The sequence below is a fragment of the Schistocerca cancellata genome, chromosome 1, assembly GCF_023864275.1.
Source record: "Schistocerca cancellata isolate TAMUIC-IGC-003103 chromosome 1, iqSchCanc2.1, whole genome shotgun sequence".
In the NCBI taxonomy this organism is placed as follows: Eukaryota; Metazoa; Arthropoda; class Insecta; order Orthoptera; family Acrididae; genus Schistocerca; species Schistocerca cancellata.
The window spans coordinates 804,715,720-804,859,898 of record NC_064626.1 but is presented as its reverse complement, the minus strand read 5'-3'; positions in this window follow the sequence as shown (position 1 = coordinate 804,859,898).

The following is a 144,179-nucleotide window of genomic DNA, read 5'->3' as shown; positions in this document are numbered from 1 at the left end:
GGCTGGCCAAGAGCAGTGAGCAGTTTCCGCTTTGTGTACGCTTCGCCCGTGAGAAGCTCGATATGAACGAACTTTGTCGGCGTTTATGCAGACCGCCAGACTCCAGGGCAAAAACACTGGCTCCTAAAATTAAAGATATCATTGTAATACACTTGGAGTGCGTTATTGTTTGGGTGGTGCTGCTAATTATCTGCTCAAAAAGTTTTGCACCACTTGAATATCTGCAAATGTGTATGCTCTTAGATTTAAGGGAAACAGGGAATGAAAGAACAAGCCTTATGAAATTTAAAAAAAAGTTACTGTAAAATGAAAATAAAGCAATAAGCAGGATAAAGCAAGTCTGTTCTAAAGTGCAAATGTATGCACATCTGTGAAATCGAAGTCTGTTACTGGGTACAAATCAATACCGTTTCATAAAGAACATCATTCTTGATTTGCTGTAATTACTTTATTTACGAACTCCACGATTGCACCTTGAGCTTTTGGGCCATTTTCAAGCGGAAGGCGTGAAATTATAACAATTCATTAACTCAGTGCCATACAAACGGTAGTTATATGTATTACTAGATGATACATTACTTACATTTCGTGAAGCAGCACACACAAAAATTTTAAAACATATGAGGCAATATATTACAGGTAACGGTAGATGGTACATTTTAAATGACTGTGTACATAATTGAAAGAATGGGTCCAAAATAAACATTTGTGTGGTACTATGTTAGACAGATAGTGCAATTATATGTGTGCACTGTGTTTTCACTGCCCACTTCAAAATGGCCCGAAGCCTCAAGCTGCAATCGTGGAGTTAATATACACGAACTCTTAAAAATCATGATGACTGTAATAGGAACATACGACAAAGATGTACTACGTAAAGTTTTGTACTGTTGTGAATCCCCACCAAAGAATATATATAGTATCTGATAAAAAGTATTTGGGTACCACTATGTGATACTAAGTTGACCAGCAGATATCGCGATACGTAGACCACCAGTATGAACGGAACCGGGGAGAACTATGTATCCTCAGAGCCTTTCGCGATGGCATACATGAATAACACGTTCTTAGTTTTCAAGTCGCGTCATTTCGATTAAAATCGTCGAGCCTTCGATGACCATCTCCGCCATCGTCGTCAGGAGTTCACTGACTTCCAGGGCTGCTTTTTTTTTTTTCTATATTGTATTTCAATTCCCCATCGGGGCGGGCTGGCAGCAGCATATGCGCTGCTCTTCAGCCGAAAGACATAGAACAAACAATAGAAGACATTTAAAAATAACAAAGGAGAGAATATGGTGAACATAGACATAAAAATAGGGGGAACATCATGGAAGGCAATATATAAAAAACGGGGCGACTGTAAAATGGAGATAAAAAACTGTTTAAAAGTAGCACACACAAAAGGTCACACACTGCGACAATTAAAAGAACACAAGGCACAGTATGACTGGAGCATAAAAGGTATCGACGGATGGCGTAGCACAGAACAAACACTGACGGCGAACCTCAAGGCAGTACACAATTAAAATCACACCTCTTGACGCACAGGTGAAACAGCACTAAACACAACACTGATGTGGCACACTGAGGCCGGCCGGTGTGGCCGTGCGGTTAAAGGCGCTTCAGTCTGGAACCACGTCACCGCTACGGTCGCAGGTTCGAATCCTGCCTCGGGCATGGATGTGTGTGATGTCCTTAGGTTAGTTAGGTTTAAGTAGTTCTAAGTTCTAGGGGACTGATGACCACAGATGTTAAGTCCCATAAGGCTCAGAGACATTTGAACCATTTTGGCACACTGATGATGATCAAAACGGAGGATCTGCCAGGTGCTAAGAGATGAGGGAGACCGGAAGGAGGGGGGGAGGGAGGGAGGGAGGGGAAGAGAGGGGGGAGATGAGCGGGGGCTGCGTTGAAGAGGGCCAGGTAGGGAGTGATGTGGGAAGGAAAGAGGCAAGTATGGGGTGCAGAATCTCAGGGGGAGGGGAAGGAGGAAAATCCGTTCTGGGAGAAGGAGGGGAGAGGAAAAAGGGGGCCCTAGGGATGGGGGGGGGGGGAACAAGGCCAGGTTATACACTCCTGGAAATTGAAATAAGAACACCGTGAATTCATTGTCCCAGGAAGGGGAAACTTTATTGACACATTCCTGGGGTCAGATACATCACATGATCACACTCACAGAGCCACAAGCACATAGACACAGGCAACAGAGCATGCACAATGTCGGCACTAGTACAGTGTATATCCACCTTTCGCAGCAATGCAGGCTGCTATTCTCCCATGGAGACGATCGTAGAGATGCTGGATGTAGTCCTGTGGAACGGCTTGCCATGCCATTACCACCTGGCGCCTCAGTTGGACCAGCGTTCGTGCTGGACGTGCAGACCGCGTGAGACGACACTTCATCCAGTCCCAAACACGCTCAATGGGGGACAGATCCGGAGATCTTGCTGGCCAGGGTAGTTGACTTACACCTTCTAGAGCACGTTGGGAGGCACGTGATTCACGCGGACGTGCATTGTCCTGTTGGAACAGCAAGTTCCCTTGCCGGTCTAGGAATGGTAGAACGATGGGTTCGATGACGGTTTGGATGTACCGTGCACTATTCAGTGTCCCCTCGACGATCACCAGTGGTATACGGCCAGTGTAGGAGATCGCTCCCCACACCATGATGCCGGGTGTTGGCCCTGTGTGCCTCGGTCGTATGCAGTCCTGATTGTGGCGCTCACCTGCACGGCGCCAAACACGCATACGACCATCATTGGCACCAAGGCAGAAGCGACTCTCATCGCTGAAGACGACACATCTCCATTCGTCCCTCCATTCACGCCTGTCGCGACACCACTGGAGGCGGGCTGCACGATGTTGGGGCGTGAGCGGAAGACGGCCTAACGGTGTGCGGGACCGTAGCCCAGCTTCATGGAGACGGTTGCGAATGGTCCTCGCCGATACCCCAGGAGCAACAGTGTCCCTAATTTGCTGGGAAGTGGCGGTGCGGTCCCCTACGGCACTGCGTAGGATCCTACGGTCTTGGCGTGCATCCGTGCGTCGCTGCGGTCCGGTCACAGGTCGATGGGCACGTGCACCTTCCGCCGACCACTGGCGACAACATCGATGTACTGTGGAGACCTCACGCCCCACGTGTTGAGCAATTCGGCGGTATGTCCACCCGGCCTCCCGCATGCCCACTGTACGCCCTCGCTCAAAGTCCGTCAACTGCACATACGGTTCACGTCCACACTGTCGCGGCATGCTACCAGTGTTAAAGACTGCGATGGAGCTCCGTATGCCACGGCAAACTGGCTGACACTGACGGCGGCGGTACACAAATGCTGCGCAGCTAGCGCCATTCGACGGCCAACACCGCGGTTCCTGGTGTGTCCGCTGTGCCGTGCGTGTGATCATTGCTTGTACAGCCCTCTCGCAGTGTCCGGAGCAAGTATGGTGGGTCTGACACACCGGTGTCAATGTGTTCTTTTTTCCATTTCCAGGAGTGTAGTTGGAAGGAAGGGTAGATGTCACGGCGAAGTTCGTCATCCAGGAGGGGGAGGCGTTGGAAATTGCCCTGATGAAGGAGATGGAGGGTGTGGAGGTGGAGAGAGGGACGGTTACAGCGATAGAGGCGCGGCAACGGGCGGGGGGTGGAGAGGAAGGAGGAAACCAGAGGGTGGGGGGATCAAGCCTGCGGATAATGTAAAGGATGCGGAGATGTTGGAGGAACAGGAGGAGGTGGGGGAAGGGGATCAGTTCATACAGGAGCCGTGTGGGGGAAGGAAGGCGGATATGGAAGGCAAGGTTTAGTGCATGGCGTTCAAGGATTTGGAGGGCCTTGTAAAAGCGAGTGGGGGCAGGGATCCAGGCAACGCTGGCATAACAGAGGATAGGACAGATGAGGGATTTGTAGGTGTGGAGGATGGTAGAAGGATGCAATCCCCATGTCCGGCCAGACAGGAGTTTCAGAAGGCGGAGGCGGGAATGGGCTTTCTGCTGGAAGGTCTGGAGATGAGGGGTCCAGGTGAGGTGTTGGTTGAGGGTGAGGCCAAAGTATTTCAGGGTGGGGGTGAGCTGGATGGGACGACCATAAAGGGTGAGGTAGAAATCATGGAGGCAAAAGGAGCGAGTGGTGCGGCCTATGATGATTGCCTGCGTTTTGGAGGGGTTGAGACGGAGGAACCACTGGTTACACCAAGTGGTGAACTGGTTAAGGTGGGTTTGGAGGGTACGTTGGGACCATTGAAGGGTAGGATAGAGAGCCAGGAAGGCAGTGTAATCAGCATACTGGAGAAGGTGGATTGGTGGGGGTGGCATGGGCGTATCAGCCGTATACAAGAGATAAAGGAGAGGGGAGAGGACAGAACCCTGGGGGACGCCAGCCGTGGGATAAAAGATACTGGAGTTGGTGTTGTGGAGGGTGACATAGGAAGGATGGTGCAAGAGGAAGGAAGCGACCAGACGGACAAAATTGATAGGCAGGGCGTATGTTTGGAGATGCCATACATGGTCATAAGCATTTTGGAGGTCAAGGGAAACAAAAATGGTGGAGTGACGGGAGTTGAGCTGGAGGGACAGAAGGTGAACAAGGTTGAGGAGTTGGTCTTCAGCAGAGATGGAGGGTCAGAAGCCACACTGGGTAAGGGGGAGGAAGTGTTGTTGAGCAAGGTGCTGATGGATATGGTGGGAGAGGATGGATTCAAAGACCTTACTGAAGATGGAGGTGAGGCAGATGGGACGATAGGAAGAGGCAGCAGAAGGGGGTTTGTTGGATTTGAGGAATAAGAGGACGTGGGAGGTCTTCCACAGGTCAGGGTAGAAGCCAGGAGAGAGGATGACATTATAGAGATGGGTGAGGACAGTCAGGAAGGAATACGGGCTTTCTTGAAGGTGACAGTAGGTGACACAGTCGTGACCAGGGGCCGTGTCGCGTTTGGACCGGAGGATAAGTTTAATGTCTTGTGCTGTGATGGGAGTGTTTATGTCGGAGGGGGCAACTGCCCCAAGTACTGGAGACTAGGAGCAAGTGGAGTGACCGAGGTATCGGCACGTTCCATGATGGTGGGGAAAAGAGAACAATCGAAGTGGGGATCATCGGGGATGGAGAAGACCTCAGAAAGGTGGGAAGTGAAGTGGGTGGCCTTACTGAGGTTGTCAGGAAGGGGGTGATCGTTATGGAGAAGGGGGTAGTGGGGAGCAGAAAGGGAACCAGTAAGGCGATGGAAGGCAGACCAGTACTTGGAGGAGTAGATAGGGAGGGTGGTGTTGTGTCATGTGCAGGTCTGGCGACAGTCTCGGCGTTTCGTTGCTGTAATAAGGTTCCGTACGTGTCGCTGTATTTGCCGGTGGCGTTGGAGTGTATCCCTGTCACGAGTGCGCAGGAAGGAGCGATAGAGGTGGCGGGACTCACGGAGGAGGAGGACAGCCCGCGGAGGGAGAGTGGGACAGTGTGGGTGGATGGTTTTAGTAGGAACATGGGCCTCCATGGCGTCAGTAATTACCTTCTGAAGGAAGGACGAGGCGTGGATAATGTCGTCAGGATGGCGATAGGTAAGAGGGTGGCTTTCGACCTGGGTGGAGATGGGGTCCCAGTAGGCATCCCAGTTGGCACGGTGATAGTCATGGACGACCTTGGGAGGGGGTGCAGGGTGCAGAGCCGGAGGGGGACAGTGAGCAGACATTATGGTGAGAAGGGCAGGGAGGTGATCGCTACGTGTGGGGTCTAGGACGGTGACAGCGATACACCCAAGGAGGTTGGCGGAGGCAATGTCAACATCGGGGGTGGTGTCACTTTTGGGTCAGGTGTGCTGGGGAAGGGGAACAAGGTCACCTTGGATCGTGGAAAGGAACTGATGCCACTGCCGAAGGGCAGCAGGAGTGTGGCTATGGATGTTGAGGTCTGCTTGGTTGTGGGAGTAAGTGGTGAAGGTGTTCAGGTGGAAAACGGAGCGAGCGGCAAGGGAGATTTGTTGGATGGTGTGGGGGCGCTGAGAAGGGTGAATGTTTTGGAGTACAACGGTAAGGAACATAGGTGGAGAAGGTGCGGTCAATGTGCGAGATGAAGTCATATGGAAGAGGAGCAGTGGAGCGGACATAGATGGTGGCACAGGTAATGGTGAGGGAGGGGAAGAAGACGCTAAGGATAAGGTGTTCAGTGGGGTCATTGAGGAGAGGTTGTGGCCAGACGGAGATATGCTTAAAGTGGCCAATCATGACTCCACCCTGCGCATGAGGACCAGGAGCGTCAGTGCAGTGGAGGATATAGGGAGAGGTGCAGAGGGAGTGGTGGGGTTGGAGAAAGGTTTCGTTCAAGAGGAAGGTGTCGACCTGGTGGTGGGAGAGGGTGTGCATGAGGAGGTATTTGTTGGAGCGGAAGGAGCGAATGTTCTGGAAGAGGATGCAATACTCGTGTTGCGCCATGGCGGGAAGGCGGGGGGGGGGGGGGGGAAGAGAGGGAAGGGAAGAGAAACTAGGGTGTCGAGCCGGGTGAAGGTGAAGTGGGTTTGGTTGTAGGAGTAAGTGGCGAAGGTGTTCAGGTGGAAAACGGAGCGAGTGGCAAGGGAGATTTGTTGGAAGGTGTGGGGGCGCTGAGAAGGGTGAATGTTTTGGAGTACAACGGTAAGGAACCAGATGATGTCCTCGGCCGTTGGGGGTGGACGGAGGGAATTGTTGGGATGGACAGGGGGATCGACGGAACGAACTGGGACTGTAAGCTCAGTGGTGGCTGTACGGGGTTTAGCTTTACTCTTGTGGGAGTAGGTGGGATGGGCGCCATTGCAGGTATTACAGGAAGGAGGAGCAGCGAGGTTGGGGCAGTTCTTAAGAAAGTGGGAGGCCTTGCAATGGGGACAGGTGGGGGGTTTTAGCAGTTGGGATTCAGGTGGTCATTGTACATCAGGCACCACTGGCAACAGTAGGATTGGGGAGGGGATTTGGAGGATTCGACAGGGTGGCGACGGTGGTATATCAGGGCACCCTGGGTGAGGAGATGGTCAGTGGATGGGGCAGACTCAGAGAATACCTGCATGAGGTAGGTGGGACCAGAGGCATTGTGGATGCGGCAGGCAGAGCGGATTTCCAAGTCCGGGTGGGAGTTCAGTTCCGCCAACACTTCATCCTCCGTGATCGCCGGGCTGAGCTCGGTGATCACAGTGTTGTAGGTGGGGGGGGGGGGGCGACGCGACGGGGAGGCTGGGGCTGACGAGGAGTGGAAGTGGAAAGGAAGGGTGTCAGAGAGGCGTGGGGGCCAAACATAACTCGTGGGAGTTTTCGCAGAAGGTCTGTGTGAAAGGATGGGGATGGGGACTCGGTAAGGACCGAGTCCCTGCGGGGAATGAGTTGGGAGATGGGAGCACCTGGTAAGTACTTTCGTATCTCCACGGTGAGGGTACGAGTGTCGAGGAACTTTGGATCGAGAGATGACAGGACAAAGGTGTGGAGGGTGGGGGCTGGGGTATGAGTGGCAGGAGGAGGGGTGGTGTCCGTGGAGATGGCAGGAGGAGGGGGAGGTGGTGTTGATTTTTTGTGGGAAGTGGCGGGAGCAGAGTCGGTAATGACGCGCTTTTGGGTTTTTTTGGAGACCGGAGGCTGGGAGGAGGGGAGAGGGACGGGGAGGAGAGGGAGGTGGCGGGTGGCAGATCACTGTGGTGTAGTGGGAGAAGCAGCCGGTTAGTGGTGGCGACGGTGGCTTGGCGCGACGCGATGCGTGCGGGAGATGCAGACAACGAAGCGACGGGGTGGGTGAGAGAGGGGAAGCCGACCACCTGAAGGGCGGCAGCAGAGGCGGCAACAGAGGAGTACGTGAGGGCGGGGGTAGTAGTGGGAGCTGTTGAGGGTGTGGAGGCTGGAGGAAGGGTGTAGAGGTGTGGGTATACAGCAGGGGAGGAGATAGGGGGATGGGTAAGTGGGGGAAGGGCAGGGGAGGTGTAAGGAGGGAGGCCATGGGCGGCACTCCAGGAAGTGACTGTGGGAGAGGGGGAGGGGGAGGTGTAGATGACAGTGGAGGTGGGAGGACTCATGGCGGACGAACGGCGACGGACAGACGGACGGGCAGCAGGCGGCGGCGGCGGCGGCGACGGACGGCGAGCAGGCGGCGGACGGACGAACAGCTACAGCAGCGAGCGGCGGGCGGGCAGACAGATAGACTGACTGACAGACAGACACAATCTTCGCAGACGGAGATTCCACCCTGAGAGTAGCCCAGGGTTTGCAATCTGACGCTTTCGAAGGAGGGGATCCAACCCTCTAGATCGCCAGGGCTGCTACGGTTCCTCGCTTATATAGGCATGATGACATCGTCAGCAGCCAATCAGATAGACCCATTGTGGCGCGCGCGCGTATGTCGAACCGGGCAGCTAGCGGAGCTATTGCCCGTGGCAGCACCGGTGACGTCAGGTGGCGCCATGGGCAGGCGCCACGTTTGAAACTGCCACTCCGCGTCTCGCATCTGCCTTTGCTTTCATTAGATGTCCAACGCCCGCCCCCGTGCCCTGCTGAGTGTGTATCCCTGGTCTCTGTTGAAACTGTTATTGTTTAAACGAATCCCGGCCGCTTCCTTTATAACGGAGTCCCAATATGTAGACGCATGAGTCAACACTTTTGTATTTTCGAACAGTATGTTATGTCCGTTTTCTAGACAATCCTCCGCTATGGCCAACTTGCCAAGCTCCCTTTGTTTTATATGGCGCTTGTGCTCAGTACAACGCTCCGCAACCGTGCGAATTGTTTGTCCGATATACATGCTGCCACATTCACAGGGTACACCATACACACCGGACACTCGAAGAGCAATGTCGTCTTTAACAGGGCGCAACATATCTCGTATCTTGGAGGCGGGCCGAAACACTCATCTTAACCCATGTTTCTGCAGCAGACGTCCTAACTTACTGCTAGTTGTTCCACAGTATGGCAGGAATACAGTCCGTTTAGCGTCTTCTACTGATTCGCCAGGTGTCTTTTTGTCGGCGGCCCTTGAAAGCGTTTGCGATGTCTCTTTTGCTGTATCCATTTTCCCCGAAAACACGTTTTAAGTTCTGCAGTTCAGACTATAGGTGGTCGTCGTCAGAGATAATCTTGGCTCTGTGAACCAACGTGTTCAGGACAGCTTTCTTGTGTACAGGGTGGTGGAAACTATTGTCGTTCAAGTACCGATCAGTGTGTGTTGGTTTCCGGTACACTGAATGACCAAATCACCATGGGCAATGGATCGGCGGTGCACGATTCAACTCGCCGTAGCGGCTGGCCACCCTCCTTCGTCGTGCCGACTCGGCCTCTCCGCGTGCTGCCTACGTACACAGTCCCACGTCACTGCACCTCACACCGCCGATATCCACACAAGAGACCCAGCAGAACGCACGCTCTCCGTTAAATGCCACCCGACAAAGTTATGAAGAAGAGCAATCAACATCGAAGTCGACTCAGAGATGAAAATGAGAATCGATGGCAACTGGCGCCAGAACGCACCAGCTCATCTGGTTTCGGCTCTTGTCGAAGAATGAGCTACCGTTTCTGCACAGACACTGAGACGCCTCACTGAAAGTGTGCCAGCGGAGTTCAGGCCGTTATAATGGCAAAAGGTGAACACTCGCCACACTAATGGACACTAGGTGTCCAGTTACTTTCAATCAGGTAGCTTAACTCAATACTGTGTTGCCAATTTCAGGCATTGCAATATGCTTGGATACTGATTTCGACGCTTCCAAAATGGTGGTCGAAATGTTGCTGCTGAAGCTTGTCACATTCTTTGGCCGTAGCCGGCCTCAGATCAGACCACTGTGTGAGGAGGTTTCCTGTGACGACGCACTGCAAATATCAACTGGTAATAAGCACACTCAGTCGGATTCATGTTTGCAGACACCGCACGCCATTCCATTGGATTAGCTCCTGGAGGAACGTGCTCATGAAGTGGACGCATGGTGATCGTACATTGTCGCCTTGAAAGACGAACACGTCGCTGGAATGTTGACTTTGAGCCTAGTCAAAATGATGGACAGTCTTGCCCGGAAACCGCACGACCGTCAGACTGTCTTCGAAAGCGCTGAGAGGCGGCCGACGTCCATCCATAATGCTGGTCCAGGATATGACGCATTCATGTCTGTTCAGATCCCATGGGACTGCTTAAATGAATTGTGCATTGGCATACTGTCGCTTCCACACTCTTCTACGACGGTCATCGGGAATGAGGCAAATCCAGCACTCTGCAATGAATAAACAACCTGATGTCATTGATCGAAGTTCCTTGTTAAGCATTATTTTGCCAGATTCTTCGAGCTGAGTGGGTAGAGGGCGGGCATTCGCGTTTTCCGTAAGGCACGCATTCAGATCAAATTGGTCTCGTGGTGGCGGTTGTGTACTCTCTGAGTCGACACAGCCCTCTCAGTTGCCTCCAAAAATTCAGCTCGCAGTTGTGGCCGCTACAGGACATGTTTGTGCTGGTGTCCACAGTCGACCACTACAAGGAGACCTTGAGTGTTTTGCCTCAACGAAAGCAGGTGAATGTTCGAAAAACGTTGTTGTGGTGTACACTGACCAAGAGCAACTTTATAAGCTGACAACCTTTTTTTACCGCCCAGTGACAATGTGCACAACGTTTTTTACCTCCCAGTGACAATGTGCACAACGTCTAAAGTTCAAATGACCGTTTGAAAAGAGGTGGCAGACTAAATAGTGCACACGAGCGTCATTGTCTAGCCCACGACTGGAAACAGAAGGTGCTCTACTCAATTTCACCGAGATCGTTGATGTTTTACTACCTCCATTACACAGATGACGTAGCAATTTCCTGTGGTATAAAGAATATTAGGAAAGAGGTTGCATGTGAAATTCAAGTAGCATGAAGGTCATGAGGGCGATATGAAACACGTTTTTAAAATTAAGCACTGCCTGAGAATGTGAAGCACCCAGAAGAAAATTTCGTACTCGTACACACTATCGGCGGTTATGTGAATGACGGCGTGTAGAACGGCCACCATAGTGCGTTTATGTTGTTCGTGTTTATTGTTCTTATCAGCCCTGGTTGATTGCACGAGGGATGTGAATAATGTCCAATGTTGAATGATTATTGTGAAGGACACGGAGATGCCGCGCACTCGTGTGAAACAGCGTTATCAGCACCTGACAGAGTTTGAAAAGGGCCTCATTCTGGGTCTCTATTTGGTCGAATCGTGCAGTATACAGACCTGTGAGGCATTCGGATGTGACAATGGTCCGATGTTGTTCTGAATGGGAACGTGAGGAGAGACATTGTTGTCGTCAAGGATCTGGTCGATCACGTCCGACCACTACGACGGAGCATCACCGTTTTGTGCGCCAAGCACAAGAGAGGATCTCCGTATTGTGTGCTAAGTCCATCGTAACGCCTTCACATCTGCACCTACCATCCCAAAACAAGTAATGGCCTCCCTCAACATTCTGTGTCATCCCACAACTTTTGTTGGAGACTAGGAACAGCAGGACTAGGGAATTAACGTCCAATGCGTACACTGGTGTTAACATCACAACACAGACTGCTGCATTTGGGGTGATACCATGCCTGGGAAGCATGGACTGCTGACAAATGCCGCCGCATTGTGCTCGGTATGAACTGCGGTTCTGCACTACGCCAGGTGATCCCCGTAGGCGAGTATTGGGGCAGCCTGAGGAGAAGTCTCATTCTTCCGGTGTCCTGCAGAGCCACTCTTGGCGTCATGTCGTAGGGAGCTATCGGGTATGACTTCACGTCATGGCTGGTAGTCATTCAGGGATAGCACAACGGTACGTCATGTACATCATGCAGCCTCATATCTTACTCTCTTACCTCTCATGTGACGGTATCGTGGTGCCACTTTTCAACAAGACACCGCTCGTTCATACGTGGCACGTGCCTCCATGAGCTACATGACTGCGGCTAACGGGATTCCCACATCTCACTCTGATAAACCATGTGTTTGGCCAGTTTGGATGTCAGCTCCATCCCAGAGCCAGTAAACAGGATATCATGAACCACTTACATTTGTGAGCCGGATTGGCATACACCCAGTTTAGAGAGGGTGCAACCTCATTCTGATAAGTAGCCTTATTTTGCTAAGTTCTTTTTAAATTTGCTGCATTTTGTAATCAGTGAAGTAATATCACATACCTTCTCAACCCACGAAGTTTCATTTCGTTTCCTCCTTCCTTTCAGGGCGCTTTTTAGCAAACAATGTTTATATATGAGCTCAACAAGGAATGTGAATGGAATTCTTGTTCTAAACCAGTCAAAGAATTGCTATATCCACTGCTGTAACTGTCGTTTCTTTGTTTCGCTAGAGGAAATTACAAGAAACTGCATCCTTTCTGTGAAATCTTAGTAACTGGAATCAGCAATAAGTAAAAACATTAGGCAGATGTTATATTGCTGCCTGGTTTTGACAGGATGTAAACAAAGCCTGGAATCGAATTGCTTTTACAAGTGTGTCTGTAAGAGTAAAATCTTTGAGTCGGTGAGGTATAAATCATGACTGTATCCAGAAGACAGAGACAGAAATACTGAATGCAGCAAGCCACATCAGAAATGTAAACAGGTTGACTTGCTGGAGACGTGATGGGTTCAACATATTTGAGATTATTTTTGATATCGTAGTCACCATTTACGTCTTTGGACCATACGAAGAACTGACCTGATCTCTTCAGACTTCAAATTTTAACACAACCCAGAGAAAACTCTTTATAGACGTTCAAACGACAACTCTTTCGCATTTTTAGACTGAAGAAGCATCTGGCACGCTCTCAGAGAAACCCTGAACTGATCATAAGAAACTGAATCTGAAGGATTCCAATATCACATGCACGCATCAAGAGAAAAACCAGCGAGACTTAACCATAAAAATGGTCTGTTCCTGAAGAATTGCTTCAAAGACCTGAAGGAGATTCTGTCAACAGCACCCCATCTTGAAATGATTCTTGTTACGTCCTTCCAAACAGTCCCTTCTAACAGGGAGAGTTGCTTAGCTTGCACAAAAATCTTTTAACATAGACTGGCTTCACGCACAACTTGCAATATTTCGAACTATTACGGCTAGTGTAAAAGCTATTAGAATGAAAATCTATTGGAACAAAACTTACTGCTGAAATTAGTAGGATTAAAGAACTATTTCAACAAATTATTCGACTTATCGTCCTAATCATTACATTTCCAATATCGTCAGCGTCTTCTGAGAAGTTATTCAGCACCTTGCAATGAGTTAAAACTTACTCCACGTCAACAGTGACACAGTGTAGACTAACTCAAGCTAATCACCGAGTCATTACATTTTTTATGTAAAACAGATTGTTGAACAGGCATTTGATCCGATGAGCAGTGTTTTTGTAAGAGATTAATCTCGAAATTGGCTAGCTGAGAGAGAATCAGAATCATGTTGTGGATGCACTATTTCGTCCTCGTGTGGGAATGCAAGAGAATAAGGTGTTGAGAGATACAGATGATGAGAAATAAGTACAAATTTCGAAACGCGCGGATTACACTAGAGCAGTTAAAGAATTTACAGTGAAAATCAAGGAGAAAGAAAGGAAAGACCTGTGGATTGGGAAGGTGTTATGAAAGATTTCAGAAATATATGAAGATTCTCTTGCGATGGAAAGATCCAAATTACATGACGGAGTATTGTTCAGGATTCTCAAGAGTCTAGAATGCGTAAGTGGAAGCTATGTATTCCAGCCATGTACAGACTGATAATGGCCATTTTGGTGCATGTTAATGTTTTAAACATTTGGAGAAATGTAATTATTTTAAAGAGTAATTTGAAAAATATTCAAAACATTATCCAGACATGTTAGCTATGTAGCAAGGTAAAATGGAATGTTTACAAAACTGTGTATCCCCATTCTTCAACTCTACCAAAAAAGTTGTGGGACTTTGCACCAGTTGATTGGTGTGGATCATTACCACTGGTACAAAGGAAGGAAGATTAGTGCTTAACACCCTGTCGACATGAAGGTCATTAGAGATAGAGTACGAGCCCAGATTGCTGTAAGGATGGGAAAGAAAGCAGCAGGAACAGTCCTGCCATTTTTCTGGAGCAGTTTAGTGACATCACAGAAAACCTAAATTGGGATAGTTGATGCAGATCTGATCAGTCGTCCTCTGGAATGTCAGTCTCGTGTGCTAACTATTGCACCAACTGATCTGGTCACTGGTACAAGGATGATAATGTTTTGGTGGTGCAGTCCACTTCTGTAAATAGTATCAGTTACAACCTTCTTGACTGTTGGACAATGGAATAGAAAGATCTCTGTAAGAAGAATGAGTGGCTGACAGTAGAAAATAAGAAACTGTGAGGGCAAAAACTGTAAGAAATTTGGGACACTGTGGTTAGAAAGAGATAAACAAGGAATGAATATTTCGCCACAGTAGTCAACAATCTCAGTGCCATGTTTTGGAGAAAACAACACAGATCAGGTGAAATTTCTCCAAAAGAAAATTATAAACACAAAGATAGTTCAGCACATGAAGCTGTTTTGAAAATATTATCTGAAGCAAGTGAAAAGCCTGTGGAATCTATCTGTGTTAAAGCACCGAGAAAACAAGTCAGTAACAACTGTTTTCAGAATTGCCTGCAAAATGGCCAAGAGGAAACGAGAGTTAAATGTTTATGAGTCGGAAATTTGTGTTCATAAATTAAATGGAGTGGCAATGGCTCGTATTCTTCATTTCAGTTTGTGTGACAAAATATTAAGTCATACTGCTGCAGGACTGAAAGCCAGAGTCATCAAAAATGTAACTGAATCTAATAGCAAAATTTCCTTGTAACCCGATGAAAGTTCAACAATCAGTCAACTGTCATAATTGATTATTTAGATTCGAACAGTGCTACCTGATATGATTCGAACAGTGCTACCTGATATGACTCAAATAACTAATATTTTCCTAGACTTCATTGAAATAGAATGGATGACAGTTAGAGGAACATTCGCTGCTGTAGTGGATAGTTTAAAGACTTCACGTTTTCACCAAGAGCTTTCGAATGAAAATCTCTATTCCGTCACCACTGGTTGTGCGACAGTTAAGATGGGGGACAGAAGGGTACAGCTGGATTGCTGAAACAAGATTTCCCACAAAGTTTAAGTTGGTACTTTGCCAGCCATAAGCTAGAGCTTTACGTTGGTGACTTTTTCTTCAGAAATCAATGATTTTAAATCTTTCCTGGATAAGCTATAAAATCTCTATCATCAGTCCCCCAAAACGCCAGAGACCTCAGAAGAAATGCAGAACAACTTGAAACCCAGATGCTTAAACTTGGCAGAGTCCTGGGTACTTTGGAAGCGTATCATTACGAGGCACTAGTTCCAGACTGATATGTCCAGAGACAACACTGATAGTAAAATGTATTAAGATCCTCGAAAGAAAAACCAACACTGACTTTGTTTTGGAACTGGGCTTGAGTGCGCTGTGTTACAGGTGTAGTCCATCCTTTGTTTAGATAGGCAGACTTGTGATATCAATCTTCATCAAAAAAAGAGTGTTTGAAATGAGAAAGGTAATTATAGATCCATATTGTAATGAAGTTCTGAAAACAATGAAACACACTTAAAGAGGATTTCTTTTCAGAAAGGAAATGAAAAGCGATTCACTGCTAGGTCAACATCATTTTATGAATGGTTATGCAAGCGAGTGGAAGATAAACTTTAAAGTGATAAAGATAATATTTCTTCCTGCAGTAAGGTAACTGAATTCTTGTTACTGGCCTGACAGTTCTGCAGTAACTTCTGCTAGTAAGAAAAAAAATAAGTTAAAGATTCAAGTTTCCTGAAATAAAAGTAATCAGAGGTTTTCGAGAGTTCCTATAAGAAAAGCAATGTCCATCTTTGCTGTTGCCTCGGATAAACACAATTAACAGGGTACCTATACCGAGCAGGGAATGTGAGAGGAGATTTTCATAGATAACCTTTGGTTTAATCCCACTGAGAGCGTCTCTTCACTTAAAGATTCTTGCCAACTTCATGTTCATGAAACTAGTAGGACCTCCTTTACAACTGTGCAGCCCAGATCCTTTATGTGGAGACGTGGTTCCTAAAATGAAGACACCTGCCTAGAGCCAGCAAAAGTAAGGCGCAGAAGCAGGAGAAATTTGATGGTGACATTCTGATACCGATTTGGAACCCGCTTTGAAAACAAGGTTAACCTGCAAGCTACGACTTTTAATCTTAATTCGAAATATTATATAACAGTCCGAAGTGTTTGCTTACTTTAGCGTAAGGAAAAAAGTACGTTATAATTTCTTACAGCAAAAACTTGTAAGCGTTAGACATTGGCAACAGGTCACTCAGCGTACCACTTAACTCTTTTGTAGAAAATCACCACTCACTGGTTTAACCTTATGTCGTCCGTGTTGAGCTGTGGTAAGAAATTGTGAAAGTGTATGTCAACAAATGATAAATTAAAACATTTATCTGTGTCAGTCACTTTCTGTTTACAGTCACACGATGCGTTTCGAGGACGTACACCCTCATCTTCAGATGGATCAGGCTGAGTTTCATTTCGCTACATGTATGGTATAATCAACATTTGTTAACGTTACATGGCATCATATTTATAGATTCTAAACAATAATAAATCTACTAACAGTAAGTCCCATCAGAAAGAACCCTGAGGTACATCAAAAAAAAAATTTCATCTTTAGATGTCAAGAAAGACGAACGAACAACATGAACACTCCACATGTTGTACATATGTAGAGATACAAATACTTGAAAGTCAAAGAGCATTCATTACTATAGTCCGATTAAGGTTACTTTGTAGTTGACGACTTTCACTTGCCGCTACAGCGTTGCTACAACGGCCGCCGGCTAACGTACACGGTCACGGTGGATCACTTACGAACGGGCCGGCCAGAGTGGCCGAGCGGTTCTAGGCGCTTCAGTCTGGAAGCGCACGACCGCTACGGTCGCAGGTTCGAATCCTGCCTCGGGAATGGATGTGTGTGATGTCCTTAGGTTAGTTAGGTTTAAGTAGTTCTAAGTTCTACTTGACTGATGACCTCAGAAGTTAAGTCCCATAGTGCTCAGAGCCATTTGAACCATTTTTTGAACTTACCACCGCGGAGAAATGGTGGAAGTGGCCGCCGATAGGTATAACGGAAGTGCGAGATTTTCTGTCGACAGTTGATTTTAAGTGACCAGTGACTGAACTGGAGCATACGTCGCGTTTTGTAGCCCTGAATTTAAAGTCATGTCGTAATCTAACCACAACCTCGTGATGTGCAATGCGTCCTAGAAAACGGTAGTAAATAGTCATCAACATAACTAAAATCACGATCGCTTTGCTCACGGCGATTAAAGCTAACCTCTATGAGCAAACTCAAGACAGAAAATTTCAGTTCCGGCACTAGAAAGCAAACTGTAATTCTCGCTATCATTTATTTTCAATGATTCAAAGTTTCCTCACATTGGCTAGACGAAATTCCGCTTTACCTATCGATGAGAAATCCTGGTTGGTACTTGGTTGTAGATTATAGACGATACAGGTAGATTCCAAAGGAAAAAAAACGAATAATAGGAAGAAAAATAAGGGCAAACAAAGAAGTCAATACGATAATTAAAATGACATGGCGAATTGTTAGAAATTTAAAAAAATTAGATTTAAATTAATTACCTCTACAAAAATAACAGCGTACGTCTTTGATTACATTTACAAAATAATCGCTGCGTTTCACGAGTTTCTAACCTCCCATTTCTTGCACGATAGCCTAATGTCCTAACCAGTACACTGAAAGACTACTGTCCGCAAAGCTGTTAACTGTGTGACCCTGATATTCCAGTGGCAACGATGAATTGCAGCCTTCGCTTAATGTCGTGCGAAACTTTTCTAATGCAAGCCGATCTCTGAATATAATAACTGTATATGTGACGCTCAATCGCGTCTGTCTTGTGCGGAAGGATCCAGTTGTGTTTGGTTAGTGGCGTGTACGAAACGCTTCTATACCGTTAGCACTGTTTTTGTGTGTTTCTATGTGTGTGTGTGTTTGCGTGTACCTGTGTGTGTGTGTGTGTGTGTGTGTGTGTGTGTGTGTGTGTGTATGTTGTTTTGTGGTTACATAACAAGACACAAAGCCAGACGAGGAATTGGAAGTGAACTGAATAACTGTGGTGGCAGTTTGCAACTGCGAATGGTTTGGGCGTAACGTTGAGTACTCTGATTAGAGGAAACCAGTTCCAGCCCGTGAAGTGTCAAATATCAAGGAATTTTAATCGGACTACAGCTTTCACAGCGAATCAAATATTCAGACAACAGATATCTAAGTGGGTAATTCTTTATGTCTTTTTTACGTAAGAATGTAATGCAAAAAATATAAAAAATGAAAAAAGTATTAACCTAATTTCAGTATATTTACTATATGATATATCGGTTTCGTGTCATCTGGGAATTGTTTTATGATTTAAGTCACTCGGAAGTATATAGTTCTAAAAGTTACTGTACATTATTCAGTATGCTTGAGAAGCTCCTAAAAAAGTTCGTTGGCACTGTATCAGCTTTGTCGTTGACAGTGTTCTGCTAACGTTTCCTGTAGTGAATAAAAATTCTGAGATCTTCAGAGAGGTTCAGTCTGTGGCCCTTGTTTAGTCTATGAAGTATTGTTAGAGTATTATCTATATTGTCAAAATCATGGCCTGTGTCACTAATGAGAGTAGCTATGGCAGATTTGTTGTTGGTGTTACACCGAAATGAATTTGTATGTTTTTCAAACGTAGTTCGGAAGCATCGTCAGGTTTTACCCACATACTGTACTGGGAATTGTAACCTCCTAGCAGATTAAAACTATGTGTCGGACCGAGCCTCGAATTCGGGACCTATGCCTTTCGCGGGGAAGTGGTCCACCGACTGAGCCCTGACTTCGCTGCAGAGTGAAAAGTTTCTTTCTGCTTGGCATTTATTGCACTTTATTTTGTAAACCCCTTAGCTGGATTCAATAAATAGCTATTTATAAGGACAAGGAAAGGTCCCAAGTCCGAGTCTCTGTCCGGTACAAAGTTTTAATCCGCCAGGAAGTTTCATATCAGCGCACACTCGGCTGCAGTGTGTAAACTACGTTTTGGAATATTGATAGTGTACTGGTGTCCAGTTTGAAAGGCATGTTTCGCTGGAAGACATGCAATAAATTTTAGTGGCACTAGCGTTTTAGCCAAGTCAACGAATACCTATGCATGTCCGTATAGCGAAGCAATAGATATTTCCAAACATATTCATAATTTTAGCAGATAAGAAAAGGGATTTAAATTAAATGAAATTTGGAAGCCAACTTTGAGCCAACAGAGTAACGATCGGTTACTGCGTATTTGATGAGGTTTAACAATATAATGATGAGTAGGAAAAAGGGTCACTCCCACTTTTTTTCACATTCGTTTGTCGGAGATAACTGATCTATATATCTCTATTCATCGTTTGCTATAACAAAGGTTTTCCATCAGCAGATGTGCTCGCTAGCTGGGTTTTGAGTTAGAGAAGTGGCCATGTACGGATAAACAAGCGCACTGTGGACATGTTCCCACATAAAGGAAATTAAACGATGCAAGGAAAATTCTACAACACATTTCTGGCAAACAGAAACCATTTTCGTGACTGTCGGTGGCCAGTGAAGGATGGACAAAATGAAAATGAAGCATACCAGTATTATGTGATCTGTTCTATTTTGAGTGCGATTGTAACCTGGATGCATTATGAACAAACATGTGTGCTCATGACACACTCTTTTATTGGTTCATATGGCTCTGAGCACTATCGGACTTGACTTCTGAGGTCATCAGTCCCCTAGGACTTAGAACTACTTAAACCTAACTAACCTAAGGACATCACACACATCCATGCCCGAGGCAGGATTCGAACCTGCGACCCTAGCGGTCCCGCGGTTCCAGAATGTAGCGCCTAGAACCGCTCGGCAACTCCGGTCGGCCCTGCGGCGTATGCTGTAGAAATTTGCAGTACATATAAGTGGTTCGGCTTTTTAATGTCGGGCTGTCTGTTTTATTTTATTTTATTTATTTGTCATCATACGTAAGGTTTGCTGTCCAGCGTTTATGGAAAAGGGTGCTAACGACTTTTTAAAAATCATTCAGTCTCTGTTGCTACGTAAAGTGCAGCATAATACAGGGCGGTCAAAAACAGTCTGAACAGCTCGTAAAAATGCTGCAGGGAAGGATGTGCTGGGAAATGTTTGTTAAGAAAAAGATTCGATACGTTTCTCCGTTTTCGTGTTATTTAGCACGGAATCAGGTTTTACTGCGCAAATTCAAGCACGTGCACACGCTAAAGTGCAGTAATGCACAGACATCTGTGATTCTGCGAGTTACCACTTGTTGAAATACTCTTTATCAGTAAAAATATGCCTTTTTCGGAAGAAATAAATGTAAGCTAGGTGAGCAAAAGGTACGTTTGTTGGGTTTTAGGAAACCCGACGAAGAGCACCGCCTCTGACAGGTTGCTCGAATTTCTACGCGCAACGGCCTAATTGGCTAATTTCAATGCTAATTAACTCGGTAACCGTGCAACGTATTGATTTTTTTCTTAGTAGTTTTATCTTAGCGTAACTTTCCATTCAACACTATTACATGGTTTTTTTTTTCTTCAGACTGTTCCTGAGCACCCTGTATATTACTGATATATTTTAAGATATGTACTGCAAACTGTTTATTTGAAATTACGTCAAAATTACATCTTGCTTCTGGTTACACTTCTCACCTGTAATGCGTCCTGGCATCAGCAGACTCAAGTGGCTACATCCAGAGCAGACGTTGCTGAATTGCTTCAATTAACCGCGCCGTCCATCATTGTTTCCCTAGATCAAAGACCTTGGATTTGCCTCCACAGTCGCACAGGAGCTTTTCAAAATCGAATGATTATGTTTTTGTTCAGTGTGACTGCTATGGAAAATAATTGTTTATACAATATTCGGTGTTTTAACATATAAAAGTGTACTATTTCTTGTTTTATAAAAACACATGTTCGCAGACTTAATTAGTTGTTTGTTTTAACCTACCTATTTACTACCAGTTACCGTTGTTGCTAGTCATTGATAAATAACTTTCAAAATTGTAGAACAATGAAGAGGTACAAAGTAACGATTAAGGCATTACTTATCTCAGTCTGGCCAGTTTTTCCCTTTCTGGAAAGAGCTTGTTTACGTATGTGCCGATTCCCGCTATGTCTTTTATTATGTAGAGAAACAACTCGTTAATTGATAATTTTGAGATTCGAAGATAACTTGAAAAAATTACCATCGTCATTACTTACACCAATGCGTAATATAAATCTGTATTCAGTCGAGTGGCACATATAAGATATTTTCGCAATATGCCATCCATTTGGTTTTTGATACATCCTTTACTTCTAGCAGATGGCGTGAGACTATAAAAAACTAAAAGCTTTGCTTGCCCATGTCAGGTTGTTTGCGCTCCATGTTCCGAGCTCTTAGAGATTGTGAGTGCGATGTGGGAAATTGGTCCTTATGAGCGGATTAGAATAACTGTTTATCAGATTAGCACTGAAGAAAGTTGTAATTAATCTTAGAGTGTCAGAATGCAGGGCACATATTTCGCAGGGACCAGCCAGATTCTACTCGTGGTATTTGCGCTGGGAGCAGTTTTTTTTCAGTTTTTTTGGATTTCTGGGCGTGACCATTCGGTCATATCAATAGAGGAATGTCAGTTATGACGACACGAACGTAAAGACAACACAACATCCAGTCCCCGAGCGGAGAAAATCTCCAACACGGACGGGTCTGGGAGCAGTTCTGGAGTGCATTTATCATAGAGTGGAGAGAAGTGTTTGATTTAAGAGTCATTTTCTTTTGTCTCAACTAGCTGCAAAGACTTAAAAAATTGTGAACTAAGGCGACAACTGCCATTGTCGAGCGGTAAAGTACCGAACATTGGGTGATTTCCTAAACAAGGTGAATTTGAGCCAGTGAACCGGGACCTCTTTACTTACATGAATATTTTGTATTTAACAAGTCCGAGATGGCATCGCACCTTATTGACAGAAGTGCAAGGATAAGAAATTCCTCACAGGACGGTATTATCTCAGACTAACTGCTCCCCGGTGAAAAGTCAGTGGTTATTCGAAAGTAGCGCTACCAGCTGTCCGTCTGGCAACCAGAGGCTCCACTAGTGACGTCACCAGCTGCCTGCGGCTAACAGCAGGCTCAGGGACCATCCCATCACCGGGGGAGGGACATCGGCAATCGACCCATGATTATTAACGTGCCGTGGATTGAACGGCCCACCCGCGGTCCGCTTTACGCTTTCACGCTGTTTGCACGCAGACAAGGGCGTCCAGCATTGATGGCTGTCAACAGATTGCATGACCCGTTGTTTTTAAACCTCCATCGGGCGGTGCCCGTTACACATTGACATACAAGCAGTCACTATCTGCGCGCGATGCCGAAATGAGTGCATGATCCGTGTAAGACATAGCGAAAGACAGGATATCATTGCTATGTTGAAGCGCCACTGTTTATCTACTAGATTAGGAAACATTATAAATTATCATCCTCTCCAGTCAACTCATTATTCTATGAGGTTGGTGCATAAGTTCGTTGTGTTTTTGTTTTGCATGTTGATATTCCGGTTGCTATGGGTTCATTTATCGATTCTTATTACTTATTTGTAGTCCACTGTTACTGTTTTAGTCTACATATTGCCATTTTGTCATTTGGAGATACCTGTAGCTGGTAGAGTATGGAGTGGCAAGTGGAGAGATCTGAACATTTCCGACATATTCTTCTGTTTGAGTTCAGCAGAGGAGTGACAGCAGCGAAGGTAACCAGAAACACTTGCTCCGTAAGTGTGGATAATGCCATTGGGTAGAGCAGGAAAATTCATGGTTTTCTCTTTTTAAGAAGGATTATTTTGACATTAGTGACTCTCTGCGTTCGGGAAGACTTTGGGGTATGATGAAGTTCTTTTAAACGCACTAACCCACAATGGTCACAATGGTCCTTGTCAGTGTACTCGAGAATTGGCAAACGTGGTGAACTGTGATCATTCCACCATTATGCGACATTTAAATGTCAGGGGGACGGTTCAAAAATCGGATGTAGAGGCACCGCATGCTCTAATCCAACATCACAAAAATCAGCCGTTGGCCATACGTGCATCCCTGCTTACTAGTCATCAATTGGCCAGTGATTCTATACTGTATCCTTACTGGTGTCGAGAAATGGTGTCTATGCTAAATAAAGCAATGGTTGGGCCCAAACAAAGCAGCAACTCCCAGTACAAAGTCCTGCGCACATCCACAAAAGATAATGTTACGCATCTGGTGGAACAGCGAAAGTGTTAGTGAACTACGAATTGCTTCCCCGAGATGTGAGGATCACTGCTGACACTTATCGCCAACAACTGAGTCATCTCTGCAGACACAGTCTAACGACAACGACCAGGAAGACTTCGTGAAGTGATGCTATTCCACGACAACACTCGCCTGCTTTCTGCTAGACTGACGAAAAACATACAGGAGTTGGGTTGGGAAATCATTTGGCACCTACCTTATTCACCTCATCTTGTGCCTTCAGAGTTTCACCTTTTTCGCTCTCTATCGAACAACCTCCAAGGAAATTCCTTTCCGCATGAAAATGTGCTCCGCACATGGCTCGATTATTTCTTCGCCTCAAAACTCCTTGATTTCTATAGTCGCGGAATCGAACATCTGAGTGTAAAAAGTCTGTTGTAAATAGTGAAGGAAAATATATTACTGATGACGAAGGTCTCTGCTATACTTGTCTGTTATGTTTATTAAACTTGTGAAAAAAGAGAGCGCTGCGAACTTATGCACCAACCTGATACAATGAAAACTAAAAATACATCAGCTCCTACCGATTTAACTACGGTATCAGTAAGTTTTTCAAGAGTCTCTGGGATGATGTTTGCTGCGAGTTGAAGGTTCGTTGTAACGTTGTGCCAGCCTTCCCTAACCAGAGGTTGTGCTCCATCCCAAGTGACCTCCCATTTGACAGGACAGTTACATAAGAAAGTCAGGACGAGTGTTTCAGCATGCAGTGTAGTGCGTGCGGTGTGGAAAGTCCCTAACGAACTGAAAATATGTTCCAGAGAGGGACTCTCTCTTACAGATTGAACTATCCAACTCACGCTCACGATTCGCTGTTATAATTTCTGTCAGTACCTTTCTACTATACTACAAAACCGCAAACCTTCCTGGATTCGCTTTCCTGGAAGAACGGATATCTACCTCTCAGCTAATACGAGTATTGCCCGAGAAAGGTGAGGAGCTGAGTTCAGGTACTGGCCCAGCACGCAGTTTCACTCTATCTGGAGTTTTAAAAAGAGCGTACACTCGAAAGCAGAGGGAAACAATGGAATAGGAAACAAAATTTAAACTCTAGTAATCCAGTTCTCGTCTGCACCCTTGGTCGCAAAGCCGCGTCTTTGTCGTAGCAGTCGATTTGGAGGTGGCCGGCTCTTATCCTGGTGATAGTAAGAATTTTTACCGCCCCTTTTTGACAGGCAAGAGGAGGAGAGATAGTGGCGTACCTGATCATGAGACTATGCATCCATGTCCTGGGTTAAATTACAAATCTCTTGGCAGTCTCTCAAGGAATGAGGGCATGTGGTACAGTTGAAGGTGATCCCTACATGGGGTGGTGCGATTGCACAGTACTGTTGAAGCCTATGAGACATCAGGTTTTACCCTCTGCCCTCTCTTATCACTATACAAGCTTGACGTCACACTACACACCCACTTTCGCAGTTACCTACACCCAACAAATACACGCCAAATACAATTCTCAGAAATGGTCTCCAATTTCTCTTCTGAATTACTCGTATTTTCAGGTAATATAGTATCCCATTAGGACCTCTGGGCAGGGACTACTCAGGAGGAGATATACATGCGGCTTCATGTTTTTGTTGTATATACAGGATTATTGTAAATGATGGATCCATTTTCAAAACTTCGTATTTATTCAAGTACAAATCCAAAATGACCAAGCTTTATACCAGTGAAAAGAAGAAGTTTCAAAGTTTGTCTCACAATATTTGATATCAATTTAATAAATTGTAATAATTAGTAATTAATTAGTTTTTAATTAGAAATGAGATAAGTGATATAAATGTTCAGTGTGGCCTCCGCTGGCTGCACGGCAAATATCGACGGGGTAGCCAAACTCGTCCCACACACGCAAAAGCGTATCTGCTGTTGCTGAGTGCACGGCAACAGTGATGTGGTTCCGCAGATCGCTCAGAGTGGTTGGTAGAGGCGGGACGTAAACAACTTCCTTCACACAACCTCGTAAGAAATAGTCGCTATGAGAACAGGAGAGCTCAGTGGCCTGAAGTACAAAGCCACGTCCTCAGGACCCCTGAGACTGATCCAGCGCTGAGGAAGGGAGTCATTCAAAAAGCCTCGTAGATGACGGTGCCAATGGGGCGAAGTTCCATCCTGTTGGAAAATGAATTCCTGGGAATCTTCCATAAATTGAGGGAACAGCCATTGTTCTAACATGTCCAGGTACGTGGTCCCCGTTATAGTTCTTTCTGCAAAGAAAAATGGTCCATAAACCTTTGTACAGGGTAAAGCACAGAACACGTTGATCTTCGGTGAGTCTCTTACGTGTTGCAATGCTGAATGTGGATTTTCCAAACCCCATATACGAACGTTATGTCTGTTTACCTCTCACTTCATCGCTACACGCTGTAGACATGCTTCATCCCCCACCTTTGCTAGCAAATAACAACAAAACGCGAGACGCTTCTCTTTGTTGTTGGGGTTGAGAGCCTGCACAAGTTGTAATCGGTAGGGCTTGTACAGCAAATGCCGTCGTAGAACTTTCCATACAGTTGGTTTGGGTATTCCAAGTACTCGACTGGCTCTATTGGTAGACTTACTGGGACAGCGCACAAAACTTTCTTCAATCCGTCGGACATCATCCTCTGACACACGCGATCGGCCTGTGCTTTTTCCTTTGCACACTCTCCCAGTATGTTTAAATAGCTCAAGCCAACGGCTAATACTTTTGCGAGTTGGTGGTTGAATACCGAATTTGGTACGAAATTCCCGCTGCACTGCACTTTGAGACTCACTTTTCGCGAACTCAAGAACGCAGAAAACCTTGTGCTCCACAGTCACCGTCTCACTCACAACTGACAGTGAAACGGAATGACACTCCTATTGCCACACGAACTTTGCCGGCCGCTTCTGAAACCATCACCGCCCGCCTGTCGCCACCCGCCGAAAAATTTGAAACTTCCTCTTTTCGTTGGTATAAAGTTTGTTAATTTTGGATCTGTACTTCAATACATACGAATTTTTGAAAATTGGTCCATCATTTAGAATATCCCTGCATATGTATATCCTATGAACCATGAACCTTGACACTGGTGGGGTGGCCTAAGTACTCCAGCGATACAGATAACCGAACTGTAGGCTCAACCACAACGGAGGGATATCTGCTGAGAAGCCAGAAAAATGTGTGGTTCCTGAAGAGGGGCAGAATTTGCAAGGACAGCAGTCTGGATGATTCACTGATATGGCCTTGTAACATCAACGAAAACAGCTTTCCTGTGTTGGTACTGCGAACGCCTGAAAGCAAGGGGAAACTACAGCCATAATTTTTCCCGAGGGCATGTAGCTCTACTGGTTAAATGCTGATGGTATGTTCTTGGGTAAAATAGTCCGCAGGTAATATAGTACCCCAATCGGACCTCCGGGCGGGGACTACTCAGGAGAATGTAATCATCAGGACAAGCAGCCCTGGTATTCTACCGATCGGAGCGTGAAAGGATAGATCCTTCAATCGCGCAGGTAGGTTATAAAATTTAAAGTGGTAAATGGATAGGTTGAAGTTAGATATAGAGGGAATTAGTGGAGTTCGATGGCAGAAGGAACAGGACCTCTGGTAAGATGAAAACAGTGTTACAAATACAAAATAAATAGGGGTAATGCGGGAGTAGGTTTAATAATGAATAGGACACAATAGAAATGCAGGTAAGCTACTATGAACAGCAAAGTGAACGCATTATTGTAGCCAAGATACACACAAAGCTAACACCCACGATGCAGATGATGAGGAGATTGCAATAATCTATGAGGAGATAAACGAAATTATTCAGATAGTTAAGAGAGACGAAAATTTAATTTTGATGGAGGATTAGAACTAGATAGTAGAAAATTGAAGAGAAAGAAAAAATAGCAGGTGAATATGAACTGGGGGGAAGGAATGAAAGAGATAGCCACCTGCCAGAATTTTGCACAGCGTATATTTTAATCATTGCAAACATTTGGTTTAAGAACCTTAAAAGAAGGTTGTGTACTTGGAAGAGACCCGGAGACACTGGAAGGTTTCAGACTGATTATACAATGACAAGACAGAGATTTTTGAACCATATTTTAAATCGTAAGACATTCCCAGCGGCAGATGTAGATTCTGACCGCAATGTATTGGTTATGAATTGTAGATTAAAGCTGAAGAAATTGCAAAAACGTGTGAAATTAAGGAGATGGGACTTCGATAAATTGAAAGAACCAGAGATTGTTGAAAGTTTCAGAGAGAGCTTTAGGCAACGGATGACTGTAACAGTTGAAAGGAACACAGTAGAAGACGAATGGGTAGCTTTAAGAGATGAAATAGAGAAGGGAGCAGAGGATCAAATAGGTAAAAAGACAATTCCTAGTAGAAATACACAGGAGATATTTAACTGATGAAGGAAAAAATTTAAGAATGCAGCAAATGAAAGAGGTGAAATGGAATACAAACGTCGAAAAAATGAGACTGAAAAAGGAAAATGGCTAAGCAGAAATGGCTAGAAGACAAGTGCAACGATTTAGAAGCACATTTCACTAGGGGAAAGATAGATACCGCCAACAGGAAAATTGAAGAAGCCTTCGGAGAAAATAGAAGCAGCTGTATGAATATCAAGAGCTCAGATGGAAAATTAGTGCTAACCAAAGAAGGGAAAGCTGAAAGGTGGAAGGAGTATACAGAGGGTCGGGGTAGATCAGTTTGGATTTTGGAGAAACGTAGGAACACGCGAAGCGATGCTGACCCTTCGACTTACTTTAGAGGACAGGTTAAGGAAAGGCAAACCTGCATTTATAGCACTTGAGACTAGAGAAAGATTTTGCTAATTTTAACTGGAATACTCTCTTTTTTAAGGGAGTGAAAGGTTATTTACAACTTGTACAGAAACCAGACGGCGGTTGTATGAGCCGAGGAGGATGAAAGGGAAACAGCGGTTGATAATGGAGTGAGACAAGCTTGCAGCCAGTCCCCGATGTTATTCATTCTGTACATTGAGAAGCAGTAAAGGAAGCCAGAGAAAAATTTGGAGTAGGAACTAATGTTCAGGGAGGAACAAGAAACACTTTGAGGTTTGCCGATGACACTATAATGTTGTCAGAGATAGAAAAGGACTCGGAAGAGCAGTTAAAGCGAATGGACAGATCTTGAAAGGAGAACATAAACTGAATATCAAAAACAGGCAGAGAAGGATAATGGAGTGTAGTCGAATGAAATCAGTTGATGCTGAGGGAATTAGATTAGGAAGTGAGACACTTAACGTAGATGAGTTTTTCTATTTGAGCAGCAAAATGACTGATGATGGTCGAAGTAGAGAGAATATAAAATGTCGACTAGCAATGGCAAGAAAAGCGTTTCTGAAGAAGAGAAAGTCGAATGTAGAATTAAGTGGCAGGAAGTCTTTTCTGAAAGCACCGGGTGATTATAATTAAACTCTCCCTATTTAACACGTTATAACACGGAAACTAACTACCGTACCAGCGACAAACTTGATAGTATTAATGTCAAGGACATGGGAAAGAGAAAAAATGCAGAATAAATTCAATCGAAACACTTCTAATATGCTGCTACGGTACATCATACATACTGGTACCATTATTGCTACAAAAGGGGCTCAGTACGGTGTGCATCAGTGTCCAGAAGAGTCAGAAAGAGTAGGATTGCATTCTGCACAGCAGAACGAAGCATGACCGTAGGTATGCTGGCTACCTCTCATGATATGCTGCGCTTCAGATCAGCACATGTGTGAATATTCCCTGTCCGTCAGGTAACCCACAACCTGAAATCAAAGGGAGCGAGACCAGGTGATCGTGCCGACCAAACATCTGAGACCGATCGGCTGATAATTCGATCGTTTAAAAATATGTTTCCGAGAAGTAGGTGAACTTCACGAGTGATGTGCGATGGAGCCCCAGATTGCAAGAAAACTGTTGAGTTCAGTGCGTCCCTCTCTTGCAGGGCGGGTATTACATTCTGGCGAAGCACGTAGCAGTAACGTCAGTCACACTGAACGTCTTTAGTCCTTGAGCGCCGACTTTTTCAAAAAAGAATGGGCCAATGATGTACGTAGCCGTGAAGCCACGCCATACGGTGACACGTTCACCACTCAGAGGAACTTCTTACACAGTGACTGGAGATGAAGATCCCCGCACTCGGTAATTCTGTTTGTTGAGAAAAATGAGCTTCGTCTGTCAATAGGATGGTCCAGGGCCAGCCCTCGTCAACTTCAATCCTTGAGAGAAAGTGGAGAGCGAAGTCAACACGTCGTTGTGCGCCCTGAGGTGCAAGCTACTGCACGATATGGATCTTACACGGATACCGTTTGAGAATGATTCGAAGCACCTTCCGTATAGTGGACCACGGGATATTGAAAATCGTGACACAGTACACGCACTGCCTGACGATCGAGAATTGCGTGCATCGTTGTCCGCCATAGCAACAGCGATTTTTGCAACCACCTATGGTGCAACCGGTCGTCGGTATCTTCCCCGAGCGACGCCCAATTCTCCACTTGATTCGAACTTCTTCATCATCCTCCACACAGCAGGTGGAGAAAGAGGACGCTTCTACAATTCTTTCAGCCGACGATATTCTCGAAGTGCAGCTGCAGCATTACTGTTGTTTTGGTAATAGAGCTTCACCAAATGCCCTGCTCCTTTTGTCCGAGTTCATGTCGACACTTCAACAAGTGCACTGCTACTGGTCAGGTGTGTGAGACTATGAATCACAATGACTGATCACGGCACCTGATGGCCATTGTTGGAACTGGACGGTGGCGCTGTTGTGCTTGGAAATCATGCACCCCATACTCTGGACATTAATGCTACCAAGTTTGGTGCTTATACGGTTATAAGTTTCCGTGTTACAACGAGTTAAATAGATGAAGTTTTATTATGACCACCCGGTATTTGTACACAGTGTAGCCATGTATGGAAGTGAGACATGGACGATTAGCAGATTAGACAACAAGAGAATAGAAGCTTTTGAAATGTGGTGCTACAGAAGAACGCTGAAGATTAGATGGGTGGATAACGTAACTAATGAGGGTATGTGTGTGTGTGTGTGTGTGTGTGTGTATTGAACCGGGGACCTAAAAACGACGGAGAGGCTTCGTCCCGCCGTAACCCTCTGTGGTTCACAACCCCACAACAGGCCACAGCAGTCCACCCACCTCACGGCCGCCCCACTCCGAACCCAGGGTTATTGTGCGGTTCGGCTCCCAGTACCGCCCCCATCCCTCCCTCCTCCCCTCCCGCTCACTCCCCCTCCCCAGGAACTTCTCATCATATCAAACCAATGCTTGCGTGGTAGAGGAATTATGGTGTACGTGTACGTGGAGACAGTGTTTGCGCGTCAATCGCCGACATAGTGTAACTGAGGCGGAATAAGGGGAACCAGTCTGCATTCTCAGAGGCAGATGGAAAACCACCTTAAAAACCATCCACAGGCTGGCCGGTACACCGGACCGGGAACCGGCAAGCCTTCCCACTGCGGAAGCAGCGCGTTAGACCGCGCGGCTAGCCGGGCGGTCCATGGAGGGGTACTGAAAAGAATTGAGTAGAAAAGATATTTGTGGCACAGTCTGACAGGCGAAGGGACCGGTTGATAGGACACGTTCTGACACATCGAGGGATCACGAATTTAGTACTGGAGAGAAAAGTAATAACATTAAACTTCTCAAAAAAAAAAAAAAAGAAAAAACTGACCACAACGTTTCCACGGCTTTGTTGTCACGTAACTTTCCACAACCAGCACGCACTGCTCCACAGTGAGTAACATCGTCGCCTTTACGCTGCAACACTCACACTGACAGCCCACACTACGCTCTCAACGGGTGTGGATCACGTGGTTTGCGCATCACCGAGTGTGTTTACATGTCTACAGTCACGTCCAATTACATCCAAGCGTCCGAAGGGTGAGTCATGTTAAATGAAACACCGTTTTTATTTCGTGAACGGTTACACACATCGAAACGCGGTTTTCGGCAAGTGTTAGAGCGTCGAGGGGCACGTATGCTTTTGTTTGGTGGATCCTTTTAGCGCTGGCATCAACTGAGACATTGAAGTAGATGCGTTTTCTTGAGTGGAGCCGTATACTTTTTTTAACTGCATTCTATCGCTCTTGAAAAGACAGTTACAGAAATATAGCGTTTATTAATGTTGATGTTGTAACCTGTCGTAAAAAATCGAGAAATGTCATAGAATGTGAGAGAATAGTGGCCGTAATCGGTACTTGCGGTGCAAACACTGTCAAGGAGGCGTCTCGGGCCAGGCTGCTTAGTTGTATACCGTAAGGTAGCCCTGCACTACGAGAATTAAGCTCTGTTCCCACTTGAACCAAATTAAGACTCAGATTCAGGCTCACCTACGTATGTTGTGTATGGAAATACGACATAGGCTAGATTGTAGCATATCACAAAGGTCTTAGGAAAACTATTTCACTTTGGTAAAATGGTTCAAATGGCTCTGAGTACTATGGGACTTAACATCTGAGGTCATCAGTCCCCTAGAACTTAGAACTACTTAAATCTAACTAACCTAAGGACATCACACACATCCATGCCCGAGGCAGGATTCGAACCTGCGACCGTAGCAGTCGCTCGGTTCCGGACTGAAGCGCCTATAACCGCTCGGCCATCACTTTTGTACTTCCCCTCAGATTTATGCGAGCTGAAACACCGAAATCAACCGTTCTTAAAAAATAAAGAGGTTTTACACGCTGTAAAAAGAAACTACTATATTAAATATCTAAATGTTAGAAGGAAGATTTGATCTCTCTTTTCCTGAAGGTGGCTGTGTGCGTCTTAGAGGTGAAATAATGCTAGCAGACGACTGTCTTTACCTACACAGCTCTAAATTATGTCAGAGGGGATACATTCGTTGAACTAAACGTCTTATTAAAAATACTTGGGTGACTGCCTGTGCAATAAATATTCTTCTTAACGAAATGTCGTTACGCTGAACGTAAGCGTATATGTCAATGTTACCTGCTACGTGCAAACACGATGTCGGCTTATTTGACGTTGCAATGCACACACACGTAAATGAAATAAGCAATTCACTAACAATGATTTGGTAACCACCAAAATCGCAAAACATATTTTGTCTTCCAAAATCACTAAACATAAAAAAAGAGACTTCATCCTTTATTTAAGCGTTTGTTCAAACTGTTGTCCACGGTCTGAAAGGCACATTTCCCGTTAGAAAGAACGATGAACAGATATAATTACACTGGACGCTATGGTAAGCATGTCCTGGCGACTGGACGACACATATCGCCTGGCGCATTTGGAGCTTCGTCATAGACTGCCTTTTTGAGTGCTCCCCAAAGAAAGAAAGCGAGGGGAGTGAAATCGGGGGACCTCGCAGTCATTTGTCAACAGAATTTCGTCCTATCCAACGTCTAGGAAAGTTCTCATTCAGTATTTACGATGCCATAAGGGACAAGGGAGTTGAACAACCACCGTGTTGCAGCAACAAACACTGTCTAGAGTTCCTCCAGAAGAACCAGCAGAATGTTCCGCAGAAACTGTGCGAACGAATATACATTTAGAACGCCTGAAGGTCACAAAATGTAATTTTCTATGACGCTCACCATACATTTACGCTCTACGGCCGTTGACGTTGCACCTGACGAAGCCAGTGTACATTTTCGGCTGCACAGTAGTGCATGTTTCACAAATTTACATTGCTTCATCGGTAAAGAGCACACGTTGGAAAACAAAAGGTTGTCTCCCAGTTGTTGAAGCGCAAACCGACAAAATTCTGTACGACGTTCGAAATCACTGTCGTCTAGTGCCTGATGTAGTGGCAGATGATAGGGATGGAAATTCTGTCGCTGCAGGGCGCGAATGACACTCGTGTGACTGATACCACATTGCTTGCCCACATGTCTTGTACCACTGTACGGATTCATTAGCGTCGTAGCCGGAATAGCTTCTTCGTGTTCTCTGTGAGTTGCAGTCTTCTTTCTTGTCCTCTTCTTGACTTTCAGTCCTCCTTTCCGCACTATCGTCTCAATAATCCGTGCAATTGTCTGGCGCGTCGGACATTGGTGATCTGGATAGAGAGCCTGTTCTGCTGTACTACTTTTACGGCATTTCTTTTATATTCACCATGTAAAAGTAGTGTATCCAACTTCATCAGCAAAAGACTACTCTTTATCTCCAGTCAAAATATTCCTCAACCCCTTGTAACTCAGAAACAGGCAAAAATAAATGAGAAATCTGTTGCAGATTATTCTGAGATATGTTTTAACAGCGCTGAAATAAGAATCGCTAACTTATACAGGGTGTTACAAAAAGGTACGGCCAAATTTTCAGGAAACATTCCTCACACACAAAGAAAGAAAATATGTTATGTGGACATGTGTCCGGAAACGCTTACTTTCCATGTTAGAGCTCATTTTATTACTTCTCTTCAAATCACATTAATCATGGAATGGAAACACACAGCAACAGAACGTACCAGCGTGACTTCAAACACTTTGTTACAGGAAATGTTCAAAGTGTCCTCCGTTAGCGAGGATACATGCATCCACCCTCTGTCGCATGGAATCCCTGATGCGCTGATGCAGCCCTGGAGAATGGCGTGTTGTATCACAGCCATCCACAATACGAGCACGAAGAGTCTCTACATTTGGTACCGGGGTTGCGTAGACAAGAGCTTTCAATTGCCCCCATAAATGAAAGTCAAGAGGGTTGAGGCCAGGAGGGCGTGGAGGCCACGGAATTGGTCCGCCTCTACCAATCCATCGGTCACCGAATCTGTTGTTGAGAAGCGTACGAACACTTCGACTGAAATGTACAGGGGCTCCATCGTGCATAAACCACATGTTGTGTCGTACTTGTAAAGGCACATGTTCTAGCAGTATAGGTAGAGTATCCCGTATGAAGTCATGATAACGTGCTCCATTGAGCGTAGGTGAACAACATGGGGCCCAATCAAGACATCACCAACAATTCCTGCCCAAACGTTCACAGAAAATCTGTGTTGATGACGTAATTGCACAATTGCGTGCGGATTCTCGTCAGCCCACACATGTTGATTGTGAAAATTTACAATTTGATCACGTTGGAATGAAGCCTCATCCGTAAAGAGAACATTTGCACTGAAATGAGGATTGACACATTGTTGGATGAACCATTCGCAGAAGTGTACCCGTGGAGGCCAATCAGCTGCTGATAGTGCCTGCACACGCTGTACATGGTACGGAAACAACTGGTTGTTCTCCCGTAGCACTCTCCATACAGTGACGTGGTCAACGTTACCTTGTACAGCAGCAACTTCTCTGACGCTGACATTAGGGTTATCGTCAACTGCATGATGAATTGCCTCGTCCATTGCAGGTGTCCTCGTCGTTCTAGGTCTTCCCCAGTCGCGAGTCATAGGCTGGAATGATCCGTGCTCCCTAAGACGCCGATCAATTGCTTCGAACGTCTTCCTGTCGGGACACCTTCCTTCTGGAAATCTGTCTCGATACAAACGTACCGCGCCACGGCTATTGCCCCGTGCTAATACATACATCGAATGGGCATCTACCAACTCCGCATTTGTAAACATTGCACTGACTGCAAACCACGTTCGTGATGAACACTAATCTGTTGATGCTACGTCCTGATGTGCTTAATGCTAGTACTGTAGAGCAATGAGTCGCATGTCAACACAAGCACCGAAATCAACATTACCTTCCTTCAATTGGGCCAACTGGCGGTGAATCGAGGTAGTACAGTACATACTGACGAAACTAAAATGAGCTCTAACATGCAAATTAAGCGTTTCCGGACACATGTCCACATAACATCTTTTCTTTACTTGTGTGTGAGGAATGTTTCCTGAAAGTTTGGCCGTACCTTTTTGTAACACCCTGTATACGACACTAGTTTAACGCCTGCTGCTTCGTTCGCATTTGCGTGGTAATTAAAACAAAATTAATTTTATAAGCATATATTAGGCCTACTGAAAAGTAATGTATTAAAGAGCCGTTTCTTTTTCTACGCAATTTTGAAGAGACAATTTGTCACGATGAATGTTAAATAGGGTTCTTTAATTTAGCTCACATGTTGCAACACCTTCTAAACTTTTCATGCTAATTACCGCCATAGAAGCATGGTCTTTTCCGAATGTAGTTCTGACCAAAAAGCGATTCTGTTGGCTGGAGTCAGAGGTTTTTGTTAAAGTACCTTTTAAGTCCTTATCGTGATATTTTCATACAAACTTTCATTCTATGACACAGATTTCTATATTTCTAACAAATAAGTGCGTATCAATTTTCATAGAATTAGCTTTAAAAATGTTTTAATATAGTGAAATATTTCCACAAAAACTTTCATTCCATATTTCACCCCCTTTAGGGAATGAATTTCCAAAAATACTGAAAAACGCTTTTTTTAGACCTAGAAACAAAAACTCAAGTTTCGTAGTTCTAGCTTCAAAATTGCCTTAGTAGTGACATATTTTGAAAAAAAAATTAGTCCTCTATTTCACCACTTGAAGGAAGGAATTCCGAAACATCCGTCATTAAACGATGCCTACAGTATAAGATCAATACCCTTTCGAAATTTCAAGTTTCTGTCCTTAGAAGTTTGGGCTGGGCAATGGTGAGTCACTGAACAAGTCAGGTCATTTCCATTTAACTATCTGAGAAACCTGTTGTTGCACTGGTAATTATTTATTCCAGTCTTTTGTTAATCCATCTGCCCCTCCTTCCTCTCTTTGTTCGTCTCGTCCTTTCCCTTCTCTCTGTCCATCTGCTCTTGTACCCACTCTCTGTTCATCTCCTCCTCCCCCCCCCCCCCCATCACCCTGTCGGTCGGTCTGCTCCTCCCCTTCTGTTCATCTGCTCCTTCCCTTTCCTTTCTGTGTCCATCTCCTCCTCTTCCCTCTCTCTGTCCATCTCTTCCCTTTATTTGTCTCTTTCCTCTTCTCTCTCTTTTTGCTCATCTCTTCCTCCTCCATTTCACTGCTCGTCTCTTCCTCCTGCTGTCTCTGTCCATCTCATCCTCTTTCCTTTCTCTGTCCATCTCCTCCTCTCCCCTCTCTATGCACCTCCTCCACCCACCAGTCTTTGTCCATCTGCTCCTACCACTCTCTCTGTCCATCAGCTCGTTCCCCTTCTCCCTTCTCTTTGTCAATCAGCTCCTTCCCCCTATGTCCATCTCCTCCTCCCCACTATGTCGTCTCCTCCTCCCCCTAACTTTGTCAATCCCCGCCTTCCCCTCTCTGTGTCCATCCCCTTCCTCCCCTTTGTCTGTTCACCTCCTTCTCCCTATGTCTCTGCTGTCTCTTCCTCCCCCCATCTGTCCAGTTCCTCCTCCTCATATCTGTGCCTATCTTCTATTTTCCCTTCGCAGTCCGTCCATCTGCTCGTCCTGCCTGCGTTTTCCCTCCACACTCACCCCAATAGTGGTTCTTATCCCCACTGTATTAGTTTCCAGCTTGTAGCTAATATGGGCACCAAATTTGATTGAAATCGTTCCAGGGGTTTAGGATGAGCTTTTTACCTGTGATTTTACTCTCATTCGTACGTGTCAAATACGTTTCACGTGTATTTAACATAATCCACAGTTATTTCTACACATATTTCACCTGTGTATCTACAGAATTTCGCCCTCCAGTTTCATTTTCACCCAGCTTAATTTTTATGACGTTTTATGTCTTGAAATATATGTTGTGCAATGATATATTTTTGTGGGTATGTTCAATGGCATATGTGGATACCGTCTGCGAAACGTGTTGCAAGTGGAGTTAGTAACAAAGAAGTAATTAATCGAAGCGTCTTGCATGATGCGAAGTAATTAATCGGAGCGTCTTGTCCGCAGCTCGTGGTCGTGCGGTAGCGTTCTCGCTTCCCGCGCGCGGGTTCCCGGGTTCGATTCCCGGCGGGGTCAGGGATTTTCTCTGCCTCGTGATGACTGGGTGTTGTGTGATGTCCTTAGGTTAGTTAGGTTTAAGTAGTTCTAACTTCTAGGGGACTGACCACCATAGATGTTAAGTCCCATAGTGCTAAGAGCCATTTGAACCATTTTTTAAGCGTCTTGCATGATGCGATAGTTTTTCACGCATTTAGTGTTTATAACGCCGTATGTCTTGAGCTATCTGTCGTACAATGATGTAATTTTTCTGATACGTTCAGTGGTATACGTGAATAATGTTTGCGAAATTCGTCACGAATACAGTTAACAGTACAGTAGAAATAAATTAAAACGTCATGTTCATGTGGCAGCCTTACTGAATGTGCAATGAAAATGTAATAAGTGACAAACTTTTTTTTTCCTTTTTTTGAGAGTGTCGTCAGCGAGAAACAGTTCCAAATTATGTGTAAAATTTGTTGTTAGTCTCTAAGGGCTCTCATTTTCAAATGCTGTATAGGCCTAACTAAAGTATGGGCATCGTGGGCTTCACTACTTAGACATCTCGACCCCACCCCTTTGATAGGTGGGTGCTCCTTCCTCCACAGCGATTCTCTACAGACTGATGAATATATGAGTTCCAAGTTTGGTTGAAATCGGTCCAGAAATTTTGGAGGAGGTATGAAACATACATAAATACGTACACTGATCAGCCAGAACATTATGACCACCTACCTAATTGTTATCCATTGGTGGCGCGTCGTGCCAAGACGGCAATGAGGCATTTGTAGGTCGCCGGAGAGAGTGGGCACCACATTTGCACACACAAGTCACCGAATCCCAGTTAAATTCCGGGGAGGGAGGCGATGAGCTCTGACCCCACGTTCAGTCACATCCCATTGCGTTCGATCGGGTTCAGATCTGGCGAGTTGGGTGCTAGGACATCAATTGGAACTCGCCACTATATTCCTCGAACCACTTCATCACACTTCTGGCCTTGTCACATGGCGTATTACCTTGTTGAAGAATACCACTGGCATCGGAAAACATGATCGACATGAAGGGGTGTATGTGGTCTGCAACTAGTGTACGATACTCCTTGGTCGTCATGGTGCCTTGCACGAGCTCCACTGGACCCACGGATGACCACGTAAATGTTTTTCAGAGCATAACGGAGCCGCCACCATCTTGTCTCCGTCCCGTGTGTTTAAAGTGGTGGGTGTAATTTCAAAGCCGGCCGGAGTGGCCGAGCGGTTCTAGGCGCTACTGTCTGGAACCGCGCGACCGCTACGGTCGCAGGTTCGAATCCTGCCTCGGGCATGGATGTGTGTGATGTCCTTCGGTTAGTTAGGTTTAAGTAGTTCTAAGTTCTAGGGGACTGATGACCTCAGAAGTTAAGTCCCATAGTGGTCAGAGCCATTTGAACCAAGCCATTTGTAATTTCAAAGATATTGTGTTGTGTTGATTTTTCACGTTACTGCTGAGTACCGGGAGAATAAGTGACACCTCGGCCGACCGAGCCGCGCCGAGTACCTCGTAGTACCTCGTCGCTAGCTGCGAGAGGGCCGACGGCCGTTGCTCCTATGAGAAGCACGCACACTTCGTTACGGATGTGAAGGAGCTGTTCCCGTGGAAGGCGACGGATTCGCGCCCTCCCATCGGCATGATTCATCAGACCGTACGACGCTCTGCCACTGCGCCAACGTGCAGTGCCGGTGGTCATGTGCCCATTTCAGTCGTAGATGCCGATGTGATGTCAACATTGCCACATGCATGGGTCGTCGGTTGCGGAGGCCCATCGTTAGGAGTGTTTGTTGCACTCTGTGTTCAGATACATTTGTACTCCTTCCAGCATTAAAAGTCTGATGTAAGTTCCGCCACAGTTCGCCGCCTGTCCTGTTTTGCCGATCTGCCCAGAATACGACGTCCGACATCTGTCATGAGGGGTGGCCGCCCAACTTCACGGCGTTTGGACGTGGTTTCACCTCGTTTTCGCCACATGTTGAAGACACTCACCGCAGCACTCTTGGAACAGCAGACAAGTCATGCAGATTCCGAAATGCTCGTGCCAACCCTCAGGGCCATCACAATGTGCCCTCGGTCAAACTCAGAGAGATCTCGCGCCATCCTCATTGCACATGCGGACAGCACGCCTACTGACAATACATGCACCGTGCGAGTGTGTGACTGGCAGTCATTCCCCGCCTGGTGTGGCTGCTATCTCCCGGACGGATATATAGCGACAGTAGGTCTGTGATCAGTGTATATCCGTCCCTATAGTTTGTATGGATACGCGTGTTCAGTAACTTCGACGTAACTATGATGGTCTCGACAAGATCATATCAGACAATATTATAGTCATTCCCTAATAGCAAAATAAAAGAACAGTTTTCACAGTTCACAATTTATCGCAGAGCAATGTGTGCGCGCCTCTCTCAGGAGCAACGACCCTTGGCGGACTCTTAGCTAGCGACCGACCAGGAACTTGGCGCGGCTCGGTCGGAAGAGGCGTCACCTGTTCTCCAGTCACTCGGCAGTAACATGAAAGAGAAACACAACACCATATCTTTGTAATTACAAAAAGAGCAACACCCCCACTTTAATCTGGAATTGTGAAGTTGGGCGGCCACCCCTCATGACAGATGTCGGACGTCGTATTCTGGTTCAAAAAGGCTCTGAGCACTATGGGACTTATCATCTATGGTCATCAATCCCCTAGAACTTAGAACTACTTAAACCTAACTAACCTAAGGACAACACACAACACCCAGCCATCACGAGGCAGATCGTATTCTGGGCAGATTGGCAAACTGGAATCACTCAACAGAGGAGAGTCCACTGGACCTGACGGGATACCAATTCGATTCTACACAGAGTACGCGAAAGAACTTGCCCCCCTTCTAACAGCCGTGTACCGCAAGTCTCTAGAGGAACGGAAGGTTCCAAATGATTGGAAAAGAGCACAGGTAGTCCCAGTCTTCAAGAAGGGTCGTCGAGCAGATGCGCAAAACTATAGACCTATATCTCTGACGTCGATCTGTTGTAGAATTTTAGAACATGTTTTTTGCTCGAGTATCATGTCGTTTTTGGAAACCCAGAATCTACCTATGTAGGAATCAACATGGATTCCGGAAACAGCGATCGTGTGAGACCCAACTCGCTTTATTTGTTCATGAGACCCAGAAAATATTAGATACAGGCTCCCAGGTAGATGCTATTTTTCTTGACTTCCGGAAGGCGTTCGATACAGTTCCGCGCTGTCGCCTGATAAACAAAGTAAGAGCCTACGGAATATCAGACCAGCTGTGTGGCTGGATTGAAGAGTTTTTAGCAAACAGAACACAGCATGTTGTTCTCAATGGAGAGACGTCTACAGACGTTAAAGTAACCTCTGGCGTGCCACAGGGGAGTGTTAAGGGACCATTGCTTTTCACAATATATATAAATGACCTAGTAGATAGTGTCCGAAGTTCCATGCGGCGTTTCGCGGATGATGCTGTAATATACAGAGAAGTTGCAGCATTAGAAAATTGTAGCGAAATGCAGGAAGATCTGCAGCGGATAGGCACTTGGTGCAGGGAGTGGCAACTTACCCTTAACATACACAAATGTAATGTATTGCGAATACATAGAAAGAAGGATCCTTTATTGTATGATTATATGATAGCGGAACAAACACTGGTAGCAGTTACATCTGTAAAATATCTGGGAGTATGCGTGCGGAACGATTTGAAGTGGAATGATCATATAAAATTAATTGTTGGTAAGGCGGGTACCAGGTTGAGATTCATTGGGAGAGTCCTTAGAAAATGTAGTCCATCAACAAAGGAGGTGGCTTACAAAACACTCGTTCGACCTATACTTGAGTATTGCTCATCAGTGTGGGATCCCTACCAGATCGGGTTGACGGAGGAGATAGAGAAGATCCAAAGAAGAGCGGCGCGTTTCGTCACAGGGTTATTTGGTAACCGTGATAGCGTTACGGAGATGTTTAACAAACTTAAGTGGCAGACTCTGCAAGAGAGGCGCTCTGCATCGCGGTGTAGCTTGCTCGCCAGGTTTCGAGAGGGTGCGTTTCTGGATGAGGTATCGAATATATTGCTTCCCCCTACTTATACCTCCCGAGGAGATCACGAATGTAAAATTAGAGAGATTAGAGCGCGCACGGAGGCTTTCCAGCAGTCGTTTTTCCCGCGAACCATACGCGACTGGAACAGGAAAGGGAGGTAATGACAGTGGCATGTAAAGTGCTCTCCGCCACACACCGTTGGGTGGCTTGCGGAGTATAAATGTAGATGTAGATGTAGAAAAACACAATGGACAATATTGAAACTTAGCATATGCATTGAGTCGCCGCCTGCGGAGACTCGGATGTCGCAAATGATTTTGTGACACTGTATCTCACACACACAGTGGCGAAATATGCCACTGCATGGACGAAGAAAACCCTTTCCGATTAGGCGTCTCCTGCCAGCAATGCCATTCGATTCTATCTTTTTTTCCGTAATATCCTTTCATAGTAGTAGTAGCTCATCCAAGTATGCCGGGGATCTTCTGTGATGTTTGGAAGGTAATCAGAAACGAAGCACTGAGGGTAGCTCTTGAGTCATGTCTCGATAGTTAAGTCTCTAAGATCACTTCCAGTGGGTTTTGAGGTTCTGCCTTCAAGTGGCAGTTTCAGTATGTATGCTTATTTGAATTCGTCAGGTATAACTATGTCTTTTTTTCTATAAATCATCTGTGATGCAGTTTCTGCTCCTGGATTTGAATGGGAGCAATTACATTCTTTTTCTGTTGTCAGTTATTGCAGGGCTTCTTATGGGACATCATTGACGTTTGTGCTTCGCAATTAAGAGACACTTATCCGTGCTGACTGCACTTGCCATCCTTACGTCCATTTCCAGTACTTGTGTGTGTGTGTGGTGTGTGGGAACGTATGGGCGCCCAACGGCGAGATTATCAGCGCCCTGACATCGATGAAAACAAACAAAGGTGGATAAGAACGAAAACTGTCGTATACGCATGCACACGAAACGACCACACAAAGACTATCACACAGGCATTCTCACATGCATTAAAACCAATGAGGAGGCAAGATAGCTAATCAAGAAAGTACAAGAGGGAAAACAAACCACAAAAGAGCTAAAAGAACAGCACAGGGAAATGAGACTGACTGACCACTTACGAAAAAATTTGGGTGAGTCAGCCACCTCGTTGACACATTAAAAATATCTCCCCAAAATCTTGTTAAAAACGTGGGACAATTCACAGAACTTTAAAACCCGAACCACATTCATTTGAGCATTGCAGCATAGCAGTACGAGTAGACACACCACTTTGATAGCCACTGCACATTGGCAATGATAATGACAATGACAATATTACCTATGATTTAGTTTAGATTAGACGTTCTAGAGTAGATGTACTTGTTGTCCCATAGATCATTAATGACGAGATCCTCTAGTGTGTAACACGTGGTAAACAAGGATACATAACGCATATAGGCTAAGTCAGCCCTTCCTATGTATGGGTTTTATGCAAACCTCAGCTCCTCGAAATATCACTTGCAAGATTTTCATATTCTCGCGCTCACTATGTGCAGACTATTAGCCCTACATAAAAAAAAATGAATAGGAGCTTTCTTGCAGGAAATTTAATGCGGTTAAATATTTTACTGGGATACATTTTCGTTAGAGGTCTTAATCTTCGAATTTTTCACGAAAACCGTAAAAAAGAAACACTGTTAATTTCATTGTCATAAGCTAAAGCCAACTTTTTGTGGTTATTTAAATTTCCCAAGAAGGGTGGGCTGGCAATGGATAAAACCGAACTTCAGCATCAGATTTTACATATTTAATAACAGTTTTGAAATACGCAAAATGTAGATGAAAATAAACTAATATAATTCAGTTTGGTAGGCAAATTTTATGATTTTTGAAACTTTTTACTTGATTTTAGATGACAGTTAAAATATAATCACTGATGACTCAATGGTAATGTGGTATAATGCTGACGCTGGTTATGCAAGGAAGTGATAGTGTTCGTGATGGAGGTGAAATGATGCATATGAGTATGCGGCATTGTGGACCGCAGATAGCGATTATAAGTTATTGAGGGGGAGAAAGCAGGAGGAAGGAAAGTGGAAGCATGGAACCAACCTTGTATGCTGTCACTTTATATTAAAATTTAAAAGAAATTTGACTGGTGTAATAGTACTGTTAATGTGTGATCTTTACACGTTGTAACTGATTTTAAAATACAGTCTTGAAATAATTTATGTATAAAACATATCTGTGCATTCAACATAAAATGTTGAATAAAATGATCTTTACACGTTGTAACTGATTTTAAAATACAGTCTTGAAATAATTTATGTATAAAACATATCTGTGCATTCAACATAAAACATTGCATACGATTTCCGAGACAGACAAACATATTTTGGTGAGAGATAACAAAAAAGTTTTAAGATCATAGCAGAAAGAGCAGTGTAATGCCAGCGATTCGGTTAAGTTTTTTCTCCGTTGTGTCAAGCTCGACGCAGCGGGCCTGACCCGTCACACAGGCACGGTACGCTAATAAAGCCTAAAATGTGTATTTAAAAATTTCATAATAATTACTATGTGCAATATTATTTTATTGATTTAGTAGTTCTCGCGGGGTGTTGAGGCGGTGGGAGTAAACGAAGTTCTTCTAGCAGATTTCTTATTTGAATGAGTTCGAACAGCCAATGCTGCTGCACAAATCTAATTCTTTTAAATTTTGGCCGGCCGGTGTGGCTGTGCGGTTCTAGGCGCTTCAGTCTGGAACCGCGTGACCGCTACGGTCGCAGGTTCGAATCCTGCCTCGGGCATGGATGTGTGTGATGTCCTTAGGGTAGTTAGGTTTAAGTAGTTCCAAGTTCTAGGGGACTAATGACCACAGATGTTAAGTCCCATAGTGCTCAGAGCCATTTGAACCATTTGAACCATTTTAAAATTTTGTTTATCATATACTTTTCGTGTTTCATTTATCTGGGTGGATTCAGTATTGAGCATATTATCCTCTTTTTCTCGACTTTTATGCCGTATTTTTTTAGAGTCGGCATGTTAATCTGATTCTGGCAGTGTTTGTGGTACAATAGGGCGGCAGGATGCCAATCTTACGCGCGCAGCTAGCCCAGTGGGTTGTGTTTTGAGCACACACTTAAATCTTGTCTTACAGTAGAATGGCGAGCACGGTTACACCGTCGAATGTACAACGGGGAGGCCGATCTTTAACAACATCGAAAAAAATGTATCAAACGTGAGTCGTTTCAATACGGAAGCGATTAATTTTAACGGTACGCAAAAAAGAAGTATCGTTATGATTCGTAACGGCATTCCTTACATATTAGTGGACCAGTTGGTATTCAGGGTTGTAACGCTAAACGTTAGAGTCAATAAATATTTGAAATAAACTCGGCGAGGCAAAAAGCAGACGCTACGCCGGGTAACAGCTGTGTTGTTTCCAAACAAGTATCCGTGTGGCCCGGGGAATGCCTCGCGTACACATTACTGCGAATGCCGACCCCAACGCCCACGTAGCATACGTTATCACAGTGTTATCACTATTTGTAACAGATGTTATGAAGTATTTTATGACGCATCTTTCATATTATTGTTTTATCACGTAACGTCAAAACATTTATACGAAATTTAAAGACACACCTTCGTATTGATACCGAGAGCAAGAGATTCTTATGCCTGTCATGGCTGCAGCTCATATGGACTATTGTAATGTCCTTCGATCACAGCTGACTTAATATGTCAGTCGTTCATATGTTTTCCAGACACTTGACTAAGAAATCCTTTACAAATTCTGTTTTTGCTCTTCAATACGTGCTGAGAAAAAAGTTGCTGTACCTGTTCGCAGGTAGCAAGACCAATTAAGATTCAACGCCTTGTGTCATGAGTAGTACGCTATTATTAAATTTTCGGAGGGATCAGTACCAGCAATGACGTGACGCAGGACAGTACCAGGTGGCATAGAATATCCTAAATATTATCTTTAGTGTACGTGTTGTTATCGTAACGGTCTCTCGAATGAAGAGAATTTAGATTCTGCCAGTTGTTTCTTGGCTGCTCGGAAAAAAACTACAAAGGAAGCTGATTTAAGGTTTACCCAAAGATATTATAGTTATTTAAGAGTAGGCGAAGTGAGCTATTTTCATGTGCCGTCGCTGATCATTCGTTTTATAATGATTAACGGTGGGGTATATGAGAAGATATATTTTCCCACGCAATACTTTTGGCTGCCGGAAAAAGATGTGAAGAGCTGACGCTCAGGACTATAGAGCATCCTGAAGCCCTCACATACAGATTGCGAACTCCTGTGGCTGTATGTATCCAGTGTTACAACCCTCAGGGTATATGAGAAGATATATTTTCCCACGCAATACTTTTGGCTGCCGGAAAAAGATGTGAAGAGCTGACGCTCAGGACTATAGAGCATCCTGAAGCCCTCACATACAGATTGCGAACTCCTGTGGCTGTATGTATCCAGTGTTACAACCCTCAGGGTGAATGACATCTAAGATCCTTAAAAGTGATTTTTTTGTTGATGCATATCCCTAGCATTGATATTTATGGACTAAAAGAAACTTACAGGTGGAGATGCCCTCTTTCGGCTTCTCAAGACCTGTGGCTGCGGTACTTTGAAATGATAACTGCCCTCCGCCATACAATTAAAGGGCCACTTTTTCGAAACGCCGTCATTGTCTCCTGTTGCAACACAGAAGTTTGAAATGTGGCTCAAAGGTGCCTGCAATCTTCCTGTGTAATGCTGCAAAAGTATGCCACACCGGGGCTTTGCAATGCTTCAAGCAGCAAGGTGCCAACACATGCGAAGCATAGGCTAGAGCTCAGAAGTTCATGTGATGTATGAGATTGGTTAATGATATTACATTGGCACCATATTTCACCACAATTCCGTCCAACGCCACTTGGGATATGTTAATAGTTGGGCAGGTTATCATATCCCCTCTTATTCATATTTCACACCTTCTTTTGGTCAGCGACCGAGGAAAACACGCCGGCCGGAGTGGCCGAGCGGTTCTAGGCGCTACAGTCTGGCACCGCGCGACCGCTACGGTCGCAGGTGCGAATCCTGCCTTGGACATGGATGTGTGCGATGTCCTTAGGTTAGTTAGGTTTAAATAGTTCTAAGTTCTAGGGGACTGATGACCTCAGAAGTTAAGTCCCATAGTGCTCAGAGCAGTTTGAACCATTTGAGGAAAACACTTCAGACAAACCACCGCTCCGAATCGGCACGAAAAGAACTCAAGGGATGGCATAAATGGCATAATAACCCACCCCTTCCCTTGGGGAATTGATTCCCACACATATCGCGGTCGAAAACGATAGTTTGCAGCAACAGGACGACGTTCTTCATCACCTTTGACACTGCTGAGACACCCCGCACGATTCATCCCTTCTTTAATGACATCGTGGGCCTGCAACCCCACTGACTTGATGGCATCTCTTTCGGTTGAGGCACAACCACAATTTTTGGACTCATATGTAGGGTGGAATTACTAGTGAATGTTCAACACTATTCGACGAAATCTGAACGTGATCCGTAGCGGCAAAGAGTTTTTATACTTTTTCAGCCCTAATGTTTCCATCCCTCCTGTGGTGTGCGTTATGGACACATGCGTGAATAAAACGGCACCCTCAGTGCAATCAGTGCACCTTTCTTGGCAATTTTGAAATATACCTGTACAGACACAGCTAATCATTTGACTCCTAGGTGCTGGTTGCATAGGCAACCATTTCGACGTCCCTAAACTGAGTGGTGCTACACAACTAAAGTAGTGCTTGCTGGCTGCAAACGAAAGGGATGCCTGTCATGCCGGCGCCTAGTAATCAGTGACTGACGGTCTCTGTTCACGTCTGGATCACGCGGTCCTGGGTTCAATTCCCGGTCGGGTCTGGGATTTTCTCCGCCTGGACACTGGGTGTTTCTGTTGTCCTCATCATGTTATCATCATTCAGGAAAAACGGCGAGACTGGAAAATGAAACTATTGGGAATTCGTACGAGCGCCAAGAACCACGCCGTTGAGCGCTCCACAAACCAATAATAATAATAATAATAGTAATAGTAATAATCATCATCATCATCTGTCCAGGTACATTTTTTAAAGTACTCAAAGGCAAACCTCGCACCAGGAAGCTGTCCGAGCATGTTAGGCCTGCAAGTGGTATCGTAGGCCTAGCAGAAAATTTCTTCCAAATTGCAATACATCTACGACCCGGACTGCTATATTATCTACTATTGTTTGGTTCGTTCAGAATTTCTGTCCAATAAAAGACTCTTTTACATATGGAAAACGGTAAACATTTGATACTAGTTAGTCCCATTCAAACTAATACTGGAATACGTTACATTTTATGTACTCCTACTTGTGCAGATCAGTTTCCATTTACATGTGTAAGAATAACGATGTGGTTATTCCAGTTAAACACCTTAAAATACAATTTTAATTACAATATCTTTTCAGTGTCTTTTAGTCAGTTTTTACTTCCACTCTAGAACTAACTTTATCATGTAAATTTACTTATGTGTTCATGCACTCTACATATGATACATTCACTGACGGTCCGGCCCCGGTAGCTGAGTGGTCAGCGTGACGGAATGTCAATCCTAAGGTCCCGGGTTCGATTCCTGGCTGGGTTGGAGATTTTCTCCGCTCAGGGACTGGTTGTTGTGTTGTCCTAATCATCATCATTTCATCCCCATCGACGCGCAGGTCGCCGAAGTGGCGTCAAATCGAAAGACCTGCACCAGGCGAACGGTCTACCCGACGGGAGGCCTTAGCCACATGACATTTCATTTCATTCACAGACGGAAATGGAGTGTTACACCATGAAGCACCAGTTCGGTATTTATCAATTCCCAAGCAAATGTTATTACATTTAAGTAATTGAACTTTTCAGTAGACTGGAAGCGCTGTAATAAATTTGTCTGAAAAGACTACACATGGTATCGCGGTTTGTGGTCCTTGGTGCTCCGTTCCTATTTGAGCTAGGAACATGGGGTAAAAAGTTTTTGATTGAACGCGGAACAGCTGCCATACGAACATCTGTCATTCTGTAGCTACGTTACAGCAAGCTGACACCCGGGAAAATTGTGCGAATCGATTAATTCCTTTTGAATAAGATTTTAATAAGACTGATGGCACCTTTTGTACGTGCATCGTTGGATTTTACTTCCAAAACCATGCAAAAAAACTCTTATTCCTGGAGGTTTTTGGAGGGCGCCACTTCTGCCTTCTTGTACGATTCGGTTCAGACTCTGCACGAAAGTAGATAAATGGATAAATTCAAAACGAATTTTTTAAAATCCAATAATCTTTATCTGTAGTCGAAATACCGTGGCCGAGCTAAATGTAGCACGTAAAATTCATTCTTACGTGGACTCAATCAAATAAATAAAAAATACGTTCTTACGGTAAAACTGAAAACTTGCTTTCAAAAATCTAGCTTCATCGGGATTTTACCCACAAAAAAAATGTTTTGTGAGTTTTTTTTACCTGCGCCACTTTCATACTTCAGACTTGTGCCAATCAGTTCAAATTTTGTAACGAGGTAGACAAATTCATGTAATTAATGGACATCCTGTTTGCAAAGTAAAAGCTTTATCCATTGCCATTTGGTTCGAAAGACAATTTAAAAAATCTATTTCGGTTCAGTCGTCGCCCAAGTCAATAAAAATCTACATCTGTTGCCAAGATATGGCAGTATAATGTCAAAATTATGGTAGAGTACCAGCTGGCAAACACAATGAAAAATGCTCATCTCGTAGCACGAGAAAAGATGAATATGTCCTGGGCAGAGTTAAGAATATAAAAGAATGGAACTAGGTTTCAAAGGCATTTAAATCAAAACATATTGACATATTCGCCCTTTCTTACGAGTTAATCCTATTTCCCCGGCGCAGTGAGCTCTCTTAGCAGCAGGGTGTTGGGACACCTGCATCATACAATTTATAGGGTAAAGTTCCAGATCCTGTGCCCAAAATCCAGAAGATTCGCCAGCCATAGTATACAATATATATTATCATATGGCTGAAGGACATATATGTAATAGCTAAAAATGTTTCTTTGGGTGGGTAAAATTTGTGTGGTGGATTTGTTTCTGGAAGGACGCTAAAACAATTTTTTCATATGTATATCTGGCCTTATCTGCCGGTAGCTCCGCCGCATGGCACTGCTGTCAGTTGTTAAAGATCGCGGTTGTGCTTCACAGTCCGCGGCGTTAGAGCAAAAAAGTGTGATTCGTTTTCTATGGAGCAAGGGACTAACGCCAGTCGAGATCTTCAGGGAAATGAAGCCTAGATGTGGGGAAAACTGTCTCGTGTTGAGAACTGTGAGGCGGTGGTGTTGTGAGTTCGACAAAGGCCGTGTAGTCTTGCGTTGACAGTGAGCGGTCGGGGAGACCACGTTCGTCGCTGACTGACGACGTTTCCCTCGTCGATGCAATGGTGAAAGCAGATCGGCGTATGCACGTCACGGCATTTCCCAGGAGATTGTGTACCGGAAGGTTTGATGTCAGTGGTTGCTTAAGCATCTGGATAACACGATGAAAGGCAAGTGAATGGTATCTTCACTGAATCATATGGAACGTTGCTAGCGATGAAACGTGGATGCTGCATTTCACGCTGGAATCCAAGCAGCGGAGCATGGTATGATAACATCCGGATTCGTCTGTGACAAAAAAAGCTCCGTGCATTCTTCTGGGAGATTTTGGACGACCCATCATGCAGTCCAAACCTCACCCCTAGTGATTTCCACTTTTTCAGACCACTGAAGAAGTTGCTGGCGGGACAGCGATTCACAAATAATGATGAAGCCAAGACACCAGTCCGCTGGTGGCTTCATTGTCAGCCGGACGAATTCTACCGCAGGGGCATCTCAAAGTTAGTGCTGCGATGGGACAAATGTGTGAACCAGTGTGGGGAATATGTGGAAAAATAATGTAAGGTACGCAGAATAGAATGTGTGGTCTTCAATCCAAAGACTGCTTTGTTGCAGCTGTCCATGCTGCTCTGTCTTGTGCAAGCTTCTTCATCTCCGAATAACTACCGCAACCTACACTCATTTCACCCTGCTTACTGTACTCGTCTCTTGGTCTCACTCCACCATTTTTACCCCCCCCCCCTCCCCAGTTCCCTCCAATACAAAACTGATGATGCCTTGATGTTTCAGAACGTGTCCTATCAATCGATCCCTTCTTTTATTCAAGTTAAGCCAGAAATTTCTTTTCCATTCTACGCTATTCTGTTAAGTGCCTCCTCATCAGCTAAGCAGTCTACCCGTCTAATCTTCAATACCGTTCTCTGGCACATTTCAAAAGCTTGTATTCTTCCCTTATCTGAACTGCTTATTGTCCACCTTTCACTTTCGTACATGACTGCACTCCGAGTAAGTTGCTTTATAAAAAACTTCCTAACACTTCAATTTGCATTCGATGTTAAAATATTTCTCTTCTTCAGAAATGCTTTTCTTGACATTATCATTCTACATTTTACATCCTCTCTGCTTCGGCCATGATTATTTTACTGCCCAAATAATAAATCTATTAGTACTAGAGAAATAGACACGTCAAAAAAAATGTTTGGTATATCCTTGGTTCCACGAACTCCTGAAGATAGACGTTGATTGTGGACATTGTATCACAGACACAGTCCCTTTGACTGTTCAGAGATGTCAATCAACCCGCCCAAAGATGTAAAAAACCATACACGAGCAGCGTCTATTACACGGAAGGGGACGGAGGAGGTCCGACAGGAGATCAGTTCCAGTCAGTCCACCAGGAAGCAGGTACACGGCTCGTGTTGCCTGTTGTTCAACCATGCCTCGACGGACAATACCGCGGCTCGATCGCGTCCGCACTGTTATTTTGTGCCAGGAAGGGCTCTCAACAAGGGACGTGTCCAGGCGTCTCGGAATGAACCAAAGCGATGTTGTTCGAACATGGAGGAGATACAGAGAGACAGGAACTGCCGATGACGTGCCTCGCTCAGGCCGCCCAAGGGCTACTGTTGCACTGGATGACCGCTACCTATGGATTATGGCTCGGAGGAACCCTGACAACAACGCCACCATGTACTATAAGTGCTTTTCGTGAAGCCACAGGACGTCATGTTACGACTCAAACTGTGCGCAGTAGGCTGCATGATGCACAAATTCACTCCCGACGTCCATGGCGAGGTCCATCTTTGCAACCACGACACCCTGCAGTGCGGTACAGATGGGCCCAGCAACTGGCCGAATGGACCGCTCAGAATTGGCATCACGTTCTCCTTACCGATGAATGTCGCATATGCCTTCAACCAGACAATCGTCAGAGACCTGTTTGGAGGCACCCCGGTCAGTCTCAACGCCTTAGACACACTGTCGAGCGAGTGCAGCAAGGTGGAGGTTCCTTGTAGTTTTGGGGTGGCATTATGTGGGGCCGGCACACGCCGCTGGTGGTCATGGAAGGCGCCGTAACGGCTATACGATACATGAATGCCATCCTCCGACCGATAGTGCAACCATCATCATTTTCTTTGGGCCTTTGTCCAGCATCATTGCAGGGGTCGGCCTTGTTGCTATAGATTTGGCGATGTTAGATGAAGATGGTGGCCAGATGCCCTTCCTGTCGCCACCCTGTACCCCCAGGATAGAAATAGTGTACCCCAGCTGTCTGCGCCTAGTGTAAGCCATGAAATAGAACGAAAGTGTCCAAATGTCTGCGGGTCGTGGAACTGAGGCGGAACGTGGGGACCAGCCCGGTATTCACCTAGCAGGATGTGGAAAACCGCCTAAAAACCACATCCAGGCTAGCCAGCATACCGGCCCTCGTCGTTAATCAGCCGGGTGAATTCGATCCGGGGCCGGCGCGCCTACCCGAGTCCAGGAAGCAGCGCATTAGCGCTCTCGGCTATCCTGGCGGGTACCGATAGTGCAACCACATCGGCAGCACACTGACGAGGCATTCGTCTTCATTTACGACAATTCGGACCCCCATCGTACACATCTTGTGAATGACTTCCTTCAGGTTAACGATATCGCTCGCCTATAGTGGGCAGCATGTTCTCCAGACATGAACCCTATCGGACATGCCTGGGAAAGATTGAAAAGAGCTGTTCATAGACGACGTGACCCACCAACCTCTCTGAGGGATCTACCCCGAATCGCCATAGAGGAGTGGGACCATCTGGACGAAAAGTATCTTGATGAAGTTGTGGATAATATGCCACGACGAATACAGGCATCCATCGACGAAAGTGGACGTGCTACTCGGTATTAGAGGTACCAGTGTGTACAGCAATCTGGACGACCACCTCTGAAGGTCTCGCTATATGGTGGTACAACATGCAATGCAATGTGTGTTTTTCATGAGCAATAAAAAGAGCGCAAATGATGTTTATGTTGATCTCTATTCCAATTTCCTGTACAGGTTCCGAAACTCTTGGAACCGAGGTGATTGAAAACTTTTTTTGATGTGTGTATTACAACATCTGCTTTCAATGGATTGTGCTTTATCGGCTTCTATATCAGAGATATGTCACATTTTTATCGTTAAGTGGAATATATGCTTTTTTGAATATTTGTAACAAGCTAAAACTATGTTCCTGGCCAGGACTCTAACCTGGTCACCGGATTTTCGTGAGCAGTACGCTACAGACTGTGATGTGATAGCATGGTTCACGGACCGATTCTGCTAGACGCTATTTGTTCTCCATACCATCCAAAGTCCAGGGCCACTGTGGGAGAGCATCTGACGGGGTGCAAAGGAAAAGCAGGCCCTAACCTTTCTAAGTTTCTAGATTTGGCGATTTTATAAGGCTTTTCACTTGCTCGTCCTGTAATATTGATTCGGCATCGTACTATTTGTAGACAACATTTAGCAGACAACTTAATCCAGAGATAAACATATCACTGTAATAACTGCCATAAACGTATGCCTATGTGATACTGTGCTGTCAATCTGCTACTACCACACATCAAAATAATTGGTTCAGCAACATATTATCACTGAAGAAGAACCATGAAATTAAACACTTTACGATTAACATTGGTTTGTTATGTCTTGATTTCATGCAAATGCTCATACGTTGATCTAAAGTCCATTCAGAGTACATGCATACACACACTATTAATATTTTACTAGAGTAAGCCGTTTTCGTTTAAGACTACGTTCGGTCATTTTAAAGAAAAATATGCTCATCATCATCATCATCATCATCATCATCATCGTCATCATTTATCACACGTAAACATACCATTTAGTCCCATGGCAAAAGACAAAAATATACAAATACATAAACATAAAACATAATGAAATTATCACCGCATGCAGTGCACGAGTCATCATTAAATATAATTGTAACATCACAAAAATTGGTTGCATATATTTGCCCATTTATATCTGTCTCTGGCATCCTCAGTGGTGACTGATGGGTCTGCTTCTTACAGGATCACTAAAGTTCTGTCTTTCCACCTCTTTTGCGGTCGACTTCTTGAAAGTTGCAAATTGTCTGATGTACTAATAGGTTGTTGGAGTGAGTTCCCTCTGCTCAAAGAACATGCCCTGCACACTCTAACCTTCATTTTGCAATCACACTCCCAACATCAGCTTTCTTAAACCGCCGATACAAGTGTTCGTTGTGCCTTCTTTCCGACCTTCCAGTTTCTCTATTGTATAGTGGATGATAAATTTCCCTTAAAAACCCCCCACGGACCCACGGATGTACTCTTCTGTTGTCTATGTACTTGCCCATGCCTTACAACCACACGATATAACCGGTCGCACGAGTGCCATGTTCAGATCTATCTTGCTTTCCTGGGATACAATGCGTAACATGTGCAGGTCATTTAAACTGTAATACACCCGGTTTGTATTTATTATTCTTTGTCGAATTTCCTTGTCTATCCCATTTTTATTCGACAATTTTGGTACCCCAGGTACTTTAATGTTTCATTTCTTTCAAAACTGTCGCCGTCTTACCGACGCCGTCCACATACTTTGTCGACGAGAGACCACCATATACTTTGTTTTCTCGTCGTTCACCAGTAGCCCTAGTTTGCTCGCTTCTAAAATAAATCGAGATGTACTTCCTATCGCCTCATTCAGAGTTTCCCCCACATCCGCACTATCAGCTGCAAATACGTGGATCGTCTCACTTGCAACCATCTCCATCACCCTATTCCGGCCTACTGCTCGTCTCACATTTTCCAGCAAATGTTGAACAGAACAGTCGACAGAGCATCGCCCTGTCTCAACCCATTCTTAACTGTGACGGGTGCCGACAATTGATTTGCAGAACGTACTTGGCAACTTGACCTGTTGTAACAAGCTGCAATCAGCCTGATGTACTTCAATGGTATCATGAACTCCTGCATTATGTTCCAGAAGACAGGCCGATACACCTGTCGGAAGTCAAAGAATGTAAGGCGCAGGTCTTTATCGAATTTATAAAACTTCTTCATCATTTGAATCATCGTGAAGATATGGTCGCTGGTTGAACGTCCCGGGATAAATCCACGTTGGTATGTTCCTACAATCCCTGCGAGCAATGGCTTCAGTCGACTTAGTATCAGAGTGGTGTAAACTTTATATCGTATGTCCAGTAGCGAGATCCCACGGTAATTACACGCTTTCGTGACAACGCCTTTTTAAATATCTGGCATGCAGTTGCCTTTTTCCATTCTGCAGGGATTCCTCAGCTGACCATATTTCTGCCATAAGCTGTCTGAGACATTCTAACACCGCTTAGCCCCTCACCCCCCCCCCCCCCCTCCCTCCCGTACCGATACAATTCCGCTAGAATCTTATTGATTTTAAGGGCCAACAGGACGGTTTTCATCTCAACCGATGTTGACTCAGGCACTTCTTCTTCCATCGCCTGTAATATCTTCGGTTCTTTCTTTTCTACCTAATCATCATGATCTAATACTTCTGAAAATATCTTCCAAAGGCATCTACTTGCTCCACTGAAGGGACCACTCTTTTTTCATTAGCCGTTAGGATTAACGTTTGCGGTCTATAAATACCGCTCGCAAAAATTGCCAAAATTTGTTGTATATTGTACAATAATAACCATAGAATAAATACTTCGCGCTTCGTCAGCTTCAACAGGAGCCACCTGCCGACTGGTACTTGTTCGCTCCCTGAGCTGATATCACAGATTAACTGCTACACAACTTCTATACAGGTACCAAACGCTCATCCCACTGCCTGCCTAAAGGGTAATCTCCGCGTCAACTGTGATCATGGGTCCAGCAGAGATGACTGTATTTTCCATACATTGTAATGGTTTCGATGCTGTACCCTTAAACGTTCGACGATTAACTTTTTCGAGACGGAGCTATAGCTTGGATGTTGTGCAGCAAGCACATCACAGTCCCTTCATGTCTTCGCCAGCCATCCGAGAGCAAGTAACGGACTCCCTGCAACATTCTGCATCATCCTACACCAGACAATAGCAGCAGCTGAACTAGGAAATTACTGTCCCTTGCTTACGCCGTCTTTGACACAACAACAGTAACAGCTATGTTTGAAGTGGAGCCGTGATTGGGAAACATGGTCTGCTGACGAATGGTGGTGCATGTTGTTCAGCGAAGAATCGCGGTCCTGCACTGCCATGGATGATCATCGTCGCCAATGTGGGGCAACGTGGGGAGAGTTCCCACTCTTCCAGTATTTTGGAAAGACGTAGTCGTGCTGCCGCTGGTGTCACAGTCTGGGGAGCATTCGGTTATGACCTCCACGTCTGGGCAGGTAGCGACTGAAGTGAATTGCCTGCTTGATGTTGAGGTGCGCCTGTAGGCTGCAGGGTTCTCAGGTCTCGCGTGGAAACAGCTGTGACGTCAATTCCGCTCAAGTTCCAGTATCCATAATATCAAGGACAAGCTACAAAAGTTGTGAGCCAGAATGTCTTAGGACACCCTTACCAACCGCATCGGTCCGTGTCTCCAGGCTAGAGGGGTGCAACGTCGTGCAGACAAGTGGCCTCTTACAGCCAAGTTCTTTGTAAATTTTATTCGATTTTGTAATCACAGAAGTAACTTCTCAACCCATGTAGTTGTATTTAGCCTCTCCTCCTCTTTAGATTGGTTCAGGTCTTTTAGTAGGCAGTACAGAAAAAAAAATACCCTGTCTTATTCACAGGAGTCATATACTCATTCTCCTTAATCGATTTGGGAAAACCGCTGGAAACCTAATCGGGATGGAGGGACGGGACTTAGAATCTAGCTCCTTTCGAATCCATGTCTTTAGCCTCCACCACAACACGAAGTTGCACAGAGTGGAGGCACGCACATCTCAGGGCGTCAGATGTCCTCTTCCACGAAGTCTCGTAAGATATACGACAGTAAACTGTGAATCTGGAGCTATTTTTAGTGATGAATTGTGTGAATTTGTGTATTTGAGAGACAGACATAACGTCCATTGTCGAAATTATACATAGATATTGCTATTAGCATTATTACAGGATCAGAAAACACTAAAATAAAATTTCAAATGTAACCATAGAGTTTAACGTCCTGTTGACTTTTAGGCGACTTGGGAGAGGAAAGTATTATTATTTTATAACAACTAGGACGATCTGGCCTGACGTGACTTTGGATACCCCAAGAATACGGGCCAGACGAAACAAGCGTCGTTCTAAAATGACTGTTTTACAATACACGTCAAAGAAGCAGCAAGTAACTCCTGGATTCACCCCTAAATCTCGGGAAACAAAAGCCGAAGCATTTGCAAGGAGATGTTAAACAGAATAAATTTAAAATACGTACCTTAGGAGTAAGAGTGCTGCAACACCTTCTGGTACATGTCACTAGAACGCCACTATTTATCAAAACATATGAGGTCCCTTCAAAAAATTACGGAACATTCGTAATCTGGCGCCAATGGTGTGCTGAAGCGAACTGCAGTTGGCATCCCTGCACACGCCTCTGTTTAATATGTAACTGCCAGAATTTTCATTGTTGTATGTCCGTTGTTCAGTGCTGTATTGAGTAGAACAGTTTGCGAATTTCGATATGGCAGAGTTAGACGAGTAACGTGTCTGCATTAAATTTTGCGTGAGATTAAAGAAAACCTTTACAGAGACACAAAAAATGATGCAGGAAGCCTACAGTGATGAGTGCTTAAGCTGTAAGCGGTGTTACGAATGGTTCACGCTATTTAAGAATGGCCGGACGAACTTAAAGATGATCCTCATTCACGACGCCTTTCGACGTCCACCGACAACGTTCATGTCAGGGACGCCGACAAAATTGTACCTGCCAATCAAGGACTGACTGTCCAAGAGATTGTAGATGAGCAAAACATTTCAGTTGGATCGTGTCATGAAATCCTGACACAGCATCTTGGAATGCATCGTGTTGTCGCCAAGTTCGTCCCGCGGCTCATGAGTCATGCGTAACGATTACACGAAAAACGAAATCACTACGCTGCCTCATCCTCCGTCCTCTTCAGCTCTGGCCCCTGCGGACTTTTGTCTGTTTCTGAAGTTGAAAAGCCCGTTGGAAGGACGAACATTTGCAACGACAGACAAGATAAGAGAAAATTCTCAGATGGCGCTTCGCACGATCCAGCAAGAGGCGTACCAAGACTGCTTCCGGAAGTGGAAACGGCGTAGAGAGAAGTGTATCAATTGTGAAGGAGAGTATTTCGAAGGAGGCCACGCACAGTAAGTCAAATGTAAGCGAAGAAAAATTTTGTGGGCCAACTTCCGGAATATTTATAACAGACTTCGTATCGCGTCAATGATTCATTTGCCAGCCGGTGTGGCCGTGCGGTTCTAGGCGCTTCAGTCTGGAACCGCGCGACCGCTACGGTCGCAGGTTCGAATCCTGCCTCGGGCATGGATGTGTGTGATGTCCTTAGGTTAGTTAGGTTTAAGTAGTTCTAAGTTCTAGGGGACTGATGACCACAGATGTTAAGTCCCATAGAGCTGAGAGTCATTTGAACCAATGAATCCTTTACCGTGTCACTTTCGGTTTCATAATAAAGTGTTATTATATATTTTATTGCTACGTCCGCAATGTTATAATCATTTTCAGCCTGTTTCTGTCTGGACATGTGTGGCTGACTATCGACAACACGTCAACACGTACAAACATCAGAAAAAATAAACAACTTTCCTGAGGTCTGACCGGGACGCTGAGCTGGTTTGTGATTCGTAGTGTTTATTTGCTTTAGAATGTTTTCTTTGCTGCCATGAGTCTGCATAGAAGCGAGCTGCGCTTCAGTGTTTACTTTTTAAAAACCTCCGTAAAACGCAAACAAGCGATCCTTGGGTGCGCGCCAAGCTGTTGCTCTCTCTACGCTAGGCGCATTGATCCTATCATAAAGACCGAGCCAGCAGCTGTTCAATTTAGTGTCTCCAGCCGAACTGTGCTGTCCGCTTTCGCGTCTGCCCGTCCCCGACCGCGTTTCCAGCGCGCCGAATATCGCTCAACTGACTAGGGCAGTTCCCTTTCTTGAAGCCGTCCATCTGATTGGCTACAGCGTATTCTACATTATTTTACACTTTAACATATTTAAGTAATCAAAGGTTGACCACTTTCACGTTCTAAATAAAGGAACAATAATATCCATTACATTATAGACGTTAAATTCTTTCACATAAAGCAAATACAATTTCCTCCTTAACTTTGAATGTCACGGCCAGTAGCCTTGCAGCAATGTGCTTTCTGATAAATAAATAAAAACAAAAGTAACTATTATGCACAAAACTTTACAACAAATATTGTATTACCTAATGATTCAATATGGTGTCATGCTGTCATCGTTCAATGTGTTTCGTATGGAGGAAATGATGGTGTGACGCTTAATTGTAAATACTGATCATTTAAATTTACTATAGCTTTTAAACAAATAAAGTTACAGAGTTGATATTTAACGCTTGTATTTTTAATGATGCTCTTCTATATGAAATCTGGATCGTTAAAATCGGGTAAAGCGTTCAGATTTTAGCATTCAGGTCTTTGTTACAAAACTTGTGAATTTCAATTTAACAGTTAATCCTAAACTATTATAGATATGATGAATATTCAAGTTTTATTGGGATCACCATGAAAACTTATGGAGCATGGCAGATTAAAATTGCTGTGGCTTTATTCCCTGCATTACTACGGAATTAAATATTTTTCGTAAATGTTTCCCATTATGGTCGATCTTGGGTCCGTCATGTTTAATACTTCTACGTCTCCTTGGGCACAAATGGCTCTTACTGGGTTTCCCTATGACGTAGGTTCTCGTCTGCCTCACTCGCACACTACAGCTCTTAGGCCTCAACAGACAATAGACGCCTGTGAGTTTCCCCATCTCCCGCCCTTTGTGGCATCCGTCCTGGACGACAGGGTTCACAATTCCTGAAGGCTGACTCTTTCGGCCATATACTTAATGAGACTGAAATGCTCGTTAACTCACAAAAGCAGCGAAGAATTAGACCACAAGTATTAGCTTCTAATGAAGAGAGAAACCAGACGTGCTAGCAGATAGCATTTCCTGAAATAGGCGAGAAACCAAGCAGAAATTACGGAAAGTACAAACCAACATGGCAATAAACTGTTTTTTCGATCTTAAATACAAATAAAATTATAAATATCTTTCATTACAGGCCACTGATCACGCTTTACCTCAATAAAGTGAATCGCGTCTGGTAAGAAAAACACGCATTTTCTTGTAGATATTACGACAGAACAAAAATTCCCTCAGAAATTATTAAGCAACTGCAGACAGTATGGCCACACAAATGAAGAATTTAAGAGGTAAGTTACTTTTCTTTCAGTACAGATCTCACATTGCATTTTTGCGGGCAATCGGAATTTTCAGTTGTTGGTCTAAGTAAGCAGATTAATTTACAGTGGATAGTTAAGGTAATCTTGAACAGCTGTTTTCTTCCGAATTTAGCAGTATCTTATTTTTTGTATATTTGAAGTCAAACACTGCACTTCATGTTACGTAACTTTCATTATGTACTTCAGTATTGAGTTTCAGTTAAATAGTTTTCACTGAGCACACAATTAGTTTCTTTTGAGATTTCATGAGGTCCGTTTTCATTAATTCAAATTGAGTATTTTACTAAGATTGAAGTTTTTTTCACGACACTGTTCACAAGCACAATACAGAGTCAGCCAACCGTCAGTATTGCTCAGCGGTTAAAGACTATATCTTAACGACGCGTTACACGAGGAGAAAGTTTTTGGAAAATAATGTTTAGTATTTCATAAATTACATAAATCCTTACACATGTAGCGAAGACCTTTCATAACACTAAATTACGCAGCGAGATTTGTAATTCGTTTATTCGTTGCCTTTGCGTTTTCTGTAACGTATTGCCATCGGATCTTGTGGAGTATTTCTTCACCATTAAGATTGTTGTGGACATTTCTGTAGTCCGCCGCTCGTGGTCTCGCGGTAGCGTTCTCGCTTCCCGTGCACGGGGTCCCGGGTTCGATTCCCGGCGGGGTCAGGGATTTTCACCTGCCTCGAGATGACTGGGTGTTTGTGTTGTCCTCATCATTTCATCATCATCCAGGAAAGTGGCGAAATTGGACTGAGCAAAGATTGGGTAATTGTACGGGCGCTGATAACCACGCAGTTGAGCGCCCCACAAACCAAACATCATCATCATCATCATCATCACATTTCTGTAGTCGTACGCGTGAGGCATTCGCATTGGAGCCACGTTCAGTGATTAGCATAGACTTGGCGCAGGCACGGATTTTTCGTAATTCGAGTAATCAAGCTAATGCGAAACTACACAGAAGTAGTAATGGAATCACTGTTGATACATTGTGGACGTGGGATGGCGGCTGGTCGAATATTTGTTAAGTAAAATCACCAAACAGCCGTACGTTTTAAGACGTTCTTTTATTTCGTTTTGACAACCTGCTTCACCACTTCAGTATGCCTTCTTCAGGCTCCTGATGAACTTCATGTATAAATATTCAGATGTATTATTTTGATGCTATCAGGTCTTCGAAGGAAACACTCGAATAACGAACACACGGTACCCAGACATTGATGACTCCAATACGCCAATATCAGTACATCTGAATGTCTATACACGAAGTGCATCTGTGGCCTGAAGAACGCACACTGAAATGTCGAAACTGGTTGCCAAAATAAAATAAAAGAACTTCTCAAAATGTGCGGCTGTTTGGTGGTTTTCCCGGATAAAAATTTTTTAATGGAGTATATGCATATGCCTACTTTGTCAGAGAGTTTTCCATGACGTCAGTGCAACTTTTGTGAACGTTAGGGTAGTGAATAATAGCAAGACAGACGCTGCTAGATGCTAGCACTGAACATAGCAGGATGAGTAACGGAAGACGGGACAGAACATGAGGCAATGCCCATAACTGAGACAAAAGTCAACAAATCTCTGTCACACCGCTTATGAGCTAAAATGCTTATGTGTTCGACAATTACCTGGAGTTACTCAGAACTCGAGAAATAAAGAGGTCAATCGTGAACCCTCTCGGAGAGTAGAATAAAGGTTCATGTCGTTTTGTCGAACACAAAACGTTGTGATCACTATCAACGGGTGTTAGTGGCACATTGATCCAGTGCAGTTTCGCATTAGAATTCTATGTGAGAGCGCTCGAATTGCTACAGTATTAATGTCAGTGGTGTACGAAAAGCAATTATTTAATCTTGCCTCGCTTTCCAGGGAGAGTTGGCAACCCTTATCAAAAGTTTTTCGCGGTTGTAGTTAACTAGAACATTTGGGTTGCATTCAAAAAGTATTGGTATAATCAATCATTCTTCAGAACGTTCATTCGTGATCAGCGACCGGGGTATTACTAGGTGTTCAAATGTGTTTGAATTCCTAAGGGACCAAACTGCTGAGGTCATCGGTCCCTAGACTTACACATTACTTAAACTAACTTATGCTAAGGACAACACACTCACCCATGCCCGAGGGAGGACTCGAACCTCCGGCGGGAGGGACCGCACTAGGTGTCGTAGCGAAATGGCGTGCATAACGAATCGCCTGCAGCACGTGAACTTCCACAACAGGCGTTTCTTACTTATTCACTCTTACATCAACACCACGGACAAGAGAAGTGATGGCCTCCACGAGTAGTATGACCACCTGCGACAGTATTATAGACAGGCGGCTGAACCGATCCGTGGGATATCTCAGCCAACGGTGGCATACGACATTTACATTTACCCACACTTCAGTATATATGGGAAGTCTACAGATGCCGGGACTCGAAACACCCGTAGAGACGTGTCGGCATCTGACGAAGTCACGTGTCACCTGCGGCCCGTCTAGCCGCTGCGTGTGCTCTAAAGCCTTACATTTATTGGTACATTCCATTCGTCGACTTCAGCTCTCACTTCCCATGTCCTCTAACGTTAAGATAAGACTTTTATTTTCTCATGCTGATCCGGCTGTCGTTACACTGCAGGTGCGGCAACATATATATATATATATATATATATATATATATATATATATATATATATATATATATATAAAACTTCCTGGCAGATTAAGACTGTGTGCCGAACCGAGACTCGAATTCGGGACCTTTGCCTTTCGCGGGCAAGTGCTCTACCAGCTGAGCTACCCAAGCACGGCTCAAGACCCGTCCTCACAGCTTTACTTCAGCCAGTACCTCGTCTCCTACCTTCCAAACTTTACAGAAGCTCTCCTGCGAACCTTGCAGAACTAGCACTCCTGAAAGAAAGGATATTGCAGAGACATGGCTTAGACACAGCCTGGGGGATGTTTTCAGAATGAGATTTTCACTCTGCAGCGGAGTGTGAGCTGATATGAAACTTCCTGGCAGATTAAAAATGTGTGCCGGACCGAGACTCAAACTCGGGACCTTTGCCTTTCGCGGGCAAGTGCTCTACCAACTGAGCTACCCAAGCATGACTCACGTCCCCTCCTCTCTCTCTCTCTCTCTATATATATATATATATATATATATATATATATATATATATATATATATAGAGAGAGAGAGAGAGAGAGAGAGAGAGAGAGAGAGAGAGAGAGAGGAAGAGACGGCTAAAATTTTATGGACATTTAAAAAGAATAGAAGAAACACGGATTACAAAGAAAATTTTTAATTACGTTAGTAAGCTGAAAAACACTGTAGGATGGATAGAAGCAGTAAAGAAAGACGCCCAACAAAATATGTGTTACAGAAGAAATAATACGTGACAGGAATAACTTTAGGCTACTTATAGAAAACGCAAACTATGAAGAAGATGCGCCAAGACCTCGACCCAAGAGAGTGTGGACAGATGAGCAGAGACGAGCAGTTGGCGAGAAAATGAAGAAGTACTGGGAAGAACGGAAGAAAAAGAAACACCATAAGTCTTAAGCTGTATGCGGTCCATAGCTGGCCAAATTCATAATATATATATATATATATATATATATATATATATATATATATATATAGGGTGAGTCCCCTAACGTTACCGCTGGATACATTTCGTAAACCACATCAAATACTGACGAACCGATTCCACAGACCGAACGTGAGGGGAGGGGCTAGTGTAATTGTTTAACAAACCATACAAAAATGTACGGAAGTATTTTTTTAACACAAACCTACGTTTTTTAAATGGAACCACGTTGGTTTTGTTAACACATCTGAACATATAAACAAATACGTAATCAGTGCCGTTTGTTGCATTGTAAAATGTTAATTACATCCGGAGATATTGTAACCTAAAGTTGACGCTTGAAACCTCCGACGTTCAGTTGCGTGTTGTAACAAACACGGGCCACAGTCGGCGAGCAGCGTCTGCAGGGACATGTTTGCGATGACGACCGTGTTTACGAGTGTGGCTGTAGTGCACTGTTGTGGTTTGGTCTAGCTGTCGCAGTGTCCCCATGTAGCGCTTGCTGCTATTGTTATTCTGCATTCGTCTCCGCACGCAGACCAACTGTAGTACACCGTGTTACCAGGCGTCTGTGATAGGGTAGTGTTGTAGGAACTGTGACCATGGTGTATTCGAACTCTGAAAAGGCGGAGATGATACTCATCTATGGCGAGTGTCGACGAAATGCAACTGAAGCCTGCAGGGTGTATGCAGAACGGTACCCGGACAGAGAGCATCCAACGTGCCGCACATTGCAAAACATCTACCGCCAACTGTATGCAACAGGTATGGTCGTAGCACGCAAACGGGTCTGTAACAGGCCCGTCACAGGAGAAGCGGGTGCAGTTGGTGTGTTAGCTGCTGTTGCCATGAACCCACACATGAGTACACGGGACATTGCGAGAGCCGGTGGACTGAGTCAAAGTAGTGTCATGCGCATACTGCATCGTCACCGTTTTCATCCGTTTCATGTGTCGCTACATCAGCAACTACGTGGTGATGACTTTAATCATCGAGTGCAATTCTGTCAATGGGCATTAACAGAGAATGCGTTGCAGTTCTACCTGTTTACCGATGAAGCGGGTTTCACAAACCACGGGACAGTGAATCTATGGAACATGCATTACTGGTCCGTGGACAATCTTCGCTGGCTCAGCCAGGTAGAACGACAGCGACCGTGGACTGTAAATGTATGGTGCGGAATCATTGGCGACCACCTCATTGGTCCTCACTTGTTTGCAGGGGCCCAAACAGCTGCAACATACATCGCGTTTCTACAGAATAATCTGCCAACGTTGCTCGAAAATGTCGCACTGGAAACGCGTCGACGTATGTGGTATCAGCATGATGGTGCACCTGCACATTCCGCAATTAACACTAGGCTGACCCTTGACAGGACGTTCGACGGGCGTTTCATAGGACGTGGAGGACGCATAAATTGGCCAGCCCGTTCTCCTGATCTTACACCTCTGGACTTCTTTCTGTGGAGTACGTTAAAGGAGAATGTGAACCGTGATGTGCCTACAACCCCAGGGGATATGAAACAACGTATTGTGGCAGCCTGCGGCGACATTACACCAGATATACTGCGGCGTGTACAATATTCATTACGCCAGAGATTGCAATTGTGTGCAGCAAATGATGGCCACCACATTGAACATCTATTGGCCTGACATGTCGGGACACACTCTATTCCACTCCGTAATTGAAAACGGAAACCACGTGTGTACGTGTACCTCACCCCTCATGGTAATGTACATGTGCGTCAGTGAAAAAGACCAATAAAAAGGTGTTAGCATGTGGACGTAATGTGCTGTTCCAGTCTCTTCTATACCTCAGGTCCATCACCGTTCCCTTTGGATCCCTACGTAATTCGGTGCTCTCCGATACACACGATCGAACAGCGGAGGAGTGGTACTCAAGCGTCAACTTTAGGTTACAATATCTCCGGATGTAATTAACATTTTACAGTGCAACAAACGACACTGATTACGTATTTGTTTATATGTTCAGATGTACTAACAAAACTAACGGGGTTCGATTTAAAAAAAACGTAGGTTTGTGTTAAAAAACATACTTCCGTGCATTTTTTTATGGTTTGTATTAATCAATTACTCTAGCCCCTCTCCTCACGTTCAGTCTGTGGAATCGATTCGTCAGTATTTGATGTGGATTACGAAATATATCCAGCGGTAATGTTAGGTGACTCACCCTATATTCAGGTCCTCTAGTTCTGTGCTGCTGTATCGCACTCTGATAGTTCCTATTGTTCTCCCATCATCGCCGTAGTTCTAAGCGTGGTGGCTGAATAACCACATTGGTACACTTGATGTAGATGCGTGATGCATAACTCACGTTCTCCGAATTTACAGGTTGTGTGTTGGTCACAATTCGGTAATAATTGTTGTGAGTTCAATTCAATATTCGGTAGCAAATATAGAAGGCAGAGGAAGACAGAGTTTAACTGCACATATTTTTCGACGTAGCTCCCTTTTAGAGGAAAACACTTTGTGCAATGTTATATCTGTGAACAATAATTTACGGTCCTTGAACTTCGATTTTGTAAGAACTTTAAAGTACACAGCTACGACAGTCATGAGCTCCCCACTGGACACAAAATGTTTTCCAGCCACTAATTTCTTTAGTGCAGGAATATCTGAAGGGCTTATTTCAATAGTGGTACAAGTTCCTTCTGTGATACAGAGTCCTAAAGTTAAAAGAGCATCGAAAAATCTGCAATTTGAGATACCATAAATATTCAAGTATATATGATTTGTTGAAATAAGCCCTTCATGTGTAATCGGAGGGTGCGACATCTTCATCGTGTGGATGTCTCAACAAGTCGTCTTTCCGCTGGGAAGGCATTTTTTGCGGGCAGATACATTATCCTAATGATGGAACTACGTTTCTTTTCAATTTCAGACTGTCTGTCGCTTAGCTACTTTTTCCATACGATTGATCTAGAAGTCTTTCGCAGTAGTTGCCAGTTACTTACTTATTTATTATTTTTATTATTTTACCCTTCGAAACGCAACCAATACAGATAAACTATTTTGCATGTAAGGAAGTACAGCCACTTCCCTTTCTGACGGATAAAATCGATTTCTTGTGATAGACTTAGGGTGTCCCACTTTTAGTAGCCGGTAGTCCAACTCACCTTCAAGAAACCCATTTCGCTTTTGAATTCAATCGATCATTCCTTAACTCTTTCAAATTAAAAAACCGACTCCTTATAGGCCTTATAGGCCAATTAGCAACTGACCAAAATAAATGTGTTACGACGGATGGTGTTTCTCTTTATCCATTTCAACATGACACACCACACAAGTTCTTCGTAAAGTGCCAAAACAAAAAAAAAAAAAAAGAAAGACAAATTTTTTCCATACGTTATTCCGTAAAGGTACGAACACGAATACAAAATTTAAAAAAAAAATGGTAGATATCGCAGTTTCTTGTTACCAGTCGGAGAAATTTTAACAAAACTCCTTTTGTTTAGAAGTCGCTAGTGAAGTAAAATTCGCGACAAACACTGCTCAAACGGCAAAAGGCAGTTACTATAGGTGCATAACATGACGTGTGTAAGCGCAAAATTTCTTTGACGGCAAAGCTATCCCTGTGGGAAACCGAGATATTTCTTATTGTCCTAACCCCAGTAGTCGTGCTTGGACGAAAGTTGGCTCATGTTCTTTTTTTATTTCTGCGGTGAATAAGCCCGCACTTGTTTGTTGAAGGACTGTCACATTAAACGGCCCATGGATGAGTGGAGCCGAATTCAGCGCAGATAAATTCAATGTTGTCTCCGTCAGTAAGTGCTGTATAGTAACGGCTTTTTTGCAGCGATTAATAATTAGTTTCAACACAATGTCGACATTAACAACTCGCTTCGAGATCGAGGCGTGGGCGTCGGTGGTTTGTGGAGGAATGGTCAGCAACTGCGCAGGCCTCGCTACAGTGCCTTACAGTACTGTACGGTCGAGCGCACTTTACTCGCGGTCCATTAAGCCGCGCGGGACGGCAGACAGCAGACAGCAGACAGCGGGCAGTAGCGGCCCAGAGACCTCGGCCACCAGTCAGGGTCGCCGTCTTGTGGTGCGCCGCAGTCGCAGAGACAGCGCACTGCCGCCTTAACGTTACTGCCCACTACAGACCGATGCGAGGCTACGGGAATTGTCTCCGCCGAACAGCTTGACCATCTCAAAACAAACTGACCCTCTGACACTGACAATCGAGCTAAACGGCGGCACTCATTATGAGATTATCATCACCGTCATCATCATACGCTACACTTCCCAACAGGAAGTGAAGTACGAGGGTAATCCCAAAAGTCAGGTCTCCTATTTTTTATGAGTACGTAGACCAGTTTATTTCTACAATGGTTGACATCAGTTTACACCTTGGACATTTAGCTATTTTTCGACATAATCACTATTTCCGTCGATGCATTTTTGTAGACGCTGTGGTAGTTTTTGCATGCCAATGGCATACCAGCTCGCTGCCATGCTGTTTAGAAAGTTATGAACCTCTTCTTTCACATCGTCGTCGGAGCTGAATCGCTGGGACCACAATTTACGCTGACAGGTACTGTGAGACCCTGAAAAAACTCAAACGGGTAATTCAGAACCGGAGAAGAGGATTGTTGAGAAGGGCGTACACATTCTCCATGACAACGCTCGCCCACACATCGCTCGGCAAACCGTTGCTCTCCTGCAACAGTTTCAGTGGAACATAATCACCCACCCACCCTATAGTCCTGACATGGCGCCCAGTGACTATCACCTGTTTCCTAGGATAAAAGAACATTTGGCCAGAAAGCGATTCACCTCCGACGACGAGGTGAAAGAAGAGGTTCGTAACTTTCTGAACAGCATGGCGGCGAGCTGGTATGACATGGGACTACAAAAACTGCCACAGCGTCTACAAAAATGCATCGACAGAAATGGAGATTATGTCGAGAAATAGCTAAATGTTCAAGCTTTATACTGATGTAAACCATTGTAAAAATAAACAGGTCTATGTACTTATAAAAAATAGGAGACCTTACTTTTGGGATTACCCTCGTAGCTATAACGGACGGAGAAATAGAAATTAAGCTCTACGGCTTAGAGGGTATGTGATGCTATTTCAGTGATCACAAAATCAAGTCAGATTTACAAAGAACTTGGCAGTATGACCCGATTTATCAGTATGATGTTGTACCCATTCTGGCCCAGATTCACATTTGATTATTCGGTTGAGAGTGGTGCTACAAAGCCCTTGTTCCCCCCTCGCCAGTCAAGCTGACAACTACGGATGTAATTAGTTCTTGAAATCCTGCATGCTGGCACTGAGATAGATTTGACATGCAATGTGGTCCCATACGTCCTATTGGGGGAAGATCTGGGAATCTTGATGGACACAGGCGTACCTCAACATCACACAGACAGTTCATGCCAGTTTTGGACGAGCATTATAATGTTGTAGGACAGCACCATGACACTTTCACGTGAGAAGTAAGACATAAGAACGCAAGATGACTGTTACACACTGTTGGAACACTTCCTCAGTCACTCCTAGCCGTCACCCGAAGTGATACCTGATGTCCCGTTGTGCCTCTGCAAAACGTTGGAAGAATATCACGTCTCCCTAGGTCGCCGCCATACTCGCCGACGATGTTTATCTGGGGTAGTGCTGAACGTCATTCCATCACTTAACACAATTCGACATCATTAATCAGCAGTCCATGCTTCCCGGTCACGACACGACTCCAAACGCAGCCGTTTGTGTTGCGGTGTCAACGGCAGCCTACCAGTCTACGCATGGGACGGTAATTCCCTAGTCTGCATACTGCTAGTCTCCGACCAGTGGTGCTGAATGACAGAATGATGCAGGGAGTCCATACGTAATCATATACAACCGCTCGCTCGACGAAATACACTACTGGCCATTAAAATTGCTACACCAAGAAGAAACGCAGATGATAAACGGGTATTCATTGGACAAATATATTATACTAGAACTGACATGTGATTACATTTTCACGCAATTTTGGTGCATAGATCCTAAGAAATCAGTACCCAGAACAACCACCTCTGGTCGTAATAACGGCCTTGATACGCCTGGGCATTGAGTCAAACAGAGCATAGATGGCGTGTACAGGTACAGCTGCCCATGCAGCTTCAACACGACACCACAGTTCATCAAGAGTAGTGACTGGCGTATTGTGACGAGTCAGTTGCTCGGCCACCATTGACCAGGCGTTTCCAATTGGTGAGAGATCTGGTGAATGTGCTGTCCAGGTCAGCAGTCGAACATTTTCTGTATCCAGAAAGGCCCGTACAGGACCTGCAACACGCGGTCGTGCATTATCCTGCTGAAATGTAGGGTTTCGCAGGGATCGAATGAAGGATAGAGCTACGGGTCGTAACACATCTGAAATGTAACGTCCACTGTTCAAAGTGCCGTCAATGCGAACAAGAGGTGACCGAGACGTGTAACCAATGGCACCCCATACCATCACGCCGGGTGATATGCCAATATGGCGATGACGAATACACGCTTCCAATGTGCGTTCACCGTGATGTCATCAAACACGGATGCGACCATCATGATGCTTTAAACAGAACCTGGATTCATCCGAAAAAATGACGTTTTGCCATTCGTGCACACAGGTTAGTCGTTGAGTACACCATCGCATGCGCTCCAGACTGTGATGCAGCGTCAAGAGTAACCCCAGCCATGCTTATGGAATGTCGACTCAGTTATGCGACTAGATTCGTGATTTCCTGTCAGAGAGGTCACGGTTCGTACTAACTGATGGGAACTCATCGAGTAAAGCAGAAGTGATTTCTGGCAATCTCCAAGGTAGTGTTATAGTCTCTGTGCTGTTCCTTATCTACACCGAAGCGCCAAACAAAATGGTATAGGCATGCGTATTCAAACACAGAAATATGTAAACGGGCGGAATACGGCACTGCGGTCGCCAACGCCTACATAAGACAAAAACTGTGTGCCCGACCGAGACTCGAACTCGGGACCTTTGCCTTTCGCGGGCAAGTGCTCTACCGAAGCAGAGCACTTGCCCGCGAAAGGCAAAGGTCCCGAGTTCGAGTCTCGGTCGCAGTTTTAATCTGCCAGGAAGTTTCATATCAGCGCACACTCCGCTGCAGAGTGAAAATCTCATTCTATAAGACAAAAACTGTCTGGCTCAGTTGTTAATTCGGTTACTGCTGCTATAGTGGCATGGATCATCGATATGGGCTTTCGAAGGCCCACTGCTGGCTACACGACGCAAAGCTTTACGCCTCATTTGGGGCGGTTAACACTAACATTGGACTGTTGACAACCGGAAACATGTTTCCTCGTTTAAAATTGTATAGAACGGATGGGCGTGTTCTGATTTGGAGACAACCTTATGAATACATGGACCTTGCATAACAGGAGACTGTTCAGGCTGGCGGAGGCTCTGAAATGGTGTGGGGTAGTGGTGTGGGCGTGTGCAGTTGGAGTAATACTGAACCCCTGATATGACGAGTTACTACTCTGACAGGTGACACATACGTAAGCATACTGACTGATCACCTGCATCCATTCATGTCCATTGTGCATTCCGATGGGCTTGGGCAATTCCAGCGGATCAATGCGACTCCCCACACGTCCAGGATTGCTACAGAGTGGCTCCAGGAACACTCTTCTGAGTTTAATCACTTCCGCTGACCACCAAACACCCCTTGAGGACATCTGTGATGAGCACATGTTCAGAAGAGATCTCCACCCCCTCATATTCTTACGGATTTATGGACAGCCCTGCAGGATGCATGGTGACAATTCCCTCTAGCACTATTTCAGACATTAGTTGAGTCCATGTCACTTCGTGTTGCCGCATTTCTGCGTGCTCGTGGGTGCCCTACATAATATTAGGGAGTTGTACCAGTTTCTTTGCCTCTTCAGCGTATATAAGTGATTTAGGAGACTATGTGAACAGCCGTCTTGGATTTTTTGCAGATAATGCTGTCGTTCGGCGTCGGATAAAGTCACCAAATGATCAAAATCAATTTCAAAACGATTTAGATAAGATATCTGATTGGTGCAAAAATTGACCTAAATAATGAAAAGTGTGAGGTCATTCGCCGTTAAACTTCGTTTACACGATAAATCAGTCAATTTTGAAGGCCGTAAATTTAATTAAATACCTAGGAATTACAATTACGAACAACTTAAAATAGAAAGAACACGTAGAAAATGTTTGGTGAAGGCAAACGAAAGACTGCGTTTTATTGGCAGAATACTCAGAAGATGCAACAGATCTACTATAGAGACTGCCTACACTGAGCTTGTCAGTACTCTTTTGGAGTACTGCTGCTCGGTGATCGGATTAACGATGTACATCGAGAAAGTTGAAAGAAGGGCAGCACGTTATGTACTAACGAGAAATAGGCGGAGAGTGTCATTGGCATGATACGGAATTTGCGGTGTTTAGCATTAAAGGAAAGGCGCTTCTCGTTGCGGCGGGATCTTCTCACGAAGTTTCTCTCAGGAACTTTCTCCTCTGAATACGATAATATTTTGTTAATGCCGACCTACATACGGGGAATTATTGTGAGGGTGGTTCGATGAACTCTGCAGAGTAGCCATGTAGGTGTAGGTGTAGACGCAGTCCATTGCTTGCTCTTGGATGGCAGACGCAGATGTGAGGGTTTTTTGGTTCACGATACCGTGATCATCCCTTGTGGTGGTCAGACGTGATCGACCACAAACTTTACGATTAGTATGCCTGCCGTCACGTTGTCAAGGAGTCCAACATCCGAATGCCTCACAAATCTAGGTACTGTACGATTCGACCAGCCGGCCAAACGGAGATCCACAATGAGACCCTTTCAAACACTGCCGGATATTAATAATGCAGTCTCATAGGACTACGTGGCATCTTTGTGTACTTCGCTGTAACCAATCCACATTTGGTGTTGTTGACGCCCCTGATATACCCTACCAGGTCGGATAATAACATTGAACACGAGCAACATTAATTCACTCTGGTGACTGTTCTACCTGTTGGAGACAATAGCAACTCTAATCATTTACATACCCGTCGACGGTGTCTTACATTGACATGCGGCAATGTATTACGGGTGTATAATTTTTTTTTCCAGCCAGTGCGCTTGAGATCCACTGGTAGATAAAAGTCTCGACTAGACTTTTCTATGCGTTACGGATTTGATACATATGATTCCATGTTGCTCCTGTATTTTTAGTAATGTCTTTTACCTACCTTCCGTTAGAGCGTCGTCCCGGTCTTTAAAATCAAGAAAGAAATTTTTATGGTCCACTTGACATCTGCCCGTGTTGCCACATTTCCCACCCAGCTTCATGTTTACGTCTTCCGTTAATATTTTCTCTATTCTGTTTGCTTATTTCCCAGTCTTTCCTAGAAATTCCCAGCATGCATCTCTCCATAACTCGGTGAGCATGATTTTGATGGACTTCTCGTTAAAGGTCCATGTCTCACTGTCGTATGTAAAAACTGTTAATACATCATTATAGCCAACTTTCTGCTGTAGGCACAAGGAAAGCTTAGCTACTTAATTTACCAAAACCTCTGCTAGCTTTTTTTTACTCTATGTTTATCTCTCTTCCTGTCCAACATGTTGTTGTCTTCACATACTAAAAGTACAGTACACGATCAGCTGGTTCGATAATTTCATCGTTTATTTTTACAGTATTATTTTAAATAAGAGGGCTACTGATAAATTAATCTCCGACAGCCCATTAAAAATAGATATTTTTTTTACGCACAGTTGTATTTGACTTAACTTCTCCACACAGTCGCCACCCAAATGTGAACATGTGTCTTACCGTGACATCAGCTTCTTTGTCCCTTCATCAAAGAATGGCATCATCTCTGGCTCCAGCCAATTGTTGGCAGCATCCCTGATATCATAGTCGGTCTTGAATGGCTGTATAACCAGCCACTCATTCATCTTGGGGAAGAGATGAAAGTCACTTAGCGCGATAGGGGTGTTGAAGAACCTAACAGCCAAAAAGTCTTTTTCCTTCGTTCGATTCGCAGCATAGGTTTCACATTTTCGTGAAGGAGAATGATTCCTTCGGTAATCATCTCGCGCCGTTTTTTACTACGTAATGTGCCCATGTCTCGTCCACGGCCATGAATCCTCCGCCTCTTCATGATACAGCTGAAGAATTGACAAGGCCGAAGCTATTCTTTCAGTTTTATGGTTATCAGACGTTTTGGTGCCCACCATGCACAATGATTATGGTAACCTAACCTCTCCGTGACAGTGTTAAGGGTGATTGCCTTTGAAATATGAGGCACACCTTCAGATCGTTCGGAAACTGTGAACCTGCGTATCTTGGCACAATTTAGTCAACATGTTGCACAGTTTCAGCAATCATATATGAATGTCTTCCTGGCACACATCAACATGCTCATCTGTGCGACCAGCGTTGAAGTTTCTGCACCACTCCTTCACAATAACATCACTGATGACCCGATCCCCACACGCACGACTCAACTGACGGTGAATTCCGGTGGCATTGACTCTTTTTGCTTACAGGAAGCGAATGACAGGACGTGCCTCGCACCTGGCGCGAGACGAAGTAACGCAGTCCGTTACAGTCACTAGCTGTTTACATACTGACAAACAAAAGAGAGAGCAGAGTGACACAAAAAAGGTAGAAGTATTTATTTATTTTTAATACCCAGTCAGAGGTTAATTCATGAGTAGCCCTCGTAATGGCACATTTTAGTCATACTGTAATCGATTATTTTCTGATTTTCCCTGTTAATGTATATATGAAACACCATCTCAGCGGCTTTTAAGCAATGCTTTAATTTTCATTACCGGTTACGTCAAGTGAACATCTTCAGCCGACAGGTGCCTAAGATTTTGTGAAGAGCTTTGGTACCCATTAAAACGGCTTCAGGTACTGTCGCCTGAAGACGTTCACTTGACATAACCGGTAATGGAAATGAAGCTTTGCTAAGCAGCTGAGATGATCCTTTACATATGCCTTATTGTATCAACAGGTGTGGCAGCACATTGGAGAACATGAATAAAATTATTTTATTAAGTTATTCTATTCGTAGCAGCACATCGTCACTACAGGCAAATACTACCTTGTCGACAAAACGAAGATGGCATATTAACATGTATTCCTTCTTTGTTTTCGTAGTTTTGGGATCTGAAAACTTGTTAATCATGTTCTACTTCGCAGGTGACCACAGTCACATAGAAATTTTTGAAAGAAATTTCACCGTAGATTTGTATTCATTTCTTTCACATAATCATGATATCGGTTTTATGACCATTCTCAAGTGCAACGAGAAACGTCGAAAAATGTCCAAGTTGCGCCAAAGACATGTCATCGTCTGAATTACATTTATCTGGTCTTACAAACCAGTCATACATAGTATCAAGGGATATTAGTACATATCAAAGACACATAATATGGCTGAAATTTGAAGACTGTGAAGAGCACGGAAATGCCACGTACTCATGTGAGACAGCGTTATTAACAGCTAATATAGTTTGAAAGGCTCATAATTGTCGGTCTCAATTTGGTGGGCAGGTCGAAACATGAGAGCAGGCATACTAGTCGTGAAGGTTCCGGTCGGTCACGTCTTACTAGCCTAGGGGAGTATCGCCGTACTTTGCACCCAGCACATCCTAACACGTTCACATCTACGTCTCCATCCGAGAGGAAGTACTGGGCTGTCTGCAATGTTCTGTGTCATTTTGCATGATTGTTCGGAGACCAGCTCCATCCGGGCTAGTGAATTGTCGTCCTACGCGTAGGCTGCCGTCAACACCGCAACACAAACGGGTGCGTTTGTAATGGGGCCGTAACCAGGAAGCATGGACTGCTTACGAATGACGCCGCATTGTAGTCAGCGATGGATTGCTATTCTACACTATCCCAGATGACCATCGTCGGCGATCATGGTGTGGTGCTGGGTCGAGTTCCCATTCTTCCAAAGTTTTGGAGGGGCATGCTCTTGGCGTCATGGTGTGGGGAGCCATCGGGTATGACTTCACGTCAGGCTAATAGTGACTGAAGGAACTCTGACGGTATAATAGTACGTCACGGAAATCCTGCGTCCTCAAGTGTCACCTCTCACGCGGCAGTATCGTTCTGCCATTTTTCAACATCGCAGCGGTTGTCCTCATATGTCAAGTGTCTCTATGAAGTGTGTGCGTAGTGCTGGGGTAATCCAATGGCCAGCAAGATCCCCATATCTGTTCCTATAGAACATGTGCGAGATCAGTTCGGACGCCAACTCTTTCCGAGTGCCTGCATCCAGAGCATCAAGGACCAGTTACAACAGTTGTGGACGAGCACGTCTCAGGAGAAAGTAAGACAGCCTTATGACACCCTTTCCAACCGACTCTGTGGACGCATCCAGATCAGGGGTTGTGCAACGTGATACCGATAGATGGGCTCATACAGTCAAGTTTTTTCTTAAATATGACTCTATATTGTAACCATTGAAATAACATCATAGATCCTCTCAAACCCTAAGGTTTCATTTTGTTTCCTCCGTCACTTCTGGGTGCTTTTAGCTTTTTTTTTTTTCGAACAGAGTATACTTTGCACCCCGTATACCTCAAACAAACTACAAATTGCTTCATGTCTTATTCCTACGATACAGCGTTGCAAAAGTAACGTTTTCCTGTTGTTCCTATAGCTGTAATTTCAATGGCCAACAATGTACGTCGCTTCTTATATTACCCATAAATACGTGGCACAGGCAAGATATTCACTACTCTTTATGTACTCAAGTATAAACCCCCATGTTTATATTATTGTCTGCAGGGGCCGCCGCCACTGCAGTACACGTTGTGTAGCGACTCATAAAAGTACTCACCTGCCCAGTTACTTCAGCTCTGGGGCTCCTGTGAGAGAGTAATCACCGTACTAACGCTGGTTTTATAGATAGTAGGATTTTTAGGATTTTTAGAGACCCTAGGATTCTTTTGTTTATGAAATATAAAAATTCAGAATGAAGAACATTGTACAGACGATGAAAACTTTTGTTTTTCGCGTGCAAGTATTCGAACGTTCAACAAGAATACTCGGATAGCTCGGACTTACCATTCTTTTAGTTATATTGATGGTCTAATTCTTGTACTAAGATGGGTCGCATGTAATAGGAACTAACAAAATAATGTCAGTTACAAAGATATCTTGACGTTATAGGATTTCTTGGGACAGATTAAATGATCAGTGTTAACATACAGAGAAGGCTAGAAATTCGAAACGGCGCAATGTTTATTTACAAAAATAGGCACTGAAAACGAAAAATTAAATACCCTTTCTGTTAAACGTACACCACCGTGAACAGTCTTTCGTTTCCCCTGAGAGATATTCTTCCCAGACCTTTCCTCATTATTTCAGCAAATGGTTCAAATGGCTCTAAGCACTATGGGACTTAACATTTGAGGTCATCAGTCCCCTTCACATAGAACTACTTAAACCTAACTAACCTAAGGACATCACACACATCCATGCTCGAGGCAGGATTCGAACCTGCGACCGTAGCGGTCACGCGGTTCCAAACTGAAGCGCTAGAGCCTCTCGACCAAAGCAGCCGGCTTATTTCAACAGTTTCTGCATTTCCACTGGTTGCTTTTTCCACTTTTCTTGTTGAAGTTTGTGTGTCACTCACTTTTCTTTAAAATATGTTGTCTTACAAAGTTACATTTTGGAACAGTCCAGAAATTGACAGACTCAAACAAAGATACTGTGGACGTGTCTGCACTTGTATTGGTTTCTCGTTCACTGACAATGTCATGAAATTTTGGACAATGTACTTTCGACCATTGTCCTGTTGGAAAATAAGTTTGTATCTGCTAGCCCATATCCATAAATGTTAAACCTACTTTCACCGTTTGTAACGGCCATGTCCAAAAGATTTCCACGTTATTTCGTTATTCAGCAGTTGATACCGAGTCTTCTGGCTATTTACTTAACGACTCCACGCTTCATGTTCGTGACAGTCTTAATTTGTATTAATTTCTCACTTTAGTTTCAGATATCATCATTCTCATTTTGATGAATTAAGATTCTACATTTGGAGCACTGATTTTTCGCTCCATTTTGAAGAGATGTGAATTTCTCCCTGAACAGGAGAGGGAGCGGCTGTCCGCTTCTTGTCCTCTTTGTGCCTCTGAATAACACTCCACTACACATCAAGACGCACGTAGTCGAGTCAAGAATTCTATCCCCGCAATGTGCGATGTAACTTTATGGCACTAATTTCGTTACGAAGCAATCAATCAGTTTTCACTCTCCTTGAGATATTCAGATCCCGCTGAACGCTCACGCCTCATCTGATGATTTAAGGTTTGATCTCGTTCGACGAAGTATCCCTCGCCACTACGCTGTACACCTAAAACGAGTAGTTATGTTCCACAGCAAATTTTGTAAGTTTCTAGATTCATTCGAACCTTAGTACCACAAGATTTTGTTCACAAGTACTGTTAAAGGTAATAAAAAGTCCTATGTTTCACGTTGCTTCTAGTTAAATGACTCAATACATCTTCCGTCTTAAAAATGGGTGACTAAACGAATTTGTACCTTATTTGACACAATCTGTTTCACTTTTAGGTTCTTATCTGCTTCAGATAGAAAATAAACACTACGGTTCATACAATCTACAATGTGCATACATTCTCAGCGCATTGAATCGTCTTCTGGAAAATATCCAAAGTCGAAAGACGGGTGCCTGAGAGAGTTTTACACTCATTTTCATTTTTCTCAATAGGTGTTTCATTTTCAAAAAAAAAAAATGGCTCTGAGCACTATGGGACTCAACATCTTAGGTCATAAGTCCCCTAGAACTTAGAACTACTTAAACCTAACTAACCTAAGGACATCACACACACCCATGCCCGAGGCAGGATTCGAACCTGCGACCGTAGCAGTCCTGCGGTTCCGGACTGCAGCGCCAGAACCGCTAGACCACCGCGGCCGGCGTTTCATTTTCATTTTCAAAAACATCACTAATGGGCTGATATGCCGCTGTAGATGAAGACAGTTTTCTTTAATTCTATTATTATATGTATTGTTGTTTTAGGCTTAAATATTTTAATTTATTTGTATGTATTCAGCCTTATGTTGTATAAAAGAGTACCAAGAAGTAGTCTAAGGTGGTGCTATTATGCAAAGGAAAATTACACTGACGAGATTCTGTACCATAAAGACCTATTTGCAATTAATATATATTTTGGTGTACAGCAGAGACGCCTAAATACTTTTAAAAAATTTGTGCAAATGAACGAAACAAATAAACTGTAGATCAAAATGTCCCTATATATGTGCAAAAGATTATATAAAGTGTTTACTAGTTTCTATGCAACTGATGATGCTTTGCAAATAAAAAGGGAAATTCATGCCACGTAAATATACATTCTGAATATCAGCTGCACAACGGACTATAACATAAACTGACGATAAGAACAACCAAAGTGAGAGATCAACTGACAATATAGTGGCCATAGTTGTAGCAGTCTTGGGCACGAGCATTGGTTGTGGATACTGTTTTCCAGAGGCAAGGTCTAATCTCAATGTGTCCATTTGTATTTACGTTTCTGTGGTTTCACATGTCTTCAGGCCAGTGCTTACTGGTTTTCCGAACAAGGTGACATTTAAATCCTTCCTACATAAGATTGGGTGACATGTTGGAATCGTGTGCCAGGTCAGGATTCGACTGTGGGTTCGAGTCCCGGTTTGGCACATATTTTTAACTTAAAACACACAGTTATCGCATTGATTACCTCTTACAGATTGAGAGAATTAATTCTGCTTTATTCATCTATGTTCCGTCATCCTAGTCATCCGTCTCAAGTAATATAGATATAAAAATAACATTATATTGTGTCCCTGCTCCTTGGTCGCTAACAGATCTGTTTACAGTGTACTGTAAACACTTGATCAAGTTATGTTACACAAACGTCATGAGATGTGTGTGCCATTCTCGGTAGTGCTTAGTCTGTACCTTGTTTTTTTACTGTCTGAGCCAGAAAATTATCCTGTAATGGTAGTTCAACTTTCGTATGTTGCTAAACTACGTTAAGAAAAGTAAATTGTTTCCCAGTCTGTTATAGCTACGTTTCTATCATGATTGGCGGATCCATTTCAAGAAACAAATGAGAAGGACGTAGAGATGGAGTTCCATCGGCCGCATATGAAGCATATTTGTTTCTGTACATCGTTTGACCGGTAAGTAGTCGAAGAGTTCTCTTCAGACGGACATGGTTTTAAATGATACGTTTGCCGGCATTCGTAGTTGTGTTCGTTCCCTCGCATTATCGGTAGCCTACAGAAAAGGAAAATAAATATTGGTTATCAAATACGCCGCTGGCGTAAAACGCGCTTCGTCCGACACGCCTACTCAGCGTGCGCGGCCTCGAATGAGCCGCGCATTCACGGCAGATTCCGCGCACTTTACTCCTGAATGCGAATTCAGAAGCAGCTACACGGTTCAGCGCCGGTGTTCCCGCTTCTCCTCTGAATAGCAATTTGCGTCAGATCGATCTGAACATTCATTTATCACTTCCTTTGTGACGCACTACGCTTTTATACATGGATTGGATGAGCCGCTATGGACTTGATGGTTCTCTTTTACAAGGGCTCCTCGTTACTTAACAAATGTTCTGTGACGTCAAATGATACGCATGTATTCCGCGGTCGATCGCTACAGGGTTCTGTCTAATAACTGCGTAACTAAAACACATAGATTGACTCAGGAATGACCAAGACTGTGTGATAACATATGGCATAAGGCGAAATCATCACTGGTGGCACATGAGCGGATGGGCCGATTATAAAAACCTGTCGTATCTACCCCTTCTCGCTATTTACCTTGTTGAGTTTTGCCTGGTTTTCACGCCGTCCACTAGTTTGACCCTATCGTTCATTTCTGTGTAACCTGCTCTTAATGCACCACACGTGCGCAGTAAGTATCTACGTCTACACGAGTACTCTGCAATTCACACTTAAGTGTACAGCAGAGGGTTCATCGAACCACCTTCAGACTATTTCTCTACCGTTCCTCTCTCGAACAGTTCTTGGGAAAAATGAACACTTGAATCCGTCCGTACGAACTCTGATTTCTCTTATTTTATTAAGACGATCATTTCTTCTTACGCAGATTGGCGTTCAATAAAATACTTTCGCATTCAGACGAGATAGTTGATGATTGAAATGTAATGGGAAAGATCTCACATCAAAGAAAAACGCCTTTGTTTTAATGATTGTCAACCCAACTCGCTTATCATATCCGTGACATTATCTCCTCTATTTCGCTCTTCTTTAGACTTTTTCGATGTACTCCGTCAGTCCTATGCTGGTAAGGACGCCATACCGCACAGCAGTACAGTAGCAGAGGACGGAAAAATGTAGTACAGGCAGCCTCTTTAGTGGACATGTTGCATCTTCTATGTGTTCCGCTAATAAAACGCAGTCTTTAGTTTGCAATCCTAACAACATTATCTATGTGATGTTTCCAATTTGAGTCATTCGTAATTGTAATTGCTAGGTATTTAGATGAAATTACAGACTTTAGATACTTAAGATTCATTGTGTAACCGAGATTTAACGGATTCCTTTTAGTAGTGTGGATAACCTCAGACTTTTTCCTTATTTAGAGTCAATTGCCACATTTTGTACCATACAGATACGTTGTCTAGGTGATTTTGTAATTGATTTTGATCATCTAATGACCTTACTAGACGGTAAACGGCAGCATGGCCTGCAAAATATCTAAGAGAGCTGCTAAGAGGCAGGGACAAAGAATCCAGTGAATTTTTTTTAAGTGCTTTATCTGAAAACTACCTTGAGCAGTTAAACAGAGAACCGACTCGTGGCGATAACATATTAGACCTTCTGGTGACAAACAGACCCGAACTATTTGAAAAAGTTAACGCAGAACAGGGAATCAGCGATCATAAAGCGGTTACGGCATCGATGATTTCAGCCGTAAATAGGAATATTAAAAAGGGTAGGAAGATTTTTCTGTTTAGAAAAAGTGACAAAAAGCAGATTTCAGAGTACCTGTTGGCTCAACACAAAAGTTTTGTCTCAAGTACTGATAGTGTTGAGGATCAGTGGACAAAGTTCAAAACCATCGTACAATATGCGTTAGATGAGTATGTGCCAAGCAAGATCGTAAGAGATGGAAAAGAGCCACCGTGGTTCAACAACCGAGTTAGAAAACTGCTGCGGAAGCAAAGGGAACTTCACAGCAAACATAAACATAGCCAAAGCCTTGCAGACAAACAAAAATTACGCGAAGCGAAATGTAGTGTGAAGAGAGCTATGCGAGAGGCGTTCAATGAATTCGAAAGTAAAGTTCTATGTACTGACTTGGCAGAAAATCCTAAGAAATTTTGGTCTTATGTCAAAGCGGTAGGTGGATCAAAACAAAATGTCCAGACACTCTGTGACCAAAATGGTACTGAAACAGAGGATGACAGACTAAAGGCCGAAATACTAAATGTCTTTTTCCAAAGTTGTTTCACAGAGGAAGATTGCACTGTAGTTCCTTCTCTAGATTGTCGCACAGATGACAAAATGGTAGATATCGAAATAGACGACAGAGGGATAGAGAAACAATTAAAATCGCTCAAAAGAGGAAAGGCCTCTGGACCTGATGGGATACCAGTTCAATTTTACACAGAGTACGCGAAGGAACTTGCCCCCCTTCTTGCAGCGGTGTACCGTAGGTCTCTAGAAGAGCGTAGCGTTCCAAAGGATTGGAAAAGGGCACAGGTCATCCCCGTTTTCAAGAAGGGACGTCGAACAGATGTGCAGAACTATAGACCTATATCTCTGACGTCGATCAGTTGTAGAATTTTGGAACACGTATTGTGTTCGAGTATAATGACTTTTCTGGAGACTAGAAATCTACTCTGTAGGAATCAGCATGGGTTTCGAAAAAGACGGTCATGTGAAACCCAGCTCGCGCTATTCGTCCACGAGACTCAGAGGGCCATAGACACGGGTTCACAGGTAGATGCCGTGTTTCTTGACTTCCGCAAGGCGTTCGATACAGTTCCCCACAGTCGTTTATTGAACAAAGTAAGAGCATATGGACTATCAGACCAATTGTGTGATTGGATTGAGGAGTTCCTAGATAACAGGACGCAGCATGTTATTCTCAATGGAGAGAAGTCTTCCGAAGTAAGAGTAATTTCAGGTGTGCCGCAGGGGAGTGTCATAGGACCGTTGCTATTCACAATATACATAAATGACCTGGTGGATGACATCTGAAGTTCACTGAGGCTTTTTGCAGATGATGCTGTGGTGTATCGAGAGGTTGTAACAATGGAAAATTGTACTGAAATGCAGGAGGATCTGCAGCGAATTGACGCATGGTGCAGGGAATGGCAACTGAATCTCAATGTAGACAAGTGTAATGTGCTGCGTATACACAGAAAGATAGATCCTTTATCATTTAGCTACAAAATAGCAGGTCAGCAACTGGAAGCAGTTAATACCATAAATTATCTGGGAGTACGCATTAGGAGTGATTTAAAATGGAATGATCATATAATGTTGATTGTCGGTAAAGCAGATGCCAGACTGAGATTCATTGGAAGAATTCTAAGGAAATGCAATCCGAAAACAAAGGAAGTAGGTTACAGTACGCTTGTTCGCCCACTGCTTGAATACTGCTCAGCAGTGTGGGATCCGTACCAGATAGGGTTGATACAAGACATAGAGAAGATCCAACGGAGAGCAGCGCGCTTCGTTACAGGATCATTTAGTAATCGCGAAAGCGTTACGGAGATGATAGATAAACTTCAGTGGAAGACTCTGCAGGAGAGACGCTCAGTAGCTCGGTATGGGCTTTTGTCAAAGTTTCGAGAACATACCTTCACCGAAGAGTCAAGCAGTATATTGCTCCCTCCTACGTATATCTCGCGAAGAGACCATGAGGATAAAATCAGAGAGATTAGAGCCCACACAGAGGCATACCGACAATCCTTCTTTCCACGAACAATACGAGACTGGAATAGAAGGGAGAACCGATAGAGGTACTGAAGGTACCCTCCGCCACACACCGTCAGGTGGCTTGCGGAGTATGGATGTAGATGTAGATGTAGATGTAGATGTAAGATTATCTTCTAAATCGTTTACATATATTAGGAACAGCAGAGGGCTTGTAATACTTCCTTGATGAACGCCAGAAATCTCAGTGTTTTACTCGATAACTTTCTGTCGATTACTACGAATCGTGGCCTTCCTTGGAAGAAATCAAGACTTCAGCTGCACAACTGAGACGATGCTCCACAGGCACGCAGTTTGACTGGAAGTCTCTTGTGAGGACATCAAAAGCCTTCTGGAACCTAATTTACGTACTCTAATTTTTGTTGCGTGCTACAGTATTTACCCTCTATTACTTCTGTCATTGCCGGATTGAAATCTACATCTTCATTTACTTACATATATACTCCGCAAGCCGCTTACGGTGTACGGCAGAGGGTACTTCGAGTACGAATGGCGCGCGAGAAAGTCGACTGTCGATAAGACTTCTTCACATGAGCTCAATTTTTTCACTTCACTTAGCGAGACGAATGTTGAAAAAAGTAATACGCTGCTTTATACATTCTGAAACGTGCGCTTTCGTAATTACAATAGTAAATCTATCCATGCCGCACAACACTCGGCCCTTACAGCGTCTACCACTGGCTTTTGCTGAACATCTCCATTACGCTCTCGAGCTTGCTGAGCCAGCCCGTGTCTGAACTCACCAGTCTTCTTTACATTTTCTCCGTCTCCTATGTTAAACTCAGCTCTGAAGGATCCAACTAACTGTACTTGAGATTCGATTCGAATGAGAGTTTTGCAGATTACCTCTTTCATAGGCAAATGTACAGTGTTCGTACTGTCATTTCCAATTGCACTTTTTTCTGATGAGAGTTTTCCACAGTTTTGAATTTTCTCATATCTATTTAACATTTCTTCTCCCCATACTTAATCATAGTGGCACGCAGCTGGAGTGTCAGGGTGTATCGACGTTGACCAGACATCTCTTGAAAGAAAAATTTTTCTCAGCCTTTAAGAAAAACCCAAACACTTTCAACTCAGTAAGAGCTTTAAAACAGTGAGAAACAGACTTATTTCTGAAACTTCCTGGCAGATCAAACCTGTGCGCCGGCCCGATATTCGAACTCGGGGTCTTTGCCCTTCGCGGGTAAGTTTTCTGCCAACTGAGCTACCTAAGCACGAATTAAGTCTCGTTCTCACAGCTTTTCTTCCGCCAGTGCCTCGTCTCCTACCTTCAAAACTTCTCAGAAGCTCTCCTGCGAAACTTGCAGAACTAGCACTCCCGGAAGAAAGGATATCGTGGAGACATGGCTTAGCCACAGTCTGGGGGATGTTTCCAGAATAAGATTTGCACTCTGCAGAGTAAGTACTGGCGGAAGTAAAGTTGTGAGGACGAGGAGTTTAGGTCCGGCACACAATTTTAATCTGCCAGGAAGTTTTATATCAGCGCACACTCCACTGCAGAGTGAAGATCTCATTCTGGAGACTTATTTCTACTTCCGATACGCAGTAGGGGAAGATGGGGTAAAGAGACCAGGACGGCACAAGTGACCATTGCATATTTTTTCCTTGAATAGTGGTTTAAATGGCTCTGAGCACTGTGGAACTTAACTTCTGAGGTCATCAGTCCCCTAGAACTTAGAACTACTTAAACCTAACTAACCTAAGGACATCACACACATCCATGCCCGAGGCAGGATTCGAACCTGCGATCGTAGCGGTCGTGCGGTTCCAGATTGCCTTGAATAGTGCTGCTGACTTCCTGGAAGTGATCAAACTATTTTTAATATGTACCATCACTGTTGTCAGTGAATCTGACTGAGAATGTTTGTTCCGTCATGTTTTAGTATAAACTTTTCTGATTTTTCAGTCGTCTGATGTAATGTAAATAAGTTACACCAGTCTTGTTACCTCACTTATACTCAGTACAATACTTTTTTACGATATCAGTGTTTCAATAAAGTCTTTTGGACTACAAATGTAATTCATTGTTGATTGTTTCTGTTTGATAGTTTCATCTGTGAACCAGTAATGTCAGCATGATATCCGATAGGGGAAAGCCAAGTTATTTACCTTTGTAAGAGTTAGTTACTTTCATACATCATGTGTAATACTTCAGGTCAGATTTACTCCAACCCATTTTGTATAAAAAGCTATCGCCTGTCGTTCTATGTCCTCATTTAATTTACATTATTTTAAACCGTTTCCGCTTTGTTATATCTGGTCTGTTACAAATATCGAATTGAAAACGATCTGGTCAAGGCGCAAGGTCTCTAGAAAATCAGAACAACATTCATGGGCTCCTGCTGCAATGGCATTTACCACATAACCCCCTAGGTAGGGAAAAGTGACGACTTTGTAAGCCTTCAGAAAAATCCAAATAGCTCTTATATTTTATTTTCATTTCCACTTGCAAATATTTTGTGTGATACCTTATAATATGTATATTCAAAAGTGTAGGTGGTAAGCTTCAATCAATAACCATAGTTTGATGAAAATTCGGCTTCCTTAGAGTGGATGCTTGACTCCAGCATCGCCTATAGTTATTATGAGGAGGATCACCACAAATCAAATTAACTACAAATTGAGGTATGTTTGTTCAACAAACAGTGAAACATCACAGAAGCTAGTAGTGAGGACCGAGAACGTAGTAACTCTCCAGAATATTTTGGTTTAACCTTCGACTGCTCACTACTATTTCAGTATCACACTGACACTGAGATAAAGGTCTCATGTCACAACTCCCGCTTCTGAAATTGAAGGAACTTGGCTCTGGCGCATATCCTCAAACTTTAGGAGAACAGCTCTAGCGCTCCTCTGTTGGACCAGTGAAAAAGCTTGGCCCTTGTGGAACGTACTAGATCACTTTAGAGAGGTCGTCGGTGAGCTACACTAAGAATACAGATTGGTCACAGGCTGTCAGAAACGTAATCCCGATGCATAAGACAGATTTCCTTAAGGACGTGGAACCATGTGACTTCCACCATGAGGCTACTGAACATGCGGGAAGTCTAAAAGTGCCCATATAACCATTAGCTATATTGGCAGATTGGTTCTCTGTGGACTTATAAATACAGGGTACTTCAGAAATGACTTTACAACTTTGAAAACACATATAAATTAATTCATAGTACCTACAGAGGTGACTGTAGGGTCAAACTGTAAGGAAATACATCAAGTTTTGTCCCGCGTAGTTCGATAGTGCCGAATCGCACCGTAAGGAGCGCTAGCGGCAGTTGCTTTAAAGATGGCTGCCTTCACCGAAGTCGAGCGTTTGGTTTGAAGAATTGAAATCGGCGACAACAGTTCGGCGTAATTTCCGTACCAAGTACGCTAAAGATCTTCCTAGTAGGCCTACAATTTATGAGTGGCGTTAATCTTTTGTAGAAACAGGATTCTCGTAAGATAAGGGAAATCATTAGGTGGTCCAAGCACATTTGACGACGTCCTTGAGCGAGTGAGACAACGTTCTGTCAACGGCCCTACGAAATCGACCCGCCGTGCGTCCCACGAGCTGCAAATCCCACATACGACTGTTTGCCGTGTGTTGAGAAACCGTTTGTATCTGAAACGGTACAGACTGACGATCGTACAAGCAATTAAGACACTGATAAAACTGCTGGCAAGAACTTCTGTATGTCTACGTTAAATCGTTTACATGAGGATGAACATTTCTTGGACAAAGTCATCTTTTCTGACGACTTCTCACTTGAGTGGCAAGGCTAATGCACATAACTGTAGGATTTGGAGTAGTGAAAATCCACATCAAACATTGCAACATGTTCGTGATAGCCCTAAACTGAAAGTTTTTTGTGCATTGAGCAAGAGCAAAGTGTATGGCGCCTTTTTTTCGATGACAACCATCAATTGGATAGTGTACCTGGATACCACAGATCGTGGAAACTCCATTGCACGATGAGAAAGTCACGGTATGGGTTGGATTTACCAAATCTACCGTTATTGGGCCGATATGTTACAGAATTGAATCATCCCAGCCTGGCTGATAAATACCTGCTGGAACGTACGATGCTTATGCAGGATGGCACTCCACCCCATATTGCGTGAAAGATCTCGTGCGCGCATCGTTTGGTGATGATCGTGTGCTCAGCCTCCACTTTCGTCATGCTGGGCCTCCCAGGTCCCCAGACCTCAGTCAGTGCAATTATTGGCTTTGGGGTTACCTGAAGTCGCAAGTGTATCGTGATCGACCGACATCTCTAGGGATGCTGAAAGACAACATCCGACTCCAATGCCACACCATAGCTCTGGACATGCTTTACAGTGCTGTTCACAACATTATTCCTCGACTACAGCTATTGTTGAGTAATTATGGTGAATATATTGAGCATTTCCTGTGAAGAACATCATCTTTGCTTTGTCTTATTTTGTTATGCTAGTTATAGCTATTCTGATCAGATAAAGCGCTATCTGTCGGACAGTTTTTGAACTTTTGTATTTTTTTGTTCTAATAAAACCCAATGTCATTGCAAGCATGTGTGTCAATTTGTACCTCTCTATCTACATTATTCCGTGATTTATTCAGTTTTCAAATTTATGCTGACTTTTTGATCACCCGGTATTTATAGGAATTTTTAAAGTTGTTAACTCCTGAATGATATTTTCACTCTGCAGCAGAGTGTGCGCTGATATGAAACTTCCTGGCAGATTAAAACTGTGTGGCGGACCGAGACTCGAACTCGGGACCTTTGCCTTTCGTGGGCAAGTGCTCGGTCCAGCACACAGTTTTAATCTGCCAGGAAGTTTCATATCAGCGCACACTCCACTGCAGAGTGAAAATATCATTCTGGAAACATCCCCCAGGCTGTGGCTAAGCCATGTCTCCGCAATATCCTTTCTTTCAGGAGTGCTAGTTCTGCAAGGTTTGCAGGAGAGCTTCTGTTAAGTTTGGAAGGTAGGAGACGAGGTACTGGCAGAAGTAAAGCTGTGAGGACGGGGCGTGAATCGTGCTTGGATAGGTCAGTTGGTAGAGCACTTGCCCGCAGAGGGCAAACGTCCCGAGTTCGAGTCTCGGTCCGGCACACGGTTTTAATCTGCCAGGAAGTTTTGTTAACTCCTTTTTGAAAGCCGCTGTATATACCTCAACCAGTGACAATCTCTGGTGATAGGATGCAGTACATATTTAAAAATTCCGGTTCACATTGTTCGTCACCATCTTGACTAAAGTTTAGAAATAACTTTCTGTACTCTTTATTATCCCTTAATGCAAATGCAAAGAAAACTAAGGTCGAGGAAAGAACTGAAAATTTTTCAACTGACTTGAACACGCAGAATTGAAGACAGACTGTCCCTGGTCATTAATAATCCCGAATTTCACAGAAATTGCATATCATTATACGAACAGAGTCCATCCCGGTACCTGAGTGGCCAGCGCGACAGATTGTCAGTCCTCAGGGCCTGGGTTCGATTCCCGGCTGGGTTGGAGACTTTCTCCGCTCGGGGACTGGGTGTTGTGTTGTCCTAATCATCATCATCTCATCCCCATCGACGCGCAAGTCGCCCAAGTGGCGTCACATCGAAAGACTTGCACCTGGCGAGTGGTCTACCCGATGGGAGGCCTTAGTCACACGTTTTATCTGAACAGTCATTGGAAGATATAAGAAAATACACTCCTGGAAATGGAAAAAAGAACACATTGACACCGGTGTGTCAGACCCACCATACTTGCTCCGGACACTGCGAGAGGGCTGTACAAGCAATGATCACACGCACGGCACAGAGGACACACCAGGAACCGCGGTGTTGGCCGTCGAATGGCGCTAGCTGCGCAGCATTTGTGCACCGCCGCCGTCAGTGTCAGCCAGTTTGCCGTGGGCTACGGAGCTCCATCGCAGTCTTTAACACTGGTAGCATGCCGCGACAGCGTGGACGTGAACCGTATGTGCAGTTGACGGACTTTGAGCGAGGGCGTATAGTGGGCATGCGGGAGGCCGGGTGGACGTACCGCCGAATTGCTCAACACGTGGGGCGTGAGGTCTCCACAGTACATCGATGTTGTCGCCAGTGGTCGGCGGAAGGTGCACGTGCCCGTCGACCTGGGACTGGACCGCAGCGACGTACGGATGCACGCCAAGACCGTAGGATCCTACGCAGTGCCGTAGGGGACCGCACCGCCACTTCCCAGCAAATTAGGGACACTGTTGCTCCTGGGGTATCGGCGAGGACCATTCGCAACCGTCTCCATGAAGCTGGGCTACGGTCCCGCACACCGTTAGGCCGTCTTCCGCTCACGCCCCAACATCGTGCAGCCCGCCTCCAGTGGTGTCGCGACAGGCGTGAATGGAGGGACGAATGGAGACGTGTCGTCTTCAGCGATGAGAGTCGCTTCTGCCTTGGTGCCAATGATGGTCGTATGCGTGTTTGGCGCCGTGCAGGTGAGCGCCACAATCAGGACTGCATACGACCGAGGCACACAGGGCCAACACCCGGCATCATGGTGTGGGGAGCGATCTCCTACACTGGCCGTACACCACTGGTGATCGTCGAGGGGACACTGAATAGTGCACGGTACATCCAAACCGTCATCGAACCCATCGTTCTACCATTCCTAGACCGGCAAGGGAACTTGCTGTTCCAACAGGACAATGCACGTCCGCATGTATCCCGTGCCACCCAACGTTCTCTAGAAGGTGTAAGTCAACTACCCTGGCCAGCAAGATCTCCGGATCTGTCCCCCATTGAGCATGTTTGGGACTGGATGAAGCGTCGTCTCACGCGGTCTGCACGTCCAGCACGAACGCTGGTCCAACTGAGGCGCCAGGTGGAAATGGCATGGCAAGCCGTTCCACAGGACTACATCCAGCATCTCTACGATCGTCTCCATGGGAGAATAGCAGCCTGCATTGCTGCGTAAGTTGGATGTACACTGTACTAGTGCTGACATTGTGCATGCTCTGTTGCCTGTGTCTATGTGCCTGTGGTTCTGTCAGTGTGATCATGTGATGTATCTGACCCCAGGAATGTGTCAATAAAGTTTCCACTTCCTGGGACAATGAATTCACGGTGTTCTTATTTCAATTTCCAGGAGTGTATAAAATCGTTTGGCTTCTTGTGAGAGACGCAGTGTAGATGAGACGAGTCTCAGGCGACAGCGCTTACAATGAATGTCTAGAAACACTATCTGATGAAAAGTATCTGGACACCTTTTAGTGCACATTAATAATGGGTGTATCCATCCTTCGCCATTACGATGGCTTGAACTCTGCTGGGAACAATTTCAATCAAGTACGTCAATGTCTGTGGAGGAATGGCAGCCCATTGATCCTCAAGACCAGAAACCGAAGAAAGTAGTGATTTCGGACGATGGGGTCTGGAGCGAAGTCGATGGTATAACTCATCACAAAGGTATTCCATTGGGTATAGGTTGGGACTATGGCAGGACAGTCCATTTCAGGAATATTATTATCCATAAACCGTTTCCTCAAAGATTCTACTCTATGACAGGACGTGTTGTCATGCTAATACAATCACCGTCTCCGAACTGTTTCTCTATTGTACGTGGCACACAACGCTGTAAACTGTGTTAATATCCTTCTCCAGTTAGCGTATTCCTGAGCGCAATACGGACACCACACCTTAATCACAAGGAGAACACTTATACTGGAACACCAATTCCTCCGTAGTTCACTGTTGGTACTACACATGATGGATGGTAATATTCTCCAGCACTCACCAAACCCAAATTCTTTCATCGGATAGCCGTATGAAACAGTGTGATTCACCACTCCAAGTCGTTTTCAGCCATACTGCCCAGCGTCGTCGCTTCTTATACCACCTCAAACGGCGCTTAGCATGAGCTCTCGACCGCTGCACCCATTCTTTTTAACTCCGGAAACACAGTGATTGTGGTAGCCACACAGATGGGTAGCATTTTGGATCTTACGAGTGATTCCTTCCGCTGATTTCATGCGATTTATTACAATGTCGATGGTCCCTGTCCGTCAATACATGAGATCTGCCTGATCTTGGTAAAGCTTTGGTTCTTCCTTCACGTTTCCACTTCCCAATCACATCCACCAACAGTGTTGGGCTGCTTTAGTAGGGCTGAAATGTCCCTGATGGATTACTTACTTAGGTGACATCCATTAACTAGACCACTTTCGAAGGCACTGAGGTCTCATGACTGACTCTTTTCTGCTGTTACCGCTTCTCTACTGACAACACAAAACTCGCCACCTTCTTTTATATTGGCGGATCTGACTCTCATTACATCTAATGGTCTATTCCGCATCACATAGGACTGTCGGGATACTTTTAACTAAGTAGTGTAATAATACAAGACTTAGCGCTGGATACAGTATGCGGTATAAATATGCCAAAATTTTGTGCTGAGTGAGTATAAATGTGTCGTAACTATGTAAATAACAAACATCATCATATTTTAAGAACAGTGATAGCTTTGATTCCTATTACATTGTTTAACTGGTTTGCATTCCATTGTAGAAAAAAATCCTGTAAGGTGTGTCTTTTCAATTGGGCCTACTACTAACTCCTTTTCTTAAAAATATTATATGGTTAATTTAACAAAGCTGGCTTATGTATATGTTTAAAACATTTTTATGGCAGCACTTTTCAAGCACATTTATTTCTTCCTGTCCTATTTTCCTATGGATGTCTTTTCACTTCCATAGAATGCAGTATCCCAAACATAATCCTCCATAGTATAGACTAGCGGCTCCTTTTGCAACTGAACTACAAGTCTTAAGTGTAACCATCAAACTCTTTATTAGAGAACCAATGCCTTGTGATAAACAAATGTATGCGCCAGTAATCAATTACTGAACACTATCTGACTACTATAATGAAGACAAAGTTAAATGATCAGTTCACGCTTACGTAATTCACTGAACTTAATAAATGACAGGCGTTGTATGAATAACAGGACATTAACGAACATGAAAGTTAGTCTTAAGGTCCCACCAAAGCCACCAAAGTGTGATGGCGAACAATTTGTTGTCGAGCATTGCGCAATGGGGATTTAGACCCCTTAATGTAATCACAATGCCCAGACATGAAAAGATAATAACTGATAGAAATTCGACTGAGAGTCTCCTGAATGAGGTTGCCATCCAAAAGATTGTAACTCCATCAGTTGCCAGGTAATACTAGCCACGTAGAAGTAACGCTGTAGGTAATTTCGCCTGTGAACATGAACAAATACACTTTACAGGAACAGCCAGAGCATCTCTACGCTCAGCGACCGACTCTGGGACTCTTCCCTGCCGAAATTACTTCACCATGCATAAGAACGGGGCACGTCTAGCTATAAATAGGGGGAACTATTTCAGATATTAAAGACTTGGCACAGTGTATCATGTGTAATAGCTGGTTGAGACAAAGATTGTAACACGTGATCACGAAGTGGCGTAGACTAAGAGCACGCCACAGTCTACTCGAATCTTCGCTCTTTAAACTAGGAAAATAGGAATGAGAACTGTATCTGTAATTAGATCATATAATTGGTACTAAACCAAGTGAACGAAATACGCAAGTTATTAGACATCGAAAGACACGTACAACCTAGGTCAGATATAGTAGCAAGCACGTAAGTCCAGTTCTATGAAAGGCTTACAGAAAACCATAGAATAAACGAAATTGAAAGGGAGAGAAACTGAACTGACGACACAGTGTTTTGGTTTAAACAACAAGAATACAATTCTGTAACCAGCTTCAAGTCTACTATCATCACAGAGACCCGAAGCTTTCCTAACACCATGCACATCGATACCAGCTCACTTCCCATTTCACAGCATGCTTAGCACAGGAGGTGGGAAACCAACACCACACGCAATATCTAATAGAAAACTTTCCATATAAGCAACAACTTACAATAATCGCCGTAAATGAAACTTTCTCATCAATACTGGAAACCAGCTGCCGTCGTATCCAATTCCAGCAGAACCGTCTGACCATACCAAGCACCCTTGAGAAAGAATGTATTTCAAAGATATTCGAAAATCACGGTCTCTCAGCTGCCTATATACTGATTGTCTCATTGTCCGGAAACTCTAGACAGAAAGCTTCTGCCGAACATCTCGGACAGAAAACTCGAAGATCTACAGAAACATATTTGAAAATTATCAACAAAGACAATTTTATGAATTAATGAAAAATTGAAAGAGGTTGTTTAATAGATAATTTTCTATGGCAATAGGTGAAAATTTTTAAATTTTCTTCTCGAAGAAAATTATCGTCGCTTACTCCGAACATGTACCCACTGAGCCCTCCTGAGCTTTGGTGCTATATAAGTTCCGTTTTTTTCTTTTTGCTTTTCCCAATTATTTTCTCTTTAACTTCTTTCCCTAATCCATATCGTATTTTCAACTCCACTAAGGCAATTTCCTAAGTTCTCCTACTTTCTGACAAAACGACTATATCATCTGTAAGCCTTAGTATTACTAGAAGTACCTACACTTTTATTACCGTTTTGAATTTTTTTTCGGTTCTTCCATTTCTTCCTCAACCTTCGCTCGTACAGGTTAAACAACATTGTCGATACGCTGCAACCCTACCTTAGATGTTCTTAACACCGACTTGTCTTTCTTCACTTTCCAACTTTTTTCTCCCACTTCTTTTGTAGACTTTCTCTCTGTACTGTATGCAAATCGCTCTGGTTTGAACATCTTATACCGCCTTATATTGTTTAAGGCTAAACTAGGACCGCAGTGCTACCAAGGAGTTCTTATTTTTGTTATTCTTTGGGAAGTGGGTTTTTGCTAGAGCTTTTTGAAATCTGCTACTGAGGTCTGGAAGCCCTTCTACCTACCGTATTCACCCACATTCTCCATAAATTCTTGTATTCTCTTCCTTCCAATCACCTCAGACTATACAGTTTTCATCGTCGTTCACGTACTGGTTCCTCAGTCTCTTCATTTGTTCTATTGTTTCATTTATTATACTCACCGAGCGAGTTAAGACACTGGGCTCCCATTTGGAAGGAGAAAGATCAAATCCCCGAATGGCCACCCAGATTTAGGTTGTGCATAGTTTCCTTAAATCGCTTCATACTCGGTTAGATACGATTATTTGACACTTTCGAAAGAATGTATTTCCTCAGAAAACTTATGAACATCACCAGTTTCATAACTTCCGCCCTCCCCTTTCCCCCTCATCTCTCTTCTTGTGCCTGGAAGTATACTTCCACATTTTTTTTTTATGTTGTGAACGACGAATTACCACATATACATGAGTTGAATTGCATTGCATCTAACACAGACAGTATGAGACATTATTAAGAGAAAATTAGGTATTCTTGTAAATCGTAATTGGGATTTCATTTTACAAGTCTATCACTATATTAAATTAGTATTTCAGTTCAATTCAGGATAGAAAACTTGTTTATCTACAAGATCTCCGCGACTAAAATTGTTTCATTAAATCTGCGTCACATATTCACAACTCGATACATATACGAGTGTCAGTTTCAAATTTTTACAAAATATTGACTACTGTCTTTCTTTATATATGATGGCATCTAGGAAAGTACATAATCTGCATAGTGAAGACGATGTTTAGGAAATTAATGAACACGTATTGGTTGATTCTCTCACAGGCGAAGACGAAGAAGGGAGTGATAGTGGAGACTGCTACACACGTGCTTCTGGGTGATCGAGGAGAAAAGGGAGAGTTCGAAGTCGGACAGCATGAAGTGTGTTTCAATTCATTGAGTCAAGACGGAGTTGAGAAATAAGAATTTTACAGATCTGTAAGAGCCGGGAATCATAGAATTTTTTGTTATTAAAAAGACACCATATTCTTCACAATCCTTTCCTTACTTCTCTTTCAAGTGTGAAGCAGCTAGCGAAAAGTATGAGCAGAATTTTCGTTATTTCGTGTTGCCTGGTCGATGGAAAAAATTTTACAAACGAAAATGTCTTACAGAAATCAATGCATTTAACGGTGAAAGCGAATTTCATTTGTGCAAGAGACTCAAGCTTGACTGATTCAATTGGAATAAAGGCTGTCGCGGGATTATTGTAACAGGCTGGATTACAAAAAGCAGGGCGAATGAATATCACTGAAATATTGTATTGAAATGGCTTCTGGATTGAAATGTTTTTAACTGATTTTGGATTAAGAAGATTAGGATTTATAAAAAGGAAACTGATCACTTTACAGCAATTTGATGTTCCTCTGATTTTCCTACTTTATTTTATTTTATTTTGTAGTAAACAACGTTATGATATAACACTCAGTTGGTTAAAACGCTACGATCGACAATAAACTTTTTGGTCGGTGCAGTTTCACACAACACAGTCCTTTAAACTTCATGGAGTATGGGATAAAATATTTATTTTGGTTGATTTCAGATTTTCATGTTAGTAATTTAGAAATTTATTCTAGCTGCTGAAAAGCCTTATAAAAATGCAGTAAAAGCTAATGTTATTGACCAAATAATTTTGCCATAAAAATAACAGATCGTACCGTGGCGGATGATATTGTGTATTGAACTGAGGACCTAGAAATGACGGAGAGCCTTCGTCCCTGCCGTAGCCCTCAGTGGTTCACAACCCCACAACAGGCCACAGCAGTCCACCCACCCCACCGCCGCCCCACACCGAACCCAGGGTTATTGTGTCTTTCGGCCCCTAGTGGACCCCCGCCGGGAACGTCTCACAGCAGACGAGTGTAACCTCAATCTTTGCGTGGTAGAGTGATTATGGTGTACACGTACGTGGAGAAAGTGTCTGCGCAGCAATCACCGACATAGTGTAACTGAGGCGGAATAAGGGGAACCAGCCCGCTTTCGCCAAGGCAAATGGAAAACCGCCTTAAAAACCATCCACAGACTTGCCGGCACACCTGACCTCGACACTACTCCGCTGGGCGGATTCGTGCCGGGGACCGACACTCCTTCCCGCCTGTAAGTCAGAGCGTTAGACTGCACGGCTAACCGGGCGGGCTGCGGAGGGTAACTTGCTTAGCGACGTTTTTCTCTACAGACACGCATAGGTTTCCATTCGTTGCTACGTTTAAGAAAAATGTCCTGCAAATACAAAACGAAACAGTCGCTTGAATTTAGGGTTCCGTAATTGCTGAAGGGCGAAGAGGAACGTTCATATTTATTACCAGGTTACGTTTTAATGGAACGACTGAAGAGAAAACTTGAAGTAAAACGAAACCTGAGTTGATTGCTTTCTACAACACAGTGGATGTATTCAGCCCATAGCTCTTTCGGAATACGAGTACACTGTTGTGTAAAACTTAAGGACGAAAGTAACTTTGGCATGATATGTCACCTGCCAAGTAACATAGCTCGATGAGACTTCGACCATACATAGAAAGAACTGCTGCAGTGTAATACAGAAGGAAAGTAAGGAAATACTCAATGAGATGAACAGAAATGACACTTTTATTCAAAGAAAATAACTACACTGTAGTCACATATGACGGCCTCTGGACATAGTTCTTAATAGGGTGTGTGATCACCACGGAAATGGTTGCTAAGATTCCTTGTAATAGGGTGTTCCATTTCTCCACTGGCGCACTTGATAACTGTTCGATTGTCATTGATGCATGTGGGAATGCCCTAATACGTCCCCAACGGCAACCCACACGAGCTCCATGAAGTTTAAGTAGGGGTAACGGGCAGGCCATTCTCTTCGCCGAATATCCTCTCTTTCCAAGAACTCTTCTACCTAAGCTGTTCGATGGGCTCTCGCATTGGGAAACGATTACAGTGTCACAATAACGTTGACTGGTGAGTGTGCCGTGTACAATGATTTGGAGGTCGGCATGCCCCTCCAACATTATGCCCCCCCCCCCCCCCACATCATAACACTAGTCACCAAAACGATCATGTTGGACTATGTTCCTGAGTGAATTACGTGATCGCACCTCTCGCCATATGAGAGTACGTCCAGAATCACTGCTCAACAGAATCGCTCTCAGCTGAAAAGAGCACATGACCCTACTCCTCGTTGATCCTGGCTTACTGCTCTTGGCGCCATAGCAAACAGTGCCACCGATTTATGGGTGGTAAATGGAACACTATGTACTGGTCGTTGGGCAAAGAGACAACCTCCACGCAGTCTTCGCGCTACTGTGGAGCGCGAGATTGCGTGACTTGCAGTCCTGTTTAATGTGGCTGCAATTTCACCCAGTGTTTGATGTGTGCCTCTTCTTGCCTGTTGCACAATGTACAGGTCAACTGGTGATGTAGTTGACTGTGGTCGACCACGTCCTCTCCTTCGGGAAGGAGTGCTTACGGATTTGATACCAAACTCCTGGGTCATTCATTCACACTTCGCTCTACTTCCAGTGTAACGTGTCAGGCAAATCCAACACCTTCCATGAAAACCATGACATGATAAGCAAATTCGACAGTATGTCACATAGCTCCGAATAAATCCTGACATTACATTAACCAAAGTAATACGATCAACGAGTGAGCAAATGGAATACCACAGACTAACACAAGAACGCCTAAATGCATGTCATACCTTCCCACCGTGAAACAGACGCAGTTCCGAGGGAAGAAACGAGAACAGAAGCCGAGAGCAGAACCGTGTTAAGCTAGAAGGCCCTACGATAAGGGAGGGACACTCACGTTGCCAGCCAACCACCAGGACCACCCCCCAGCCCATGTTAAAAGATAGAGCCCTCCAGAAGAACAGTATAGCTCTTACGATAACACTAAAAGGGCCACACCAGCTGCAAGTTTTAGCGTGAGACTTTTTCGCGTCTCTGTTACATTGCAAACGTTAAAAACATTGCTCCACCACGAAAAGTATAATGTTTCTCATTGGATGGACACATTTTTTGTAGGCGGAGCTTAAGCTTAACATTGAGATCCTGATTGGTCAGATGAAAACACAGCCAGATAGTTTTTTTAAACCAACTTCGGTAAATTGTAGTCAGGAGAAGTTAGGAGAGAGTTTCTTCCGAGACGGCGAGGTGCATGGAGCTGCGCCGGCCGCGGCCCCCTGAAGAACACCGACAAGGTAATGAACGCACGCGATGCCGCATTTTTGAGCGCATAAGGCTTCACTCAGAACTGCAGAAGTCTCATCTGTTACATTCCCCTTTTACGTAATACTAGTGTCGATCGTCAATTGAAGCTCATGGTATTCACATTTCCTACGTAAGTTAAAATCTGAAATGCGATGAAAGTAGAAATGATACGTCCAAACAATTTATCAAACTGTTACTAAGAGGAGAACTTCAAAGCGATGAATTATCAATAAATATTCCCATATCCTGCCCAGAGAAGAACCAAGAATCAAGTAAGAAGCAGAGAAAAAGCAGGAAGAACAGAAGTTGAAGATTTTAAGATTGAGACCAAGAAAGAAGATGGGTGAAGAATAGACGACATACCTTCCCAAATCCCTATCCTATTGTAATCTAGTCATCTGCAAAGTATCACAACGGAAAACGACCGCTTTCAGCGACACATAACGATGACTTTCACACATACATAGCCAGTACACCACGAGATTCTGGACTCACAGCTCCATTCCATTATGGGACCTCCACAACAGCAACACACACTTGCAAAGCCAACAAGGAACGACAAACAAAGCTGTACATCGAATACTTGCCCACATCCATCTCGCTCAAGTTCATCACCTTCGTGCAAAAACATTCGCCAACCTCATGCTTAAACATTCATAGGATTGTGTGAATGTGTGAAATCAAATTATGTGATATAGAAATTGTGCAAAAGAAACGTGTGAAAAACTAAATAAGTTAAGCACACCAGACAGCTAATAAACTACAAAATAACAGTCATTGACTATGGACTTAAGTAAAAAATAGACTATCGATAAAAATAAGTCATTAGTTCTGAAATGTACAGTATATAAAGAACAAAAGTAAGGCATAATAAACACTAAAACTATATGCCACTTATTTTCTCCTCATAAAAATAAAGGAATAACTATATTTTACTTTTTTCTCCTTATAAAAACAAAGAATAAAAAATTATCTTGTTGGATGTTTTCCCTTTTTTTTAATATTTGTACCATTTGTTAGGATAATATCTCAATACTTGTGTATGTATATTTCTTTGTCAAAGCAATTCTTGGAAATAATTCTTATTTGTTAGTGTAACAATGTTGAAATGAGTGTCTAGAAACAATAACATTTTACTTGTACATGATATTTAGGAAATCTTTTAGGAATAGATTTTACTTAATTACTACATTTATAAAAAAAAACAGTATTTCTAAGAAAATCGATGTGAAAGACTCCTCACTTTCGATAACAAACTTCTTAAAAAACAAACTTCACACTTAAATAAGGAAAGAAAATAATTAAAAAATAATAATTATAATAGCATAAAAATATTCTTCTCTTGTCAATACAAACATATCTTTGAGAATAATGTGGAAGAATGTAAAAATATAAAATTAGTAATACAAACTAGCGTAGAACCAGGATAACGTGGCTGAACAGTAGGCAACAAAATTTAGATAAAGGAACAATTTTTGACTGACTTAGACAACGATTTAATCGTTGCCTAACTTCAGCGCAAAAATTAAGTTCAAAGGGTGGTGATATGTGAGGTGTCAGGCAAATCCAACACCTTCCATGAAAACCCTGACATGATAAGCAAATCCGGCAGTATGTCACATAGCTCTGAATAAATCCTGATATTAAATTAACCAAAGTAATACAATCAACGAGTGAGCAAATGGAATACCACAGACTAACACAAGAACGTCTAAATGCTTGTCATACCTTCCCCCCGTGAAACAGACGCAGTGCCGAGGGAAGAAACGAGAACAGAAGCCGAGAGTAGAACCGTGTTAAGCTAGAAGGCCCTACGATAAGGGACGGACACCCACATCGCCAGCCAACCACCAGAACCACCCCCAGCCTATGTTAAAAGATAGAGCCCTCCAGAAGAACAGTATAGATCTTACGATAACACTAAAAGGGCCACACCAGCTGCAAGTTTTAGCGTGAGACTTTTTTGCGTCTCTGTTACATTGCAAACGTTAAAAACATTGCCCCACCACGAAAAGTATAACGTCTCTCATTGGATAGACACAACTTTGTAGGCGGAGCTTAAGGTTAACATTGAGACCCTGATTGGTCAGATGAAAACACAGCCAGATAGTTTTTTTAAACCAATTACGGTAAATTGTAGTCAGGAGAAGTTAGGAGAGAGTTGCTTCCAAGACAGCGAGGTGCGTGGAACTGTGCCGTCCGCCGCCCCCTGACGAACACCGACAAGGTAATGAACTCACGCGATGCCGCATTTTTGAGCGCATAAGGCTTCACTCAGAACTGCAGAAGTCTCATCTGTTACATCCCCTTTTTATGTAATACTAGTGTCGATCGTCAATTGAAGCTCATGGTATTCACATTTGCTACGTACGTTAAAATCTGAAACGCGATGATTTTTCTGTTATACAATTATTGAGAAGCCACATCAGCCACTGTAATTTACAACAAGTTAGATAAGTAATTAAAGATAATCGAGGGTCACTGTAGACCATTTTGATAGTTTTCTCTTTTGTGAAACTTAATTTAAACCTAGATTATAGATGTGATATGGCGTAGGTCATCCTTCGATCCGTTGTAGAACTTGGAAACCCACTCAGGCAATATTCGTTCACATTTTTGTTGAAAGCAGTTGGTTTTTATCATCCTGTATTAAAATATTTCCTTTTATCCATAGTGCAATTTATAAACAATGTTTTGTGAGTAGAATAAAATTTCCAATGGTAAACTTAACTGCTTTTCCGACGTTATTTTACCAGCTAACTAAAAATAGGAAAGGCCTTAAACCCCTTCCACTAAATGTAGTTAGTATTAAGATTCTTTTACAGGGAGTGCAGTGGAGCTGACGCTGAAATCATTAAGTATTTGATTATATCATCGCTACTCTCACTGAACTCTTCTGAACTAACATGTCATGTGTGGTCTGGCGTCTCCTTACCAGCAACAGGTCCCAGGTTCAGACAAGTCAATTCCCTAAAAAACACGCTCAGAGCGTCGTTGCACGAAAGTGGTAGGGAGACAGACTTAGAACAGACACCACGCAGAATGTTAGACCAGTTTCTCGATGATTCTTCTCTGTTTGAATTCATTCAGACGTTGTCTCCAGGTCATGTTGTGTTGAAGAACACCACCGCAGTGCACAGTAACTGATCGCTAATAGACACACACTATCTTTTCTTGTTCCTTCAACTGCCACGTATTGTGGGGCCAGCCCTACAGTCATGCTGTCCTCATACCATTTTGACATCCAATATTCTGTGTTTTCTACATCAAGCTTCGTAGGTAGAACAGTTTTTCATCACATGCACTGGCGGTAAGACAGAGACTGTAGGAAGATGCTGTCCCACAAATAAGCCAATGGTATGGAACACGATGGTGCACTCGATGGCGGTAGAGTTCACAAAATGAACTGCAAAGCAAAAATAAGTCCAGAGCGTAGCAAAGTCGTCTAAGCGCATACAGTAGTCCAGGGACAAACCCACATCCACATCACAAACGTAATACATGGTAGATCAGCACTCTACTGTTCAATGGCAAGTAACTTAAGGCTTCAACGACAAGGGAGACGCCGGCTGTCAAGAGCCACGCCACACTATTTACCAGCATACTCCCATCAGTGACTGGCTCCACGTGACTTGCTGACGGTGACGGCCGCACTTCACACAGCAATAAGCTGAAGCTGGAATACATAGCTTGAGTTCGCTGGGTAGCGAATACGAATCATGGTCGAATAGTAAGCCCTCACATTTTTAATCTGGATGTGGGGTCGAAAATGGCTAAGCTTGTGCCAACTTCATTGAGGAAGGTCATCCCTGACAAAGACAGGGCTGGGTAGGAAAGCGGCGTTGTCTGTTGGACACTGTCGATCGGTGGGTTCCATGGCTGCAACTTAGGACAGCCCGATGTGGTGGAAATGGGACCAGTGGTTTGGCCTCATGGGCACTTTCCTGAAAACACTCAACCTCCGATGAGGGGGTTATGGGGCTGTCAGAGGCGTTGGTGGGAACCGGAAGCGACTTACCGGGAGCAAGTGATCCCACATCTATTGGCAGCCATCGCTGATCACTGTAGATCCCCTGACAATGCGTTACATGAAGGAGGAGGTTGTGGCAGCAGCAGGCAAGCTGTTTGGCAGGCTTGTAGCTGGTGTGACTGTGCAGGTCACCCTCAATTGGCGTTTAAGGAGGGAGGGATGGTGACGAATGTTGCAGACGGAGCTGATTCCGATGGCGAAACATCTGCTCAAGACCAGCTGTAACCTCATTTGCCATCCCTCACTGCACACGACGACGCGATGGGTCTATCCGAGGTCCCTGCAGAAGGTACAACTCCACGCGTCTGAGCCCACGTGCTAATATCGCTACTTGCGTGGGCGGTGGGTCTGTTGAGTAGGGCGCAGCAGGTTGGAAAGTGTGCGGGTGCTATGCCCGTATGAACATTCGGCCACAGGTAGGTGGCGAGGAAGGTGGTAAGCGTTTCCTCGGATTCTGCCGTCGTCATTATCTTCCGCATCTTGCCATCCGCTCGGCTTCCGAAATGGTCGAGTGATGTAAATGGGCGATTGCCAGATGCTCAATGGCAGTGCCTTTACAAAAATTCTGAAGAGCAGATGCCATGAACTGAGGGCCGTTTTCGGAAACCAGGGCGGAAGGTGTTCGCTCTATTGTAAATGTGGTGGACAGGGCACGAGTAGTAGCTGTTGTGGTAGTGGTAGCCATTTGTGCTACATATGGAAAACTAGAGAGGACATATCAATTAGCAACCACATTGCTCCCTGTAACTGTTTGGCGAAATCAACATGCACTCTTTGCCAAGCGCGGTCAGGGCGTGGCCAAGGGATGAAACGCTGTTCTGGGCTGACTGGCACTCCCGGACGGATTGTGTATGACGGGGTTAACACCAGGCCAACACAAATGATGTCGCGCTATTGCCTGCATTCTGCACATTTCCCAATGTGGTGGAAACGTGGTGTGGAAGTGTGGAGAAGATTCTTTATGTGGAGAGGAGGGTGGGAGGAATTACCACGTGACATTTAAAGTCGTTCGTTGATAATGACACCCTTAGTGACGTTAAGTCTGTACCGCAACGAAAAATGAGTGCGCCATTTTGTGTCGGTGCCGTAGGAAGGTGCTCCAGTCAATCCCGACGGACAGCAAACAAAACCCTGCGGAGTAGTGGATCGCTGTCCGTTTCTGCTACTACTTAGCGCGCCATAACGGGAAATTTATCAAGAGTGTGTCGCTAATATCCGCCTCATGCCTGTCAGACTCTGCTGCATGGCAAACGAGAAAGTGCGTCAGCATCTGAATACTGCGTGGTGGGCCAATAATAAATCTCGTAGGTATACTCGTAAGCACACATGAACTATGCTCCTTGATATGGCTGCTGCCCTATCATATCGGAGAGTTTCGAATAGAGTCCGAACAGTGAAATCAATAGCTTGTGATCGGTGTTCAGGTGGAACTGACGCCATGTATGAAGCCAGCGCCTCTTTCTCAATTTGTATGAGCCCTTCTTTGCTTGCTGTATGTCCAAGGTTCTTCACTCTTTGATCAAATAAATTATTTTTGATGTGGCGACAGTGCAGATGATGGCCTGGAGCCCCTGAAACATCTGTAGGTTGCGCTGGTGATCCTCAGGCGTGGCCCCAGCAGTTAGTAAGTCATCTAAATAATTAAAGGAGTTGGAGGTACGTTGAATGTATTGTTTGGGGTAACCCTAAAATATCGTGGGAGCGCTTGCGACCCGAAATGGCAACCTGTTATAACGATAATGCCGAATAACATATTAATCACCGGAAACTGGTCTCATCATCTACAGGTAACTGAAAGTAGACGTCAGCGAAATGTATCTTTAAAAATAATGAGCGCCAGCCAATGTTGCGAACAATTCCTCTAGCCTAGGAATCGGATAGGGATCAACATCTGTTTGAGCATTAATGGTGGATTTAAAATCAAAGCAAATTCTAACTGATCCATTTGGTTTTTTAACTACGATTAAAGGCGTAGCCCACTGGCTAGACGACGTTGGGGATAAAACTCCCATTCTTAGCAGCCTATCTGGTTCTGCGTTAACTTGTTCGAACGTTGCGGAAATCATAGAGAAACTCTACAAAACGTAGTCACTGCTGACTGTTTTCAAGGATACATGGGCCTGAAACTATTGTACAACCTATATAGGTTTAAATAATTGCTAAAATTCCGCACAGGTCCTGTGAATGGTATCGCAGTTGGAACTAGATTCACCTGATCCTGAATTTGAGAAACAAACAGTGAAAAGTGTCTAAGTTAAAAATGATAGTTGTCATCGAAGAGTTGACTACTAGCAGGGTTACTTGCCGAGCTACGATTTTATACTTAGCTTGGTCTACGGTCTGATCCCACAGTGGGGTCGAGTGATTATTGTACGCGATCACTCTGTACTTACGGGACCTCGGCCCGCAAGGAGCCATTGCGCTATTATGTGTCCTCATTTATCAAATACACGATCGCACCTGTATCTACTGGAAATGCACCATATCTTCTTTATAGTCCATTTGCAACATGAGCCTCTGCATCCTGTCTGCTTCTGCTTTGGGCAGCGGCAAGATAGCTTGTAGAGTGTTGACAGCTGATGGTGTTGATGGACGCCCTCCCCTCAATGCAAAGTGGTGACGTACAATAGCCAGTCGATCCCGTTGCGACGTCACATCGTAATCCAACGTAGCTCGGCAACTAACGCTGCTAGTAGTCAACTCTTGTGCGACAACTAACAGTTGTGCTTTAGACACTTTTACCTTTTCAAATTCAGGACCAGCTGGATCTAGTTTCCACTGCGATACCATTCACACAATTTGCTATGCTATGTGCTCAGTTTAAGCAAATGTTGAAACCTACATTAGGTTGTGCAGCCGGGATCCAGGTCCACCTACCCTTAAAGCAGTTGGCACTGCCTAAATTTTGTAGAGCTCGTCGTGTGTTTTTGCCATGCACTTGCAAGTTAAAGCAGAAGTAGATAGGCTACAAAGCATGTATCCCTAGTTTGTCTAGCCAATGTGCTATGCCCCTAGTTGCAGTAAAGAAAGTCGCTAGGTGTCCTGGTATGTGGCATTCAAAACGGGGCCTCTCAACGAACCTGTGGCGTGCGCCTTGTTCGCCAAGGTTCGCGAACGCTAGGCTCCATGCAGGCCCCACAGGAAGTGAATATGTCAACGAAAAGATGCCCGCTAAAAGTCTTAACTCTGTCATGTGCTATCGAGAGCTTCAATGCTTTTAAACGTGCCCTCGTCTGTCTTTCTCGTGGGTCTCGATGCAAAACAGGTGCCTTCACGGAATGGAATATAAAGCCGCTATGGGCCGCAATATGGGCATGATTTGGTGGCACGAACTTTTCTGGAAATCTTCGACAACGATGGGGAGGAAACCGCTGCATGAACCTTCGCTCGCTTTTGGAGACCCCGACGGAAAACAAAGCTCTCCAGTTTTTGCGCAATTACAGGTCGCGAACTACTGCCCTAACAATAGAATGTCACGTCTCCGGACTACCGGACCAACGAGTGCTTGGTGAAGCGGATGACGACGTTGATTGGAAGTCATCAGTTGATCGCGGAGCACAACGGCCATTAACACTACTAACTACGTCAACACCAGAAGAATCGTGGAGCATAGATTCGGTGATGCGGTTTGGAACGTTTTAGCACATCGCCCAGAGATGGATCAGACGCTCTAAAGTCTTTGCACTAACTTCTCTATCAGAAGTAAGAAGTATAATAACGTCAATGATTAATGACTCGTCGTACAACACCCCACGCTATTTATAGGGAAAATTATATTTGCGTGCTAATCTTTTCAAGTCAGCAGCGCATCTGCTTAAATCTGGTTAAATTTGAGCCTATTTGCATCTACATGGGTTTGGTGACCACTTACTATTGTAAGTCAAAAACCACAAACATCAGAATAGCTCAAACTACTAAGGTCCGAGAGTGGGCGTAATTTTTGTACCACTTCGTACAGTTTATTACTAGAAGACAGTAAGCATGCACTCTGGCGGTCTGGGTCAGTTGCTTGATTTGCCTTGCAGTGAAGAACAAAACGACGTAAATAGACCTCCCATCTCTCGTTTGCCTTGTCAAAGCAAGCGAATGGAGCAGGGGGAGGGAAGGAAACTGCAGCTGCATTCTGTTGTTGCTTTTGCAGTACTTGTAACAGCAATTTCTGTTGTTGCTGGTGAAATTCCCATTGCTGTTCGCGCTGTTGCTGTTATTGACGCTGCTGTAGCTGCTGCTGAAGTTCCATGGTTTTTAGAGCTATTGCTGTTGTTGCAGTTGTTGTTGCTGCTGCAAGTGCTGCTACCTCACAGGAATAGTTGCGTTGTGAAGGAGTTGAAAAGGGTTTTACCAGGGGAAAGGTAAAGGCCAGCACAAGGGCTGTGGTGTGGAAGGGGAACCAAGGGAAACACCATTCACAGACAAAAACTTTTAACAGAAAATTTATTTAACAATTGGCAAGCTTAATTTGATATGGCATGTATTTATGATAATGAAATCTTAAGGAAATTCTTTTCAGGTCTCACTCAGCTTGAACAACCTCAGATATATTTAAAATAAAGATCTCTTAAAAAAAGAAATATTTTCTCAAAAACGCTATCATTACTGTCATTAAGAAATCCCAAGAAAATTGTATTTTAAGTAAGATGTTTGGTTTACATATTTAGCCATTATTAATGAAATCAACATCTAGAATTACTAGCAACTACCTAAATTCGTGCCAAAACTTGAGGCTAACAAATACTGAAGTTAAGAAAATGACTACTTACATTTATAATATCAAGAGTGCCAACACAAATAAGACAGTTAGTCATTTCATTTCAGGAAAAGTCATTCCTCAAGACACACAACTGGCTAAAATTGTAAAACCCATATTCAATAACTGGCTAGTCATAATTTACAGAGCCGGCCGGATTGGCCGTGCGGTTCTAGGCGCTGCAGTCTGGATCTGGGCGACCTCTACGGTCGCAGGTTCGAATCCTGCCTCGGGCATGGATGTGTGTGATGTCCTTAGGTTAGTTAGGTTTAATTAGTTGTAAGTTCTAGGCGACTGATGACCTCAGAAGTTAAGTCGCATAATGCTCAGAGCCATTTGAACCATTTGAACCATAATTTACGGAAATTAAAACTTGATCACATGAATTTCGGGCACTCGCACAGAATGTAAGAAGATACTGCTAGGCACGCACTTAAACACAGTAAATTAAGCGAGGCACTTTAACAAACCTTTAAACATAATACATTTCAACGGCTGTTATGTACCTGTGCTAATAAGGCTCAATGTATGTAATTACAGCAAGGTCGACACGGCAAGGGAGCGTTTACAGTTGTGAATGCTAACATAGTAGATCATGTAACTCAGCTGACCAAGCTATACCACAAAGTCATATGCAAACTATGCTGGAGCCTACGAGAGTCGTGCGACTTTCAACCAGGAAACACAGTCCCCAGGCATTAATCTCGATTCACCAGATCCAACTCGCCAAATTACAAACTGTGGTTCCACTCAGGTTTTTCCGATGCGCAGCAAGGCTCAATCTCCGGAACTGGTCCAGTCGGGCAGCGTATACAGTGGAATCAATAGACGCGAGGCCACCACTTCACGGCTCCACCGACCCCTCCAGCGAAGGACAACCGTAGCCGACCAAGGCGGCAGCAGCCAACTGACTCCGGGCCCGCCCCCCCCCCCCCCCCCACACCGCTTGCGAGCCCTCAGCACTCCTCTCATCTCCCCCTCGCGACCGTCGTCCGCACGCGTCTCCTCGTTCGCGCCGCCACCCCGACCGGTCGCGTTAATTTTTCTACTCGACCTCTCGAAATTCTTGCAAAGATCTTATTGCCGACTCAGACCAACAAGTCGCATTCACTGCTATGGCTCAAAAGTAACAGTCCCTACTTTTCTACCTTATTCCCTGTAGGCAGAACGCAGTTTACGATCACTGGTGGTAACGCAGAGACGGGCGTAACAATCGACAGTTCCGGCGGTCGATGACAGCGGAGTTTATTAAGTGAACGGCTAACCATAAACAGTTCCAGAGCGTAGACAATAGTCCAGGGAGCAATCGCATATCACAATCGTAGTATAGGCAAGATCAGAACTCTACTGTTCAATGGAGTGTAAATAAAAGCTTCAAAGACGAGTAAGACACTGGCTAGCAAGAGCCGTGGGCAGTGTTTACACGTCAGTGTAGGGCTCCACGTGACGTACAAGTGGTGGTGGCAACGCTTCGCACGCGAGCAAGCTGCGGCCGGCGTACGTAGCCTTTAGTACCTTTGACGTGATCTCCTTGTCTATAATCGGGCTGGGCAAGGAGTCAGAATCACTATCAACTACTGAACCGTGCACGACGGGGAGATCCTTGGCAACACGCTCCCGCACTTTCATTTATTTCCACCAATTAGTTGACATGTTACTTTATCTAGCTTATCCGTAACTTTTACAGAGCAGTGTAAATGTGTACTAACTGACTATTTGAAATACAAGAATTACTGCTTTTATTTTGCCCGCCCGGTTAGCCGAGCGGTCTAACGCACGGCTTTCCGGAGCGGGAAGGAGCGCGTTGTTCCCGGCACGAATCCGCCCGGCGGACTTGTGCCGAGGTCCGGGAGCCGGCGAGTCTGTGGATGGTTTTTAGGCGGTTTTCCATCTGCCTCGGCGAATGCGGGCTGGTTCCCCTTATTCCGCCTCAGTTACGCTATGTCGGCGATTGCTGCGCAAACAAGTTCTCCACGTACGCGTACACCACCATTACTCTGAAGTGGACTGCGGTAGTAGTTGTGGTGTTGTGGACCACTGCGGCTGCGGCGGGGATGGAGCCTCTCCGCCGTTTCTAGGTCCCCGGTTACCATACAACAACTTTTATTTTCGTGAATTTGAATAATACTGGCCTCTATGGGATACCTCAATTTTAGCATAGCTAATTCAGGTGTGTACAATTATCATTTACGCCAGAACTGGTATGGTTGGATTTGATCCTTAATTAATTTGCTTACTTAACCGTAAAGCAGTAAACCATTCGAAAGCGTTACGTTTTAAGGAAATTGTTTACAGCTGTTATTATTTGATGTGTCCCATTCTAGGGAGGCACCCACAAAAGAGAGCAACTAGTCACAATCACACAAATTTATTGATAAACACATTCCCAACACCTTTCAAGTTCCGGTGAGTCTGAATAGATCGAAAGTCTCCAAAAACCAAATAAATGAAAGTTTTTCACCAACGTAATTAGCTTAGAGTCCCAAGTTCAAAAAATAAATAATTAAATTCTACAATGCTTGAATTAGTCAATCACTTTACGTAACCAAATAAAGAAGTATTCATAATTTTAACTTCGACAGATAAAAAATACTTCCTGTACTCGGCTTTCATGAAAAAGTCCGCAGCCAATTTCAGTTTATAGAAAGAACAAAAACTTGACGAAATCTTGTAAAGGTACTTAACTTGCTGAGGTATCAAGAGTCCAACAGAGACGAAAATTTATAAGTCCACCGACAGAAAACTTTAAGTCTGACACTATCTTGTTCACCAGTAGAACAATACTTCAAATGATGCCAAGCAACAGCTAGTCCATTGTCATGGAGGTGGCGTGCTGTTCAAGGAGGCGGCCGAGTCATTGGTACAGTGTAGGCTAAAATCTTCCGGCTGGTGGCTGTGATGGAACTGCTGTCCAGAGCTCATGCGCTGGCCTAAGCAGCCGCCTTGTGGATGGATAGTTGCAGGCCAATTTTTTTAGCACGTGACATTGTGGATGCATGAAGAGGTGCGGTTTGAAACGACCTCTGTTGCCCTCTTGTACACTACCCGGTGGCCTGGCCGGAGCGCTGTTTGATGCCCTGCTAGCCTGGCTGCTGAATTCTGGGGTTGCACAGTCCCGCGTCATCTGAACTGTAGGAGCTGAGCTTGCCGCGACCCGCATGATGTATTCGTTGCGCGTGGTGTCGTCAGCACCTCCTGTCTAGGATGCTGCAACATTAATAGTGCTAAACAGTGACAATTAACCTGTGTAATCTTTGCTGTCGTGAAGCAAATTTGCTTACGGACGATATTGCTCAGGTTGTGGTAGAATTTTTAAATTAATTGTTCCTCCTTCATAGCACTGTATATAGAATTCTAACGATATCGTGACTAAACCTCTTTGGTGTACTGACTATACGAAATTGCTGGTAGAACTTCACGTTTATGGAGATGAAGTTAACATACTCTTTACCACTGATATTTTTGTAGCATCTGTTCATAGTGTTTAAAGATATCAGTTAACTACAGACGGAAAATTTCACTCTGTAATATGTGCCATTTGGAAACATCTGGCACATTGAAACTGTGTGCTGAACCGAACGTCGAACCCGGAGCCTCGACACCCACGGGAAATGCATGGCGACAGATGTGACTCATGACCCGCTTCCACAGTTTAACTTTTGCCTACAAATTTCCTAATTTCCAACTTCACAGAAGCTCTCTGGTTCATACTATCCTGGACTGGTCTTCCTGGAAAAGAGCGCGGAGATGTTGCTTAGACACAGCCTAGCATACGGTTGCCGGAATGATTCTTCCACTCTGCATCGGAATCTACGATGTTTTGAGAATTAGTGATGAGAAAGCCGAACCGAGAAATCTATCTGCGAGGGTAATCCCAAAAGTAAGGTCTCCTATATTTTTTATAAGTACAGAACTCTGTGTGGCAGTTGGTCACACTGTTATGAAGAGTGCTTCACGCGATGTGTGTAAACCAGCGCACGCCGCGCTGAGGCGCTCTGTCTTGGCTTGGCGGCCGTTGAGAAGGAAGCTTCGTTGGATGTTACCGCCAAGTGCGAATTGCGCGCAGTTATTCGGTTTTTGAACGCAAAGGGCACTGCGCCGGTTGAAATCCATCGCCAATTGACGGAAGTGTATGGTGAGTCGTGCATAGATGTCAAAAATGTTCGTAAATGGTGAAGAGAGTTTGCAGCTGGTCGGACCGAAATTCACGACTAAAAAAGGAGCGGGAGACCGTCAATTTCTGAGGAGACAGTGTTGAAGGTTGAGCAAAGCTTGCGTGAAGATCGGCAGATCACCCTGGATGATCTCTGCACGTTGGTTCCTGAGGTTTCTCGATGCACCGCTCACAGAATTTTAACGGAAACAGTGAACTACCAAAAGATGTCCGCAAGATGGGTGCCACGCATGCTGACTGAGGACCATATGCGGCAACAGGATGATGCTTCCCGCGCATTTCTTCACCGTTTTGCAGCCAAACAGGACAACTTTCTGGACTCAATTGTCACGGGTGACGAAATCTGGGGGTACCACTTTACACCTGAGACCAATCAACAATCACGCCAGTGGCGGCATCCTTCTTCGCCAAAGCCGCAGAAATTCAAACAAACACAGTCTGCCAGTAAAGTCATAAAAACCGTTTTTTGGGATCGGAAAGGGGTATTGTTGGTCGACTTTATGCCCACTGGGACCACAATTAACGCTGACGGGTACTGTGAGACTCTGAAAAAACTCAAACGCGCAATTCAGAACCGGAGAAGAGGAATGTTGAGCAAGGGCGTACACATTCTCCATGACAACGCTCGCCCACACATCGCTCGGCAAACCGTTGTTCTCCTGCAGCAGTTTCAGTGGAACATAATCACCATCCCACCCTATAGTCCTGACTTATCAACCAGTGACTATCACCTGTTCCCCAAGTTAAAAGAACATTTGGCCGAGAAGCGATTCAGCTCCGACGACGGGTGAAAAAGAGGTTCATAACTTACTGAACAGCATGGCGGCGAGCTGGTGTGACATGGCCATACAAAAATTGCCACAGCGTCTACAGAAATGTATCGATAGAAATGGTGATTATGTCGAAAAATAGCTAAATGTTCAAGCTGAAAACTGATGTCAACCATTGTAGAAATAAACAGGTCTATGTACTTATAATAAAAGTAGGAGACCTTACTTTTGGGATTACCCTCGTAATTTTTGAGAAATTTCAGAACTGTAAGGATAGGAATTTACATCTACATCTACATCCATACTCCGCAAGCCACCTGACGGTGTGTGGCGGAGGGTACTTTGAGTACCTCTATCGGTTCTCCCTTCTATTCCAGTCTCGTATTGTTCGTGGAAAGGAGGATTGTCGGTATGCCTCTGTGTGGGCTCTAATCTCTCTGATTTTATCCTCATGGTCTCTTCGCGAGATATACGTAGGAGGGAGCAATATACTGCTTGACTCTTCGGTGAAGGTATGTTCTCGAAACTTTGACAAAAGCCCGTACCGAGCTACTGAGCGTCTCTCCTGCAGAGTCTTCCACTGGAGTTTATCTATCATCTCCGTAACGCTTTCGCGATTACTAAATGATCCTGTAACGAAGCGCGCTGCTCTCCGTTGGATCTTCTCTATATCTTCTATCAACCCTATCTGGTACGGATCCCACACTGCTGAGCAGTATTCAAGCAGTGGGCGAACAAGCGTACTGTAACCTACTTCCTTTGTTTTCGGATTGCATTTCCTTAGGATTCTTCCAATGAATCTCAGTCTGGCATCTGCTTTACCGACGATCAACATTATATGATCATTCCTTTTTAAATCACTCCTAACGCGTACTCCCAGATAATTTATGGTATTAACTGCTTCCAGTCGCTGACCTACTATTTTGTAGCTAAATGATAAAGGATCTATCTTTCTGTGTATTCTCAGCACATTACACTTGTCTACATTGAGATTCAATTGCCATTCCCTACACCATGCTCCGGACACTGCGAGAGGGCTGTACAAGCAATGATCACACGCACGGCACAGCGGACACACCAGGAACCGCGGTGTTGGCCGTCGAATGGCGCTAGCTGCGCAGCATTTGTGCACCGCCGCCGTCAGTGTCAGCCAGTCTGCCGTGGCATACGGAGCTCCATCGCAGTCTTTAACACTGGTAGCATGCCGCGACAGCGTGGACGTGAACCGTATGTGCAGTTGACGGACTTTGAGCGAGGGCGTATAGTGGGCATGCGGGAGGCCGGGTGGACGTACCGCCGAATTGCTCAACACGTGGGGCGTGAGGTCTCCACAGTACATCGATGTTGTCGCCAGTGGTCGGCGGAAGGTGCACGTGCCCGTCGACCTTGGAGTGGACCGCAGCGACGCACGGATGCACGCCAAGACCGTAGGATCCTACGCAGTGCCGTAGGGGACCGCACCGCCACTTCCCAGCAAATTAGGGACACTGTAGCTCCTGGGGTATCGGTGAGGACCATTCGCAACCGTCTCCATGAAGCTGGGCTACGGTCCCGCACACCATTAGGCCGTCTTCCGCTCACGCCCCAACATCGTGCAGCCCGCCTCCAGTGGTGTCGCGACAGGCGTGAATGGAGGGACGAATGGAGACGTGTCGTCTTCAGCGATGAGAGTCGCTTCTGCCTTGGTGCCAATGATGGTCGTATGCGTGTTTGGCGCCGTGCAGGTGAGCGCCACAATCAGGACTGCATACGACCGAGGCACACAGGGCCAACACCCGGCATCATGGTGTGGGGAGCGATCTCCTACACTGGCCGTACACCACTGGTGATCGTCGAGGGGACACTGAATAGTGCACGGTACATCCAAACCGTCATCGAACCCATCGTTCTACCATTCCTAGACCGGCAAGGGAACTTGCTGTTCCAACAGGACATTGCACGTCCACATGTATCCCGTGCCACCCAACGTGCTCTAGAAGGTGTAAGTCAACTACCCTGGCCAGCAAGATCTCCGGATCTGTCCCCAATTGAGCATGTTTGGGACTGGATGAAGCGTCGTCTCACGCGGTCTGCACGTCCAGCACGAACGCTGGTCCAACTGAGGTGCCAGGTGGAAATGGCATGGCAAGCCGTTCCACAGGACTACATGCAGCATCTCTACGATCGTCTCCATGGGAGAATAGCAGCCTGCATTGCTGCGAAAGGTGGATATACACTGTACTAGTGCCGACATTGTGCATGCTCTGTTGCCTGTGTCTATGTGCCTGTGGTTCTGTCAGTGTGATCATGTGATGTATCTGACCCCAGGAATGTGTCAATAAAGTTTCCCCTTCCTGGGACAATGAATTCACGGTGTTCTTATTTCAATTTCCAGAAGTGTATATTGATTATTGGTATTTACTGTAATGAATGACAGCTTGCTGTAAATGTATAAAAATGGAAGATTATGTAGACGAGTAGGAAAAAAACTCCTGTAATGTTCGAGCACGGAATTGGTAGAGAGCTTCTTATTACAGGCCTATCAAATATCCAGGTATAATTTTGCGAAATGTCATGGAAGAGAGTGAGCAAATAAGGTCAATTGTATGGTAAACGATTGGTTGACTTCGCTTTATTGGATGAATTCTAGAAAAATATATATCATCCATAAAGGAGGCAGCATATAGAATACTTGTGCAATACATCATCCATCACTGCTCGAGAGTTTGGGATCTCCATCTCATTGGATTCAAGGAAGACATCGAAGTAAATTCAGAGGCGTGCTGTCACATTTGCGAGTGGTTCTAGGCGCTTCAGTCCGGAACTGCGAGACCGTTACGGTCAAAAGTTCGAGTCCTGCCTCGGGTATGTATGTGTGTAATGTCCTTAGGTTAGTTAGGTTTAAGTAGTTCTAAGTTCTAGGGGACTGATGACTCAGATGTTAAGTCCCGTAGTGCTCAGAGCCATTTGAAACATTTGTTAACGCGATATTTCGGGAACCCAGGTGGGAATCCTTAGAGAGAAGACGACGTTGTTTTCGCGAAACACTACTGAGAAAGTTTAGAGAGCTGGCATTCGCAGCTGACTACAGAACGTGAAGTAGAAGTGCCTGTGTCATTAAAAAGTACGATGCAGTTCGAATACACAAGCATGTCCGTAGGAACAGGCACTGCGGCGAGTACAGACCTCAAGAAATACAGGAATGTAGTTGCAGTTACGAATCCGAACCACCATCGGCTGTATATTGGACTGACGACAATGAAAATTTGTACCGGATCAGGTCTCGAACCCGGATTTTCCGGCTTACTCGAGCGGTCGCCTTAAGTGCTTCGACTATCCGAGCACGAAGAACGGCCATACCCACACTTCCATATGACGTCGTCCTTGTGTCACAACGTTCACTACTGGCCATTAAAATTGCTACACCACGAATATGACGTGCTACAGACGCAAAATTTAACCGACAGGAAAAAGATGCTGTGACATGCAAATGATTAGCTTTTCAGAGCATTCACACAAGGTTGGCGCCGGTGGCGACACCTACAACGTGCTGACATGAGGAAAGTTTCCAACCGATTTCTCATACACAAACACCAGTTGACCGGCGTTGCCTGGTGAAACGTTGTTGTGATGCCTCGTGTAAGGAGGAGAAATGCATACCATCACGTTTCCGCCTTTGATAAAGGTCGGATTGTAGCCTATCGCTATTGCGGTTTATCGTATCGCGACATTGCTGCTCCCGTTGGTACAGATTCAATGACCGTTAGCAGAATATGGAATTGGTGGGTTCAGGAGGGTAATACGGAACGCCGTGCTGGATCCCAACGGCCTCGCATCACTAGCAGTCGAGATGACAGGCATCTTATCCGCATGGCTGTAACGGATCGTGCAGCCACGTCTCGATCCCTGAGTCAACAGATGGGGACGTTTGCAAGACAGCAACCATCTGCACGAACAGTTCGACGACGTTTGCAGCAGCATGGAATATCAGCTCGGAGATGCAGTGGTCCTTCGGACATACATGTCTTTCGGAAAGAACACTACACTGAGCTTCTTACAAACACAGGCACTACAATATCGTATTTATCCGCCAATACCAGGCTAGCGATTTTCGATTAAATGCCTCACCTGTATGGTAATTACAGTAAGTATACGAGAGTGGGTTATGACATAAGGACGACGACATATGGGAATCGGGTTCTGGTCGTTATTTGTACTCAGATGGACGAAGCTCCTGTAAAGCGGGAAATCCGAGTTCGAGTCCCAGGCAGACACAAATTTTCATCTTCGTCATTCCAACATACAGCCGATGGTAATTCATATTCGCAAATGCGAATACATTTCCTGTAAGACTAAAGAACGATTCTACTGCCACCAAGGCAACGAAGGTAAGAGAAATCAGGCACCATACGGATGCGTTTTTCACTTGTTCCATTTGCGACTGGAACGGGAAAGGGAATGACCAGCAGTTGTACAAGGTACCCTCCGGCATGCACAGTGTGGTGGCTACCGGAGTATGGATGAATATATGGACGAAGATATACCAGTTCAAGATATAACGACATTGCGTTTATGTAGCACTCTGAATTAGTACAGTTGCTGAGGAAACAAGAAATGTACCTGTACAACACGACATCAACTGCTAAATTAATTCCTCATCGTTGTAATTACGATATTAACTTATTTACTGGCCATGTGTAGACAGCAAACAGTTTGCATAGCCGACATTTCTCGAATGTAGCAATTACGAATTTCATCGCGCAGACTAAACTGAAAGTCCATTTCGTTTCGTTAAAGTTTATCATCTGCTCACTTTTCCACCAGAACGGAAGTTGTCGGTTCCTAATGCAGCCGTTTGGTGGAAACACGTTTCGAACAACGGAAGTTCCCATTACGCCATCTGCCGGCTTCTTGAAAATAGACGTGTCGGAAACACTGGCCGGCCGCTCCGGTTTTATTAACACGGGATCAGATTAAGTTTGAGTTTGCCGTAACAGCGTCGTTAAGACGTCGTGTCAATGGCTCTAAAGGCCGGGGCAATTTGCAAGTGTCTCGGCGGGACTAATTTGTTTGGCGGATAGTTGGCCGCCCCGCGCAGACTTTATCGGCTGGCGGCACGCAGGGCAGGCGAGGGCGGGGGCGGGGGCGGGGGCGGGGGCGGGGGCGCAACACCGTCCACTGGCGGTGACAGCCGGCGCGGTCCACCCTCCCACGCTCCCATCTCCACTCACCGCTCCAGCAATCCGCGAGCATTTACACTTCTCATAAGCAAAGCAAGAATCACACAAATGACGACTTGAATGTTAATAAACTTAGCTAAAGTGTGCAATATGTGATGTGCCACAAATTTAAAAAAGGAAATGAGAATATTTAAGACAGATCCATCTCTAGTTTGACGCTGGTAGTGCGGACACGGTACGGAAAGACTGCCATTCACATTATTGTTCATGGTAAATAAATTCGCCACATTTTTAAAAACCTTTTATTGACCGAAGTCATGCACGACAGAAGTCGCTATACACTACCACGGTTTCGGGATCTTAGCCCCATCATCAGATGTATATGAAATCGAACGCTGATACAACGCACCTGTGCGACAAGCGCGGCTACAGCAAGTGAACAAATCTAAGAATAAAAAGATATGACTTAGAGTCCCTTGAACATCAGTTAATCGGCGGGTAAATACTAGGCTGGAACAAGCGACGAACTGCAAATGCCATATTAACACCCTTGGTGGAACAAGCAAAGAACCCCCAGTACCATGTTAACCCCCTCGGTATTTGGGATTCCTTGCTTGTCCCATCCTGGTATTTTCCCACCGATTCATTGTTGTTTAAGGGACTCAAAATGATATATTATTATTCTTTGTCTTGTCATACAACATTATGACGTTCAGGAATTTTATGAGTATTCCTCGCGAGTTCTTTGTTTGCTGTTATTCACTTCATAATTTGTCTGCCGTTGTGTTCTACCTCTGGTTGCGATTTTTGATACTGTGACAACTAATTCTGAGGTATCACTAGCGGTGATATTACTTGGATGATGAATATGCACGCTGTCGTGTACTTCACAGGTCAAAACACGACTTTTAATTTGAATGCGAATAGTTTTTTCTAAGAACTACGGTGATTCTCATCTGTATGAGTTATGGAAATCTTATGTAAAAAATTTAAAAAAAGACTAGATAACGTTTTATTCTTTGGTCCGTCATATTTTGTATACTGTCTATTTTTTGTAATATTTCGTATGTATTATTATAACCCTGTTACGTCAAAATAGTTTCAATGCTAACCAGTACGTATGTATATTCTGCTTTGATGCGACTTGTGTGCGTGGGTACACTTCTTAATGCTGCATCTCGCATTTTGTCGTTTTTAATGACTTTTGTTGTTACGCTTCATTTTCTGTAATGACAACTAGTAGTATACCTTGACATATACTACATGAATACTTGTTGTTTTAACCTGTAGGGGCCTGATCATGGCATTAAGGAGATGGAGAAACTAGTCGTGTAACTAAAACAACAAATTGTGAAAACAAATGGCTATTTGGTCACTTTTCTTTAGTAAATGTTGCAGAACAGTTTTGGATGTTCCGCAAATAAAAATTTATTCGCTTTATTATCGGTGGAGTGGTTGTACAAGGATAATAACGTGAACCACATGGCGGTACATATAGAAACTCTGCACTCAGATGCACGTCATCGATTTTACTCTCTTACTTACAAAAAGATACGCCAACACACAATAGTTCGTATTTGGTCTGGGACATGTTATTCCAGAAGAAAATTAAAAATAGTTTCCATACCTGGTTCAGACATTTAAAAACAATAACCCATACGTTTCCTGCGGTTAAAATAAAAGGATTTCCATCAAACATAGGACAAAAGAGTAAACTTAGAAATTACAAAAATCGTACAAAACGGAACGTAACCTCTCTCTCTCTCTCACACACACACACACACACGCACACACACACACACACACACACACACACACATAAGACAGAGGCGCAGAGGACCTCCTCATTAGGAATATTTGAGACGGGATTGCCTGACAACCAAAATAAACCTCACATAAACCTTGATCCCAATCGGAGGAGGAGCTGGAATTATATTTTAATTCCGGGAGAATATGTCCCAGGCAGCCGGCCGGGGTGGCCGGGCGGTTCTAGGCGCTATAGTCTAGAACCGCGCGACCGCTACTGTCGCAGGTTCGAATCCTGCCTCGGGCATGGATGTGTGTGATGTCCTTAGGTTATTTAGGTTTAAGTAGTTCTAAATTCTAGGGGACTGATGACCTCAGAAGTTAATTGCTCAGAGCCATTTGAACCATTTTGTCCCAGGCAAATAACATGAAAACCTAGTATGTGTGAAGGGCCTTCACACGTATATGTACACACACTTAAAGCTGATGAGCTACTTAGCTTGCGCAGCGTGCTAATGTCGCTATCGACCGAGTTTCTTTTTCACGTCTTTCATTCTCTACTCCTGAACATTGGGCGGGCTGTTCTAGAAATTTATCCTTCTCACCTGAATATCCCAGTGGGTTGGAAATGAGGCAGAGTGGATCCTAATTTTGAATATCTGAGAACAGACTTCCACTTCTGGCTTTCGACTGACGACTGAAGGAACCTGCTGAAAGTCTTGATCGGAAGCAGGGGACGCAACTATTTCTAACTTATTTCCGGTATCATGTTACCCATTATTCCTGACATTTTTTGATCTTCGAATCTCTTCCGTGAGAGTAGGCTGATGATCTTGCGGTATTTGCAGCCATAGGATTAGTTGTTTGGTATTTTAGCTCCACTTATTTACTGATGAGAAGAAAGGACATTTTGAATATGAATATACCGTCTTTTGCTTTATATTTTCTGATTGGATTTTTTTTAAATTCTGAATTTGGTTTTGGTTGGTAAATTATAATCCCACCATTCATCTTACAGTGAGAGAAACCTCTCTACAACCTCACAGGGGGCTGCAGACAATAGAGCTGATAGCTGTTTCGCAGTTTGTCTTTCTTATAAGAAATGGTTGGTATTGCTGACTGGTGCTCTTTGCAGTTCCGTTTCGATGTAGACTTCATATGTTTTCTTCATGCACTGTGCTGTTGTAAGTGGCGTGTAAGTGCAAGTAAAGACTATATCTTTGTATGGAGCCATCGTCTTTGTATTGTTTCTTAGTCTGTTCAGTCCGTTTTTACTAGTAACTAGGAGGAGGCGATATTTAAATGATTTTATATTGAATATTTCGTATATGGCGATGTTTGGCGTTTGTGTGTTTGATCATGAAGCTAATCTTAATATTCCTCTTTCTGTGCTGAATAATCTTTTTGTTCGGTTTCGATTAGCCATCGAGACAGGCGCAGCGTATTCAACTCCCAGTCTAATGAAAGTTTTACGTTTATGTGCAAATGTTTCATTTGAAACGCATTTTATGCAATCTTTAATTACACTCCTGGAAATTGAAATAAGAACACCGTGAATTCATTGTCCCAGGAAGGGGAAACTTTATTGACACATTCCTGGGGTCAGATACATCACATGATCACACTGACAGAACCACAGGCACTTAGACACAGGCAACAGATCATGCTCAATGTCGGCACTAGTACAGTGTATATCCACCTTTCGCAGCAATGCAGGCTGCTATTCTCCCATGGAGACGATCGTAGAGATGCTGGATGTAGTCCTGTGGAACGGCTTGCCATGCCATTTCCACCTGGCGCCTCAGTTGGACCAGCGTTCGTGCTGGACGTGCAGACCGCGTGAGACGACGCTTCATCCAGTCCCAAACATGCTCAATGGGGGACAGATCCGGAGATCTTGCTGGCCAGGGTAGTTGACTTACACCTTCTAGAGCACGTTGGGTGGCACGGGATACATGCGGACGTGCATTGTCCTGTTGGAACAGCAAGTTCCCTTGCCGGTCTAGGAATGGTAGAACGATGGGTTCGATGACGGTTTGGATGTACCGTGCACTATTCAGTGTCCCCTCGACGATCACCGGTGGTGTACGGCCAGTGTAGGAGATCGCTCCCCACACCATGATGCCGGGTGTTGGCCCTGTGTGCCTCGGTCGTATGCAGTCCTGATTGTGGCGCTCACCTGCACGGCGCCAAACACGCATACGACCATCATTGGCACCAAGACAGAAGCGACTCTCATCGCTGAAGACGACACGTCTCCATTCGTCCCTCCATTCACGCCTGTCGCGACACCACTGGAGGCGGGCTGCACGATGTTGGGGCGTGAGCGGAAGACGGCCTAACGGTGTGCGGGACCGTAGCCCAGCTTCATGGAGACGGTTGCGAATGGTCCTCGCCGATACCCCAGGAGCAACAGTGTCCCTAATTTGCTGGGAAGTGGCGGTGCGGTCCCCTATGGCACTGCATAGGATCCTACGGTCTTGGCGTGCATCCGTGCGTCGCTGCGGTCCGGTCCCAGGTCGACGGGCACGTGCACCTTCCGCCGACCACTGGCGACAACATCGATGTACTGTGGAGACCTCACGCCCCACGTGTTGAGCAATTCGGCGGTACGTCCACCCGGCCTCCCGCATGCCCACTATACGCCCTCGCTCAAAGTCCGTCAACTGCACATACGGTTCACGTCCACGCTGTCGCGGCATGCTACCAGTGTTAAAGACTGCGATGGAGCTCCGTATGCCACGGCAAACTGGCTGACACTGACGGCGGCGGTGCACAAATGCTGCGCAGCTAGCGCCATTCGACGGCCAACACCGCGGTTCCTGGTGTGTCCGCTGTGCCGTGCGTGTGATCATTGCTTGTACAGCCCTCTCGCAGTGTCCGGAGCAAGTATGGTGGGTCTGACACACCGGTGTCAATGTGTTCTTTTTTCCATTTCCAGGAGTGTAGTTTTAAATGTCCTAGTCATCATCTTTCTTTAGCTATGATGTTGTCCATTTCAGGCTTCCGTGGTAACGTAGCATCTATAGCTAGTCCGAGATAATTAGCTTTCGTTTTTGGTGTTACTTCTTGTTCCCATAATTTTAATGTAGTGTCATCATATATTTGTTTTTTACTGTTTGTATACTTTTTGTGTTTGAAAATGAGAAGCTATTGTAACCTCACAAGCCAAATTCAGCTTATCTGCTTAATATCGTGAGCGACTGTGGGAGAATAAGCGGCTTGTGTTATTCACAACAGGGGACCCCTCTGCACCTTGCCCAACTAGCTGGGATTTGGGTGAAGAGTACAGAGATCCACAACAGACCATATTTCAAACAGCCCACTTCGCTCTTTGGCAGAAAGAGATTTTCTGTTATTACTCAACGATGGCCATGAAGAGCTCGGGCAATAACCCTTAGAAACTAGACATTTAATGCGACTGAGAGCTCGAGAAGATTTCATTAATCTGTATCATCGGGAGATATTCTACGAAGCTACTATCTCTCCCCTCAAACAAGCAGATATCCGCTGGGTTCAGATGGCAAAGGGAATGCAATGCCGTGACACGTATGCGGTAGCTTTGTGGTATCACTGTGGTACGGTGGTGTCTAAAAACTAAACTACCGTACCAACTGGTTTGCTTTTTTTGTGGTTGTTCCCCTAGTTGTAGAAACCAATGCAACTATTTGAAATAAGTTTTGCACGTGCATCATGATTTGCATATTTTGTGTTTATTGGATCGGTAGCGTCATTCTCAGAAAGACAGAATACCATAGAGAGACAACACTGCGACCAGAGTGGAGCAAATTGGACAACTACTCGCCATATGAAAACAAACGGGTATGCTACATGTTAGCACGTAAGGAAATTACGAGAGATAAAGGTGATTCACAATATACTGGCGATTTGAGATTTTAATACCATACAAACTAATCGCGAAACAAAGTTGAATTTTTCACGCAAGGTACAATTTTTTTCAAGTTTACTTATAAAATACTACATTGGATAGTTGACAGCGATTCGCGGCTACACAATACTCGAGGAGTTTCACTCAGTTTCTGATCTTTCGTAACTGCTGGTGGAATTCTGGAAATTTCGTCGAGAATTTTAACTGTTGCAAGCATCTCGGCCGATCGGACTACACTCTACCTTCAAATAAACCCACAGGTAAAAGTCTAGGACGGTTAAATGAGCCATTCGACATGGCGCGTTTGGTAATTACACGGTTACCAAATGCTTCACGGAGAACTAGCCTTGATAGATGTGTGGCACGTCGCGCAGTCTTGTTGGAACCAAGTTTTCGTAAGAACGACGAGAGTTTGCCTGTAAACTGCTATGCACGCATTCGATATTCTCGGCAGTTCCGACGGTTTTCCGAGGGATGGTTCACTTTCGACTGGATGTTCTGGCAGTTGCACGGAAGTTTCTTACCCAATTCAGAATTGTTCTACGAGTAGGAATTGGATGTCGCAGCTGAATCTTGAAATGCTCACGAAAGGCACGTTGCACACCTGCGACAGATTCGCTGTAGCCAAAATAGCACTCAACCGCGATCTCGTGATGTTGCTTCGATCAGTACGACATGATTACTGACCTGTATATGAGATGACGCACTACTTATAGACACTTCGCACTACTAATGGACGGCGCCAACGTGGCTGTATATTGTTTGTAAAGCGCGTTATTCAAATTTGAAATCGTCAAAATATTGTGAAACACCTTGTAAATTTTCGCACTCACGTAATGTTAAACACATGAAAGGTCTTTCTGTGCTAGTGTATAACATAACTGTACAAAACAACAAACAGATAATATTTTTAAACAATACACACATGAAATAAGATATGTTCGTAGCTTTACTACTTTAAGGGTGCGATATATGCTCCACAAACTTTAAGCATGATTACGAAAGGAAATTCGGCAACCGGTTTTAGTATCCCATTGTGGGAGACGCACACACGAGCAATGAAAGGTGCCCAGGTAGCCAAGAACAACAGAACTTTATTACTACAGGGAAAGTGCACAACAACGTTAGCAACGTAAACAGCTCCTGAGTAAAAATAATATAAAGTTGGCCTTGATCTAATGAAGGTTTGTCGCAAACACGACAACAGTTTCTGCATGTGCAAGCACAGTAACTGTCTCTCACTGTCGAGAAACACTGCCGTAGGCAAAGTCTGTATACACGGCAGTAGCGATATCTCTGGTTACTCTGGCAAGCGCTACGCTCTGACGAATAGACTCGCGGCACTTCTGATGAGGCGTCGAGGACTGGAAAATTCACACTGACTGGCGAGCAAAGAGTGAAACCCCTTCACGCCTCCCCTAGCACGGGGACCACCACAAAAATCTTCTGTCACTTCTGCAATATGGTTAGAATTCTAGTCTAGGCTTCACAGGGTGCGGGTATGTGATGTCATCCGCTCACAGACTAACACGGTCACGTCAAGGAGTTAGATGATAGAAAGTGAAGGATAGCTGTTTTAAGGGCAGAGAGAAAAAAGTGCTACATCCCTGACTGGCGTGCTGCTGGGCGGTGTCCTGTGAAGGTCACCCGACGGACGAATATTGGGGAGCTGTCTGGTGTCGTGTGACTCGCGGACGCAAGGTAGTGCTGGCTGTATACGGTGGATGTGGCGCTCCCAATACTGCAGCGGCTGTCACGGGCAGAATGGGAGAGGTTCTGCTACACGCGCCTTGGGAGGGTGGCAGCCCGCAGCCCACTTTAGTGTGGCGTGTGGATGGATCGTAAGGCACCAGCTGTACGTCACATTGTTTGTCTCGAGGCCCACAAGAAAGACAGGCAGTGGCGCGTATGTCACGAAGGTAGGCCTGAGCTCACGTCGCTCGCTCAACTTAGCCGACAAAATGAGTTTCCATATCTGATAACTCGCAACTGGGTGTGTACCTACTAACGAGAATTGCAACTTCTACTGGAATCTGCTATCATGAAATCTTGGTCGAACAACAAAATTTAAGATCAATTCTCGGCATAAATGATATAAAGGCTTGTTTATAGCATTTAGTCTCTTCTGCTTAACAGTCCTCGTGTCATACAAGATGTGCTGGCTTACGCAACAGATAATTATTTTGGCATGATTTTAATTTTAGTACCCCAGTACAGCTGTAAAAAATTATTAGTTGGCTTATAGACTTCCTATCATTTAGGACTAATAACAGTAAGACTCCATAACAGTGGCTTCCAACAGAAGATGCAGTTCTCATTTGTACATAAACAGTTACAAGAAACGCAGTCTCTCTGCTGAGTTGAGCGAGTTCGATCTACCTTCGTGACGTACGCGCCGCGGCCTGATTTCCTCGTGGGCCTCGGCTTGTCTTCAAGTTCGCACACATTCTATCTCTCTTTCAAAAAAAAACCTATATCCACGAGTGGCTAAACTGAGGAAGCCACAACTCTTTCAGCTGGCGATCTGCTGGCATCGGAAATCGATCATGTGACGTCCCTCTCACCCTGCGTTTGAGAGAATCCATAGTATTTTGTTGTTTCCGTATTATAATTTGCTTGTTAAGAGTTACGCTATTTCAAGGCAACGGAGTATTGAAGACATATGACAAATACGTCACTCTCGGTAAAATTTGTGACAATCAAATTTCAGCTAAAGACACAGCAACTGCAAAACTGCTTAGGAGATTCTAAAAAGGACGATAATAAAGTACGAAATGCGAAACGGTATGCGATAGCTCTGTTCGCATGGTTAGAGCCTTCTGGTTGCTGATTTGAAGAAGTACGTTCGCGTCCTCGTAAATGCTAATTTCTTTCTTTTTTTCATCTTCGCGTTTGTAACAAGTCCCGGGTCTTCGTTATTCATGTACTACAAATACGTTATACAATACTCGGTGCATAAAGAGTGCACTCTATCAGGAATGAGTTTCTACGATTTAGTGATTTCAATGTGATTAAAAAGCGAAAGATGACATTTCTGCGAGTGAAACAACCAACAATGTCAATGGACGCCACGTGACCGATTTCAGGTTTCAGCTGAACACCAACTGCACACTTTTGGTACTCTAGTCACTCGTTCACAATGGCTTCCGATAATAGTACAGCACGGCATCTCAGGAAGCGCTAAAACCGTACCACAACTTCTCCATGTATACTCTATCTCTATGCTTGTTCCAAATACTCTTTTGACCAATACAGGTCGTCACGTGTGTAGAGGAGATAAGAGTAAAACCACAGTCCCAGTGCAGATGAATAGAGCGCGCTGTGCATCTATGCTACAGTCTCCAAGAGTGGCAACCTATTATCGCCACTATTGGATTAGACCCTAACAAACCTACAAGTCTACATGGCTATCAAAGATATTTCTGTGCACATTTGTTAACTTATTTGCAGTTTCATAAGTGTTGTGAGGGTAGATGATTAGATGTTGCGACGTCGCCCGCATCTCGTGGTCGTGCGGTAGCGTTCTCGCTTCCCACGCCCGGGTTCCCGAGTTCGATTCCCGGCGGGGTCAGGGATTTTCTCAGCCTCGTGATGGCTGGGTGTTGTGTGCTGTCCTTAGGTTAGTTAGGTTTAAGTAGTTCTAAGTTCTAGCGGATTGATGACCATAGCTGTTAAGTCCCATAGTGCTCAGAGCCATTTGAACCATTTTTTGTTGCGATGTCACGGTGCACGATGATTGTCTGTAAATTTTATGACTCGCAGTTGCTAATAAATCAATAAATACTAATTTTCGACAAGACTGCGTTTTCCGTTCCAAGGAAGCGCTTTGTGGCTCTTTTGAATGGTCTTCGCGTGGATCCACCTAGGGCGCCAGAAAGGAGATACCAACAGTTGGAGGAAGTAAACAACTTTGTGACCTGTCCCACAGTGTGAAAATAGACCCCGTTAAGGTAGCTATGAAAAGTAGAGCTGTTAAACAGCCTCCACAGAAGAGGTCGCCCTCGTTCGGACTTGCGTTCTTCTGCAGTATAGGTGCAGTATAGATGCAGTATAGATGCAGTCTGACCAAACCACATGGTCCTACCGCTCAGGTGTCACTTGGAGGTAGTTAACTGAGCACTACAGGTACCAGCAGGTCTATCTAAAACAACAGGTTAATTGGAGAGTAAACCCCTGGTCCAGTTGCGATAATCTCACCAGCTGAAGTTAAGATGGCAACTCGCATTTGCAATCTCCACGGGCCACAGACGTCTCCATTTAGCCGCTAACGGTAAATTGTTCTACTGCCGTGTTTCATTATTACACCGTATCTCTCCCGCTCACCCTTAGTTACGTATTCATTTAGCTCTTTTTTAAGTGTGCGTTAATATTTTATGTGTACGGCTTTTTCTTGGCTAACTGAGCATGGTCTCTCGGTCCTGTCAACGCCATCTTGCATCAACGCAGTTTTGCAGCCGATTTCAGTGTCTTTTTATTTGTACATATTCCGTTACTGATGTAACTGTGATCTTCCTTTTTCAAATTACATAAGTTAAAAAAAAATGGTTCAAATGGCTCTGAGCACTATGGGACTCAACATCTATGGTCATCAGTCCCCTAGAACTTAGAACTACTTAAACCTAACTAACCTAAGGACAGCACACAACACCCAGTCATCACGAGGCAGAGAAAGTCCCTGACCCCGCCGGGAATCGAACCCGGGAACCCGGGCGTGGGAAGCGAGAACGCTACCGCACGACCACGAGCTGCGGACACATAAGTTTAAAATAATACGTAGTCAACGGTTATTTAAGCAGAGTTGTGCTAGCCTCTTCTGTCCTTAAGTTATTATTACTTCGTATCTATTCCGTCGTGATCCTGCAGACAAGGGTAAAATACTCCTGCTGTAGGAAATGAATGTAATGCTTTAGGCAAGGTCAGGGCAGGAAGTGGGCGCTTGTTTGCACGCCATACAGCGAGCGTAGCTCAACTTTTCTAAATATGGAATCGTGAACGGGACAATGCGCCATGTGTAAACTATCCAGTCTGTCAACGTACTTCGCAGGATCATTTTAAGCTTGAACTGTACGTGCATTGGCAATTTAGGGGATCAAGGGTTTTCAGTTGCCCGCCCAATTGGCGTACACCACAGCGACGCAATTCGAACGTTCGGACGGTAAAACATTGAGGATCTATATACATGTTTTTGGATGGGGTCTGCCTTTAGCGAAACCTAATCCAAAAACATATATATTGTTAAAACAAACACGAACAAAAGAGCTTCAACCTCAAGATGATTATTGGTGACCTACCTCCTCATCGTCGCCCGTGGTCAACACTACCAGCTGATGACTACTGTCCACAAAACATGACTTGTGGGTACATCGAGGTGACTGCAGCACGCTCTTTGGAAGTAACCGGGTGGTTCATTTCTACCGAGGAAATAAGAAACTGTCTTTTAATTACCAATTTGTCCTATATGCGTCCATTGCGAACAACAACACGACTCCCCTCATTCTCCTACCTACAACGGCACTGGGGTGTGTTTAGCAGGTGGGGATTCGTAATGCACGAGCACACCATGCTGACATCGTAAACACATACTCCCAGGTAGCAGGAACAGACCGAATGGAACGGCCTATTTAATCTAAAATGCTCTTCCTACTCTTGGTGGCCTAAGAAGAGGTCGCCCTCATCAAGATTTTGTAATAACACTTCGATCCCCTTGTGGAAAGCATGGCAAGGAGAATACAAACAATTTATAATGCTTAGGGTGGGGCAAAACGGTTTCAGTGGCTATGCGATCTGCAGACTGTTCCGGCCAAGGCGACGCGACCGTCGAACACACTCCGTATCGAAGTAGGTTAGGACAGCAAAGGCAACACGTGCTCCTGCGTTATCTTGCTGAAAGATAAGGAAAGTCACGGAGACCTCGAAAATAGGGCACAGCCATCGGCCTTAACACGTCAGAAATGTAATGCCTGCCTTCAAAATTAACGCCTAAAGGCACCAGTGTGCCCAATGGCACACCACAGCATCATACCTTGTACTGGACCCGTATGACGGTGACGAATACATTTCCGGCAAAGTTTGTTCTCCTGGGAACCTCCGCATACGGATACGTCCATCAAGGTGCTGTAAGTAGGACCGGGACTCGTCATAAAAGGGTACTCCGTGTCCAGCGTTGTCTTTGGGCGGGCCGCTCTTTGCTTTCGTCTCAAGGGAAGATGCTGACGCTGTCGTTGTGCCGACAGAGTATGATATTCGTCACGTTGTTGCCCTGTCCGTGCGGACACGTGTCTCACTGCAGAGGAGGCCATTTCCAGTTTCAAGACCCGTGACGTGGGTGCATGATCTGCATGGCCGAGCAAACAATATGTCTGTCTTTTCGGGCGCTAGTATCATGAGGCCATTGAGATCATGTGTGGCGTTGGGTATGACCGTCCTGAACGCATCGATCGCCTATTCGCATGACTGGTAGACGTTTCTCATGTTTAAACCAGACATAACACGGTGTTCTTGCAAACAACAGCATTCAAGTGGGACTCCTAAATGAGAAACTCGCTGCGTAATCTTTCCTTACATACATGATGTAGATGGCGTTACTTGTAGCTACTTTGTGCAGTTGTGCTGAAATACTGATTACGTATATATATGAACATGTAGTGCTCTTCTTGGTTTGACATTTTTAATCTGCCGTCTTCATGTTATTGGAAAATTAGTGGCTAGCAGTGTTCTAGATTATTAGGTAATGTAATTTACTAAGATTCGTTAAAAACATTTCATCTGTAATTTCCCTTCGCGTTCATGTCTGAGTCTGTCAACACCGAGAGGCATTAGAGCTAATAAGGGAAATACATAATCAGTATTTGGCTGTGCTTTTAATTTATTTTTTATAAGCAATTTATAATGCGTATTTTCTAGGTGATCACTGATATATTATGCTGCAAAAGATAGAACAAGAATGTTGTATTCTGAAAATGTTGTATATCTTTGTTTTTTCTGTAGTGGTTAGTATCGTTTGCCACAGCCAGTAGACAGCAAACGTTACATGTGATGACAAATCTCTATACATAAAAGGCGAGGTCCTGATTGACTGTTTTTGTAAATTCATCATCTATGGAACTGAAAAGGAAGATGAAAGTTTTTATGGAAATATTTCATTGTGCAAACATTTTTGAAGCTAACTTTATGAAAATTTGTCTTTGGCTTCTCTGTTAGAAATAAAACAAATGCGTGTCACTGTTTTTTGAAAATCCACCCCTAAGGGGCTGAAAAGTTCTACTAAAATATTTCATTGCGAAAGCATTTTTTAAGTTAAATCTTTGAAAAGTGCTGTTTGGCTTCTCGGTTGGAGATGAAAAAGTATGTGTTTAATTGTTTTTGGGAAATCAGCCCCTAAGGGGGTAAAGAGGGTCAGAATGATTCACTGAGTCATCATCGCCCAGCCCAAACCGCTAAGGATAGAAACTTGAAGTGCGGAGATCGTGTGGATCTTGCACTGTAGCCATCGTTTGAGAACGGATTGTCCGAAATCCACTCATAAGGGGGCGAAAAAGGCTTTTTGAAAGTATGTCGCTGTTAAGGGAATTTTGAAGCTAGAATTACGAAAACTGGTATTTGGTTTCTCTGTCAGAAAATAAAAGCTACGCGTTTCAACATTTTTGAAAATTCAGCCACTAAGAGGGTAAAATATTGGGTGAAAGTTTTCTTGAAATTAAAGCATTACTAAAGAATTACTAAAGGACTTTTAAGGTTACGTCTGTGACAGCTAGTATTTGACGACTCGGCTATAAATAAAAAAAAACATGTTTCAGTGTTTCTGGAAAATCAACCCCAAAGGGAGTGCAATAGTACATGAAAATTTTTAAGGAAATATTTCTTTATATTAAAAAAATTTTAAAGCTAAATATACGAATCGGTATTAAACTTCTCAGTTAGATATAAGGAAATATTTGTTAGGGCATGAAAGATGCTATGGAAATATTTTCATAAGAACGCAAAAGGCGTGATTAACAAAAACTTTGGACTCGAGCCACCAGAATCGCTTTTTGGTCATAAGTACATTCGGGAAAGACAATACTTGTACGGCCTTAATTAGCGTGAAAAGCTTCGAAGGTGTTTCGGTTTGTGAACAACATAAAAATTCGAACAAATGAAAACAGAAAACAAAAAAATCCTGGCAGCCCAAACTTCAAAAAATGGCTCTGAGCACTATGGGACTTAACATCTGTGGTCATCAGTCCCCTAGAACTTAAAACTACTTAAACCTAGCTAACCTAAGGACATCACACACATCCATGCCCGAGGCAGAATTCGAACCTGCGACCGTAGCGGTTACGCGGTTCCAGACTGAAGCGCCTAGAACCGCATGGCCACATCGGCCGGTAGGCCATACTTCCTTCGCGAGCGAAGCAGCGGGCGCTAAGCTAGCAAATAAATAAATAGGCCTTTGTGGAACAAGAATACAATTTGCTTGGATTTCTCAGATATTGAGAAGATATAGTCGGATTAACCTCCAGAAGGAGAGACGTATAACAACGCTCAGATACACTACTGAGTGGAAGAAACTGCAACATTGATAAATTTTACGGTACACGACTGCAGTTACAAAGTTTTAATTGTCACCTTGAAAAAAAGCATATCATGGAATTATTTGTTTGTTTTTAGATATAGTCGTTACACGCATTCATTAATCAAACCATCTGGTTTGCTTCCGTACAGACGTTCCACTGTACTGTGACACCGGGATTTTAACGCGTACCAGGACTGCAGGACATGTACTTGTTAACAAATGAAAACTAACGTAAATTTAAATTTTCGATGTGATTGTTAAAACATTATGGCCATCCCATGTAAAATATCCTCTGCCATTCGCTTCATAGTAATAAGTAAAGTATAATTAGTTAGCTACATGTTCCACAGATCATTTGAACAATTCTTTTGTCGAAATAGTATGAAACGAGAAAGTTTCCGAGATATGTACACATAATTAGAATTAACAATAATTAAAAATATTTTTTAGTCCTATTCCCATGATGACACGTAAAAAACAAAGTTTTTTTACAGGCTACCAGATTTTAAATACATATGTATCCATGGAATAGGAGTTGTCCAGCAGAAACGATTGTAGGCTGAGTTTACAACTTCCTTTGGTACCTGTCGATTTTTTATATTGTTAGCAAATAATCAGAAACTTCTGCTGCTGCATACCGAACTCATTTGTGAGCCATTGACGGCTTTAATAATGAGCAGTGATAATCTTTTTTACTATAGTGTCACGACTAAGTAAAGCAGTCACAATCAGAATATTGTTTTGGATAAGTATGGACGTCTATATTCTCATATTGTGACGGATTATTTATGACTAATTATTCCAGCTGAAGATTTCGTCAATATGTACTCCTAAAAATTTGGAGCATCCTATCAAGTTAACCGACTGTTCATGTGCTACGTCAATTGTTGGTATGGCTATTTGTTGTACTGAACTGATACAGTGTGTTTTATCAACGTTTAGGGAGAGTCAATTTTCAGAGAATTACTTAATAGTTCTTTGAAAACCATCATTAACAATCTCTTCTACTGCTTTCTCTTAAATGGAACTTATTAAAACACTAGTATCGTCTTCAAAAAGTACCAGCTCTGCTTGATCAACATACAGGGTGATTCAGCTGTCCATGCCGCTGTCGTTTTACGCAGCCCTTAATGTTATATCTGGCTTTGAAAATCCACGGTTTTCGAGTTATTCAAGAAAAATGTACAGAAGTGATCTTCAAACGGACTTCCATCCCAACACTCATTCCTCAGCAGTCAGGATTTCTAAGCCGGCTGGAGTGGCCGAGCGGTTAAAGGCGCTACAGTCTGGAACCGCACGACCGCTACGGTCGCAGGTTCGAATCCTGCCTCGGGCATGGATGTGTGTGATGTCCTTAGGTTAGTTAGGTTTAAGTAGTCCTAAGTTCTAGGGGACTTATGACGACAGCAGTTGAGTCTCATAGTGCTCAGAGCCATTTGAACCAACCAGAATTTCTAGTATGTTGTTCCTGACACTCCCTCCTACTACAAAAAAAAAATTTCTTAGTATGCGAACTATTCCCGATATTCAACCTTTTTTGGCCTCTATTGATTGGATTATTACCCCACCAGCATAGTCAGCTATTTCGTTAAGATCAGTAATTTAAACGTGCCCGTGGGGGTAATGAAAGGAATAAGACTTTTGTAAACGTTACGCTAAAACTATTTACGTTGCCAGTTCGATCCAAACTTAAAGCTTACAAGCACATTAGTTTTATATTCGGAAAGCCTGACGAATGCAACGATGTAATTATTTATTTTATGCTATTAAAATTCACAAAACTGTTAGATAAAATTAAGGGAAACGTCAATTTTACAATTTGTATGTGCTCGACTAAGCCAGTGACGTAATGAGGCCAGTCCATGGAGACCGAAGAAGGGTGAATGTGCGAAATAATTCATGCAATCGCAATTTTTTGTGCGGTCGTAGGAGTTCCATGAACAACATATTAGAGCAGCTGACCATTTGGGCAGGCCGCTGTGGCCGAACGGTTCTAGGCACTTCAGTCCGGAACCGCGCTGCTGCTACGGTCGCAGGTTCGAATCCTGCCTCGGGCATGGGTGTGTGTGATGTCCTTAGGTTGGTTAGGTTTAAGTAGTTCTAAGTTCTAGGGGACTGATGACTTCAGATGTTAAGTCCCATAGTGCTCAGAGCCATTTGAACCATCTGACGAGTTGGAACCGAGTGCATTTGAAGCTCACTTTCGTACGTTCTTCTGGAATAATTCGAAAACTACGACGTCTAGCGAAAACATATCCTAGTTCAGTTTTTCTATGGGATTAACAGTTTACGCGCAGTGAGGAAGAGAGTATGAGAATATCAGGTGTGGTTTTCGAAGGATAGATGTGCCATTGCGTGTTGCATATAACGACGGTGGTAGGAGCAGTTGAATCACCGCAGTATAAGCAGTAGGAGCGGACCAAAAACTGAACCTTATGGGACTTCCTTCCTAATATACATCGGCGTACGTGTTCGGTCGTTCGCTGTGTAAGATAAGTCGAAAAGAGCAAAATCGAGGAAGCTGCGGAACCTGAGACCTAGCTCGCTCGCAGCAAACACCCCGCTGTTCCATCGGCGCAGGTGGTGAATGAGCGCGCCGACGCGACAGCGAGCGTGGGGCGGTATCCGCTCCGGCGCGGCCCACCGCGGCGACCGCAGAGCGGCATAGCTGGCGGCGGCGGCGGCGGCGGAGCACGTGTGGCGCGCGGCCACCCCGGCCAATCTTCGCGTTACTCTCGGACCAGCGCCAGCGTCAGGTCACGTCCGCAGCCGACAACTTCCGCTCCCTCCGCCGTCGGCGCCCAGTCTTTGAGCCAGTAACTGCACCTTTAGCCGCTGCTGCTCCAGTAAAAAGGTGCCCAACTTTCAGAATACACGTGGCAGAAACGCGTACGTATTTTTACTGGTACTTCCGTGGTTCATCTTTTTCAAAAAGGAATAAATCAATAAACACGGTCAAATATTTTCTAAAATAATATGTCTAAAAGAAAGAAATAAATATACTACCAGAAAAAATTAGTACATCCTTTTAGTGGTTTCCAATTCAGTCAAGATTTGTTGTTGCAACAGTGCATCTGGATTACATGGAATGACTACATTTAAAGATTAATAGTACAAGGGGCTCTGAGGTACCAGGTATCGAACTATGCTGGAACACCCATAGTAGTACTTGTTGTAGCCTCTACAGACGCCGACTCTGGTATCCAGTCGATCGCACAGATGGCGAGTGTAGTACTGGGATACGTTATTCCATGTCTGCTAGGCCTGCTCACGTAGTTCTGTAAGAGTTATTGGTCGACGAGTCACACTAGTCATTTCTCGTCTCATCATATCCCACATGTGCTCGATTGGAGAAAATTCCGGAGATCATGCTGGCCAGGAAAGTCACTGCACGTCTTGCGGAGTTTCATGGGCAACGTATGGGCGAGCATTATCCTATTGAGCCAGTATCGCACCTTGCTATATCAAGAACGGCAAAAGAACGAGTCTAACAATATTTTGCGCTTACTGAGCGCTGGTTAGTGTCCTCTCCAGGTATACCAAACGTGAACGAGAGTTGTAGCTAATCAGACCCCAGCCTTGGGTGGGGTAAGTTTGTCCTGGATGAATGCTCTTTGCAAGACAGTGCTGGCCAGTACTACGTCGTACATGCATACGACCATCACTTGCGTACAGGCAGAATCAGCTTTCATCACTGAAGACCACGGTGCACCATTCCGTCTTCCAAGTGATGCTCTGACGCCGCCAGTCGAGCCGTATACGTTGATTCTGTGGCGTGAGTGGAAAACGAGATAGAGGTGTGCGTGCCCGTAGTCCCAGTGCTAACCGGTTCGAAACAGTTCGTGTTGATGTGTTTGGGTGCACAAGCCCTCTTGTATTTGCTGGTGTAGCTGTATAATCATCCAATGCTGCCCTTACAATACAACGATCCTGGTGGGCGTCTGTGCTGCATGGACGTCCGGAACCTTGTCTACGGGTGCGAGAATGTTTACGTGGCGACTGGTACCAGCATCGTTGCAGAACTGACGCAGTACGTCCAACTTATGTAACAGTTCTCCAAAAGGACCGCCCCCCCCCCCCCCTCTCGGAAGGCAACAATTTGACGTCATTCAAATTGGTTCAGTTGACTGTAGGAAGCGCGTCTCGATGCTTGCTTCACGCGTTTGCAACACACTGAGCCTTCTGGCTGTGAACACTCCCTAATAAATTGTAGACAAAGATGGCGCTCTAGATGCTAAGCCACTATGCTACCTGTTGGCGGAGGATGTTGAATCCATTACCAGTACAACAACTATCTCCCAGGTGGCATATGCCGTAACCAGGTCAAAATCGACGTTGTCTTTTCAGGTGTACTAATTTTTTTTCCGGCAGTGTAGATTAGAGAAACATTTGCTGTGCCTTTGAATTATACTCAAAACCATGTTCAGAGATGGGGCTGCTCAAATGTTTCTCTAATCTACGCTGCTCAACGAAAGTTTGGAATACTATCGTGTAGTGTGGTCTACATTACTAGAGGTCTCATTGACCTGGTCACTTCACGCATTATGCAGTTAGAGACCATATACTGAAAGATGTTTACTACTGGCATGCTTTGTGACCATGTCCCAGTGCCATAGCGGCACACACCGAGCACATCGCTATCAAAAACAGCTCCATTCACTCTGTGTTCAGCACTGCAGTAATACGCCACCTAGAGGCATACATCATTTTGACAAAGTCAGGACAGTGGCTTTACTTGCAACAGGTCATACAAAGCAAGATGTTGCCGATCGGTTACATGTCACTCAAAGCGTCGTGTCTAAATTGTGGAGAAAGTACATAGAGACTTGAAATGTGAACGATAGACCTCACAGTGGTTGTCGTCGTATGACAACACTAATGCAGGGTCGTTTCCTCAAATGTGGACTCGCTGGTGCCCAACGTCTGTTGACAAAAATATTGGAAATGACTTCTCCCGGGCAACAGGGATTCGTCTGTCAGACCAAATAGTGCGCAGAAGAAGGGTGGTCTTCATTCCAAAAGACCAATGAGAAGTTTTGCACTGCACCAACGGAACTGACGCAATCGGAGAAACTGGGTTCTTGAACATCAGCATTGGACCATTGCAGAACGGAGTCATGTCATATGTTTGCTAAAGAGACCATGATTGGTTTGCGATCGGACACTAGACGTGTTAGGGCATGGAGAAGCACTAGACGACACCATGAACGCCGATACGTTCAGGTAGTTTGCGAGTGGAAGTGTAATGTTCTGGGCGGCAATGAGGATGGGGCGGCGGACCCCTCTAATTCCCATCTACAGCAATTTCACTGGTCCCCAGTACCTCTAAGAGGTCCTACCAACCATTGTAAAGCCCTAGAGACGTGAAGTCAGTAACAATTTCATCCTAGTCGATGACAATGCAAGACCACACTGCACTCTAGCAGTGTCTCGGTGTCCTCAAAGATACAACATCAACCGAATGCATTGGGCAGCACAGTCCGAAGACATCAATGCAACTGAGCATGTTGTTATGACTACAAGAGCACTGAAATTTTGTACTCCAGTCTGGTTATTCGGCCTGTCGTGATGCCATTCATGAAGAGCATTTTAGGCGGTGATTTCCAACAGGATAACGGTCGACCACAGACTGCTTTTGTTATACAACGTGCTCTACAGAGTGTCGTTATGCTGCCTTGGCCTGCTCGACCACCAGATCTGTCTCCAAACGAGCACACATGGGGCATCATCGGACGATAACTCCAATGTCATTCACAACCAGCATAAACCGTTCATATATTGACCAACAAAGAGCAACAGGCATGGAACTCCACCCCACAAACTAATGTCCGGCACCTGACAACACAGTGCATGCACGTTTGCATGCTTCCATTCAACGTTCTGGCGGTTACAACCGGTTATTAATGTATCAGCATTTCACATTTGCAATGGCTTACTTCGCGCTTACATTAACCTGTGATCTTGCAATGTTAATCACTTAAATATGTTACCTAGACAAGCGTATTCCCAAAATGTCATTACCCTGCATTAATTATTTTTTGGCGTTTCGATTTTTTTCCGTTAGTGTATTTAATCGAAGAGACTGTAAAGTTTCACCCTACTATGCTGCTTTCGAACGTTACAGGACTGTTTTTCGTACGCATCCGTACTAACTCTCATTTTTTCTGTATTTAGAGCAAGATGCCAAACGTCACATCAACTAGAAATTTTGTCTGAGTCACCTTGCGTATTCCTGCAGTCACTCGATGACGGCACCTTCCCGTACACCATAGCGTCATCAGGAAAAAAGCCATAAATTGTTGCTAATCCTGTCAATCAAGTCATTTATGTGTACAGGGTGTTCGAAAATTCCAGTTACAAACTTCTAGGACTTGTAGAGGGGAGTGAGTACATAATATTTTGAATAGGAGCCCATATCCGGAAAAATACCGTTTGCGTCCTACGACGGTTTCAGTTTAGATGTTTAACGCATCTACTTCTGCTTGAGGAATTGAATTAGACGTGAAATAGTACAGTTATTATGTAACAATTAGAAAGGAAACATAACGAAACGTCCATTTATCAGTTAAGCACATTTGATTGTATTAACAATTAAAAACATTACGTGTCTACATTATTCCAAAACAAAAAATAACCCAACATATTGTGCGTACAGAACAGTACTGATACATTTCATTACAACAGCAACTTGATGTGGCGATCACCAGCATTCTTACAGACATTGTACCTACTCTCCATTCCAACTGGTGTCTCTCAGATTTCTAGTGCAGCGGCCAGAACTCTTGCCAAGAGATATTTCTGCCTCTACAAGTGTATCGTAAATTAAACTCTGCGTGCGACACCACAAGAAGTGGTCCATAGGAGCTAAATCCAGCGACCGCGGCGGCCACGCTGTTGAACCGTCTCGAACTAACCCATCCTTCTCCATATCGTCTGTTGAGGTGTCTCCACCACATTCAATGGTGTAGCTTCCAATAACGGGTCCAATACCTTTTGTAGGAAAATCACGTTACGCAGGACAATGTGTGTTAGTCACAGTATCGTCTGGGACGTTCTTCGTGGGTAACAATTACATCCGTAAGTGTTGCTTATGCTTGAGTGGAAGAAGGTATGGCCCAATCACATGACCGTACAGAATACCTGCCCACACGTTAATACTAAAATCCCTAAACACACGTGGCACGAGGGTTTTCGTGTGCCTAGACATGGCTGTTTCGCGAATTCAAAACACAGTCCCTATTGATCTTACATTCATCTGTTAACAGAACTCGACGGGGGAGGGTGTTGATGCAGCGGTGCAGAACCACCTACAGTAGGCAACGCGTTGTGGAAAATCCACTGTACCCGTAGCGTGTAGTCTTTATAAATGGTACAGATGTAATTGTTTCCCACGTAGAACTTTCCAAACGATATTGTGACTAACACACGTTGTACGTGTAACTGTTCAGGTGCTCGTTGACGGGTTCCCTTTAGCGCGATGCAGTACCGGTATACCTTCTTCAAATTCGGACGTGTGGCTTTGCCATGGAGCACCACAGTCCTGCCTCCTCGCGGTAAAGGTACCTGTTTCTCGGAGCCATTGCCTAACTCGGGCAAAAAGTTTGTGTGACGGCGTGCTACACTGTGGAAAACGTTCGTGATACAGCCGACTAGCAGCTCTTCCGTTACCTCGACTTTCACCGTACACAATGAGCATGTCTGTGTATTCCGAAAACGTGTACCGTACCAAGTTGATTGTATGCACAGGCATTGAATAGGTCTCGCCACAAGGCAAACGTTAAGTGACATCAGGTGACCGTCTGACGTAGCACACCCCATCCGGTCTACCCTAATGAATACCAGGACAAGCAACTCTGAGTCTTTTCTCTTTCCGCCAGCAGACGTGGACGCGTTACATATCTGAATTGAAACTGTCGTAGAACAGAAACTGTACGTTTCCGGACATGGATTCCTATTCAAAATATCATGTACTCACTTCTCTCTAAAAGGCCTAGAAGTTTGTAACGGGAATTACCGAACACCTTACTTAGAGGATAAAAGCGGTCCTAACACACTTCCCTGTGGCACTTCTTATGGTACCCTTTTCTCTGATGAACATTCGCCGTCGAGGACCAAGTACTGGTTTCCACTGCTTAAAAAGTCTTAGAGCCACTCAAGTATCAGGCAACTTAAATCGTATCCTTCATAAATAGCCTGTAATGGGCCACTGCGTCAAATGCTCTCCAGGAATATGGAAGCTGCCTGTAGCCCTCCAGCATGGTGCTTAGGATGCAATGTGCGAAAAGGGAAAGCAGAGTTTCGCACGAGCGATGCTTTCTAAATCTGTGCTGATGTATGGACAGAAGCTCTTCCGTCTCAAGGAAATGTATTATATTTGATCTCAGAATGTGTTCCAGAATTCTGCAACAAACCGATGTTAAGCATACTGGTCTGTAATTATCCGAGTCCTCGGATTCCAACTGGACCTGTTGACTTATTTGTCTTCAACTCTTCATTTGCTTCTTTACACTACGGATGCCAATTTCTATGTCCTCCATATGGGAGTCTGTACAACAATCAACAGTCAAACGACGATAGCTAGTTAGTCAGTAACATGTTCCATGGATCATTTTGCACGATAGATTGTAATGATGTGGAACGAGTCACTATACATTCACATCGCAAATTAATTTGACATACGGTTACATTCTGAACATTTCCATTTTTTTACAGAAAGAAAAAAAGATGTATAGATGATATAGATGCAAGTTAGCAATTCCTACCCACCATCTATTACACATTACAGTAATAGAAACTCATCTACGGAACAGAAGGAGCTGTCAAGGGAAAACTTTCTCAGTTTCTTATCAAATTTTACTTTGCTCTCTGTCAGGTATTTTATCTCACTGGATAAATGATCAAAAATTTTGGTTGCAGCGTTGTACACCGCTTTTTGTGCTAAATACAGCCTTAATGCCTTAATGTGGAGTAGTAAATCATTCTTCCTCCTGGTACTGCAATTATGTACCTCAGTGTTCCTATTGGACATTGGTGGGTTACGTACAACAAACTGCACGAGGGAATCAATATAACTGTGAAGCAGTTGTCAGAATGCCCAATTTCTTAAACAGAAGTCTACAAGATGATCGTGAGTGAGCATCACAGCAGGTTTTTGCCCAATGAAGACTTTCTTCCTTAAAAGATGAGTTTCCCAAGAGCATTACTCCATATGATATTACTGAATGAAAATATGCAAAATATGTCTACTTACTGATTTGTCACTCCCCAAGATTTACAATGATTCTAAGCGCAAGTGCGGCTGTACTAAGTTGTTTTAGGAGCTTCAAAATATGTTTCTTCCAATTTAGATCCTCATCAACATGGACGCCTAAGAATTCTGAAGTTTCCAACCTATTTATTATTTCCTCACCATGTGCTACACTTATAACAGATGTAGTATCTCTAGATGTGCAAAACTGAATAAGCTGTGTCTTGTAAAAGTGAGAGTGAGACCATTCGCGAGAAACCAATCAATGATACTTTTAAGAACTTCGTTTACCATTTCTTCTGTTTCTGTAAGCATGCTTGGATTGATGACAATACTTATCTGCGAAAAGATCTAATTATGTTTGTTGTATACTAGACAAAGATCGTTTACATATATGAGGAACAGCAGTGAAGATACCCATACGTGATACTCCTCAGTCAGAATTACGTCCCTGGACTATATTGCTTGAATTACTGAGTACGACTTTCTGAATTCTTTAGGTTAGATATGACATTATCCATTGACTGGATAGACCATCAATTCCATAAAATGTTACTTTATGTAGGAGAATACTGTGATTCAAACAGTAGAATGTCTTAGAGAGGTCGCAGAAAATACCAGCTGGTGCTATTTTGTTATTTAATGCTTGTAAAATCTGGTGAGTGAATGTGTAAATGGCATTCTTAGTAGAGCAACCCTTCCTAAACCCAAACTACGATTTGTGTAATTTTCTTAATTTGAGAAGGCGAAGTTGGTGATACATCTATATGACCGAATTTTATGAAAGTTACATTTTCAACATACGGCTGTGATTTTGCACTTGAACTTTTTGTCCCTATGCTTTCTACTATTTACATTTAATGAATGATTTTTAAATGCATTTTCTACCTATGACTCGTCATTTATAGCCCTTTCATTCAGTTCATTAGAACTGTTGTGTTGTTCTGTGGCTGTTCGTCCTGTCTTTAACGCCACTACATTCCATAATTCTTTAAATCCGTTGCCGGAAGTACTGATTTTTGATGTTATATACACGTTCTTTGATTTTCAATAACCTTTCTTAGTAAATGTGAGTAGCTTTTGTACTGCGCAGTTGCTGCAGGATACCTACTCGTTCCTACCACATGATACATTTCCCTTTTCCTTTCACAATACGATTTAATCTCTCTAGTGATCCATGGATTTTTACCTGGCTGTTTAGTATTCTTTCTCACTAGCTTATGCGGAAACCTGTTTTCAAATAATGATATGAATTTATTATGGAATAGACAAATTTTGTGTTAGCATTTGCCGGCCGGTGTGGCCGTGCGGTTCTAAGCGCTTCAGTTTGGAACCGCGTGTCCGCTACGGTCGCAGGTTCGAATCCTGCCTCGGGCATCGATGTGTGTGATGTCCTTAGGTTAGTTAGGTTTAAGTAGTTCTAAGTTCTAGGGGACTGATGACCTCATAAGTTAAGTCCCATAGTGCTCAGAGCCATTTGAACCATTTTTTTGTTAGCATTTGGTTCATTATAAGTTATCTACATCTACATCTACATCTACATGGATACACTGCAAATCACATTTTAGCGCCTCGCAGAGGGTTCATCGAACCACCTTCACAATTCTCTATTATTCCAATCTCGTATAGCGCGCGGAAAAGAATGAACACCTATATCTTTCCGTACGAACTCTGATTTCCATTATTTTATCTTGGTGATCGTTCCTCCCTATGTAAGTCGGTGTCAACAAATTATTTTCGCATTCGGAGGAGAAAGTTGGTGATTGGAATTTCGTGAGAAGATTCCGTCGCAACGAAAAACGCCTTTCTTATAATGATGTCCATCCCAAATCCTGTATCATTTCTGTGATACTCTCTCCCATATTTCGCGATAATACAAAACGTGCTGCCTTTCTTTGAACTTTTGCGATGTACCCCGTCAGTCCGCGCAGCAGTATTCTAAAAGAGGACGGGCAAGCGTAGTGCAGGCAGTCTCCTTAGTAGGTCTTTTATATTTTCTAAGTGTTCTGCCAATAAAACGCAGGTTTTGGTTAGCGTTCCCCACAACATTTTCTATGTGTCCCCCCCCCCCCCCCCCAAATTTAAGTTGTTCGTAATTGTAATTCCTAGGTATTTAGTTGAATTTATGGCTTTTAGATTACACTGATTATTGTGTAACCGAAGTTTAACGAGTTCCTTTCTAAATCGTTCTGCAGTTTTTTTATCTTCTGATGACTTTATTAGTCGATAAACGACAGCGTCATTTGCAAACAACCGAAGACGGCTCCTCAGATTGTCTCGCAAATCGTTTATATAGATAAGGAACAGCAAAGGGTCTATAACACTACCTTGGGGAACGCCAGAAATCACTTCTGTTTTACTGAATGACTTTCCGTCAATTACTACGATCTGTGTCCTCTCTGACAGGAAATCACAGATCCAGTCAAATAACTGAGACGATATTCCATAAGCACGCAATTTCACTACGAGCCGCTTGTGTGGTACAGTGTCAAAAGCCTTCCAGAAATCCAGAAATATGGAATCGATCTGAAATCCCTTGTCAGTAGCACTCAGCACTTCATGTTAAGAAAGAGCTAGCTGCGTTTCACAAGAACGATGTTTTCTAAAGCCATGTTGACTGTGTGTCAATAGACCGTTTTCTTCGAGGTAATTAATAATGTTCGAACACAATATATGTTCTAAAATCCTGCTGCACATCGACGTTAATGATATGGGCCTGTAATTTAGTGCAATACTTCTACTACCTTTCTTGCCTATTGGTGTAATCTGTGCAACTTTCCAGTCTTTGGGTACGGATCTTTCGTCGAACGAACGGTTGTATATGATTGTTAAGTATGGAGCTAATGCGTCAGTATACTCCGAAAGGAAACTATTGGTATACTGTCTGGACCAGAAGACTTGCTTTTATTAAGTGATTTAAGTTGTTTCATACTCTGAGGATATTTACTTCGACGTTACTCGTATATCCTATGTCATCTCTTGTAAACTATTCTTAAAAACATACTGTAAGACATATTATTTATCCTAACTAACTGTGCGTCCTTATCAGTAGGAGCATTTGTTACTGGATAAACAGTTATGTTCTTACTCTGAGCTTCATCAAAGAAAACATTATCAGTTATCTCAGCCAACTTATCTCTCTTCTATCCGGGTGTAGGCCATGTCTTGTGCCTCCACATCTCCCAACTGCAGCAACAGGCACTGCACTCACATGAGATTTGTTTCAGTCAGCAGCAGCCTGCTCAACTCAGTGTTCACACGGCATGCAGCAGTATTTCCCCAGGGCTGGGATCATGGTGCTGCAGGACCTCCACAATACTCACATTTGTGTGTGTAGTTGCTACTCCTATTTCATCCATGTCACCCCTTATGT